At 39.3% G+C, this 110,512-nt stretch overlaps 3 protein-coding genes across 7 annotated transcripts; 1 reads left to right on the plus strand and 2 right to left on the minus strand.

Annotated features, from left to right (window-relative positions):
• Positions 1–1,516: 1,516 nt before the first annotated feature.
• MPHOSPH8 (M-phase phosphoprotein 8) lies at positions 1,517–32,921 on the minus strand. 2 transcript variants are annotated; one of them, XM_075742234.1, is made up of 14 exons: positions 32,600–32,921; positions 26,499–26,654; positions 21,133–21,984; positions 17,080–17,176; positions 15,798–16,046; positions 15,226–15,351; positions 15,053–15,141; positions 13,732–13,872; positions 12,858–12,944; positions 10,717–10,871; positions 5,712–5,866; positions 4,065–4,192; positions 3,284–3,367; positions 1,517–2,371 (listed from the first exon to the last, which is right to left on the minus strand). In XM_075742234.1, exons 1-14 carry the CDS (start codon positions 32,834–32,836, stop codon positions 2,330–2,332), a joined length of 2,598 nt encoding a protein of 865 aa, XP_075598349.1. In that variant the 5' UTR covers positions 32,837–32,921; the 3' UTR covers positions 1,517–2,329. The 2 variants fall into 2 exon arrangements, with proteins under 2 accessions (XP_075598349.1, XP_075598351.1); XM_075742236.1 differs by lacking the exon at positions 15,798–16,046 and having other exon boundaries at positions 32,600–32,910.
• A 1,986-nt stretch (positions 32,922–34,907) lies between these two features.
• On the minus strand, positions 34,908–89,868 carry PARP4 (poly(ADP-ribose) polymerase family member 4). 3 transcript variants are annotated; one of them, XM_075742228.1, is made up of 37 exons: positions 89,661–89,797; positions 88,239–88,352; positions 84,656–84,788; positions 81,319–81,514; positions 79,161–79,281; positions 78,122–78,200; positions 77,460–77,573; positions 75,347–75,493; positions 73,956–74,093; positions 72,466–72,639; positions 70,399–70,559; positions 68,145–68,282; positions 66,753–66,851; positions 66,362–66,545; positions 65,441–65,603; positions 64,775–64,899; positions 62,904–63,035; positions 62,597–62,683; positions 61,954–62,118; positions 61,067–61,113; positions 56,343–56,424; positions 55,787–55,924; positions 53,908–54,103; positions 53,605–53,675; positions 52,029–52,216; positions 49,801–49,900; positions 48,371–48,541; positions 47,887–47,967; positions 45,973–46,053; positions 45,100–45,195; positions 43,339–43,485; positions 41,261–41,935; positions 40,786–40,851; positions 40,033–40,134; positions 37,889–37,991; positions 36,897–37,029; positions 34,908–35,521 (listed from the first exon to the last, which is right to left on the minus strand). In XM_075742228.1, the coding sequence occupies exons 3-37, from the start codon at positions 84,779–84,781 to the stop codon at positions 35,371–35,373; spliced, it is 4,977 nt and encodes a 1,658-aa protein (XP_075598343.1). In that variant the 5' UTR covers positions 84,782–84,788; positions 88,239–88,352; positions 89,661–89,797; the 3' UTR covers positions 34,908–35,370. The 3 variants fall into 3 exon arrangements, with proteins under 3 accessions (XP_075598343.1, XP_075598345.1, XP_075598344.1); XM_075742230.1 differs by lacking the exon at positions 40,786–40,851 and having other exon boundaries at positions 89,729–89,868; XM_075742229.1 differs by lacking the exon at positions 40,786–40,851.
• Positions 89,869–90,061: 193 nt separating this feature from the next.
• On the plus strand, positions 90,062–109,651 carry CPAP (centrosome assembly and centriole elongation protein). 2 transcript variants are annotated; one of them, XM_075742232.1, is made up of 17 exons: positions 90,062–90,172; positions 91,714–92,211; positions 94,269–94,392; positions 95,188–95,484; positions 96,594–96,735; positions 98,304–98,409; positions 98,710–100,333; positions 103,382–103,514; positions 104,342–104,507; positions 105,518–105,757; positions 106,357–106,456; positions 107,455–107,552; positions 108,254–108,352; positions 108,463–108,603; positions 108,702–108,786; positions 108,886–109,006; positions 109,326–109,651. In XM_075742232.1, exons 2-17 carry the CDS (start codon positions 91,837–91,839, stop codon positions 109,516–109,518), a joined length of 4,044 nt encoding a protein of 1,347 aa, XP_075598347.1. In that variant the 5' UTR covers positions 90,062–90,172; positions 91,714–91,836; the 3' UTR covers positions 109,519–109,651. The 2 variants fall into 2 exon arrangements, with proteins under 2 accessions (XP_075598347.1, XP_075598348.1); XM_075742233.1 differs by lacking the exon at positions 90,062–90,172 and having other exon boundaries at positions 91,909–92,025; positions 92,105–92,211.
• Positions 109,652–110,512: the final 861 nt, after the last annotated feature.

The following is a 110,512-nucleotide window of genomic DNA, read 5'->3' on the forward strand; positions in this document are numbered from 1 at the left end:
TCCACAAAGACCTTTTTCTTAGCAATTGGATAAAACCCATGTAATAAAACCAGACAAAAACCAGCTTCAAACATCTTTTCATATGCCTTTTATGCATCTTCAGTAGGGGTTTTGAGTTTATATCACCAACTAAAAGAGAAAGATGGCTGCAAAATCCATCCCTTAATAAAACCGTCATGAACCCAAATTTTATTCCCATGTTCTGTCAAATTCCTCCCTCTCTCCCAAATGTCTCAAGGAAAAAAAAAAAAACAACCCACCAAAAAACCAGAAACTAAAACCCCAAACAAAAGAAACCCCCAAAATCAACAGCCTTTGACAAACTACTTGCTATGTCAACTCCTGGAGCATTACTTGACATTTTTAGGTAAGACTGTACAACAGTTTCTAAATAGCATCTATATCCTATGGACATTTGTTCAAAAGCATTTTGTCCCCAACTTGAACAGCTCAAACATTGACACTGATGCGTATGTGCTGTACAGAGCTCATCGTGCACGCACTACACTGTTACGTGTACAATACAGGAGTAACAGGACAGGGTAGCCACGTACATGAAAACTATTGCTCCACCATGAGGCAATGCTTACGAATATCCCCTTTCCTTATTCATCCTCTGTGGTTGTGCACAGCAACTGAAAGAAATACGGCTATGCAAAGTCCCAGGTGCCAGCAGTGACAGACCTGATCCTCAGGCAGTGCTTTTCATGCATTACAGGTGTGCACACTTTGCAAAATGAGGTATCTAATAACTTATTTCAGAGAGGTGTAGGGAACAAGTCTGTTCAAACCCAGACTTGTTAAAGTCCCCTTAATACTGTTTGCAAAAAGATAGGCAACTACTCTACAGCCAGAAATGAGTATTTGTACATTGTGTTGCTGTTCTAGTTTTATATAGCTTAATGTGACATTCCACAAAATTGAAATAGTGTGCTTTGTTACTTAGTCATTTGGCATCTCTTATAGTTTTAAACTTTCAAGAACCAAAAATCAAAAACTGGTTAATTGAACTTTATATTAAAAAGTCACAATTCTTAAAAGGATACTTAATAGAGCTGCACCATTTTGATGGTGAGCAATCAAATACATTAAGAATTTATCCACAATAGTTTTGCTAATCATCTAGGCACATAGTGGCGTGTAAACTACACGTAGCAACCAGAACAGCAAAGGCACAATCTGGAATTTTTTTTTTTTTTTTAAACTTTTCAAGATGTTGGTTAATTTACAAAGAAAAATATTCTATACTTCATGCACAAGTATTACATTTGTATTTTATAGCACAGGACTGTTACAGAACTGTTGTCATCTGATAAAATGGGTCATTTAAATAAAAATAAAAAAAAAAAACCCAACATAGCAGCTCTTTGTACTGAGGAACTGAATTTCTGAATTAAAGGACAACACATGTTCTCATCTGTCAGGCTGAGAACATCTGAAGACCTCTGTGAATCTTCTTGTCTACAGAAAGCACTGCCTGCACATTTAAGGTAGTTATAAATTTTCCGGTTTGCTATTTTCACCTTGTATTTGTTTTCCCCATGTCGCTTGACTAAGAATTCAAAAGTTAAGATGTCTGTAAAGTATCAGTTGCTTCTCTAATCCAAAAGTAGTTTTAAAACACTGATAGAAGTAGGAACCTGACTGCGACCCTACGAGTGGGGCCTGTTCAGCTTTGTTCATACCTGCAGACTTCACTGTGTTTGTTCATTTGTACAAAGGGAATCACTCGCTCTAAGCGTCACTGCCTTCTCATTGGGAGACAGCAGCAGGAAGAGTTTCAGACCAGAACACAGCCCTCAGCAATTCAAAGTTAAATCTAACACAGTGACTTCGAAGTGTAATTTCTCCACACAGCTCCAAGAATATGACAGTTCTGCAGTTTACATAGAAATGTTACAGTTAGAGTGAGTAAAAAATTTTAGTTTACAAATGGAAAAGATCTGTCTATTAAAAAAGACATTTCATGTAGTTATCTTAAATAGTTCTTATATGCACCATTCCACATTGTGGAAAAGCTGAAATATGAAGTCTGGACTCCACAAGTTAAAGAAAAACAGAATTATATGTATTGGCACAAATACTTACATCTACATCTGTACAAAGTAAAAAAGCTGACAACCCTGTCCCACCAGTGCAGCGTACCAAACTGTTCTCCAACACATGCTTTCCTACGTGACTGCCAATGAGTGACAGTGAGATGGGAACTCGGTCTTAAGAGTGCGGTGCCAAAAAAAAGTTCCAAACTGCTTTCTCAGTCTCTGAACAGAAGAATCAGAAGTATATCTAAAAAAGCGTCAGTCCACTCAACATGCTCGCAGCTGTGAGGTCACTGCAACTGCACTCGGTACGCTCCTATTAGCAGCTTTACCTGTAAAAGCAAACAAAGGCGTCACACAGGGATTGTTCACAGGTAACTACTGTGTTAAACACTTCTAATACAGTAGCATGAGAAAAGGCATACAGCTGCTAGTGACTGAGAAAGAAAAAAAAGAAAAAAAAAAGGAATTTACAATCTGTGTTCAATACAATCAGTTTGTAATAGCTCTACTGAAATAGGAATGGCTTGTAAAAGGACACACTACTGCATTTGGTGGTGTTTGAACAAGTTGGCCCCAAATCTGAACTAGACTACACATACACATGTACTTCCATCTGAATACAGGTTCATCTCCCCCCCCCCCCCTTTTTTTTTTTAAAGTGCACAATAAAACATTTGAAGAGTTTTAAATCTGAAGAGCTAGAAAATTTACTGGTGTGTCTTCCAAGGACAAAATAAATGCTACCAGAACAGGATCTGTTATTCATCTTGCAACATGCAGTGGGACTACTGCCCAAACCACCTGGAAAATACAACAGGCTACACAGACTAGTTAAAAGCAGACTGCACATCCTAGTAAATACTTCCAAGTTCTCCTAGACACACAAACAAAAACATCTGTACGCAAAAAATAGCTGACAATACATGTATCTGTTAGTCATAAAATTCCCAATATAGGTGGGGAAAATGTTTAGCTGTAATGTTATGTAACTTTATCCTGGTGCATGAATTATTCTGACCGCAGCATAAAAACATTGAATTATGACAGAACTAACACCTGTGGCACGCTCCGAAGTTCTGGCAATGTCACAGGATGGAACTGTAACTGATGGGAACTGGGATGAGGAGATGGTGGGAAGTCCTTAGTTTTACATTTGCAACATACAACTAGAAGCATTTAGACTATGGAAGACATTGTACAACAAATTAACATACACATTTAATTACGAAAACATTTTGTACCTTGGCAGTAGGAGCTTCCGCCAATCGTATAAAAAGCTTGTTAAGGCCTGCAGTAGGGTTGAAGGAATAAATAAAGTGACTATCCTAAAAGGAAAAAGAAAATGGACAAAGTTAATTGCAGGATTTGGCTGGAAGTGCTATATGAGTGGACTAATGACATTTTCACTATGCATTTTTTGAAGGAAAGTTGTGTACACTGCAAAGAACCTTTGGTGCAACCATAGAGAAAACAAGAGGACTTGAAAATTGTGCAGAGTGATGATATTAATAGATTTAAACCCCAATACTAATAAAAAAGAAAATAATAATTAAAAATACTAGGTAGGTTGTTAAAATCAGTATTTAAGAACTTACCTCGGTTAAAAATTTGAGAGGCTAGGTGAATTTGAGCAATGAAACAGCTTTAAATCCAGAATTCTCACCTGCCTACTCAAACCCTCAGTTCTGAAGTCACCAAATCACAGAAGGGCTGAGGTTGGAGGGGACCTCTCAAAGCCATCTGGTCCAACACCCTGCCCAAGCAGGGCTGCCCAGAAGCAGGCTGTCCAGTACTACATCCCTGCCCTTAAAGTCATAAATTTTTATGGAGTCTAGTACACACAAGGTTTGTAGCTCTCTCCATATACAAAGAAGAATTGAATTTCATTTTAAAAAAGCCCTATCATGATAAAAATGCTTCATCACAATACACAAAATCCAAATTAAGGCACCAAGATTTCTCAGGCTGCTCCATAAAGACTTTGTAAAATTGCTTTATAGTCAGTTATATGAAAAGATTTACCAAAAATACAGGGAGCTGGAATTTGTCGTTTAAAACCACAGCTTGTACGCTACATGGTCCACAAAGCCGAGCAACGACTTCTTTACCAAAGAAGTTTGAATGGAAAACAAATAGAAGAATTCCAGATCCTGAAAAGGAAGGCAATTCAGTCACACGAATTTGAAATGAGATCCATTACTTAGAACACCTGCATACACTAAACCTCTGAAGACAGTTAGGTAGAAATACATATATAAACATAATATTATATAGTATATATTAAACCCCAATGGAGTATCAAAGCAACATGCAGAAATGCAATCTCCCAAGCCAGTGGATCCCAGCACAGAACACAACTCACTTGGGCACAAAGTTAAGGTCTTTTGGCAGCAGAAATACTTTTATGTGATTATTAGAATGGAAAGCAAAAGGGATACAGCAATCCTTGGTACGGTTCACCTCTGTGGTTTTAGGTTTACCTAAGAGAGTTATGGAATTTACTGGGGTTTGGGTTGTCTATTCTCTTAGTAAGGACAACTGAGCCCAGTCAATTATAGATCTTTACGAACTGCACTGAAATTCAATAAGCAACAATCTTCAATACCCACAAATGCCTCATTTTAATACAAAAACTTATATAAGGTTTCTTAATTCTATCAAGGATACCTATAATCAAGAACTGGAAGACTTACAACTCTTACAACCAGAAAACCAGACAGACACAACCACTTTCAGTCTTAGTTTAAGTAGTGTTTCACAATCACATTAATGTATTATTTTGAGAAAAATCAGTAGGTGTTTCCCTGGTAATACTCAAAAGGTGAATAAAAACTACTAAACTAAGCCAAGCATCAAAGATCAGTATCTGGATTCCTGAAAGAATGAAGAAATATTCCCAAGTATCTCAGGAATTTGATTCCCAGCTTTTTCAAAGGGTCTGTGGGCGAAACAAAATTGATTGATGCTGGCTTCTTTTTTGTACTATTTCTAGACTGTATGTGTATCATGGTAGTGCTGTGACTGTACTCCAAGACTCCAGTGCATTAGGTACTGTCTACAAAACAAGATAATCCTCTATGAGATTTTCTAAGTATGCTCTTAGATTAAAATTTTTCAAAATTATGAATTCTAAGGTAAACCACTCCTTTCCTATAATACCTGTCACTTAGTTAATGTAACCCTCCCAAAGCTAATGTAACCCCTGAACAGAAGCAAGAAGCTGTGTATGTGGCAATTAAAAAAAGAAAAAAAACTTTTAAAAATATGAGGGTGGTGAGGCACTGGAACAGGTTGCCCAGAGAAGCTGTGGATGCCCCCTTCCTGGAAGTGTTCAAGGCCAGGTTGGATGGGGCTTTGGGCAACCTGGTCTAGTGGAGGGTGTCCCTGCCCATGGCAGGGGGGTTGGAACTAGATGATCATTGAGGTCCCTTCCAACCCAAACCATTCTATGATTCTATGAAACCCCACCCACAATGCATTAACATATCGCTGCTCTCCCTATACTCCAGCATCAGAGCATCCTTAATGTAACGTACTGCAGTAAGTCATACAAAAATAATTTTGCATCATAGCAGATACTTAAAGGCAGTTCCTTAGTGTATTGTTATGCAGTTCTTTTTTTTTTTTTTTAAACAAACAAAAAACCCACCACAACAATGAACCCCCTACCTTCTGGCACATTTTGGGGGGGTTTATAATTAAAATCTGTAGAAAAGTCTGGCCCTTCACAGAGACGATGACACGCAATTGGAAAGACTGGCTCCAGCAAAGCAAGACGAGCTTCAAAATAATCCCTGATGGTATCTTCTGCTACTCTTGTGAGCCTAAAAGACCAAACAAGTGAGGCCTGTACTTCACACAGTAAAATGACTTTACCAGACATACACTTAGCAAAAGCTGATGCAAAAAACAATTTCAGATCACCGTTTTGGATTCCCAGTTTTCAGGAGTAAATTCCTTCATCACCAGCATTTATGCACAGATGAACCCCAGGTCCCAATACTTCATTAATAAAACATTTTATCAGTGATCTGTTTGTGAAATTCATCTATCAGGTCCACAAAAACAAAAAGCTGAGTGTCCTGGTTCTGGCAAGGATAGAGTTAATTTCACAAGGAGCCCGGACAGGTGACCCAAGCTCATACCATGTGACGTCATGTCGGGCAGGGGTGGGCTTGGTGTGACTCAGGGACTGGTCGAGCGTCTGGTCAGTCGGTTGGTCATGGGATCGGTAAATCGTTCTCTGTTATCACCCATTGTTACTGTTACCAGCACTGTCGTTGATTGTTTCCCTCTCCCTTGCTGTCCCAGTAAACTGCCCTTATCCCAACCCTCGAGGCTTTGCTGTTGTTTTTCCGTTCTCCCCATCCCGCCGGGGCAGGGGTGAGCGAGCAGCACGTGGCACTTTTAGCTGTCGGCTGGGGCTGAACCATGTCACTGAGACAAGTGCACTGCAGCAGATTAAAAAAATTCCAACTAGCCACATATTTTGAAGGCTCTTTTGCAGAATGATGCCCCCGAAACATCAATATGTACCTCATGGCTAAACAGAAACAGACCACCACTTCCCCAGCGTGGCTGATTTATGAACCTGACTCCAAGTACAATGTAAAAATAAACAAATCACACTAATTTTACTGGCAATACTACTGGAAAAATGCAGTTCCCAGTTAAACTCTACTAATAATGCAGTGAAAAGTAGCAACACTACCATTAAATAGCCAAACTGGGGTTTTTGTTTGTTTTTTTTGGGTTGGGGAAAGAGGGGAGGGTTTAAATTTAAGCAAGCAGCCTAGCCTTCAAAGAGAGACCACACTAGCCACCAGTATTTGGCACCTTTACAAGCAGGTTACTAAGCAATCCTCTTCAGAAAGCTGTTTTGACACAAATGGGTTTTAAATGCTTTCGCAAGGCAAAGGTCCTGACTCTCAGCTTTGTAGCTTTTTCAGCTATTAGTCTGAGCACACCTACCCTCCACGCTAGCTCAGATTACCGTCTGCAGAATCTAAAACTTAAGTGTTTGATCAGAAAGAAACCACAAGAATTGCCATACCAAAGCAAGCCTGGAAACCCATCTATTCTAGTTTCCAGATGCTAGACAAAGCCATGTTAAATATGGGAAATTCAACAGCTTTTTTTGGTATGCTGTCCTAGTTTCCAGCATTTACAGGCGTCCAGAACTACAGACTGAAGCCAAATCGCACCTCTCCTTAGATCTACTTAATCCCTTCTAAAATCCCATGCATTTGTGACCACAGCATTCTGCAACAGTGAGATCCATAATTAAGTTTTTCTGTGCAAAAATATTCCATTTCAAACCTATCACTAAATCATTTAACAGGATGGCCTACAGAACCTGTCTCACGGCTTTGGGTTACTTTCTGTAGTTGTTTCCTGATTTTATTTTAAATTTTGACATTTTAATCTATCCCAAGGTGACGTGTATCACCTCCCTTGGTCTGTCCTCAGAGAAGCTGCTCCGTATGTCTGATCACCTTTACTCTTCCTTTTTGCTTCATCTGTTTTTGAAACAAGGTAACTGGAAAGGCACATGCTATTTAAGGCATTTGGACATCATGCATCTGCATTTTATTTTCAGCTCCACTACTACTACATTATCTTCCTTTTTTGACAGACAAGCAGCACTGAACTGGTATTTTCAGGTAATGAGCCTAGAAGCTTCCTCAATTGGCAAGAGCTCTGTTACTCCCTGTGTAATTCACATTACTATGGTGATACCCCAGGACATCACTTTGCACTTACCAATATTTAATTTCAATAGCCATTTCACTGGCAAAATTATGTATTCAAGATCTTCCAAAACTCATTACTCAGATTAGCCAAAACTGAAGGTGGCAGATTTTCAATAGGAAACAAACCAGAAAAGGCATCAAATAGTGAATGAGTGACAGAGTTTCACCACACTGAGCAGCAGGTACCAGATCACTTTTATCTGCATGCTTGGTGTTGCCTTCAAAGCTTTAACTCCCAAGTCATGATTTTCTTCTGTGGGGAAGGATTAACACACTCCATTTATCCACTCCAACTGCCCCTGCTCACTTTAAAAAGTTTTCTGTGTTTGAAAAATTATTATTAGTTTTTATGCTTTTTTAGCACTTTTTTCCCCCCATGTAGCCTGCTAGAATAAGAAAACATTCCTTACAGCTTCTATCTGCTCAGGACAGAAGTTTGATGCAGCGATCTACAGTATCTCAGACAAGCTTTACAGTGCATTAAAAATACTGCCATCACAATACTTTCCTCCCAGTATGAAAAACACATTAGTTCAGCAAAAATCAGCAGCATAAAGTCTAGTTGGAAGTCAGTGTACTCCCGGGGTCAATACTGGGTCCGGTCCTATTTTGTTTAATGACCTGGATGATGGGACAGAGCATACCCGCAGCAAGTTTGCAGGTGAGATAAAACTGGGAGGAGTGGCTGATACACCAGAGGGTCGTGTTGCCATCCAGAGGGACCTTGACAGGCTGGAGAAATGGGCCAACAGGAACCTCATGAAGTTCAACTAAGAGAAGTGCAAAGTCCTGCACCTGGGGAGGAACAACCCCAGGCACCAGGACATCCTGGGAGTCACCCAGCTGGAAAGCAGCTTGGCAGAAAAGGACCTGGCAGACACCAGGCTGAACACAAGCCAGCAACGTGCCCTTGCTGCAAAGGCGGCCAATGGCATCCTAAGTTGCATTAGGCAAAGCATTGCCAGTAGGTCAAGGGAGGGGATCCTCCTCTTCTACTTATCACTGGTGAGACCACACCTGGAGTACTATGTCCAGTTCCAGATGCCTCACTACAAGAGAGACATGGAGTTACTGGAGAGAGTCCAATGAAGGGCCACAAAGATGACAGAGGGACTGGAGTATCTGACATATGAGGAAAGGCTGAGAGCTGGGACTGTTCAGCCTGGAAAAGAGAAGGCTCAAGGGGGATCTTGTCAGTGTGCATGTATCAATAAACACCTGAAGTGAGGGGACAAAGAGGATGGAGCTAGGCTCTCTTCAGCGATGCACAGTGACTGGACAAGAGGCAATGAGCACAAACTGAAACGTGGGAGGTTCCCTCTGAACACCAAGAAACACATTTTTACTGTGAGGGTGATGGAGCACTGGCACAGGTTGCCCGGAGAGGTTATGAGGTCTCCATCCTTGGAGATACTCAAAAGCCATCTGGACAGGGTCCTGGGCCATCAGCTCTAGGTGGCCCTGCTTGACCAGGGGGGTAGGACAAGATGACCTGCAGAGGTCCCTTCCAACCTCTACCATTCTCTGTTGCTGTGATTCTGTAATTTCATAACTGAGTTCCTTTAGAATGCATAGGCAAATACAACCTTCCTCTAGAAATGTATTTTTTTTGTATTTTTATTTTTATTTTTGTATTTTACTGGTTTACTAAAATGCTTTTTACCTGACATTTCACTTTGAAAATGTTCCATAGAGTTCTCTGGCTTACAGAAGGGCTCCTAACCTCCATTGTGACCACCGCTGCAATGATCATATGCGAGTGTTTGCTTATAGATCTTACTTTTTAGACTTAGTATGCTTAAATTTAGTATTTAATAAGGTTTTAAAGAAAAGATCACTAATAACTATTTAAAATAGAATAAGAATATTGGTAGTACTACCGCACGTATCAGTGACAATTACAAGGCAGTTTCTGTAAAGATAGATTTAGGATGTTAGCTGATGGGAAACACAAGAGATCGGAGACAGAAAACAGCCAGGGCTCTATAAACACTAAAATATAAAAGAGAATGATCTTGGACTACAAACTACTTGGTAGATTGTCTTGTATTATATAGATAAATCATTAGGATGAAATAATCATAAAACAATACAAGGATCTTGCACTGAGACAGTGTTCTTCTTCTACAACTAACTAAGCATTCATGGCAAAATTTCAACTGCTGCAGAAGCTCTTGAAATCCTCCTTGATTCTTCTCCAAGTTTAGAGATTGTTAGTTAGGATTTTCTGCCCTGATACGTTAACTATGAGTATTCCTCCAAAGTGATATTTAAAGAGCTTGTTCCTTCTCTTTATGTTTGTCTCCATTTAGCATCCATATTCATCAGCTCAGTATATTTTTACATGACCATATGACATGAATGCTTCCCATACCACATACACTGCACTGCTCCTTCTTCAGTCATTCTGTTGCGTGATGAAGATTTTTATTTCCATCATTCACTGGCATGAAAGCTTTACCCCTGGCACTCTCAGCTCACAACTGATGTTTAAGTATCCAACACCACCCTAACTATCTGCACTGACTTTTCATGGTGTTTTTGTTTGGTGTTCCTTTATGCTTTTTAGCAAGGTATTTTATTTGTCATGCCCTAATAAGAGTTTACATTCAACTGTCCAGTGCTTATACACTTTTTAGTTTTCCTGATTGCTGTACTTCTAGTTTAAGGAATCTTTCACTTCTAGTAATTACCTTCTCCTCCTTTCCATCTTTTTACTCAGTGTTTAAGCAAGTGTCTGCTAATTCTGTGAGTTCACATAATTTTCATTTCACATAATTTATTAGTTAGCTTTCTACCCAAATCAGATCTGTGTTCTTTCCTGAAATCTCCCCCCCTTTCCCCTTGACTTAAACCAAAATTATGACACACCTAGCATTACAAACTTCACCAGAACAAACTTCAAAGTACAGTTTACTCACGTTTCCAAATGACTCTTGAGCTGCTCATAGACCAGTATGTTATTACATTGTTTAGCAAAATGCAGTGCACTGTTCTGATGCTTTGACAAAATGTTACAGTCTGCTCCACTTTCAATCATAAGCCGCACTATATCAGAATTCCCTCTTTTACAAGCCTGTGCAGAAAGTGAGAAGATGGAAGGATGGACAACAATGACAAATCCCCCGTTAGAACAGAACAGAACAGAACATAACATAACACTGGAGTAAGCAGAACTGTAGAAATTAATTAAAATCCAAAATTGGTTATAATTCAGAAAACAAGTTTAGGTTTTTGCTCTGCAAATGCTAATACAACTCAAAACTCAGGATCATACTCCATAAATATTTTATCTTTACCCAGGCAACACTACACAACTGATCTCACAGAACCACCAACACTCAGGATTACCAAGTACCCTTAACTGGGGGGGGGGGGCGGAAATAAAACAACCCCAGAAGTTCTGTGAAACATCTAATCTGCTGGAGTTCCGTAACTGTAAACTTTCTTACAATTGTTTACCTGAATAAATGCGTTTCTGCAGAAGTATTCAGAATGACTAAAGTAACACTTCCAAGTGCCCGTTTCTAGGAATCTCAGTTCAAATGGTACTTCAGGTGTGCGGTAAAGTAACAGAATTTGCCCCAAAATGTTATTCAGCTATGCTAGACAGTGACTGTTATCAACTGCCTAAGTGTCCAAGGCTGTTTGCTCAATGTTACTCACAGCCAAGAATTTCATGTCAACAAAAGACTTGACAGAAGTACATGAAAGTCTGAAGAAAGCTTTACTTTGAAGAATGCAAACACATGCTCTTGGTCACTTGTTTTCAAATGCTTCACTCGGACAAATTAGGGAAAGGAACAAGAGAGAGAAATTTCTATCTTCATGAGGCATTTCAGAAGTTAACTTCTGAAGTTTGTCTCAGGTCTGAACTTTCATCTGTGCTTTCAATCCATAATCTTCCATAAACAAATAAACCCACTTGCCCTCCCTACAAAAAATCCACACACACACAAAAAAAAAAAAAAATCACACACCACCTCAGAGAAAGGAATTAAGTGCCAAGACTTTTGCTTCCCCCCCTCCTCTCTTTTAAGAAGCATGACCCAATTCCTAAGGATAAGTAAGAGTGACTTGATAAACACATTTGTATGTTTATCCACACGTAGCTAAACTTTTTCCAGTAAGTTACTATTCTTTCTATCTGCAGAGCAAAACAAATATCTGGAATAAGTCACTGTAGGCTACCAATTAGAAGAACGTACAGCTATGCATCAAATACTAACAAAAAAACCTTTAAAAACAATGAAGGTCAAAACTGAGGTTCATGGAGGCAGCCACATTACAAAAAGTTTTTGGACTGAAGTGGCTGAGGAAACCACAAGTGTGTTACCATTTTCTTTACAGAAAATGTGAATTGCTCGCTCTTGCTAAGCCTTGCAGAGGACAGAACAGAAACAATACCACATTGTCTTCGACAGAAAAGCTTTTGTAACTTCTTCTGCAAACACACTGCCTTAAACAGCCTACATATAAATACAGCAAGTTTATCAGGAAGGGGAACTTTGGTGAAATTATCTGATATAAACAAAAGAGCCTCTAAGAGTAGCACAGACTGTTTTAAGGGTCTTAGACTTTTCCCATTATAACAAACTAAAATGAAAAAAAAAATTTAAAAATTTTCTTTGTGATGCTGGGGTGTAAAAGTACAGAATGGGCAGTGGGAAGGAGACTGCAAACATGTTATTTCTGGCCTGTGATGAAATGACAAGAGTCAATCACAGCAACACCCAAGTGAAAGATTCTCCTTTCTGGAATTTTTCTCTTCCTGCTGATTACCTCAGTTTTAAGACCAGATCTGCATTTCTTTGAGCCAAACAATGGAAGAGGATTATGAGCCACATCCACTGTACACTGATAGCACCTGCATTTATTGTTTAGATATAACAGTACATTAAAAAAATGGATTAAAACATTGCCTAGAATAATTAAGAGTAGTATTTGTATTTAAAATATAGTACGTATTCCCTAAATCAACTCTACAAATATGCTTTTAAGTTTTACTAGTTTGCCAAAAGTATTTACTATTAAGACATACCAAGACAAACAGTGAATTTACCTTCATTAAAGCAGTTTCACCACTGCTCTGCTGCATGTTCACATATGCCCCAGCTTCCAGAAGAATAGCTACTGTTGTTAGAAAATTCTGAAAAAAACCAAAACCACAAAACAAGTAAGTAGAAAATATTCTGGTCTTGTTTCAGAATATAAAGTGACGTTTATTGAAAACCCATCAGTAAAATCCAAACCATGAGGCATGACACAATTAACATTGTTCTCTCCCATGGCTAATAAAGAGCAATTTAGACTTAGGCAAGTAGATGGCAACAAGTATTTCTTTTTCTAAATCTTGCAGCAGTTAACACCACAGGAAGAAAACTGTATGTTTGCATTAATCACCAAACTGGAATCAAGCTCCTTTTTGGCCTTGTATCTACTGTACATGGGAAAACACATGAACCAACTTGACCAAAAGCCCACCCATGAAACATCCTCTAACTTGCTAGTCCAGTTGGTGTTAGTTAGGCTTGCCACTGCCTCCATATCCCAACTCTTGAATAGTAAACCCTGCTTAATCAGCAATTTGCTCTCAAAGTCTCCCAAGTTTGGATCCTCTGTAGCCAGTGATCATAACAAGCAATTCTAACACAAGAACTTCAGCTCCCATGACAGACAAATTCAGAGAGATCCTTTGCCTCCAGTTTCCCCTCTAAGTAGCCAGCCCTAGGATATTATCTACTCAGGCTACGGTCTGTGGTCAGAATTTATTTACACTACAGTAACCACAGCTGCTGAAATTATGCTGTTAAGGTCACCCTGCTATATCCTGCTAACTGCTTTTCAGGCATCATCCGAGGGAAAAGAATTGTGTACAACTTTTAAACATACGTAAAAGAGCCAAGAATCACAAACACGACAACAACCAAGCCAACCTTTTCAGCTGCGTGAATCAATGCAGTTGTTCCATTTTTCTGTCTACCATTAACTTTAGCTCCTTTCCTGATTAGGACCCGGAGAAGGTCATCGTGCCCACCAGCAGCAGCATGCATTACTAGGGTCATGCCACTTGAGTCCTGCAACAAGAATCATTGCCATTAAAAAATTTTTAAGAAAATAATAATAAAAAAAAATCAAATACTTTAAGATAAATCAAAGCCACAACACAAAAATTGCAAGTGTGTCAAAAGGTTTCACAAAGATTCCCCCTCCTGGCAGAAGAATTCACACACATACGACTGGCAGATAACAACAAACTATCACCTCCCACTTCCCTGTCCAGAGGCCTCACAGTCTGAGCTCCAAAATCTGCAAAACCCGTAACATTCCGAGGACCAGAACAAGAAGGAGGAAAACCAGAATGAGCCAGGAAGCAAGGCAGCAAGGTATTTGAGGGTGGGGAAGAAGGCAAGACAGTGGAAAAAGAAATCAACAGGCACTGGAAGAAAAACACAATGGCTCAAGTCAGCTGCTACCACATTGCTGCTTTTGGATTTTATCAGAGTGTAAGTATGAAGAGACTTCTCTGAGTGGCCAGTCTCCTCACTCATTCTTGCATTTTCCACCAGACACTACAATTCAAAGAATACATGCTTGCCTCAGTAGTTCATTTGGCATTTTTTCTACTACGCTACAGAAATCTTAGCATAATGTATAGTTCTCAAAATGCTACATAATTGTCTTGTGCAGACAACTACACAAGACCACCAGTGAAATATTGATATCAGAGACTAAAATCCTCAAACATTGAACTATAGTACTATTTAATAGGAAAATAGATCCTTGAAAGAAAAACTAGTAAGAACACAGCTGACTAAGAACGGGCAGAAAACTAACTACTCATTAAGTGGTCCCAGTCTGTCAAACAGAACATTCATTTTTTTATTTTTATTTATGTATAGATGTTTTACACAGTTTAGCCACTTGATCCGATGGGTATCATTATTCCTTATAGCATGTAAAGTTCTAAATTTAATATTCAGTTATACCCAGTGGGCAAATCTGCTGCAAATCCAGCTACTGGGATGCTTCTATCAAACTACTTTTATCAAACTTCATTTTTTTCTTTGGAAGAAATGGATAACAAGTACTGAAGCCTTGAATTCTATACTCCCTCTTCTCACCTTGTATGTTGTTGGTTTTTTTTAATGTGACACAGACATCTGCTACTAGCAAGAGGAAAAAACTTTTCAATCAATCCAAATTTGTACTCTTCCCTCCCACACCCCTCCAATGCTTCTACAGAAGAAAAATTACCTCTTGATCCAGATTATATTCCTCATTTGAAGAAAGTGCCATCTTTACTGTCATATAATCCCCACTTTTAACAGCATCCCTCAGGAGAGCTAGAAAGTAAATTAATGCAGTTATAGATATTTCACTTTGAAACGCCAGCTAAGAAATGTCCCTTCCTCCCAGCAACTACTCACTACTTGATATTGGTTCTGTTGACACATGATTCTCATCATCTCCATCAAGATGCTTCTGAAAGTCTTCTAGTGTCAGCCATTCTAACTGCATGTCCATACCCAAGCTCAAGACTTGTTGCTTGCCATCTATTGCATATTTGATTTTATGGGAGAAAAAAATGTAAAATAAGTAATAAGTAACTTATAAATTTCCACACCATTCATTGCTTGCCATTGCTTCAATGATCAGCAGCTTAATGTATTACTACTTTTCATTCAAATAAACTCTGGAAGTCAGCGTGGAATGGTTCCAAACAATGAAGGCTACATTACAAACGGACATAAAATGCTTTTACTTGAAACAAACCGTTTATCTGTTGTAATAAATTAGGCTGAAGTGATAAGAGATGATGCACACTCCATCACTGTAATAGCAGAAACACACTGGAAACACACTGAAAAGTTATCAGTGAGTTTCAAAAGAAAACATCATTTCAGCCTCCTGGGGAGACAAGAATTGGAGCACTAAAAGATACAAGCAGGAATGGAGAAAATAGTAACTGCCTTCCCCTGCATTTGTTTCTACTGCTCACCAGAGTTCTCCATTTGACACACATCCACTACTTCTCGATCACCTTCTGCAGCAATGTAAGTCCATGTGTCTGTTTCATCTCTTATGTTCCTCCTTTCCTTGTACACCTTGCTGTCTTTTGATTTTAATTCTTCTATGAATTTATATTCTAGCGAAGATTCTTCTCTTTTGCAGTTATTCTCAGAATATTCACTTTTTTCTTCTGAAGCTACATTAAACAAGTCAAATGCACTTTTGATGTCCTTAAAGCCTAGAATATTAAGACAGTTACCAAGAGTGACTACTTGAGCCACTAAAGACTATTGCATAACAAAGTTTAAGTGAGTGACCAGAGTCCATTTAGAAAAGGTCTGATCTCTTTCCATAAGTTAATCATTGCTGAAGCGCAGGAGCAAGCTTAACCACATCAGCCAAAAATCAGGGAGAGCTAATTCACCTCCAGCTACCTTGGCAAGTCTGAGTTCTGACTGCTTTCAACATGGTACCATCTTCTTTTTAAGAAATGTAGTTTAGAATTATGCATAAATTACTACTTGGAAAATACGGTTCAGTATCTGTGATGAACAGACGAAGGACACATGCTGTATAAGGAACAATAATTAATCATTCTGTTTGTTACTTTTTTAAGCATTGTAAGCATCTATGCTACTTTCAGTGAAAGATGCTTCTCTAGCAACAGCTATTTGAAGCATCATAGCTCCTCCTATATCCATTCATGATTATCAAAGATGAAGTTACCTAGTTTTCCTCAGTTCATCCTCATCACAGTAGTGAGGGAATTTATCCCGAATAAAATAATCCAGAATTTTACTGACATCAAGAGTGGTATCATTAATACTCCATTATACTATTAAGAATAGAAATACAACCTAGACATTTTTTCTTCATGTATCAAATCACCCAGTTCTGGTGATATTTTAAGGGTTGTATAATGTAACTCATCATTGTGGCTAATGCAAGAGGCAAGAAGTTTGTCTGATGGCAACCTCTACTAGTTTTTCTAAACATAGAAAGTGTGTATTCATAGTATCATCAGAACACTTCCGGAAATAGCCAATGGTTGGATGAACTCCATGCTTCATACATGAAAGTACATACAGCATCCTCATGAAGCATATATTAACAAAGCCATTAAACAGCAGACTTTTGCTTCCTAAAATAAAAGCAGAAATTCTTGTTTCTGTAATGTGTTACAAAACTACACAATGTCCACTCTTTAAAAAATAAGAGAAGAATGTCCTGAAAGGCCTTTCCCTTCTCTCTTTTAAGCAGTTAGCACTTACTTTTTAGGCCCTTTTGTTCTTTTCTGCTCTTGTCTTCTTTTTCAGACTCTTTTTTTTGAGATTTTTCTTTTGTTTCAGTTTTCTTTATTTCTTTCTCCTGATATTGAGAACAAAGATCAAATTAAAGTGGTAGAGAAAAAATGGAAACTAAACTCCTTTCACCAGTCCAAAGATAAAATATATTTAAAACTACTACTACTGAAATGTGTATATAACAGACTTGTGAACATTCCTAAGAAAAGAATTAAACAGGTGAGTCAGGAGTTAAGTGTGTGAAGGCTTATTCCATAAAAGAAGAGGTGTTATTTCCAAAATAAAACAACTTCAATTCAGATTTTTACTGCATCCCAACCACGAATAGTGCTTTATGGCACGAGGTGCGGATATGCCAAAACCAGCATTCTGAGGAAATTAAAATTCTGAACTTTTCATTTGTTCCAAATACTGAACCTGAGCAAAATGTAATTATTTCAAAGTATTTAACACCTTTGTAGCACCATATTCAAAGCAGTTACGATAGCACTGACTTGAACCTTAACTGAGAAAACTTGACAGAAGGTTCCAAGTTTTCCAATTCACACATAAGGAACATTATGGCAACAGTCATTCGTGGAAAAACAGACACTCGGGAAAATCCACCCAAACCTACCATATCCACGCAGAAGACTGAGCTTAGCAATATCCAGTATCCCAGAAGAAATTTATGGTAAATGTAGATATATCATCAAATTCGCCAAAATAGAATTCAACTGCCTCCACCAAAGGTTGCCTTTCTTGTCCTGTAATCCTCTCTCTCCATTCAGCCAGCAAATTCCAAACTGCTGAGTAGTGTGACAAGGCTCCTTAGCATGGTTTTATATCAGCCCCTGACACTAATGTGGTACATGGAATAGCATCAGCTTTTTGAAAAAACGCCCCACAAGTAGTACCCAGAAGAACTACAGACTGAATTTATCATTAAATCATAGAATCATTGTGGTTGGAAAAGACCTGTAAGATCATCAAGTCCAACCGTTAACCTAGCACTGCCAAGGCCACCACTAAACCATGTCGCTAAGCACCACATCTACACACCTTTTAAATACCTCCAGGGATGGTCACTCAACCACTTCCCTGGGCAGCCTGGTCCAATGACTGACAACCCTTTCAGTGAAGAAATTTTTCCTAATATCTAATCTAAACCACCCCTGAAGCAACTTGAGGCCATTTCCTCTTGTCCTATTGCTTGTGACTTGGGAGAACAGACCAACACCCACCTCGCTACAACCTCCTTTCAGGCAGTTGTAGAGAGCAGTAAGGTCTCCCCTCAGCCTCCTTTTCCCCAGACCAAACAACCCCAGTTTTCTCAGCAACTCCTTGTAAGACTTGTGCTCTAGACACTTCACCACATTCACTGCCTTTCTTTGGACATGCTCCAGCACCTCAATGTCCTTCTTGTAGTGAGGGGCCCAAAACTGAACACAGTACTCGAGGTGTGGCCTCACCAGTGCCAAGTACAGGGAGACGATCACTTCCCTAGTCCTGCCGGCCACACTATTTCTGACACAAGCCAGGATGCTGTTGGCCTTCTTGGCCACACGGGCACACCGCTGGGTCATACTCAGCCAGCTGTTGACCAACACCCCCAGGTCCTTTTCCACCAGGGAGCTTTCCAGCCACTCTTCCCCAAGCCTGTAGCATTGCCTGGGGTTGTTGCGCCCAAATGCAGGACCCAGCACTGAGCCTTGTTGAACCTCATACAGTTGGCCTCAGCCCATCCATCCAGCCTGTCCAGACCCCTCTGCAGAACCTTCCTACCCTCAAGTGGATCAACACTCCCACCCAACTTGGTATTGTCTGCAAACTCACTGAGGGTGCACTCAATCCCCTCGTCCAGATCACTGATAAAGATATTAAACAGAACTGGCCCCAATACTGAGCCCTGGGGAACACCACTTGTGACCGGCCACCAACTGGATTTAACTTAATTCACTTCAACTAAAATAGATGAATTTGGTGTATCATAAGGTGTTAGCAGACCTGACACATTCAATGATTTTTCTCACCCTCTCACTCCACTCCACAAAACCCCAGCTTTTGATCACTGACATGACTAACCAGTAGCACAGACAGCTGTTCATCCCAGCAGATGCCCAGTATTTAGGAGGAGACCCATAACTTACTAAAGGGATTACCAGGTATTTGCTACACTGAGCAGCTGTTAAAATCAGTAATCCTGATTTTTATTCCAGATTTCCAGTATTGATCAGATGCACAATGTACACCGCACATTTATTTTTGGAGGTAAATCAAATGGAAAGAATGATTCTGCATGCAAACTGACTCAAAACAGAAAATACTGGATTATAAACTGACATGACAGTGTTCTGTAATCAGAGCTACAAAAGGAAAGACAGGTAGCAGAAACATACAATGATTTTATTTGAAAAGAATAACCTGCTTGGGCCAACAATTTAGTGAAGCCAAAAAACCTCCAGAACTCTCCACCAAACCCACCCATATATTAAGTACACAGCTGCTCTGGAGAATAACTAACCAGTTACAGAAAACATTGTTTAAGCCTCCTAGACTAAAAAAAAGCAAAGAGCAGAACACCTTCCTTAGTACCTTGGAGCACAACCTTCCATGGAGCATGACCATGAGAAAGGCATATAGACAACTCTTACTGAGAGTGCTGGCTGAAGAGCCATAAGCAAACCAACTTGCATCTGCTCTTGATTTCTTCATGTTTGGGGTGACAGAATTTTTATAATACTAGTAAATAAAACAGAATACCAAAGATTTATGTGATTATCATCACTGATGAATGCTATAGCCCCAAACTATTACTCAAGTATTTTCTCATAAAGGGCCATACAATTTCAGTTAAATAACTTTCTGAAACTGGGGTATGCCTCATAGTACTTGTTTAACCTTGTTTACAAAAGATTTCACCACTAAGCTCCTGCAAAACCACTATTTTGTGTGGCTCTACTCTGAGATTATGCCATGTAATTCTCTATCCCCAAATCAACTTCCTTATGTTTAGTAGCCTACTCCATACATACAACAATCTTAAGCAGAGGAACACAGCTGAACCTACAGAAGAAATGTGCCGCCACAGAGTTAGAAGTGGGATATAATCCAGTAAGCATCAAGGTGTTTTGGCTGCAATCCTGTTACAAATCAGAAAGAGGTTTCTCTGAGCAGCCAAAGGTTTATAAGCTGCAAACTGTATTACAACAGTCTGAAGCAGCTGAAGGAAACATATTCTTTCTCAGAAACATTCCAGAAATATTGGGGTTTTTTTCCCATTATTTTTTTTTCTTCTTTTACCTTTACCATACTGCTTTTCTTAAAACATTACTGGATTAAATAAGGAAAAATAAATATTCCAGTATTTGCTTAGCTCATTTCTTAGAACAGGTACAGCATTTGTAATTAATATGAAACCATGTAATGAAACTAAGCATTTTCTATAAGCACCCCAGGAATTCTAACACAACAAGCTGGCTGCACAATTATCTTGGAGACTTGGACTTGGAAGTGATTTCAGCATTCCAATTCTCAGGTAGATACTAATGCATGTAAGGTATGACAGAGAGGCTGGCTTTTGAGAGAGATCAAGTGTGTGTTTCAGCTCAAAAGTGCACTTCATTGTGCAGTGCTGGATGGACACTTGCTCAAGACTGAATGTCTTACTACACAAGCAGAAAGAAGTCAAACTGAGGCAGCTGTTGAAATGGGGGGAACAAAGCTAAAAATGACAGCATGCTTTGGAGGAACAGTAAATTTCATTCTAACTAAGTACACATAACAAACAGAAGAAATTCATACTTCATATTTAAAGACACTCTTCTCTCCTAAAGTGTTCCCTCCTTTATAGTGTTCAGAATCCAGAAATTTTTCAGTCTCCCCTACACATTGTGCAGTGGGCCTTTCTTTAGCTTCATTAACTTTCCAATTTGTATTTTTCTCTTTGCCATCACAAACAGTAGCCTTTTAAGATATCTGTACCTCAAAGATGTTTGATGTAATCCCCAGCCCCCACCCCAATGCACTAACATTGCTTACCTCGCCAGCCGAATCAATGGACTTGCGCCCTCTTTCTTCAGCACTCAATTTCAAACCCTTCTGCACTGGTGAAGGAGCAGGTGACACTTTCTCCAACTCTCCTGGTACCACTTTTACTTTTTCTTGACCTTTTTGCTTTTTGTGCGTGCTTTTCTTCTCTAAATAGATATCTTGAGTTTCTTTTCTACTTTCCTCTTTATAATCTTCAGCTTTCTGAATTTTTTTCTTCTTTCTTTTAACTTTAACATCAATGCTATCATCTTCATTACTTGCTGATCCATCAAGATACCTATCGGCAATGGAATCCTTGCCAGCAATTTCTTGTTCCAAGCTCTCTTCTCCACTTACTACCTTTTGCTTCTCATCTTTGTTTTCAGAATTTAAGTCTGAATTTTCATTATCAGTTCCTTGAGAAAATGTATCATCTAGAGTACTTGATTCTGAGTCAAACTGAACCTCTCCATGCTTCTCCCTCCGTGATTTTTTATTTTCCTTAGAATCTTCTTTAGATTTTGTTTTTATATCTTTAACTTCTCCCTTCCTTTTCTTGATTTCTTTAGTATCTTCTTTCCTTTGCTTCTTTGGGTCCTTTGAATCCTCCTTGGTATCTGAAGTCCTTTTTTTTGGTTTGGAATCTGAACCCAAAGTCTCTGAGGAATTTTCACATTCTGTTTTGGGTTTTTCTTTGATTTTTGCAGACTTAGACTTTCTCTTCTTCATATCATCTGGACTTCTATCCTCCCCATCCTTTGACTTCTTCTTTTTCTTCTTTGGTGAAACATCATCTTTTGTTTCACTTTGCCAGTCACTGTCAGATTCTGCTTCAAATACATCATCATTTAGAGAGAGTTTCTAAAAGGTAGGAAAAAAAAAAAGGATTTCTTTCCCCATTAAACTGCATCACTTTGGCGTAAAATAGACAAAAATGGTAGTGGTGGTGCTTGGGAAAAGTAAGTTTTTAAACAGTTTAATCTTTTTCTCACTGCAAACATCAATCCTCATCGCCAAATTGTAAAATTTCTAACTACAATTCTAGATCAGTTACCTAAATTACATTACTTGCTCCTAGGATGAGAATCAATACATAAACAAGTCACATCATAAACCAATCAGACATTCAACAACCAGATTCTAGAACAGAACTAAATCTGAACCTTTTTACATCAAAACCAATTAACCTCACTAGATGACCTTTAAGGTCCCTTCCTACCCAAACCATTCTATGATTCTCTGATTTTGTAAAATTTCACAGAATCCTAGAATGGTTTGGGTTGAAAGGGACCTTAAAGATGATCTAGTTCCAACCCCACTGCCCCCCACTGAGGGGACACCCTCCACTAGACCACGTTGCCCAAAGCCCCATCCAACCTGGCCTTGAACACTTCCAGGGAGGGGGCAACCACAGCTTCTCTGGGCAACCTGCTCCAATGCCTCACCACCCTCACAGTAAAGAATTTCTTTCTAATATCTAATCTAAATCGACCCTCTTTCAGTTTAAACCCATTACCCCTTGCCCTATCAGTGCATAGCCTTGTAAACAGTCCCTCTCCAGCTTTCTTGTAGACTCCGTTCAGGTACTGGAAGGCTGCTGTAAGGTTTCCCCGGAGCCTTCTCTTCTCCAGGCTGAACAAGCCCAAGTCTCTCAGCCTGTCCTCACAGGAGAGGTGCTCCAGCCCTCTGATCAGCTTTGTGGCCTCCTCTGGACTCGCTCCAACAGCTCCATGTCTCTCCTGTACTGGGGCACCCAGAGCTGGACACAGTACTCCAGGTGGGGTCTCACGAGAGCCGAGTGGAGGGGCAGGATCACCTCCCTCGACCTGCTGGCCACACCTCTTTTGATGCAGCCCAGGACACAGTTGGCTTTCTGGGCTGCAAGTGCACATAGCTGGCTCATGCTGAGCTTCTCATCAATCAATACCCCCAAGTTGTTCTCCTCAGGGCTGCTCTCAATCCTTTCCCTGCCCAGCCTGTAGCTGTGCTTGGGATTGCGCTGACCCACGTGCAGGAGCTTGCACTTGGCCTTGCTGAACTTCATTAGGTTCGCACGGGCCCACCTCTCAAGCCTGTCAAAGTCCCTCTGGATGGCATCCCTTCCTTCCAGCGTGTCAACCACACCACACAGCTTGGTGTCGTCAGCAAACTTGCTGAGGGTGCACTCGATCCCACTGTCCATGTTAAACAGTGCCGGTCCCAGTACCGACCCCTGAGGAATGCCACTTGTCACTGATCTCCACTTGGACATTGAGCTGTTGACCACAACTCTTTGAGCGCGACCATCCAGCCAACTCCTTATCCACCGAGTGGTCCATCCATCAAATCCATGTCTCTCCAATTTAGAGACAAGGATGCCGTGCGGGACTGTCAAATGCTTTGTACAGCTCCAGGTAGATGATGTCAGTTGCTCTTCCCTTGTCCACCAACACTGTAACCCCATTGTAAGCAGCCATGAAATTTTCTCAGGCATGATTTGCCCTTAGTGAAGCCATGTCGGCTGTCACCAGTCACCTCCTCATTTCCCATGTGCCTGAGCATAGTTTCCAGGAGGGTCTGCTCCATGCTCTTGCCAGGCATGGAGGTGAGACTGACTGGCCTGTAGGTCCCCCAGTCTTCCTTTTTTCCTTTTTAAACATGAGGGTTATGTTTTCCCTTTCCCAGTCAGTGGGAACTCACTGGACTGCCACGACTTCTCAAATATGATGAAGAGTTGCCTAGCAACTTCATCTGCCACTTCCCTCAGGACCTGCAGATGTATCTCATCAGGTCCCATGGACTTGTGCATTTTCAGGTTCCTTATGTGGTTTCGAACCTGATCTTCTCCTACAGCGTGCGGTTCTTCATTCTCCCAGTCGCTGCCTTTGCCTTCTGAGGCTTGGGCAGTGTGGCTAGAGCACTTGCTGGTGAAAACTGAGGCAAAAAAAGTTGTTGAATACCTCAGCTCGGTTAAGTAGGCCTCCTATTTCCTTCCAGAGAGGGCCCACATTTTCCCTAGTCTTCCTTTTACCACTGACGTACCTGTAGAAGTTTTTCTTGTTGCCCTTGGCGTACCTGGCCAGATTTAATTCTGTCAGGGCTTTGGCTTTCCTAACCTGATCCCTGGCTGCTCGGACAGTTTCTGTGTATTCCTCCCAGGCTACCTGACCTTGCTTCTACTCTCTGTAGGCTTTCTTTTTGTGCTTGAGTTTGTCCAGGAGCTCCCTGTTCATCCATGCAGGCCTCCTGGTGTTTCTGCCTGAATTCCTCTTTGTTGGGATACATCACTCCTGAGCTTGGAGGAGGTGATCCTTGAATACTCACCAGCTTTCTTGGGCCCCTTTTGGATTTAGGATGAGAATAGTGTTGATAATACACTAATGTTTTTAGTTGTTGCATAGTCAAGGACTTTTCAGCTTCTCATACTGTCCTGCTAACTAGAAGGCAGGAGGCACCCAAGAAGCTGGGAGGGGACACAGCCAGGACAGCTGACCCAAACTGACCAAAGGGATATTCCATACCACACAATGTCATGTTCCATTTATAACTGGAGAGTGGGCTGAGAAGCGTGGGAGCTGGGGGCCTGGCGTGGCATTGACTTCTGTGTGATGGTGTTTGTCTTCCCAAGTAACTGTTACGTGTGATGTAGCCCTGCTTTCCTGGAGATGGCTGAACACCTGCCTGCCGATGGGAAACGGTGAATGAATTCCTTGTCTTGTTTTGCTTGCACACGTGGGCTGGAAGGCCGGGCAGCTGGGGCTCGTGCATAGCATTGACTCCAGGTGATAAGAAATTGTGCTGTTCATCATTTGTTTTCTATATATTATTATTATTTTCCTTTCTCTCTTTGTCCTATTAAACTGTTTTTATCTCAACCCACAAGTTCCCTCACTTTCACTCTTCTGATTCTCCCCTGTCCCACTGAGGGGGGGAGTGAGCGAGCAGCTGCGTGCTGCTTAGTTGCCAGCCAGGGCTAAACCATGACAGCCCCTCTTCCCTCCAAGGCTTTGTCCCATGGTACCCTACCAAGCAGATCCCTGAAAAGACCAAAGTCTGCTCTCCTCAAGGCCAGGGTAGCAAGCTTGCTGTGCACACTCCTCGCTGCCCTCAGGATCTTGAACCCCACCATTTCATGGTCACTGCAGCCAAGGCTGCCCTTGAGCTCCACATTCCACACCAGCCCCTCCCTGTTGGTGAGAACAAGGTCCAGAATAGCACCTCTCCTTGTCGGCTCCTCTCACTTGGAGAGGGAAGTTATCATCAATGCATTCCAGGAACCTCCTCAGCAACCTGGTCTAGTGGAGGGTGTCCCTGCCCACGGCAGGAGGGTTGAAACTAGGTGATTTTTAAGGTCTCTTCTAATCCAAACCATTCTATGATTCCTTATGCCCTGCTGTGTTGTCCCTCCAACAGGTATCCGGATGGCTGAGGACCAAGGCTTGTGAACATGAGGCTGCTCCTGTTTGCCTATAGAGGGCCTCATCCGCTTAGTCTTCCTGGTTCGGTGAAGTGGTATCTATAATGTCCCCTATCCCTGCCCTCCCTTTAACCCTGACCCATAAGCTCTTGGTTGGCTCCTTATCCATCCAGCTGGTCATCGGCGTAGAGGGCAACACCCCCCCCCTCGTCTCCCCTACTTGTCCTTCCTAAAGAGCCTGTATCCTTCCATCTCAACACTCCAGTGCCATAATGTCTCTGCAATGCCAGGAAGGTCACAGCCCTGCAGGCATGCGTGCGTCTCTAACTCCTCTTGTTTATTCCCCACACGACCTGCATTTGCATAGAGGCATTTAAGTTGGGCCCCCCATGAAGCTGACCTATAGGTTTCCCAGAAGCAGGGTACCAGTTCTCAAAAAAAAAAAACAAAACCCAACCAGATTCTTACTCTTCATTTTCAAACTGACTGCGCAGTTCAAAAAGAAAACACCATATGCTGCCTTCTTGCAATTAGTTTTTCTGTACTCCTCTTACCAAATTTAATGGTTAACATGCAAAAATTCATCAATCTGCTACACAAAGCAGGAAGGTGAATTAAGCAGTGCCCAGCTTCACTGACAAGACAATATGCATGTCGGAAGGCAAAGGGGGTTGTTTATGTTGTCAAAAACAAACTAAAATGACCATACACCATTTATATAGTTCCATTAAAACTGAAATAAAGTTTAAATGGATTTAGAGTCCACAAGCAAATTTGTCAATTAACAAAAAAATCCCTAACCAGACAGCAGCAACAATACTCAGTTTCACATGACACAAAACACTTTTAGATCAAAGAGATTCTTTAAGTCTTCTTAATTCCATATCCCAAACATCTTCCCTTCTCCCTGCCCCCCCCATCAGCAGAGCCTAGATAGCGAATACATTTTCAGTGTAAGATACTGGAAGGCAAAACATACCTGTATGTCTTTTTTAACAGGTTTAGGCTTATTGTCCACAATCTTTTTTCTGAATTCAAGCAGCACTTCTTTGCAGTCTTCCAAATGAATCTCTGGTTCCCAGGTATCATCATCAGAGGTATATCCTTTCCACCGTACTTTGTAGAGAATTTTACCCTGTAAGAAAAAACCCCAACATTTAATACAATACAGCACAGTATTGCATCATTTACTCAATTCTTGGGGATCTCAGTGGATATATCATTTTGGGTATATAGAAATGAATATAATGGGAGTTCTACTCAATATTGACATAGTAATTCCCAGAATTATTTTCATCTGCATCACATACTGAACTAAGTAGTTTGTAAAACATTTCAGTAGTTGGAGTAGTTTTACCTAAAATTTTATCTAAATTACTAAATTTTAGTAATATCTAAAATTTGTTCAGAATCACAACTACAATGTACAAATCATAAATTCCTAGTCATTTTACTGAAATAGATTTTCTGACAGTTATGAAACGAATTTTTCCTAAAGTTTTCATATTTTGTCTCTAAAAAAATTCAAGCTTGAATTGTTTTTCTTTGCTGAAGAAGATGATATAAAACCTTAAGATTTATAATACATTCACATTATTCACCTAGATTTATATTGGAATTTATAATTTATTCGATTTGTAATCAATGCTACTTCTGATAAACTGAAACACCAACAATTAGAAAAAAACACCACCACAAATGAGATCAAGTTAAATCTAGACAAAAATCTGAGCGTGTGCATCTCAGTGGAGTTAAGTACAAAGATTTTAGTAAAAAATTACATACGAAAGCCCTAGACCAATTGTTTCAACAGTATTCAACTTTACTATAGGAGGAAATTGCACCTTTTAGTCTCTATCTATTTTTTTCACTAGATTAGGAAGTTTTTTACTATTAAAAGCCCCCTAGCTTTCCACCAAATTATCTCTTGCCTTTCTCCCAAATCAGTCTGAATCCTTATGTTTCTCAAGATGGATTCCTTTTCTTGCTGATAGGCAAAGCTTATTAGCTTGGACTCAGCATGTAGCTGACATAGCCAGACAAGTGGCAACTCAGGGCCTCCTGCACCAAGCTTAACTGAAAAGCAGAAACATGTCCTATGAAATCAATGTGGTCACCTTTACTGATTAAACCTGCAGTCTCTTTAAACAGATATATGACAAAAAGCTAGTACTAAAACTTAAGAAAATCCATTGTCCATATAAACCCCCCCCACCTAATAATGAATATGAGGCAACACAGCCATTCATGAACTTATTTTCAAAAAAAACCACCCCAAAACCCAACAAAAAAACAGAGAAAGTATTAGCAAATGTACTAAGGAAAGCACCTTTGGAGAGGCAAACAGCATCTCTTTGTGGTGGGTTGACCCTGGCTGAAGGCCAGGTGCCCACCAAAGCCGCTCTATCACTGTCCATCCTTAACTGTACAGGGGAGAAAAAGTATAACAAAAGGCTTGTAGGTTGAGATAAGGACAGGGAGAGCTCATTCACCAATTACCATCACAGACAAAACAGACTAAAAAAAAAAAAAAAATCTAATTTATTATCAAGCAAAACAGAGCAGAGCAATGAGAAATAAAACCAAATCTTAAAACACTTCCCCTCATTCATCCCTTCTTCCTGGGCTTAACTTCACCCCCAATTTCTACCTACTACCCCCGAGCGGCATAGGGGGACAGGGAATGGGAGTTGTGGTCAGTTCATCAATGTTGTCTCTGCTGTTCCTTACTCGTCAGGGGAAGGACTCCTCACACTCTTCCCCAGCTCCAGTGTGGTGTCTCTCTCATGGGAGACAGTCCTCCACAAACTTCTCCAACATGAGTCCTTCCCATGGGCTACAGTTCTTCACAAACTGTTCCAGCGTGGATCCCTTCCACGAGGTGCAGACCTTCAGGAACAGACCGCTCCAGTGTGGGTCCCCCACGGGGTCACAAGTCCTGCCAGCAAACCTGCTCCAGCATGGGCTCCTCTCTCCATGGGTCCACAGGTCCTGCCAGGAGCCTGCTCCAGTGCAGGCTTCCCACAGGGTCGCAGCCTCCTTCAGGTGTCTCCAGCTGCTCTGGCATAGGGTCCTCCATGGGCTGCAGGTGGATATCTGCTCCACCATCAACCTCCATGGGCTGCATGGGGACAGCCTACCTAACCACGGTCTTCTTCACAGGCTGCAGGGGAATCTCTGCTCTGGCGCGTAGAGCACCTCCTCCCCCTCCTTCTGCACTGACCTGGGTGTCTGCAAAGCTTCTCACATCTCACTCCACTCTCTGGCTGCAAAAGCTGCCATTACGTCCCCCCCGCCCTTAACTGTCATCCCAGAGATGCTACTGCCGTTGCTGCTGGGCTTGGCCCTGGCCAGCAGCGGGTCCATCTTGGAGCCGGCTGGCATTGGCTCTGTTGGACATGGCAGAAGCTTCTAGCAGCTTCTCACAGAAGCCACCTCTGCAGCCCCTCCGCTACCAAAACCTTGCTGTGCAAACCCAAGAGACTCTTTCTTTCAAAAATAGACTGATAATGCTCTGAAATATCCCACATTGCTAATCAAGCCTTGACAAGGAAAGCTTCAAAAGAACTGCCATCTGACACTATTATATGTATTTATGTTAATAAATTTATAATTTTGCCTGAGCACCATTAAACTTTGATGAAGTATATATCTATGCCATTAAACTTTAGCAATCAACTCTACTTACAACATTCTGTATTTTGCTTCACAGACATATACATAAATAGCCTATATGGTTAGTGTAATACTTTTCCTCTTACAATTTAGCTTAACCATATACTCTTGATGTAGGAATGAAAGCAGGACCAACTAGATCAGGTTGGTCAGAAATCTGCCCAGTCAAGTGTATCTGTTCTGATTTCCCTGTGTTCCAGCTTGTGTCAACTGCCTCTCTCACCTTTTCACTGTGCATCTCTGAGAAGGATCTAGCTCTGTCCTCTCTATACCCTCCCATTAAGTAGATATAGATACCACTATGGTGATCACCCCTGATTCTTCTCTTCTTATGGAAGAGCAAACCCAACTCTCAGACTCCTGAGCTCCAGCTCCCTAAACTGTTTTCATAACTCTTCACTCCAGTAAGTTTATGTCTCTTCTGTCCTGGGGAGATCAGAACTTGAGACAGTACTCCAGCTGCATCTCAGCAGTGCTGAGAAGAGAGGAAGAAGCATATCCCTTGATCTGCTGGCTACACTCTTGGATACTGTTGGCCGCCTTTGCTGCAAGAACTGCTGATTCATGTTCAACTTACTTTTCTGGGGGGACTCCCAGCTCCTTTCCCGCAAATCTGATTCCTAGCCAGCTGGGAGGTTTAGACTGGATACTAGGAAAAATTTCTTCACCAGAAGGGTTGTCAGTCATTGGACCAGGCTGCCCAGGGAAGTGGCTGAATCACCATCCCTGGAGATATTTAAAAGATGTGCAGATGTGGTGCTTAGGGACATGGTTTAGTGGTGGCCTTGGCAGTGCTAGGTTAACAATTGGACTTGATGATCTTAAAGGTCTTTTCCAACCAAAACGATTCTATGATTCTGTCTGGTGGTACAGGGTTATGCCATTTCAGATGCAGGACTTCAGTTAGCTGCAGAGTTACTGTTACACCCTCGTAACTCAGGTACAAAATGAGTTAGAAGTCTTTTTTTATTATCAATCAAGAAAGCTGGATAGAATAAAGTCTAATGCAAATGTAAGACTATTTGGCTATTGAATGACTGTACATCCAGTACATGGAGACTGATACAAAAATGCAGCTTAAGTGAAGACAGGAGATTGATCATCATACTAAGGATACATACAAAGCCTTACACTCACCTGTCAACATTATTTTACTCAACAGTGTTATTTTTCTCCTCTGTAACACTTACAAATAACAGAACACTTCCAAGCATTTTTATACTGCTGTAGCTTCTATGAGAACTAGTGATGGGTTGGAACGAACTCCTATGGAAAGCGTTATCGCCATGTGATTAAAGAGCAGAGTTAAGGTTACCCATCTCTACTGGGGGACGTCACGATTTGCACTGGAGCCTGGTGTTTTAGTATAATTGTAGTGCAGTATGAAGGCTTTCTAGATACAGGTTTTCCAAACTTTTATTGCTTGTTGTCTTAAGTAGGACATGTTAGTATTTCACTTACCAGCAGGTCTGACTCCCCAGCCCAATCCTAACACAGGAGTGCTGTCTCTCATGCTACCACTACTATCAGCTCCAGCAACATCAGGACTGTGAATGAAAATAGCTTCTCTGTGTGGTGCTCTCCAGCTCCTCAGCTTCTGCAACTGTGACACAGGAACACACTGACTGGTCTGATGCTGTGCTAGATAGTGGCCGACTCAGTGTATCTGCTTGGACATTGTATCAGACTTGGGAATCTGCAACCTGGGAACTACTAGTCTGAGACTACATAAAATGTACTCCACTGAATGTAACGCACAGCTTTTCCCAGCCATTTCAGAAGTTAGGGCTGGGTGCGAGTACCTGTCTTTCTTACCCTGTATTTCTGAAGCACAGGAGGATGGCCCCCATTGAAGAGCCACGGAAAGGTGGCCTGATGCAACTGGAGCCCATGCTACAAAGCTATAACCAACATATGCTGTCTAAGGCACACACATACAGTACGGCTAACTGCACTGACCCAACCTGGAAACCTCAAGTGCATACAGCTCAGAACCTGCTGCAGAATGGGCTGCTTGGAGGAGGGTGACAGAAAGAGAGGGCATAACACACCTTCTTACCAGCACATGCCAATGACATTTTTAAGAGATAGTACTTGATGTACTCTAGTACTCCTTAAAAGCGTGTGGAATGGTATGACTCCTCCTCTAGTATACAGATTTTAGATTCCATTGCTGGGGGAGCAGGGGCAGGGGGGGGAAGGGAGGGAGGGAGAAGAAATAAAGGTGTCCTCTTGTTTTCTAGCCTAACTTTTTTTGACCAACAAACTTATTTTGACCAACACTTCATATAGGCAAAGTGATAAATACTGTATTACCTCGAGAGCGTAACATTCTTAAGCCATCAAGATATTTCAGCCAAAATACAACTTAATCATGATAGCATCACAAATATATAAAAAATTCTTGATCTGAAGGTTCTCCAACCTAAGGGTTTCAAAACCCTGATGCTCTGCACTAAACAGGCAGAATTCTATACTGTCATGTCCCTGACTGAAGCATAAAATAAACCCCACAGATTAAACAATTTTTAGACACAATAATAATAAAAAAAGCTGTGCTAATTATTTTTTCAATTTGAAATTCAGGGTATTTTAGAAGAACTTAAACCAGTCTAGACTGCTTTCAAAGATAAGATATGATATTTCAGTCTAAACAAAGCAAAGATCACTACAGCTAGTTACTTTAATTGGAACAAGCCTCTCAGTTTAAGAGATCTTCACACATTTTATAAGCCAGTAAACACAGTCTCACTAAACACACCTTGAAACCACCTCCAAGTTCTCCATTATATTCAATCCTGCCCATTTGTGCACTCAAACACTTTACAACAAAACACTATTGCAGTTCAGCCATAACAGCAAAGAGTAGTTTGAGAATGCAGACAATAAAAAAAACTTAGTAAAGATACTCCAGATTTAGTCTCTTTAGTCAAAGCTGTAAGATACGAAAAGCTCGCTTGCAAAATTACACACAACGTATTTTAAATTACAATTATAACGGAACTGCTATTTTCGCGTGGTTCTCGCTCAAGTGTGGAAGAATCGTGCAGGGAAATCTGCCTGAGCAGCAGCCTCTGCCTCTGCCGCCTCACAGCCTGCGCGGGAAGAGCAGGAGACGACCCAGCGCACTCCGGCCCACCCCGCTGCCAGCGCATGGTTAACACCCGCTCCCGACTGCCGGGCTGCCGTGCACCTCCTCGGGGAGCAGGGCCGAAACCCGACCTCAGGGCAGCCGCCGGCCCCAGTCTGGGGGCGGCCGGGCTGTCAGCCAGCCCGGCCACTGCACGGCGCGGCAGCCTCCCTGAGGGACCCGCAACCGCCGCGCCGCCCAGGGGTCCCGCCGCACCCCCAGGAGACCGGCTGGGGGCGCCGGGCTGACAGGCGGCGGCGGCGCCGTGCACTCACCCCCTCGGTCTTCACGTCAAGGATCTTCTCCACCTCGAAGACGTCCTCCTCCTCCTCGCTCTCACCACCACCGCCGCCTGCCGTCGCAGCGCTCGCCGCCTTACCAGCCCCAGCCCCGCCACCGTCTTCCTCCACATCCTCCTCATCCTCCGCCGCAGCCGCCGTCTCCTCTTCTTCCTCCGCCCCGTCCAGCCTAGCCGCCGCCGCCTCAGCCCCGCTCCCAGCCGCCGCCGCCATATTGGGCCGACTTTCAAACGACAACGGCAAAAAGCGGCTGCGACATCCACCGCCAGGCGAGGAGGGAGCGAGGCGGCCGCCGCAGCCAATCGCCGCCCCGTCAGCTCATGACGCACAGGGGCGGGGCCCCAGCCTGGAGGCCTTCGTGCCCTCAGCGCGGCGGTGAGCGGCAGCCAATGGTGCGGGTAGCACCGGGAGGCCTCGACGGGGCCCGGAGGGGCTTGGCTTCGTGCCGGGCCGCGCTGTGAGGGCGGCAGCTCCGCTCGCCCTGGGGCGGGCTGCCCTCCAGCCCGATGCTCGCCACAGGGCCGGCAGCGAGGAGCCCGGTGCCGTCACGCTCCGGCCGCCCGCCGGTGTTGACCGTCGCGGGTCGCGGCACTACGGCTGCCGCGACCCCCGGTCTTGACGAGGGGCGAGCGCCGGCTGAGCGCCGGAGCTGCCTGTCTGCCCGCTGGCCCGGGGATCTCTTCCTCGAAATCGTGGCCGAATCCCCGCTCGGCCCCCTGTAACGCTTCGCTGCCTAGCGCAGCGGCCCTTCCCCGGAGAAGGGAGGCGGTTACCGGTGACTGGAGGCACTCGAAGGCACGTTCACGCTGCTGACCTCTGCCAGGAGACACGGTGTCCGGGCGGGCCTGGCTTGTCCAAATAAATCGAGTGTGCTGAATATCCCGGTACAAAGGTATTCTTAGCTTTCAGTTGGATGAGGGTTTGCGGAAATGCACCAGAAGGTTGTACCCGGACACCGCAGGAGACGTCCTGCTGGGGAACCGGGGTTCTCACTAGGAAGAGGAGTCCTTTTACATTTCATAGTATTTTGCATGCTAAAATAAGTGCCTGTAGGCAAGCACAGGGTTTTTTTTTTTTTTTTTATGTAACGTGCAGGAGGAGGAAAGACAATCCTGTAAGAAAAAGCAAGTAAACCGCACCCTATTTGTGTACTGAACTGCCTTTGCTAGAGCGTTAATATATTGTATCTCAGAAACAGTTCCTTAAAGGACACGCATGGCTCAAATGAAACTCAGGCTTTAGTGTGAATGTATACTTTTCATACATACCCAACAGTGAAAACACCAAAGTATTTGAATAATTAACTGCAGTGAAGGAAAAAAATAATTTTTTTTAATTCATATTTTTGCCAGTGCTTACTTTTTAAGGTAACTAGTAATGCAGCAATTGACCATAAAAAGACTTCAGAGCAGGTTTAGAAGCTAGTTTATCATTGTCTAAATTAAAGAGTCTTTGTAGTTCTTAGGAAACCTGTATCCTAGCTCTTCTCAAATAAAGTGTAGTCCAAATCTTTCCTTTATATTATTTACTAAAAAGAGCCAGTATCTTACACATGTGAAAAAAAGGACTCAGAGCACCTTAGAAACAGAAAGACCTCAGGATATCCCTCTTAGAACCTCCTCTACAAGATAAGTGTATCTACTCCATCCTTGGCAGATGTTCGCTTAAATTCTCAGGAAAACATCTATGAAAGACATTCCACAATTTCCTTAGTAACCTCTTACACCAGTCCTCTAGTACTGCTAGGGAGCACTCTCCATTTGTTTGGGCAGCGTAACACTTTACCTGTGGTGACTCTGGAATCTCCTGCTTCCGAATATTTTCAGTGGTTGGACAAATATGCGTAGAGTATGCTCGGTACACACTTCATTCCGCCTTGGTGCAAGCAATTGTACTAAGTCTCTAACTACATTTCCTCAGATGACAAAGTACTAAAGTGTGATTCAGTGAAGCTCCTTAATTTAGAAAAGGTAATGTGTTCATTCAAACATCTGTGAAAAGCCCCTTAAAATAACTTTTAGTCTGATTTTGTTATTAGGCTTCAGTGTTTGGCCCAATATAAAACAAAACTAGTCAGTTAGGGTATTTTGTCAGAATAAAATCAGAATACAGAGTAACAGAAGTAAAAAAAAAAAAAAGAAAAAAAGAGAACTCATTGCTTAACAAAACTGACCTATTTCTATTCACAAATTGACCTATGACAGATAAGAAAAAGCAGTGCAGGAGAAGAATAACTGTTCTGCTGTTCACATTTCAAGACATGCTGTAGGAATTACAAAACCAGTTGAAAACACTGATATGAAGATATTTATTAGTTCTTTGTTTATCACATTCTTGTATCTGTCAGAATATCTCATGCCATATTGAACTCAATTACTACAATACACTTTCTTTACTGTACCATTAAAGAAGTACATAAGATTTTAGGATAAATCAAAACAAAGATATTATAAAAGACCTTTTACAATGTGCAATGAACCAAAGAGATTAATGTAAAGAATTGAAATATTAAGATACAGAGTTACAGGTAAGTAAAATATTACATATATGAAAAATCAAGACTTACTAATTATAAGACCCTTTATTTCCATATCTTTAAGTGTGTGACTATGAGAATTATTATTCAGTGATAATGTAAGATCAAATGTCCTCACTTTAAATGTTTTATGTAAAACTGCGAGGAAAGCTAACTCTATTATCTTAAAGAATGATGTGATTAAATATTTTAAGTAGAAAGAGAATTGATGTTAGGTAAACTTGATACCCAGTATCTTCTTCGTGGCAGAGTCCCAGTCTTTCCCAAGTTCAAGTCGATAGCAAATAGATGGAAATCGCCTCTCAACTCTTCTTACCCACTCTATTGCTTTCTTGATCAACTCAAAAGCCCAGTGAACACCACTGTGTGTAGAAATGAAGTTTTATTATAATAAAATCTTGTAAATCCACCAAGAGAGCAAGAGGAAAGTAATTTCTTCTAACAATTATTATTTGAAAGAGAAAATTTTCTATATTATGGTAATCTATCCTGTATAAAGTATCATCTGATGCAGAAAACATCATTATCTGTGCCGCCCTATCTTTTTAGAATCTTCCACATGGGAAGTATGTAGACTTATCATTACTTGCATTTATTTGCACTATTCCAATCACTATACATTTCATAAAGGTAAACTTGACTCCTCCTTTGTACAATCACATATGTTAGAATTTCTTTCATCAAGCAGTCAATGCAATTTTATTTGTATTCCTGACTAGCCAAAATTATACAACCAATTTTTCCCTCTGTCAAGGAGTTTCAAAAGAGGGAGTAAGATTTCCAGGGTGCTCCGACTGTTTCTTTATCCTGTTCCTACATGCTCTGTAAAGTACGAAGTGTGTAAACCTTCCCATTTTGGCACAAGGAGTCTGTTGGTGGCTGGGGCAATCCAAGTTCACTGGAGGCCTATTCCTTCCTGCTTCTTTGTGTTTCCTGTATACAAAAAAACTTGGCAACTGATAATTGTTCACTTTGCCCCCAAAGAAAGGGAATTTCCAGACACAGGGACCCTATATTCAAAAGATAATAGAGCACCAGGACATAGAGAAGTGAAGGGTGCGGGGTTCAGAATGAGCCGGCACCAGCATTCCTCACAGCTGAAGGAAAGGGTGGAAACTGTGCTGTGAAGAGTCATCTGCTCTAATAATATCAAAACTCTTGTCCAGAATATTTTATGGTATATGCTTCTGAAGAAAACCAAGCCATAAATATATTCCTAAAAAGAGTGCAGGCCAACAGGCACAAGATAAATGAAGGAAAAATCTGATAGAATTTTTTTTTCCTAATTTCAAAAATAAGTGATATCGAACACTGGAAAAGAATGCCCTTAAAGTTGAGGTTGATGAATCTCCATCCTTAAAGATATTTAAAACTCAGCTGGGGAAGATCCTGAAAAACTTATCCAACATCTGAGTTGGCCCGCTTTACAGAAGAGATGACCTCCAGAGGTCATATCCAACCTGAGTTATTCAATGATTCTAATAAGTAGTATAAAATATCTTTTACTACTTTCTATACTTCTCAATTTTTGTATCATATTTTGCAAAGTATTCCTTCCTCCACCCACCCTCTTAAAAGAAACCACATGCCACCAATCTGATGAATACCTTCCATTCCCTTTTCTACAGCCATATCCTGTAGTATAGTGATTGACTCTCCAAAATGAAATTAGTCTTCTGTATGTTGAGAAGGTTTACATTACTACATTAAATGATAAGATTTTATTTAAAAGCACACCTTGAATTAGATGATTCATCCAGTTTCATCAGTGTTTTGAAAACTATCCCTTTCAATTCCTTTGTGCAGCGTATGAACTGTAGCACAAGAAGAGTAGCAATCAACTTCAGTAGCATTTCTTTTCCATTTGGGCCTAAGGAAGAAGAAAAGGGAAGCTGCATTACTATTTAAATGATTTCTTGACAACAGAAAAGGTGCTTTCTGCAAACTACTCCACATTACTTTAAAACATCAATTGTCCTAATGCTATTTAATTGTTTCATTCACATTAGTGATTTGACAAACATGCTCCTGGCTTTCAAATTTAAACTTCGTAATGCTTTGTTGGGATCTCTGCAGTTTGTGTTTCCTTGGGTTCTAATCTACTTTGATTTTAATATAAGCTACAGTGGGAAACTTGTAAGATTTTTGTCTTTTCATGAAGCATTGCACCCTCTAACAATTTAGAAAGAAGGAATTGCCTTTTTTTCCCCGTAAGTTTTCTGGTCTGCTGCCAGCAAAGACCACCAATTGACAGAATCATACAGCAGAATGCGTATAGATGGAGTGCATACTGAATGCTGCTCTGCGTGTGTCTGTGTGCGTGTGTCTGTGTGTGTGAATATATTCATATTATTTGAAATGTGAAAAGCAGAAGTGGTCTCTGCCTCTCTCCTAGGAGAGGCTTTTCTTCTCTTTTTTTCTTTAGTAGCTATTAATATAGCAGACACAATAATTGAGATAAAAGAACCTCTGTTGCTACTCCAACTATCTCACATCCTCCACACATTTCTCCAGGAGATGTGCTTAGCAATCAGGACACAACATTGTGAGAGAAGTTGAGAAAAAAACTGTATTATTAAAATCAGGCACTTTTGAGAACTTTAAGTGAAGAGATCCATGTAAATTCTGAGCATATCTTATTGAGAGTTCTACTATACATATAGAGTAATAACACATACAGATAGGAAATATCTGTATGTACTGCTTTTTAATGACAGAAAAATATTTACCAAGTGACTGAATGCCTTTTCTAATAAGGAAATTGTTAATTAAATCATCAGCATCAAAATTCAAGATTTTTCCCAACTGTGGACTGAGATTCCAAGAACCATCCTATGGAATAAACAAAGATATGGATAAGCCAAAGATTCAGGACACTGAAAACATATTTGGCAAGAAAAAAGAACACATAGAATTACTTTATTTTTTTAAAAAAGCTTATACAAACACAAACCCTGAAATCCACATAATGAATTTAGGTGATTCAAATATTAAACTTCAAAACCCTTTGATATACCATCAAATGTCTGTAATTGACCTGGAATGTTGTAGTTAGCCTACCTTGTAAAAAAACCCTTAAACATTAACAACAAAGTCATTTTGAAATCACTCCCATATAAAGTATGCACAATGACAACACTAGCCTTTTCAAATTTATTTCAAACAAATTCCTTCTGAAAATTATTTTTAAAGGTGCTAAAAAAATAAGCATTCCTTTTACTCAAAAGAAACAATAAAGGATCCCTGTCCTCTGCTGAGAATGCAAAGTCTCTATAAAATTATTTTTACTCTATACGTTATTAAATGCACTATTAACAAAACCAATCCTATTTTATCTGACTTTTCCTGCCAAAAATTAGAAAACTCTCAATTAAAATTATCTGCCAAATGGTTTGCTAACCTCAGGTTAGATGGAAGAGAAGCTTTTAACAGGATGTTCATGTACTTACTCTTCAATATTTAATACTTTTGAAACTTTATTTGCCCTTGCAGCTTTATGTCTTAGAAAACGGTAACTGTAGACACAAATTTATAACCCTTTGTTTAAGGTAATTTAGAAGATAATACATGATTTAAAAGGGATGTTTAGATAGTAATTATCCAAATTATGTAAAAAGTGAAAATCTATAGAATATTAAGTTTAATTAGTGTAAAAAACCATGAGAAATTTTCTTTTTAAAATTCAGCAATTGGATGTTCTGCTGAAAAAGAACTCTTGCGCTGCAGTTCAGGAGTTAATTCCCACAAGAGTCAATCACAAGTCCACTACGTTAATTCCCATGGTATCCATGTGGCATGTGGTAATGGTTCAATGTTTAGAAATAATTTTATAAAAGTGTCCTGTCAGAAATATAGGAAAAATATGTATCTCTTTTTAATGCTGAGGTTGGCTATACTTTACAACTTTCACATACAACCTTCATACATAAAATAAAGTTAATTACACACAGAAAGAAGCAGTGCTTTAAAAAAATAGCAAGAAAGTGTGATGAGGATGCAAATACTAGGTGGACTCTGCTGCACAAAGGAACATGAAGCTGGGGCACCTGGAAGACTTACTGAATCTAGTGTACAGGGCGTACTCCTAGCAAAAGGGAATTCAACATACCCCCAATGGGCCAATCTCTGCCAAAAAATGACAGGAGTCTCCACTGAGGGCATCCCACGGTGGCTTCTTCGCTTGGATCATGTAAAACTCTTGAAAACGTTATTCTGTTTATTGCTTAGAGATACTGACTGTGCAAGCCACTACCTGATTGTTGATCATGACCTCACCCCTTAAGTCGGCAGGGTCACCAAACTGGCAATACTGTTATGCAGGACAGGGACTTCTCCCACCATGAGGGACATAGCAAACGTAACAAAACTAAACATTACCTGCTCTGACTCCTACCTGCAGGATTCTTGGCTAGTACAATTTCCTTCAGTTTCCCTAGCAATTGGTCTGAATGTCCAGGGGAAGTTCCTGCTGCAACATCTCTCAGTCCAATCCTCTAAAACCCAACTAGTTTTTATTTTCTTGCATAATGGGCATTATTTGCATCCACTTCTTCCACTTACCTTCCCCTCTACGTTTTATACTTGTCCCAGGAAGCCCCCAACCTGCAAACTGATGGAGGCTGTAAAAAGGTGCTGGAGGTGTATTACTACCTGTCAGCCCTCATTTTATACTGTTCCTCACATAACCCATTGCTGAGTTGCCCGTGAAAGCAATAAAACATAGCATGACTAATGTCAGCACATACTTGTAAAATCTGTTTATAAACATTTTATAAATGTATTTTACTTTATCTCCGGACAGGATTAAAGTAAAAATATTTTTTCCTTCTACCTATATTTTAAGTAATGCACAAATAGACTATGGGTACTGTACCTGATTTTGGAGTGCAAAAATTTCTTTCCAGTTGACAGAAGACAACAAAATTCTCTGTTGAATCCTTTCTTTTTCTGTTGTCATAAAACATCTTGATTGTTCCTGCAGAGAATAATGTTCACTAAGAATCTTACGACCATTACCCATGCAGCTACTACATCATGATACAAAATAATTGCATTTAAAAGTTTAAAAAACACTCCTCTTTTTAAACAGAAACCTCTTTTTCTGGTTGAAAAAGTTTCATTCTCTCTCATTTAGGAAAGGATTTGCACAAACATCAGCTACAGCTGGACAAAGTTCCTGTTTACAAAATTACATGGAGTGAAATAATTCAGAATTAGTGAGACTTTTTTTCTCTTTAATCAAAACTGTATGTCTTCTTGTATTATGCACATTATCATTATACTGTCATTTGTATGTTCAAAATGAAACATTATTGTTTAAAAGAAAAATTTCTTAGCCTCTACCTTATACTGGGCAAATCCAGAGTAAAATTTGACTCTGGAAACGTTATCACCACTTGTTGGCTCTGATTTTTATACTCTTTCTTAAGCATGATGGATTGCCCATGAAAAGAACAAAAAATAGCATGACTTTGATGTCACCATGCTCTTTATAAAATCAGTTTATAAAGCAAAGAAAGCAAAATAATTTACAAAATGTTTATCTCAGGGCAGGGCTGAAGATAATTTTTCCTTCTACTCATATCTTACTTTTAGGTATTGCATGAATAGAGGATGCGTACCGCACCTGATTTTGGAGCTCAGGAATTTCATTCCTATTTACCGAACTGAATGGACGTCTTTCCTGAATCCTCTGTGTTGACATAAAACACAAAGATTGTTCCTGAACAGAGTAGTGTTCATTAAGAATCTTACTGTACCACCCATATAGCTACTACTTCCTGATACAAAGTAATGCCATTGAAAAGTTGCCTTAAAGTAGTAAGGAACAAGTGACAGAATTCAGAGTATAAGATTTATCACTTTGAAAAAGCATAACTAAAACCCAAACAAACAAAAGGAATGCTTTCTGCATTTCAGGTTCAGATTTCTTGAGTTGGAGAGCAGCCTTATTACCAGCCTTACCATGTTCTTCTTTGGCTGTACATCCATGAACCTTTAAACGCAAATGTTAAAGGCAGCTTTCATTAGCTGAATGCAGCTTGGATTTCAACATGACATGTAGCATCCTATATATAAAAGACTACTGATGGAAGACTTACCACAGCCTTAAACTCCTTACTAAATCCTTCTTCAGGAGCCGTAACATCACACTGACGTGCTACCTTTGTGTAACACCTTAACTGTCGCAATGCAACACGAGATTTCGGAGTAAGTTGTTTTTCAACATGATTCTTTTCGGAATTTGTGCGTGCAGCAGGTGAACTAAGCAATACTAAACCCTGCATTGCAGCAACAGAAGAAGAATCAACACGTTTCCTGCCTCCCACTGGCATTTGAAAAAGACAGGCAGGAGGAGGGATAGAAGGAGGAGCACGTTCAGGAATGTCCACACAAACATCTGATTTTTCAAGTGCAGGTGTCTGAAGTGGTTTTTGTTGAGTCAGATCAATTCCTCCTACTGGCTTAAAAGGTTTAAAACCAAATGATGAGAAAGGTTCAGCAACATTTGGCAGATGAAAGTCATATAGTGAAGGTGACTGTGTTCCAGATGGTCTCTTCATTGGGGTACTACTATGAAAACAGAAGTTTGATTTCAGATTGCAGACATTATGTTTAAGTTCAGAAGCATTCGCAAAGCCCTTTGCCATGCTTTTTGGTGAGATGCTCTTTTGAGTAATAGGAACTTCTTTGGATTGAAATTGGAAGCTTTCAGGTTCAACTTCCTCACTTAGGACATCCGCTGAACAAAAATCAGCTACTGCTGGGGAACATCCCTGTTTAGTAAAATCACAAGGAAACAAAATAATTCCAGAATTAGTAAGATACTTTTCTCTTTCTAATCAAAACGGTATTTCTTCTTATATTGCGTGCAGTATCATTATACTGTCATTCATATGTTCAAAATGAAAGTAATATATCAGTTAAGTTAAAATTTTCTTACCCTGTTCTACCTTACACTGAGCAAATTCAAAGGAAAATGTGACTGTGACAAAATACAACCAGAGAGGTATTTGACACTATTAAACCAAAAATTATTAATATAATGATGATTATGAGCCAAGAAAGTTCCACAGTACAATATTGTTGTAGAAACAAAGATAGATCTACACAAAGTGAAGCATGGATCCTGCTTGTGCTGCAGTTCTGTGTGCTGCAGTTCTGGCACACGTACCAGCTGAGGTCCAGTAGCTGCTGCATACAAGCTAGTAAGCCTGGGCTATACTGCCACCCAACACCAACGTAGATGTTTGATACTGTTCCGTCTAGGCATTCTTGGGCCAAAGGATCAAGAAAATGGCCTTATATGAGTTGATCTAAGTTGTAGAACACACAGTCAGATCCCATTCTAAATATCTCAGTCTTAATACATTACAGACTACAGGCTGAGATGATGCTCCCGAGTTGTAGTAAATGCACATCATGGTCATGCGCAATATAATTTAATAGACAAATAATGATCTTCTTGAGTGCCCACACAATTTGGAGATGTAAAGCTTTAATCTGTCAAGACTTTATGGACTGACAGAATTACACCTGCTGGCTAACTGATGCAGCTGTCTTGTCATTTCCAGTCAAGAGAGCCACCATAACTAGCAAACATCCTATGTCACTAGTTCAAGTTTCTCTCATTGATCCTCGTCATCCCAGAGACTATCCCACGGCATGCTAGCAATACGTCCTCTTCTTCCAGTCATGCTTATCCCCATTCCCAGTAGTCTCTCTGCTTTGTCTGTACTTCTCTGCTAGTGGAGACTTAGTTATGGATCAATACCTTGTTTTTCCTTGAAACTCCCTGCCTCTCCCCCCCCAGTTTCTTAGAGCTAAATTTAAGGCTTCATTTACACTAGCATATTCTTATAAGACAATGCTCTAACAGGCGTTAGTTCTGGAAGGGAGAAGAAGTCTGTCTTCTATTATATTGTCATATTGTCTCTCAAAACTTCTGCTACACACGATATTTTTAAGTGTACGTTATTCTGGGACAAGTTCCTCCAAATCTTCATGTTTATAGCAAAATTCCACACAGTAGTTGTGTGGCATTCATTATTTTCAAAATAAAAAAAACCCCACCAGATTTAATGAACAATTACTATATGGTTACACATACAATACGGCCCCACTTTTGGATAATATACCAAAAATATTAGCAATAAAAACATATATTAAATGTAATTACCAGGGCACCAAAGGCAATTCCTTCTGAAAATAAGCCAGATTCCATTGACTTTTGGTCCCAGTCCATGTAAGGTAAAAAATCTACATCTTCTTGAGCTATAATTTTCAGGATGTTTGGAGCATCAGCAGAACAATTTTCATTAGCATCCTAAATTAAAATGCATCACAGTTACGAACCTGAAAATTCTCTGGCATTATAGAGACAGTGCCTTTTTTTTTTTTTGTGAGTTTGAAATGTGTTGAAAACAGGGAATAAGCAGATAACACAGTACATTAAAAATAGTCAGTATATACAAAAACCAGTAAATGCAACTGCACATTTTTTACTGTACTGAGGGACAATATATCATCAGTAATTAGATTCATATGAAGTATAAAGGTGGACAGTGTATATTTGTATGTATAATTTGTTCAAATCCACATAATGGAAATAAAATCCAAATCTTGTGCACTTTTTGTCAGAATCCTATTCCCACCCTTTAAAGGAAAGCAAACATAAGCATTATAATAGATGTGCTTAAAATACATTGCATTCTGCAAAATCATGTTAAGATGACAAATTACGTAGATAATATAATGCCAAGCTGAATGGGCTAGTTTGGGTATTTCTGCATGATACTACATTGGGTGTGGAGGTGCTTTTGCCTTAAGATGTCTGCAATGCTTTGTTCCACTGGGTCAAAAAAAATCATCCTAGACTAGAAATGAGATTAAAGCTATTATATTTCCAGACATAATTCAAACATAACATTCTAGAAGTCTGTTTCTTGAGAGGCATCATATCAACAAGAGGAAACTGAATCTTTTGAAGAATTGCAAAAACAGCTATATAAAAATCAGAATGACAGATGATAATAATCTGTTGACACCCTTTGTAAACAACTAGCTCATGAAATCACACAGGTGTTCCCTTGCTAATCTGCAACATATTTTTTCTTCTGAATATAGCTTCTGTTATGTACCAGATGGAATATTCAGGTGCATTACAGAAAAATATTTCAATTGACTCACTTGAGTTACCTTATTTTGAAAAGTAGTCCCTGACCTGGGAATTTCTAATAACTTCACAGCATTCCATTTTATAGTTGCCTTTTAATCAGATTTTTTTTGAAATGCATGTCTATCTTTTGATATTTAACTGCAAATGTTGGAGTTGTTACTCAGGAAAGCAGTATTTCCAGAAAAATGTAACTCTTATAATGTACATATGCTACTGGTATTGGGGTTTTTTTTGGGTAATAGTGTAGGCATCAAGATGAAACAATAAAAATAGGAAATTTTTTTTTTTCAAGGTTTGCTTTCCTTGTGACTTCCACCTGACAGAGACTCCCCTAGAATGACTTTTGCCAATACAAAACCCATTAGTTCAGCAATCCATGGCTAGAGTGGCCATTTTGCTATAGTTTGGCATCCTTACTTTTTATGAGAAAGGGTTCTGTGGCTTATGCACCCAGGATTGAAGAGTACTCTTTGACCTATCTGGCTCCCAGAGCACTATCAGGAATTACAAACCCTTGTAGCAAATCACAACAGGAACACACAGATTGACAAAGTTTGTAAAGTAAGGACAAGCAATATAAGAGATAGAAAAGGAAAATAACTTGCTATATTGCAGAATCTCAAAAATAATAGTTTTAGCGCTATTGTAAAAGAATAATTGTTCAGCACAAGGAAGACTAGTTTTGATATGTACAAGGTTACAGAATTTAGAGTCTTTTGACAGAGAAGCTAGTGGGAACAAGATGTTATGTAGAAAACATACCCTTTTCTCAACCGCAACGAAACTTGTAAACTGGCTTATAACGGAGTTCTCCAAGCTGAAGTGAATAATCATGTTTTTCAAGACTTGTTTCTTCATCTAGATGGTTAAGTATTAACAAATGGAAGAGGAAGAAAAAATACAATCAGCTAAAAGAAACAACGTCAAAACTGAACACATACCTGTAAACACACTTATGCACTCTAAATAGGGACACGTAAAAGGAAGAGCTCGTGAGTATACTGGCCTGCCTAACTGTCTGCTCCCTTCTTTCTTCTACTCCCTCATTCAGCTTTGGGAAGGGATATGCATTTCCTCTAGTTACACTTCTTTGGGTTCTATCCTTCTTCTAGTGTAAGCAGCAGCTATGTTTTATAAGAATTAGTCTAAAGTCTCAAATAAGCCAAGGTGGCAATATGGTAAGTTTTTAACTAGCTAAAAGCTATTTTTTTAACAGATCATCAGATCATTAAGTCTATCTGTAAAACACAGGTCGTTATCTTCCATCATATCCTACACAAAAGCAATAGACTTTTGCCAGACTAATATGTATTGATCTTCATGAAACTAAAATGTTCTATGTCACAGGAAAAGAACAATCACCTATGGCCTACAATGACAGGGTACAGATTAGGAAAAATAGGCACACATTATGCAAACAGATGACATTCTTATAACGAAGAAGAAGAAAAGACTGTCCCAAAATTTTTCAAAATATTATCTGGGAGGTTATTACTATATTGTGATTTTAACATTAAAATATTAGGATTGCAACCTTCTAGTTATATTTACAAAGCAAGAAAAACTTCTCTATTCCACTGAAATGTTTCCTATTTAGCATTTTAAAGATATACTTTTTATTTCAGATTATCAAACCTCATGTTCTGTTTCATTCTCATGAAGAATCCCATCTTCATAGTCATTAATGAAAGCTCTTGCTGCAAGTTTGTGCAGCACCTAGAAGGAAAGCAAAACTGATGATAAAAGAGTAGTAACTTTTTTTTTTAAATTCTTCATTTCATTTATGATGAGGTCCAGCTTCAGGCAATTAACTTTCATATTTAGATAGAACCTCATTTTCTAAGGAAGGGTCAAGCTAATTCTCCATTCAAAAAGCAATCACAACCTGCACCTAAGGTACATTTTTATTTCACTTAATTTCAGCAAATTAAAAAATACCCAGGTCTTTACTTGTTGTGCACATTCTCTCTAGAGTCAAGGTGAGGGAAAAAAAAAAAGCGAGCAGGCAAACAAACAGAAAAATTCCACCAGACAATTAGTATCAGCTCAAAACAGCTAACTAAAACAGGCAGGAAGAATGCCCCTTCTGGATGTACACATTTTTCTCCAGTGACTGTAAACAAAGCCTGGACAACTACCTCAGATTTAAACAACAATATCTATATAGGTGAAGTAAATTAATCCTGTCCATAAAAATACAGAACTTGGGGGAAAAATAAACAGAGTCTAGACTGTTCAACTTTAAAAAAAACCCAGGTCTGCCAAAATCAAGTAATTTTTGATCTGAGGGGTTGTATGCAGAAAAGGGAAATACTGAACTGTCCTAACCAGAAATTTACTTTTTGAACTAAACTAGTCTTTCATAGAAAAGAAAAAAAAATTTGGTCTTTTCAATATGTTAAAGCTAACAAAGAGAGGGAGCTTTGTAGGGGCAATGTGGTAAAGTCCAGCTGTATTCCAGTTCCCATTGCCAAAATATTCCCACTGGCTCATTTTTGGAAGAATATCATAGATGCCAAAGAGAGCCACTTCTGAAGAAAACCTCTTAAGGAAATAGTTACTTTTTGAGCTAAGGTGAATTGGCAAAAGAAATAGGTAGGAATTCTCAGAGTTCATCTAAAGCATCAAGAATTAATAATTTACTTCTAATTTTGACCCTGTTTTTTATCATTTTGCCATTTCAGTTTACACCTTTCAAAACTTACTTTTTTTTTTAACTGCACCCGGAATTTGTAGTACAGGTATTTTTATAAAAGCAAAAATTCACTGTGGCAAGCCAGTACATTGCTTCTGCTTGCCAATTTTATTTCCCTGTAGAAAAGCACGTCCCTGGAAACCAACTGTCCTTGTGGAAACCAACCCCACAATAGTAGCTTTCAAAGTAGATTATGCTAAATAGGGAACAAAATCATTCCTATCTGAAAACAAATCAGCTTCCCTTAGTGAGGAAGGGGTGACAGTCATATCAGAATTATTACGAAAGGTTGACACCTGTTAGATTTAATAAATGGTTCTTTTTAGTTTGTTTTCCTTTTCAAAATGGGGGCCGTGCTTTCTTCTGCATAAAGACGCCTTAATGTCATTGTTAGTGAAGCAGAGGAAAGGCTACTAACACTTTACTGTCTCTTTTTCCATACATTTCAAGAGAAGATAGACTAGCAAGGAGATGTTCCACATAACAACAATTTACAACATGAAAGATAAAGCTGCTGCAGCTTCTTCACAGAGGTTGCGTGAAGAACAGCCAATTCAAGGATAAAGCTAGAGCCCAAACAGGCTGCCAAAATTAGCAGCGCTTTGTATTGTGAGAAGCTTAAGTTTTGTGTTAGAAAGCACAGAGAAAGGTGACACTTTCATGTAAAACAGTTTCCCTTTAAAAGTCTGAAAACTGAAGGTCTGTGTTAAAACATCAGAAGCCAAAAAAAAAAAAATGCAAGAGCTGCTGAAAACAGGGTTTTCAATTCCTGCAAAAGAGCACGAAGGAGCACATAGTTGTTTAAAGCAGCTTGTCTCACTACAGCATGTACAAATTATGTTGGCCAAACTCACTGTTCCTGTCGTCTTCTGTAGTTCAGTAGTTGACACCACGGTCTCTAGTTCTTGGTTATTTATTACTGCTCTTAGGGTGGCCTAAAAGAAAAAAAAAACAACCCAAAACTGTTTCCTTCTCTCTCATGCTATGTTACCAGCACACGTGTGCTGTTCTGTCTCCCAAATATAACTCAAATCTGTACGTCTTTGCATGTCTAGGATTAGACATGTCCCCTAAAACAAGGGGACAATCACAAGTAAAGGAATCCTGTATTTATCAAAGCACAATGATATGAACATTAAATTACGTAACTTTTTCCTCTCTACTTTTTAGAGGAAGAACTAGTAATGACCATTAAATAGTAACTTAATTACATTTAGCAATGAAAAAGAAGCTAAGTGCATGCTGCAGAGAGGCTATATAATACAATATAATATTTCCTTTGTGATTGTTTTACAGTTGAATTTCTATCCAGTAGTGCATGTGTATTCCAGTCTTTACCTGAGTACAGTGAGGGATGAATCCATAGACAAGAAGTCTCTCATTGTTAAATAAAGACTGTATTTGAGCAGGAGCCTGCATTGGCTCTAGTGCACCTATATTAAACTGTTGCCATTTAATAGAAACTGAACTGCATCCTGGAGAAAATATTCTAGATACTTGGCTCTGTATCTGTGTAAAGAAGCAAAACAAGTTAGTAGGCTTTCAAAAGAAAAAATAATCTCTCAATAGAAAATTCCCATGTGAATGGAACTAATTTCTTTTTTTTTTTTTAACAACTAAAACAAGTCACCTACTATTACTCATAAAAATTAGTCTAATGTTTAGAGGTAATAAGGAGAATCACTCAGCCATTATTGTACTGGTTTCTGGAATAATGAGCTTTCTTTTAAGTAAAAACTGAAATTTGAGAGTAAAGTTTCTATTCATCAGGGTTGCCAAAGAGGCTGGGGAACATGGCCTGCTACACTTAGCACCATCTCCTATGTGTGAACTCTGAGAAATGCGAACAATTCTGCACATCTCCATGGCCTGCTCTGGATAGTTCTGCATATATCCCTCAAATGACAGCCAAAACAGCAAGAGGAGGAATCTGTGCTTTCATCCATTCCTCCATGCAAACATGTGCCAGATCCTAACCTTGCTGCAGCACCTTCTCTACTGTCCCTGTTCCAGGAGGGACCAGATTCAAGGCATAGGACAGTGCTGTAGACACATAAACATAGAGGGAAACTGCATAGCAGCACACATGGGGTCCTAGATTGCCTGAAACTTCTCGATGCACCAACAGTCAAAAGTTATGGAATACAATTGCCACAGGCCTCATCACCATAGCATGGACAATGTAGATGGGCTGTGACCTACGACAGAAGTAGAGCCATGTTCTTCCAGTCAAGCACAATTATTTATATAGCTTGACATTTTAAAAACTTTTTCCAAGTTGGTATCATTGTACTTACCAAGAAAAGTACAGGAGCCCTCTCAAAAATAATATAAAAAATAAAATAAGTCATGGCTTTCTTGTTTTCTTTTACCCATGCAGTGACCAGTCTGAATGAGAAGGTAGGGCAACTGCAGTGACAAATGCCCTCCCTTATCGAAGAACTGAGGGCTCTCTACAGCTCTCATACCCCTTTCTATAGCATGTGTTCTTGCTGAAAATAAGACACCTTTGTATTACACAAATTAAATACTACTCTCTCTCACTTAGTAACAATTTATATTTAAAATAAAAGAAGGCTTAACAGACAAGTATCTCGCCCTTCCACCTTCTATCAAATGTTTTTTGAACTATCTTATTGTAATAGCAAACCTATGTGATCCCATGAAAAGCAGCAATTCTCATTTTGATATACTGAAGATATGCAGTATCAGATATTGATATATCAGATAGATCACATACTGAATATAGTCAAGATTTATAAATGTACCTTTGCCTCCCAGTTATACTTTGATTTTGGGTCAAAGTATTCAAATGCTCCAGCACCGTATTGGGACAAAGATCTCAGCATGTGACGATTTGCTGTGGAACTAACAAAAAATTTCTTTATGTAATTATTGAATTAAATTGTTCATCTGATTCTATTTATAAGTATTTTGTTTTTAATTAGTACTGCAAGTTTTTTGAATCTGAATTTTTAAAATTCTATCCCTTTTTCAGGGGACAGACCAACTGAAAGCAACTGAGCCACTGAATGTGCTGCTATATTAGAGATTTCCTGACAACATCAGAGGAAATTACATGGTACATGAGTTTTTACATGTCACAGTGCAGGGCTGTGCAGAGAAATTAACTTAGTTTCAAACACCAATAAGACTGCATTAAAATGATGCTGATGTTGAACTAATTAGCCTCAATCTCAGCAGAGCTATTTAGCATGGACACAGCTACCTCACAGCCAAGTCCAGTGTCAGCTAGAGAATGGTACTATCTGAACAACATGGATATAACCAATATGGTAACACTTACTAGCCTGATAGAACAGCAGGCTCTGCTCACCAATAGTCTGACTATTGTGAAGCTGCTTCGTGGGTATATACACAAATGAAAGCTTTATAGAGGATTAAAGGAGAACAATTAAGCAGATGAGAATTCTTTTGGGCGAGAAACAGCCCAGTATGTCTTGAATTTTTGTCAGACACAAAGTAGACTCAACAGGACCATAGAACCGTCTTAGTGCCCTAGTGAATCTGCACCAAAACCCCTCAAGGCAAAATTAAATAGTACAATTGTCTCTATGCTAAGAACACATAATATCTTGGGTTTAAAGTTTACTGGTCTTTTAAAAGTCTTTTTTATATATTTTGCTGCCTTGTGCAACTCTGTAAAGTACAAATCTTGCACTATTTAAAAATAGGGTTTTTTATTTACCGACAGAGAATTATCACAGATAAAACAGATGTAGTATTCTCTGTTAATTCAGCCTTCTAGAAAACATTCTGTCTACGCAAGAGTATGAACCAGAGTGAACTTCTGTTTTACGCCTCTTCACCAGGATTACTTTGCCAATGTAACACGTTAAATGCAGACCCTGCCTACTGAAAGCAGATTGTTGCACACTAGCACATTAATGTTAGTGCCCATGAGGAACCATTGAAGCTATGCCCTCTCAGACTACCAGCACTGAGGTAAGGCATTGCCAGGCATAGTTCCATCATATCAATAACCAATAATCAATGACCCTAAATATGCTGAACAGGAACACAACAGGAATGTATGTATGTTGAAAATAGTGTCAGTGTGCTGCTAATGGACACATACAATCTGCTCTTTATTATGTGGTGATGCAAATTCTATTCTAATCATAACATATGATTACTCTGAAGTGCCCTGGGATGTCTGGTACCTGGCCTGAAGGGTGTGCTTGCTTAGTGCTGGGAGAGGGCCCACAGCCGTCAGATCTAGGGAAAGTTGTCAGAGCTATGGTGAAGGTGTCATAAAACACCAAAAAAGCTCTAGAAGAACATGACCCTCACCACTGGTCTTAATTATGATGTATCCTTGACAAGCCTCCCAGGAAATGGTAAGAACCTCCCTGAACCTTTCCCATTTTTATGTGAAATATGTAACTGTCACCCATTTTTTTTTTCTTTAAAAAGTTGTTTCAGTCATATATATCTTTCCAGTTTGTTGTTACTGAGAACAGTCAAACTAGGTCACAATTAATTTCAGTGAGGTTTTGCCTGTTCCTCTGATGGCTGAGAAGTCTAGTGCTTACTTTGTCTTTAAGTAATTACCTTACAAACAAATGAAAATTAAATAATAAAATGATACAACTATTAACATTGCATTGAAATTGCAGTATTAAAATGAGACTACACCAAAACATGAAATGCAAAATTTTAAAACATTAACTCTTGTATTGTCCAATTAAACTCTTAAATAGTAAAGTAGTTATAATGAGGAAAGATATGAATAGGTAAGACTACCTGGACATGGAATTAACGTTATTGTAGGTATCTGATCTTTGAAATTCCTTACATATTTTCCATTCCATTATTAAAGGTACACAAACATTTGTACATTTAATCTAAACCTACATATACATTTAAGACAGTACATTCAGGCATCTGACAGTTGTAGCTTATTAACCTCTTACTTTGAATAAATTATCAGTGATTTTAAACAAATGCAATTGCTAGCTAACTTTGTACTTACCCAACACCACATGTAAATAACCTTGTATGTTGGACATTGTCTTTCACAATCTGGAAAGTCACACTCTCATTCTGAATGTGTCCATCTGATATTAGAAGAATGTTACGGTGTCCTTGAGAAGGAAATAGCAGGCTTAAGTAATGTAAGGTCTTCCATAAATCAGTGTTTCCCAATGTTGCAGTAGCAGACTGAAAAGTCAAGTATTACAATTTTAGTTTGAATTTATTTTTTCCTAAAATAACATATAATGTATAATTTAATATTTATTTCATTACACATGACTCCTGGTTTCCAAATATAAATTATTACTTCTCAAGTTTTATTTGCTCCTACTCTTCTATAATTACTATTGGAGATAGAGCTTAAGGTCCATCTAGTCCTGTATCTTCTCTGGCTCAGGCAAAAGACACAGGCAAAAGAGGTAAGAAAAAAAAATAAATTCTTCTCCTACATTATTTGCAAAGCTTTTAGTAATCAGTGGTTTGGGGACTTCTTGAACTGGTGTTTTCATCCAGACCATTGCACCTAAAAGCTATTTACAGCTCTACCTTTTAATTTGCCTGACCCACTTTCTGAACTGAATTACAGTTTATCCTCTACATCAAGCACAACAAGAAGTTCTGTTATTTATTATGCATGAAAAGGACTGTGTAAGGATTCACGAGAGGCTAAAAAAAATCAGGACGAATCCGCTCCTTGTACAGTAGGTCTTCCATATATCTGGCCACGTTTGTTTTGTCTCCCTACCTCTTCAATTTGAGATGGAGCGACCAGAAGTGCATACAACATTCAAGAAACCACAGCAATACAGATTTACACAGCTACCTAACTGTGTACCTTTTTGATTGCTACTGAACACTGGGGTACCATTTAAGAATGACTATTCACAGTGGCTCCAGCATCTCTTTTCTGGGTGAAGCCCGATCTTGTACAGGTATAGTTAGTGTTGTTTTCCCCTCTGTGTTACTCTGCACTGATCACCATTTGCATTTTAACATCCCATTTTCAAGACACCCATTATATTAGTATCTTAGACATTATGCTCGCATCAAGGAGCTTTAGTTACAAATTGAGAAGCCTAATTCTAGCACTCACAAGATACGGTACTAACCAAAACCTATTGTCCTAAGTAGTCTACAGCTGATCTTTTGGTGCCAAAAGCATTTTCCTTTTCACTGAAAGTCCTTTGGCCTAAGTGCTGCCTTCACTTACAAATTATAGATTTCCAGAGGGAAGTCAATCATTTCCTCTCTTTCCACTGTGAGTAGGCAATAAGAGGTATGAAACTCCAAAAGATAAATTTAGGGGGAAACACTGAAAAATGTCCTAACACTGATTGATAGCTACTCAGCTTCAAAACAACAACTTAAGCAATCACTTAAAACCAAACTGAAATTAATATTCAGACGTGGCTGTGCTTGTTACTAGGGAAAATAGACTTCAAATAGACTAAATTACAGAAAAATCTTAGAAAATGGCCTAAAGAAAAAGAAAAAAAACATAACAGAGTTTCATAATGATAAGTATCCCATACAAGGAAGCATTCTTTAGAATACAACCAAACTCATTTACTTACTGTAATAAACTCCTTCAGTGATGCCAAATCATTTATGATGTTCATTGAACAAGAAGAAAATTCTGTGAAATCTGTGAATAAATATTAAGAGCACTGAAATATTAAGTATGTAGCAACAATATGGAAACACAAGTTTAAGTTTTATGACTGGAATATCAGAGTAGAAGTATTCCATACTGCTACACGTTCCTGGTTGCAGCTCAGTGTATTATGCTGGTTTGATAATAATGATACACATAAAATTAAGCCATGACAAGAAGGTAAAAGGTTGCTCTCAGGTAAAAAGGAAATACAGGAACTCACTTGTGCCAAATTTGACTACATTCACTCTTTGTCTGACCCAAAATAGTTCCAAAACATGTAAAGCAATCTGCTTTGCTTGGTGTAGAGCTGAACCTGCCATAGAATTCGAGCAATCTAATAAAATAATAATTTCACTGGACAGCTCCTGTTCTTGAAATGCTGTTTCAAACTCTGGTTGGAATACAAGCATGCAAGCCTATAGAGGGAGAAACAAAATAATCAGCGCAGTGGACAAATACTATTTCATTAGAAAAGTACCCAAGCATCTTCATTTTTCTTATTATGAAATGAGCAGATATAGCCATATTTCAAAGTTTTAACAAATATATGTCATTTACTCTTAATGCTCGAAAGGTGCAAATTCCCTGTCCTTTACCTATATCCCAGGTCTCATATGAAAAACTGAAAAAGGAATTTTGTGGTTTCATGTTCCTATCTGATTCACTCTTCTGCAAACAGCACTGGATTCTCTTCTACAAGTTACAAAAAAAAAAAATCACAGATATCACCTTTTATAATCATCACTGCCACCATAAGTTTGTGAGAAGTACTAGAATTAAAAAAAAATGTAAACCAGATATTGTCCTTGCCATGAACAGAGATGCTATAAAACCCAAAGGCTTTCAAAAGTGAAACAATTAAATGCTTGAAGGATTGAAAGTGTTTCCAATAGGGAAGAAAAGATTTGCACTTTGGAAACACAAATAGGAATCTCTTTCTTTCTCCTTTCCTTGGGAGAATACCAGTATTACTGCAGTCAGCGGAAAGTAATCCCCTAAACTAATACATTTAAACTAAGCAACTCTGATTAAAAGGCAGAAAAATAAAAGACATCATTGTAGGAAGGAAAACAATCTTATCTGTCCTTTTACTTATTTTAATCAATTTCCACATTGGATTGACAGATTAAAACACCAAGACTTTACATTTCACCTCTGCAGCATTTCATCTTATTTAAAAAAATAAATAAATAAAAAGGTGCTGAAAATAACTGAAAGTGCCAAGAACTTCACAGGTAATACGAGAGATTGAAAAAGCTTTCAATAACCAGGAATAACATGTTTTATGATACCCTTTTAAGTTTTAAATGCATTTCTCAGGCAAGGAGTACTGTGCATGAAGGTAAAATGGTTGAACTAATTCTTCCATTCCTACCTAACCTTTTATTAATGTTTTTCAGTGGTGATAATGAGCTCATCTGTGACATAACCACAGCTGGATTCTGTTTCTGGGTGATCCAGAGTGCTAGAAGTGGTAGCTATGTCTTTTTCATTTATTAGTGAAAAAGAAAAGAGTAAAATGCCTTTGAGAATAATCACTGCAGTAGTGATAGTTACAACAGAATGCAACATCTTCTAGGAAGGCCAAATGCCTTCAAATAAACCACTGACAGATTCTGTAAATATTTGTAAGTTGTAAACACAGCCCTACAAATTTAATGATTTAAAATTTTACTTATTTTTAATTAGAATAGTGATTGCATGACTCTGAAGCTACTTAGTTCCAGCCATGATTTATTTGTTCACTTCCACTGCTGCAAATGCAACATCTGTATCAAACACTGTAGTTGCATTTCTATGAAACACAAACAGCAGCACAACAGTTAGGAAAAAAGTGTTTTACCAGAAGTGATTGGACACTATGTTGAACCATTTACTCTCTTCCAAGGCAAGTGATAAAACAAAAGCAACAAGATTCTATGTGACTGAAAACAAAACTCATTTCTGAAGAATACTCAGCTTAATAAACCAGATCAAATTAGCACTGTCCAGGTGTGAAATTGTTCTTCATCTTTTACCCATCAAAACTAAACTGTTCCTGTTTATTATGTTTTAGCATATTCAGTATGATCTCATAAACAGTACAAGTTATACAGTACCTCACTCATTTTGTTGGGATGCTTCTCTACCCACATTCGAGGTAGGTAGACCTGAGAAATCCAGATATCTAGAAAAAAGCCGCTAATGTCCAAGGAGCTGTTATCCACAGTCTTAATTACAGCCTTGCAGTCTGTTTTCTAGAAAAGGAGGGAAATAATAGGCATTTAAATATTTATTTAATAACAATATAGTGAATATTTGCTTTGTGAGAACAGGGAATGTCAACAGCGTATTTAATAGGGGTAGTCCCAAAGCTTTTTGTCAAAAAGGCTACAGAAAGTTTACAAGGTACAGTTTCTATTTACATATTACATTCTTTAAAGTATCATTCATTTTTCTGAACGTATTTTTAGATAAGAAGACAACGAAATCAGAAAGGCTTCAAGCACAACAGACATTTTCATCTGAGGGAAACAGAGGACCAAACTATTTGTAGAATGAACAGTGCAGAAAGCCAGACAGATCTGGCACAAGCATTTTCTAGGATAAAAGTTCAATTTTAAATACACAGCAGAACTGCCAGGCAGAGGCATAGTTAGAGTGAAATTAATTTACCTTTATTTTAAGTTTATGTGTCCAACTACGTATGCATTCAATACTAGATGGCATTTCAATAGACATATTCACGGAAAATCCACTAAATAAAGAGAAAAGAAAAAAACAACTGAATGGCACTGCAGGGAAGATGATGTTTAGTGTGCATGCCATGACTTCTCCATGAGAAGGAACTATGTTTCCTGTCCTGTTTACCTCTTTGGATGAAAGCGGAGAATACTGAGCTAGTTAGACAAGTTTGTGTCCCTAGGAATCCCCTGCTCATTCACTACAGGTATTCATAGTTTAACAGGTTAGAAGGGATCAAAAGGTCATGTGACATGATCTCCTCTGAAAGACATTACATAACATCTTCACCAATTATCTCTTCATTTAATCTAATTTTTATTTTCTAAAGCAAAGCTTCATAACAGACAGCCATACTGGATTTCAGAGAAGCCAAGTTCATCATTTTCCATGTCTAACTATTCCAAACCTCACTGCTAAAACTGCATATCTTTTTTTCTTATTCAGCTTTAATTTCCAGTCTTTGCTTCTTAGTTTAGTTCTGTAATGACATTAAAAAGCAATTTGGTAAGTGCAATCATACCAGCTACATAAAAGACACAAAGATACCATATGATGTCATGGAATCACATTGCAGATGGAGGTCAATGTGTGTGGCTTTTGTTGGGTTTGGGGGATTTTATGTTTTGGTTTGCCTTTTTTTTTTTTTTTTTAAGATCCTCCGATTGGCATTTTGACAATTTCAGTCAGTCTTGCCTGACAAAGTAAAATAATCTTCTCTCTTCACTAGTCCTTTGTTTGCATATTTTGTGACTGCATTAGCCATTTTTGCCCCAGTATCACAGTGGTTGTTCATTCCAGGTTGTTGACTCACTGGGTGAGTAATAAACCCTGGGTTATTGGTAGTCGCTGTCTTCCAGGATATAATCTCCCAAGATGTAGATGTGTAGGGCTGCAATCATTTCATCTACATGTAGCCATGCATTTGTCAGTCTTACACCATTTTTGTTACATGGGCCTATTTTAATCCATATTCTTGACTACTGTGAGTCCTAATCTCAATTATTATTAATATACCATGAATCTCTATCCTCCGCATATGAGCAATTATTTTCTATTTACAGCCACATGTCCACTATCCTTAAGATGCCTGTGGATAAAACATGCAATACACAGCACAGCCCCAAAGTATCTGCAGCAAGAAACAGCCTGCTGCCAGAAAAACATATTATGTTATTAATATATTAGTAAGTTTGCAGGTAACTTGGATGTCTTTGTGCTAGTCCTTCTAGAACCTGAAGCTGGAAAGAGTGAGATACAGATATGTGATCTCCATCCTCACACAATAACTATTCTTAAATGTCTCCTAATTCTTATTCATATTTTCTAGTTTCCCTTAACATTAAAAATTAAATTGTATTATCATTTTAAATACCTTTCCTACAACTGGATGTGTAGTGTATGAATTTGTTAATCTATTCCTGATATACGGCAAAAATGGCATCAAATCTTTAGCTGATCAGTACAATATTGCTACTAACCAGTAGTAATTGTACTGAATAAAAGCAAGTTAATAGGAAACACTATTTCAAGTTAAATATAACTTTAGAAAATGATTACAGATGTGGTTTTGTGCCTGCTTTGTAGAAAGAGCAGAGAAGAACCTAGAACATGGTCATGAAGAGCACTTTTCGTGGGCTTTAATACATAAATATGAATAGCATTAAGTTTTGACACATTTACTGCTACTACTACCTGTATTACTTGTTATTCTGGATGAGAATGGCCATATGCAGAAATGTTTCTGGAAATATAATTATTAATACTCAGTTTCAAAGAAATCTTCTTTACCAGCAACATCACAGTTTCAGATAATTGTAATTTTTTATTTAAAATGCAAATACAAAGAAAGGTTAAAATATTAAGTGCAGTGATATTGAAAAAGATGATGATCATAGAATCATAGAATGGTTTGGGTTGGAAGGGACCTTAGAGATCATCTAGTTCCAACCCCCCTGCTGCGGGCAGGGACACCCTCCACTAGACCACATTGCCCAAAGCCTCATCCAACCTGGTCTTAAACACTTCCAGGGATGGGGCATCCACAGCCTCTCTGGGCAACCTGTTCCAGTGCCTCACCACCCTCACAGTCAAGAATTTCTTTCTAACATCTAATCTAAATCGACCCTCCTTCAGCTTAAACCCATTACCCCTTCTCCTGTCACTACACTCCCTCATAAACAGTCCCTCACCATCTTTCCTGTAGGCCCCTTCAGGTACTGGTAAGCCGCAATTAGATCTCCCCAGAGCCTTCTTTTCTCCAGGCTGAACAAGCTCAACTCTCTCAGCCTGTCCTCATAGGAGAGCTGCTCCAGCCCTCTGATCAGCTTCGTGGCCCTCCTCTGGACTCGCTCCAACAGCTCCATGTCTCTCCTGTACTGGGGCCCCCAGAGCTGGATGCAGTACTCCAGGTGGGGTCTCACGAGAGCCGAGTGGAGGGGCAGGATCACCTCCCTCGACCTGCTGGTCACACCTCTTTTGATGCAGCCCAGGACACGGTTGGCTTTCTGGGCTGCAAGCACACATTGCCGGCTCATGTTGAGCTTCTCATCAATCAATACCCCCAACTCCTTCTCCTCAGGGCTCCTCTCAATCCATTCCCTGCCCAGACTATAGCTGTGCTTGGGATTGTGCCGACCCACGTGCAGGAGCTTGTACTTGGCCTTGTTGAATTTCATGCGGGCCCACCTCTCCAGCCTGTCAAGGTCCCTCTGGATAGCATCCTTTCTCTCCAGCGTGTCAACCACACCACACAGCTTGGTGTCGTCAGCAAACTTGCTGAGGGTGCACTCGATCCCACTGTCCATGTTGCCGACAAAGATGTTAAACAGTGCCGGTCCCAGTACCAACCCCTGAGTGACGCCACTTGTCGCTCTTCTCCACTTGGACATTGAGCCGTTGACCACAAGTCTTTGAGTGCGACCATCTAGCCAATTCCTTATCCACCGAGTGGTCCATCCATCGAATCCATGTCTCTCCAATTCAGAGACAAGGATGTCGTGTGGGACAGTGTCAAATGCCTTGTACAAGTCCAGGTAGATGACGTCAGTTGCCCTTCCCTTATCCACCAACACTGTAACCCCATCATAGAAGGCCACCAAGTTTGTCAGGCACGATTTGCCCTTAGTGAAGCCGTGTTGGCTGTCACCAATCACCTCCTTATCTTCCATGTGCCTGACCATAGTCTCCAGGAGGGTCTGCTCCATAATCTTGCTGGGCACAGAGGTGAGACTGACTAGCCTGTAGTTCCCTGGGTCTTCCTTTTTACCCTTCTTAAAAATGGGAGTTATGTTCCCCCTCTTACAGTCAGCGGGAACTTCGCTGAACTGCCAGGACTCTTCAGGGAGTCAAATATGATGGAGAGTGGCCTGGCCACTTCATCCGCCAGTTCCCTCAAGACCCGCGGATGCAACTCATCAGGTCCCATGGACTCGTGCACCTTCAGGTTCCTTAGATATTCTCGTACCTGATCTTTTCCTACAGTGGGCAGTTCTGCATTCTCCCAGTCCCTGCCTTCTGTGACCTGGGCAGTGTGGCTCAAGCATTTGCCAGTGAAGAACGAGGCAAAGAAGTCATTGATTACCTCAGCCTTCTCCATATCCTGGGTAACCAGGTCACCCGTTTCATTCCAGAGGGGACCCACATTTTCCCTCGTCCTCCTTTTCTCACTAACATACCTATAGAAGCTTTTCTTCTTGTCCTTGACATCCCTGGCCAGACTAATTTCTGTCAGGGCTTTGGCTTTCCTAACCTGATCCCTGGCTGCTCAGACAGTTTCTCTGTATTCCTCCCAGGTTACCTGCCCTTGCTTCCACCCTCTGTAGGCTTCCTTTTCTTGTTTGACTTTGCCCAGGAGCTCCTTGTTCATCCACGGGGGCCTCTTGGTGTTTTTGCTTGACTTCCTCTTTGTTGGGATGCATCACTCCTGAGCTTGGAGGAGGTGACCCTTGAATATCAGCCAGCTGTCTTGGGCTCCTGTTCCTTCCAGGGCTCTGTCCCATGGTATTCTACCAAGCAGATCCCTGAAGAGGCCAAAGTCTGCTCTCCTGAAGTCCAGGGTAGTGAGCTTGCTGTGCACCCTCCTCGCTGCCCTGAGGATCCTGAATTCCACCATTTCATGATCACTGCAGCCAAGGCTGCCCTTGAGCTTGACGTCCCCTACCAGGCCCTCCTTATTGGTGAGAATAAGGTTCAGCATGGCACCTCTCCTTGTGGGCTCCTCTATCACTTGGAGGAGAAAGTTGCCATCAACACATTCCAGGAACTTCCTGGATTGCTTGTGCTCAGCTGCGTTGTCCCTCCAGCAGATGTCGGGGTGGCTGAAGTCCCCCATAAGGATCAGGGCTTGTCATGGTCTCATTAAGTTTTGTGACTTGGGAATTTATATATAATCCTTAATAACAGAAGTGTTTCTAAAACAAAAGGAAGTATTTAGTGAAGAAAAGGAGTGTAATAATTAGGAGTTATTCCCTTATGATATATACCTATCTAAGGATAACAACAGATAAGAGTGAAGGGTGAAATTAAATTAGTTTCTTGATAATACAACTTACCATCAAATATTCCACAGAAATAGAAAAATGTTAATTTTAAATATTTTAATCATTTAAGGTATTGATAAAATAAAGCAAATAACAATATTAATGAAAGTGACTTACTTTTTCTGTGGTTTTAATTGTTTAACACACACCTTTTTTATTGTATCCTACAAAGAAAAAAATTTTTTTTAACTGCCAGTTATGAAATATTTGTATGTCATTCCCAACACTTACTGCCCAGGAGCTCCTTTCTCTTATATCACTAAGTTGAGACTGCATGGAACTCTACTTTTAATCATACAGCTTTGTTATCTGAGCATCACAGCAGCTAAAATTCAGATGAACCTGCGCACGTTTCTCTCCCAAGGACACAGAGAACTTCAGAACTCAGTATAACACATCTCTGAAGCAGAAGGCATGATTGTTGAACAGTCAGATATGATACAGTTATATGATCTCACAGGGACTACGACCACAAGGACCATCTCTGGCTCTTTGCCAGCACTTAAATACAGAAATGACCGCCCCTCCCACCTGGAGAATTCAGGAGCCATCAAGGGCATCCAAAGAAATGGATGGGCAACCTTGTCCCTGAAGCAGAGAAGGATAATGACAGAGTGTTCAGCAGATGCTCAGCTACTGTTTCATGATGGAGATAATATGTCTTTGCAAGCCAAAGGAAGAACAGCAGCACAGAAATAGCAGATAACTCAAAATATGAGATCTAACATGTGCCAACTCAAGTCAACTTTCTAAGTCCTGCAGGAGCAATTACATCCTCAGAGACAGTTAGAGGCTTTCTACCAATCTCAGCATTCCTAAGTTTGTGTTCACATTGCTTTATGACAAGAAAGGTTACAAACAATTATCTTCTGACAAAAGAGAAGAAATGAAAATGAAAACAATCATAAACTTACAGAAGCCTCTTGTGTAACTACTGTCCCCTAGGCACAGAACTTTTGCTTCAAAACAAGAAGATGCTATTTTAAGATTGCAGTTTAACAAACCTGTGTGTTTTCATTTAATGCTTTGTCCTGTTGCCATGGTGACACAGAAGCAGGCAGGTGAAAGGTGATACAACCATGCTGAAAACTCAGTTCAGTGATATAGGTGATTTTGATCACAACTGTAGAATTTGGAGGTAAGTTTCCAACACTTATTACAAAAATATCCTAAAAAAATGCCAAAAAAAACCAAAACTAGCTTTAATGACACCATTAAAGCCTATGTTTTCCAAAACAGTAATTGAAGTGGTGTTTAGGCACAGTGAAACCAAATGCTAACACAGAAATTACTATTCGGTTTTGGTGAAATGTAAGGAAAAATGGGACTATGATATGAAATGTCAAACTTTCACTAATTCCTTAATTTCTGGCAAAAACTGATCAATAGGTACTGAATATATCAATCCTTTACAAAAAAAAAAAAAAAAAAAAAAGGAAACCACCTGAAAGAGAAGTATCTGGTTTATGTACGCCATAGCACATATTTGAAGAAGCAATAGTTGTTCTTAAAAATGATCAAATATATGATCCAAATAAGTTCTCATAAAAAAAGAGTTTCTGAACAAAGACATGATTCACCAAAGAATCTGTACTTGGACAACTGCAAAATTTTCAAGTAGGTACTAAACCACAATATTCAACATACCGGTGCATCCTGGTCCATTAGATAAGCTCCATCACCCTGACTGATAGCTTTCCGATATTCCCTATGTGCTTGTTTTTTTTCTTTAACCTATGAAAGATTGTTCCAAAATACGTCATTTCATCTCTATAGACAGACAGCTTAACCAATATTCTCTTAAATGATGCAACTACCTTGAAATCCAGTCAAGTGGTAACAACAAAGGACATGAAACCAAAATTAGTGTTGTGCATCTTCATTACTAATTAAGTGCTTTTGGATTTTAGAGATTGAAGGAGCTAAATCAAAGGCAAGTACAATAACATTTTACCTCTCCAATGACATGTTTTCCATTGATAAAAGCTTCAAATCCACAAACAGCAGCTTTATCATCCAAAGGAAAAACATATTTAGCTTCAATCGGTTTACTGTTTTGATTGGTGTAGGTCTGAAACATTACTACCTGAAATGAACATTTTTCACGTAACTGTAATGTTAAAACGTGATTTAAACATCAATACTTTAAGGGTAACAGCATAACTGCTTTGCACTGCAAAATGTCAACAGGTATACCACTACTGGAACTCCTATTTGTACCTTAGAAATGAAGGTGTAACATTCATCAGTGCTTGACACATCTCCAGAAACATGCAAGGAGCTGTAGAACTTTTAATCTCTAAATCATTAATCAAATCTCTTCCAGAAGAGTAAACCATGACCTTCTAAAGGTTATCTGACATATTGGCAGAGCTGGAGCTGTCAAGCTATCGCCTACAAAAGAAGCCACCACTGCAATAGGTCTATAATAGTTTCAAACCAGTAAGGACTAAACAAGAAGGAAGAGTAAACCTCCACAAAAAAATGGGTCTATTTTTACGAAAGGGATGTTTGGAAAAGCCTATGTTACTTCTATATGTATAGTATCCATCTTCTACTGACAGAATTTCTGTCTCTGAGGTGGCAGATTGCACCTGACTTTCTTCTCACATCTGCTCTTCTGTTTACTTCTCTTGTGTCATAACAAAACTCTAGCAATTCCTCATTCTCCTTTGCTGCCATTCTTATTGTCTCTTGTCATCTGCTCATTTCTGGTTTATGGTCTGTACCTCAGCCTTGTAGACTGTTCTCTGCTTTGATGAACTGGGCCATAGAACAGATGTCACTGGATAGTAATTCATTCCACAGGAAACTAGACAAAAAAACCTCAACAACAAACAAAACAAAAACCAAACAAACAAACCCCAACAATCCCTCATGAGAGGAAGAGTTGTTCAAAGGAATCAGACAGATGAGACAACAGTTGTGTCAGAATGGTTTAAGCACAGACTCATTTGCAGACAATTCTTTCAACAATTTTTCCCTGCTGTTTTTCCCTGCTTTCTTTTTCAAGGCTTTAGCAACAACATATAAAAAACATTGTTTACTTTTATGAAGCTACGTTGGCACTGGAAACCCCTGAATACAAATTCGTGTGCAGAGACAGACATGTGACAGAACTCAGTAAAGCCATGGCTTTAGCTTGGTCAAGACTGCTCCAGACAGGATGCAGCTGAAGGAGGGGAGATTGTGGAATTATGTGCCAGGACTGGGAAAAGACCTGTGACTTGACAGAATGTGTTCTTAGTGTATATGTACTAAAAAACAAGGTGGGGCCTTATTTTAGCCTGTTTGGCTATCTTTTATTAGTTATTTTCAGGCTAGAATAGCAAGTTCTACTGTCTTGATTGATATTTTACTTGTGAGAGCTAATTTAGGTTGTCTAACCAAAGTCAAAACCGAAACACAAGTACATTTCCAGAAAGCTTTACTCATCCTAGGTATTTCTCACTGGTTTATAATTCAGCTGGCAAACAGATCACCAAGAAGGTCTTTTAAAGGGAACAGAATATGTACACTACTGCATAAAGCTTCTCTATACTGGTGACTTGATTACGCATAGGTAGAAAACAGACATAAAAATAAAACCAAGCCTTTCACTGACCAAAGAGCTTTTGTCATTTGTTGGACTATACATCTCTAAGAATAAAAATTGTTTCCACTCATTTTCAGGACTTTCCTTCATTTAGAGATTGAATTGCCTTTTTTTTTTTTTTTTTGCAATTAACTAAACACTAAATCACATTTTGACTAAAACACTATTTAACAAATAGTTAATTTTTCAGGGCTGAGTTATGGAAGAGGACAATAAATAGCATACTCTACCTGTGCTACAAAGTCTATTATCCTCCCTTTGATATGAACACCTTCCAAAGGGACAGGATTTCCCAATCTATCCTGAAGACCAGTTTTCAAAGGATTCGAAAGGTTTGCATTTGGTAACGCATAGCCTAAACAAAGAGTTTACAAAAGATTAAAAAGATATTTCTTGAAATATACATTCAGGAAGGATGACTGAAACTAATCCTGTATCAACAGCCCATGATTTTTTACGCAATTCAGAACACAAAAAGTAACATTCAGTCTCTGTTATGAATAACTGTGTTGTATTGCTGAGCTGTATTGCTGTCTAACAGATCGTAAGTTCATGATAGTTCTGTGAGGTCTTACAAGGTCTTTGTTTAGAACCTTGCAGTTGCATTATTTAAAGACCATCTGATGATTTATGCATAAGTGCTTCCTGTGCTTCTCTTGAAACACACTGTGACAGGAGGAGTTGCAGCTGCTGTTGGTAATTATGCTATAGGAAATCTGTTAAAACAGATGCTACACAGATGCCACATGGTAATCACTAATTTGGTAACATCTGCAAATAAACTACCAATTATTTTTTAGTATGTTATCTTCATACAAGTACTCTAAAAAGGGTTCTGGTAAGTATTTAGGAAACTCTGGAAGCAAGTAAATATACAAACAGAAAACATTTCTTACTTTCATGCTGTAAATGATGTTGCGACTCTTGCTTATTGTTTTCTTGATCCAGTTCCACCCCAATTGCAGGCTGAAATGGTTTTATTTGATCTTCAGCAAGGCAAAACTTAACAACATATCTAATTTTAACCTGACAGGTTTTATACACAACAAATTCATCGTCCTGGTAGAAACAAAGAAAGGTATTTTACAAGAAAAACAAAGCTGTAGATAATATCTAAACCAATGCAAATTGATTAAAAGGTGAACCTGACACATCATTTCTGAAAAATAATAATTTTACAGCTTTTATTTTCACTGTCCTGATCTCTCTGTATCACTACCACTTGAATCTCTTATCTTCTCACTTTGTATTCATTCTCCAGACTCCTTATATTTCCTCTAGACTGTATAGCACAATCATTCCTCAAAATAACTAAGAAAAAATAAAAAAATGGTGGATATCTAGACAGCAACTATTTCTGTTAGTGTACTACTACAAGCTATCATCCCTGCCTTAGAATACCAACCTATTAGGACAGGGATTTTTATCAGCTGGATTCATTTACAAAACAATGAACCTTCCATGGTAGTGATTTTTTATTCCACACAAAGAAGAATATTGCTTCCAAATAACAATTTAAATATTGCAGACCAGATATTTATACAATGATTCAGTTATAATAAAATATAATATTTACACTTTTCTTTTAAGTATTGTTTTCTTGCAAGAATTCTTTACAAATAGCAACTTAGAGGCTTAGAAGTTTTATATGCACTTTACAGGCTGCAAGTCAGACAAGTGATTTTACGCATTACTGTCTAGCGATTTAGTGTCTGAAGAACTGAAATGTAGGTTACGCTCATTCTGTTATCTACCACTGGTGTAATAAATCCAAAACTTGGTGCCTTTTCAAGTGCCCAATACTGCAGCATCAGTACCTCAAAGTCTGAAGAGACATCTGCTGTTTTACGGACTCCATGCACGCTGTCATAACCTGATGGTGCATTATTTAATGAATAATCTCGTTCACACAAATCTACACAGGATCCAAGTGCCACATCACAAACTGCCAGGAGTCGGGTTCCATCCATTTCACTGGGTGAAGAATACTTAATACTGGCGCTATAAGTAAAGAAAGATCATACACATTTTATTAATATTTGTATTACTGTAAACATCGTAGGAGTTTAAGGAGAAGTACTTCTGAATAGATGGACAAGAATAAACTTTATAATTAAATTACCTTAAAAGTATTAAGCATTACATCTACTTAATTTAAAAAGTAAAAATAATAGACAAAGAATAAAGAGATATTGACGTTATTCAGACCTAACAGAATCACTGAAGTAAATGCCACTGCCCAGATTCCCAATGTCAGTTCTTTGCAGGCCATGATCTTCAACAACCACTTTAGGCAATAAGAGTCCTCTAGAGAAAAAAAAAAAAGTCACACAATGAATGAAGTGCAAAATACTTTTGCATATAGCATGTGGGCTGATACACATTGTGCAGTTACGAACCACAGAGGATAAACAGAAAATACACTTTACAAAAACCATCCATAGACACTCAAGGAAAATAAAGTCTATTTATAAAAAAATAAATCACAAAGTTATATTAATCACCAAGACACTGATTACATAAGCAATAAAGACTGTTAGCTCTTCTTCATTTAGCAGAAAACCAATGCATTTTCCAGATTCATTGCCAAACATTCAAAATAATTTTTTGGTTATTAAATGAGTAGTTCTACATTTCTGGCAACTATGCTGTATTTAATTTAAAAAAATGTATGAAATTTTTGTATCTAAGAAAAAGAGAGTATGAGTTTTAAAGGTAGAATGCTGGGGAATGGATACTTGGAAACTTTTCAAATGTTTGATTTGGAAACCTAATAGTGTAGAGATATCATTCTTAGACTGTTTACGAGACATTTGATTTACTACCGATTGATGCCCACAGAAAACATTTTATATATAAAGAATGTAAAAAGACAGAATATTTAAATAAGTTCAACAGTTTTGTAACTTACAATTAAAATCTGCAGTATGAGGAAAACAGATGCTAATATGACTTCTGAGGTATTTGAATTCTGATGGTGTCATATATCACATATATTTTTTCAAACATCCTTAAATTTTCAGTGGCTGATATTCACTGCATACATGCTATGATGAGGATTTAAACATGTCAGGCTACTAGAGGTTATATTATTTTAGCATTATTACCATGCCTGAATGAATCCATGGTATTCAGTCTAGAACTAGATATTCTGTTAATCCAGGAAATTATGATAATCTAAAAATATGCCAAATACAGTAGTTGTGGGGAAAGAATGTATAGAAGTGGAAGGAGGACATTGCATCGTCAATGCAATTCTTTCCTAAAACAGAACAAATTTTCCACACAGCCATTGCTCTCCTACTCTCTCGATTTTGTTATATTTCATCTGGATTTAAATGACACTCCTCACCATCACATCCAAATAGCTGCAACTCAAGTCTAATCTATCTGGACAGTAATTACATTTATCATTACAAAAGACTGATTTTCCATCCAGAGGTCTGCAGAAGTATATGGATGTTCATATAAATGTTAACAGTAAAAAATAGGGTAAACAATGCAAAAGAGCTTAATAAAAAAAAATTAAAAGTCAAAATATATTTAAGAATATAATTAATCCTGATTCAATGTCACAAAAAAGGGAATGTAAATTTTTACCTGGAAAGAATTCCCATGAAGTTGTGCACAGATGATGCATGGAATAAGGACTGAATGTTTCCAAGACTGCTCAGAAATTCTGCTGTTTCACTTATTCTGCCAACCCTATACACTTTTAAAATTCTCACTGGACAGTCACTGCAAGAAATTTGAAATCATCTTGAGATCTCATGATTTAGTGCATTTAAGATCAATACACTGTTGAAAGATAATGTATTCTTCTAAATCTCCAAGTAACAGTCAACCTTTTCTTTTGTTTTTGGTGTTAGCAATTTGGGTGGCAAATATTAAAGAAAAAATAGCATAAGAGAACAATCACCAGAGATATTAAAAACTTAATGACTAAGTTCAAGACCTGTTTAGACAGGGAGAAATCAAAAATGTGTTTACATGCTTAAAGTCATATAATCTCAGTCGACATTTTGGGATCTAAATTCAAAGATGTGATGTAAAAAAAACCCCATATAACTCTATGGAGCTCAGAGTCTGTAATATTTGTGATATGCTATGAAATATCCAGAAGATAATTTTAGGATTCTAGGATTCCTGTCACACAGTGAGGAACCTCTGGATTTAAAAAGCAACTGAGAAGAGGACTTAAGGATCATAATTTTAAATTTAGATACTGAAAGTAGGTAGCACCTGGAAAATAAAAGCATGAAGCCCTGTTTATAAATCAAACCTTTATGCTTTTGAGCATAATCTTCAATGCAATAATCTTCAGTCAAGTTTTGAGTTCCTAAATGCTAAAATAATATTGGTAAATAGGACCCAGCCTCTTCTGTAATTTTGAACACTTTACTCAAACTGTGTGGTTTCTTTTATTGAGGATTAGATATATATTTTGTCCTAATTTATGAAGCTGCAAAATGAACTTTCTTATATGAAGGTTTTTTTGGTTTTGTTTTTTTTTTTTTTTAAGAACCTTACTTGGACCTTGATCCTTTAACATGCTTCTACTTCAGTTGAAGCTTTTTAAAATTGATTTTAGATTAAAAACTAAGATTGCAAATGCAGAGACTGAAAGGGACTAAATATGGTCCAATTCTTGCAATGTCATTATGTTTATCTGTTGTATAAGAGTAGAGTAAAGGTTTTGGGGGAAAATCCTGTGCTTACAATTAGTTAGTTTATGAATTAGTATATAGGTTCTAACACAGATAACTGCTATCCACAAAGAGCAGTCCCCTGCGTTCAGGTAACAGCAAATTCCCCAGAACTTTACTCAATTGTTTCTGTCACAAAGAACTATAAGGTGGAACTGAGCCATATAAACTATTGTTCTATTAATTTTAAATGATTTAAAAATTCAGACAAAATGTCAAGTGAAAGCCAACTACTGAACTCTGCTGAAGAGAAACAGAAGTTTGTGTATTCCAAGCACAGTGCTTCTTCCATAGTTGAGCAATATATCTTTGGGTATAACCACTTAGTAACCCATAGTTGCTAGGTAGGTTTAGACCTTAGCTGCTTAACAGCATGTTTACTCAGTAAAAACAAACTTGGAGTGACTATATATGTGTAACTGAAGCCCACGTCATTCTTCCCTGTATTAATGATCTAACCATTGATTATTCCATTTCTAGAACCACCTTCTCTTTAATTTTTCCATATTTACCTATTTTTTAATTTTATTAATCAAAAGAGACAGGGTGCCCAGTTAGAAGCTAATGTCAAGAACATTAAATAGAATTATAGGCAAATCTGCAGAATAACTTCCCAGAAATACATCTTTTTCACACAACTGAAAGCTAACTAGAGAGGGATGGCAAGTTCTGTATGTAATCAAAACGAGGGTATTTCCTCCCACCCTCATCAAGCTTATTCACACAGAAAAAAACCCATTTGTTTTACTCTGCAGAAACCAAAATTTTACTTCCATGTTTACTTTCCAGTTATTTTATAAAATGCCTGGAAATAAATACTGAGAAGCAGAGTAAACAAGCCTAGACCCCATATATCTTATTTTAGTAACTCCTGTAAATAGACAGGTTTTCACAATTAAAAAAACAAAAAACCCCCCCAAGCAGAAAAATAATGCACCAAAATTGAACTATATGATAATTTTCAGTTGTGGGTTTTTTTTTTATTTACTTCCATTTCACTCTAGTATAAGTTATGGTAAATATGCCAGTTCTGCAATCCCATTAGTGCAATCAACACTGCACACTAACAGAACCTGGTAATTCAGTTCTCTTTAGAGGTATTTTGTGCACTATATCTTGAATGTTACTGGAATTATTGCATAACTCACTTGTAATTGTTTTTTAACACTTGTTGTTTAACATTGAGGAATTCATAACTTGTTGAGTCAACAGCTTCAATCTTGCACCTCAGAGCCCGGTATTTGGCCAATGATGATGGGTTTGGGCACGACATATTTGTTTCACGTATATCAAGCATGTCTCTGATTAGCTAGAAAATAGTCAGAAATTTATGAATACTTGGTACATTTAATTAAGGAAACATGCAAACCAGACTGAATTATATAAAGTTACAGCATAGTAACAATTAAATGGAATACTCAAAAGAACATTTCCACTTGTTAGATACAGTTCGGAACAAGAGCAAATGGCTGTAGAATGCCATGAAAACAGTTCAGAAGAAAAGGATATATAAGAAATAGTGTTAAACTGCTTCTGTACAACTCCAGATCAACCTTTGGATGGAGCCTGCTCTTAACAGCTCCACAAACCAGTATTTATGCTTGGTTACCATTTTGATTTTGCTTATGAGGTAATCCTTACTTATTAGAATCTGTCATTGTCCCTGATGTCACTATTCAGCTAGGGCAGTAGCACAAGGCACCAATGTAATTTTCTCAGAGCAGGAGAAAGATGGACATGTAACTTTGAAAAGACTGTACAGTTCACTAAGCCATGGGAAAGGTTAATGAGACATAGGATTTTTTTTTATATATATCAGAAATATCAAAAGGTTTTAAATATCAAAAGATTTCCAAGTTTAAAGGTACTATTAATATATGTTCTTTTAGAACAGTAAGGAGCCTCCCTACCTCTCCCCCTTTAAATTTTGTAGCTTACAGAAGACTGACTTCTGGATATCAGATACACCAGGAAAAGGTGTATCTAGCAGAATCTATGGAATTTACACTATAATTGCAATACAAGGAGAAAATTTGAGTTTTCTCTGCAGTTACAAGAGTGATATAGCTGTCAGAGCCCTGAAAGCCTCTCACCTCTCCAGAGGGCCTGGCTGCTTGGGCTGAAGGCCAGCCTTGACAGTGCAGCTGTGGGGCCTTGAAAGAGAGCTCTGAGAAGACTCAGCAGATTCCTGCCCCTTCTTTGCTCAAAAGATGCCTTTGCACTTAGGCTCTTGACCTTGGTCTCTTGGCTGAGCTATGCTGCCGATATGCTTGCAGCCCTGTTTGTGACCCAGATCTTGTGGACTCAAGTTCCTGGTTTGACCTTGGACCTGCCAGACAAGCCATAACAAGGAGGCAATCTGGACTGACCCTGGCTACTATCACCAGCAGTCACTGTCACCTGCTCTGCTCTTCCTATTTGGGTACCGTGGGACTAAGCCCCTGCCAGCGGTGTAACTGCCCTGGCCTTGCTCACTTTCACCCCCAGCCCCGTCCACCTGCCCTTACGGAGCAGCCGGCCCTTGCTGCTGGGTGCAGGGGCTGCATCTGTGCACACTCAGCACGCCTTGTCGGCAATTCCCCCGGCAGGCTGAGAATTTCCCAGCGAGTTTCTGCAAAGATGAGACAACTTAGACCAACTGATAGATGTTATCTGTTTAGATGTGCTGACTAACTTCTTGCGCTAACAATCCAGGCAGCCCAGGGAACTCCCCCAGGCAGTTTGTGCTGTACAGACCAAGCTGCATAGATTGGTAATTTTAAATAGTCTCTAGAAACTGTTCCTGCATACGCAGGAAAGGAAAGGCTAGACAGAACAGTCTTTGTGTATAGTTAAAATAGCTTAGATATATTTTGTGTATAGTTTAAGATAAACAATAGAAATTGATTGTTTATTTCCTGGAGTAGTTGCTAGGGTCAGCTGGATGATAACAACAGTTCTGTGATTCTCATTTGATCCAGCTGAAGATGCCACCACAACAATGTTTGCAATGGAAACTCCTCTCACTATCTGGACAGCAACTGGTCTTCCTGTTCAAAACACTGAACTCCCGCCATGAGCGTGACTCTATTCATAAGATTCCAATAAATTAGTTTTTTTAAACGGACAGCTTGTGACTAGCTGTGCAACTATCCTGCCAATTTATCTAGTGAGCATGTTCAAAACTGGTGTAGCACAGTGCAGATCAGGACTTACTAGCAATCTGGAAAAGTTACCTGACACAGGTCCTGTTTTCTAGATAACAGCTTTTTGGAAACTTTATAGTCTACTTCAGTTTTGTGACGTATAACTTGATAGAATTCCATCATCATCTTTTGTAGTGCCACCTCATTAGTTCCCTCATCCAGTGCATTCTTCACTTGGAGTAAAATACCTTCTGCTTTGCTCACCTTTAAAAGAAGAGATTATTAAACTGAAAGGTATTGCAAAATTGCAGAAAGAATGCAAAGCAATAAATACTCAGAATGGATCATTTAATTCCACACTAAAATAAAACTTTAACTCTTGTTAGTGCAATACCCACAAAATATTTTCTTGCAGCTAGGATATGAAAACAGTATGCAAAAGTTGGATATTATTCTGCCCTTATACTGAGCTAGATGTAAAGTACCTCAAGCAGAGGTATTTTGAAAATTATTTATCACATATTTATAAAACTTCACCTACCTGAAATATGTTAGGAATCTTAATATCCAAACAATTGCACCTCATAAAAAGCACTACCACAAACAGCATTTCCTTCATGTATTTGCCGATTTGTGCAATGCACTTCTTACTACTGTCTCTCAGTATGTGTATATAATACTACTAATGTACTACTTACTCACCAGAACCTACATAAATGTGTATTATTTTCCCTTAAAAAATGAAAGGAATATTCTTCTACCATACAACAGTTGAAGAGCATCAAAAGTGAGTTTTATGTAATAAGATTAAGGCAAAGTCATTCCAGAATTGGGGACCTTCTACTGGCAAAACTCTTCCAATTTAATACCAACATAATCTTCAGGTAATTTTGCTTTCAGTCATAACAGAGATGAACAAAACTCTCATCTTAAACAGTCGTTTTGTTGGCTGTTTGTTAAGTTATATGAATTTAAATTACATGAATAAACATTATCCTCTTAAATGTCTAGGGAGCAAAGCAAAAGAATTGAGGTATGGAGGAAAGTGAGACTAAATGAGCCGCAGAGTTAACAAAGGGGTGGACAGGCACGTTACTCTTAATAACAGCTGTAATATCCAAAGGCCTTCAGAGTAGCTGGCTGTTAATTACATGTGCCATCTGATAATGCAGACAGGGACTATAATTAAAACTATCTTTCCATTACAAGAGAATGGCTGACTGAAGTATGGTTGAAACATACTGTGAGGAGACAGTAACCTATTATGCACTGTCTTCTATGACTATCTTCTTATATGACTTGACTTATCTCATGGAAGAGATCCTCCCATAAGAATTGTGTAAATTGCTATAAAATGGAAAAGAGCCATCTGCCCTAGGGAACGCAGCATGTTATTTAGCGTCATGATTCTGAAGCAAAATTTGAGATAAAAATTTCTGAAGTATGGATTTGTTGAAGTGCAGAAGTATCAAAAGTGTAATTACCGATCCCAATCTGAAACATATGCATTTGCTGGGAAACACATTACTTCTGACAGCATTTACATATTCATTCTCACAGAGTAACAAGAATTAACTTACATCATTTAGGCTTATGTTGTTTACCGGTTCAAGTAGTAAACTATCCAGGTGGCCAATAGCTTCCGCCCAGATCAATTCCACAAAATCACTAACTTCCTGACATATAGCACTTGAATGGATGGCTTCTTCTAGAAGTAACTGTAGTAAAATGAACACAATTCAGTGAAAAGACAAAGATGCAAGTCATGACAGTGAAGTTCTCACTCAGATAATTAAACTTGCCTATTCTCATAAACAATACAGTGTACAATGCTCCTTTATGCTTAGTATAATTTCTTCAGTCCCATTGAACTGAAGGGAAGGTTTGCTTTTATAAATTCTTTCAATCAGAGAGCATGACAGGCCACATGGCCATCACCTCTCTTGAAAATTGAGACATAAAGTCTTGGAGAAGACAGAAGTTGATCTGCTTGGTGTCTTTATCAGTACATTGTACTATCAGGTACACGGACATAATAGTCTGCAGATCCCAGCCACTTCCTTTTTTGCACAGTTGGTAAGAGAACAGATGGTTCAAAATGGCTGGTGTTTTGTAACATCTCTAACAGATGACACTAGATTTCTAGTTCAGAAAGCTCTGGTGGAAAAGACATGATTCCTGTGAAAATAAAAAATTGGAGCAACACAGCTATAGGAGAATAGAAAGGCCATGAAAAGTCAGTGCAATTCATACACGGAAAAGAGTTGTGAAAATAGATTTTCTCATGTTTTTCTGAGGAACATTGTTAAAGCATTTCCCTGAGCTTTTTCTCACTGTTCTACAACTCCAGAAGCTGCTATTAAGCTTGATGTCATTAAACTGTTCTCACACAAGTTTGGACATTCTATGTTACTTGTTTATATGGCATCAACCACACAGCTTCTGAGATCACTGGAGGACATATGTGGACCTTTCAACATTGTTGGATATAATCTATGTGACAGTTGTGCCCTATAGTAGAGGCTTACCATGGTAGAAGAGAGAAGTAGATAAAGTACAGTGAGAAAGTAAATGGAAAAAAAAAATTCTGTCACACTACAACCATTTTAAATAGAGGTAAAACATTGTCTGAAGAGTACTTTACGGAGCAGAATCCAACTGCTATTCCCATTGGGGGGGTCCTGTTACTGATTGCAATACGATCTACATCAAGCTTGTGACATCTGGATAGTCCCTCAAAAACCCAAAACTATAATGAATATGACTACATTTGCTTTTAATGTGTTTAAGTACCTGGAACATTCACTCAATATTCTGGAAAAAAAATATTTCAAAACATTTACATATAAAGAGTTTCCCTTAACCTATGGCTGTATCACTGTAATCTAGACAATGTTTACCACATTCAGAAAATTAGAAACTAAAACAAATCTTAAGGACAGAAAAGTGTAAACACGAAAGTTGTACAAGCCTTTTGTAATTTTATAGAAGCTAGAGATTCTGCTTCTGGTGGAAAAGTTTCTCTGAGCAGGAAATCCTGCTTCTTCAAGTCTGCAATAAAAGTCTCATACTTTTCTCTTATTTCTTCAGAAGTATTATATACAAATTGTTTATTATTCTGTAAATAGAAAGAGAAAAGTTAGTCAAAGAAACTATATAGAGACTTAAAGAATCAATTTTATCAGATAGTGCTCTAACAGCTGACAATCCACACTTAAGCTCTGGGTTGTGATTTAACAGCCTCCCAACAAGGCAGTGCTTTAATGAGGGTTCATGGGACACAAAGACCAAGCACACAGCTTCATATACAAACCCCATAGTGACAAGATAGGTTCATCTAAATGAATAACTTGTTCTGTCAATTCAACTACTCAAAATTCACCCCTGATACAGCTCCTTTGACTTGAATCTAATGTTGTTACACAGACTGCAAGCACTATACCAGAGTGCACACATAACTTGTATGCTGAGAAATGCATTTAAGCCGCCCTCAAGTCAAGCTTTGCTGTCTCTCAATAGGATGTCCAGAATATCACTTGCTATAGCATTTCAACATGTCATCATGGTGCGTGGCCCTCTATGATGGGGTTACAGCATCAGTGGAAAGGGAAGGGCAACTGACGTAATCTACCTGGACTTGTGCAAGGCATTTGACACTGTCCCACACGACATCCTTGTCTCTAAATTGGAGAGACATGGATTCAATGGATGGACCACTCGGTGGATAAGGAATTGGCTAGATGGTCACACTCAAAGACTTGTGGTCAATGGCTCAATGTCCAAGTGGAGAACAGCGACAAGTGGCGTCACTCAGGGGTTGGTACTGGGACCGGCACTGTTCAATGTCTTTGCTGGTGACATGGACAGTGGGATTGAGTGCACCCTCAGCAAGTTTGCCAACGACACCAAGCTGTGTGGTGTGGTTGACATGCTGGAAGGAAGGTATGCCATCCAGAGGGACCTTGACAGGCTGGAGAGGTGGGCCCGTGCAAACCGCATGAAGTTCAACAAGGCCAAGTGCAAGGTCCTGCACATGGGTCAGCGCAATCCCAAGCACAACTACAGGCTGGGCAGGGAATGGATTGAAAGCAGCTCTGAGGAGAAGGACTTGGGGGTATTGATTGATGAGAAGCTCAACATGAGCCGGCAGTGTGCGCCTGCAGCCCAGAAAGCCAACCGTGTCCTGGGCTGCATCAAAAGAGGCATGACCAGCAGGTCGAGGGAGGTGATCCTGCCCCTCCACTCGGCTCTCGTGAGACCCCACCTGGAGTACCGTGTCCAGCTCTGGGGGCCCCAGTACAGGAGAGACATGGAGCTGTTGGAGCGAGTCCAGAGGAGGGCCACGAAGCTGATCAGAGGGCTGGAGCACCTCTCCTGTGAGGACAGGCTGAGAGAGTTGGGGTTGTTCAGCCTGAAGAGAAGGTTCCGGGGAGATCTAATTGCGGCTTACCAGTACCTGAAGGGGCCTACAGGAAAGATGGTGAGGGACTGTTTATGAGGGAGTGTAGTGACAGGACAAGGGGTAATGGTTTCAAGCTGACAGAGGGTCGATTTAGATTAGATGTTAGAAAGAAATTCTTTACTGTGAGGGTGGTGAGGCACTGGAACAGGTTGCCCAGAGAGGCTGTGGATGCCCCCTCCCTGGAAGTGTTCAAGGCCAGGTTGGATGGGGCTTTGGGCAACGTGGTCTAGTGGAGGGTGTCCCTGCCCATGACAGGGGGGTTGGAACTAGATGATCATTGAGGTCCCTTCCAACCCAAACCATTCTATGATTCTATGATCATACAGTTTAGATACTGCCAGGAAAATATATGGGAGTATATGAGGTAGGTGCATCCAGGACCACGCTGTGCACTGCCAAGTCCCAAACCAGTTCTTTTGAGCAAGTTGTAAGCAAACACACAGAGCAGAAGAGCCAACTACAAATCAAACTTTTAAGATAAAGCTTAAAAGAATGACCTCCTATTATCTATATTTAAAGATTAGCCTACAAATAAGAATGAAAAGCATCTGAAGCTCTCTGGAAAAGGTACGTTCAATGTGCATAAAGAAACAAACAGGCAATGACAATGAGTGGTTCATACCTTTGTTCCATCTGATGCACTGAAGTGTGCGTACAGTCGAAACGGAAACTCGTAATGCTTTTGGGAACACTGTAATTCAACAACTACAAACTCCTTGCTTTCCTTGGAGTTAATCTAAATGGAGAGATAAATAAAGCACCTCAACCCCCAATTTATTGCTTAAGTATGTTTCATTCACATGATACTGCACCAAGTACTTCCCCTTATTTTTTCACTTCATTTAAAATGACACGCTATAACTGGCTAAGAAGCAGAATTATTCATTATTTGTATCATAGTAACATGTAGAAGCTCCTCTCAGGGCTTCACTGTACAAACTGCTGTACATTTCCATCATTTCTGTGTTTTGAAAGATTTTTAATAAAAACATTTAAAATTTAAATTAGATTTAACACATAACAGCCATGATATATATCTTGTCAGAAGCAAACATATTATTCTATTGCAATACTTTGTTGAGAACACTACAGCGATAACAGAAAAGTTTTATTTGGGTAGAATTAGGCTGCACTAAAGACAAAAAGCATTAAAGTACTTTTCAGTACTCCTCTTTGCATTGCAGTACATGATAACATAGAAGAGATGCTGTTGATGTGTATAAAACTGTAAATCTTTTAGTCACCTACTGATCCTCCTACATTTTCTCACAATAACAGACTTACTTTTTCAAGGACACTGTATTTTGCAACTTCAAAATCCTGGGGGAAAAAAACAGTATCTTGATCATCTTTACTGTAAAATCTGGAATGGAATCAGAGTAATTAAAATCACATATGCCCAGTAAATACTGTACTATAATAGGCTGCAACATCATACTAAAGAAAGAAGTATGTATAGAGATACATCTATTTTTCAGCAGCAAAATAACAACAAAAAAAGTTTTGAGAAACGAAATCCCACACAAACAAGCTGTTGCACTAACAGGCCAGAATGTCTAGAGTGAACCTGAAGATGAAAACTGGATTTCAATCTTCATTCTTTAGAAGAACTATGGAAGCAACACAATAAATCTATTTTCATTGGCTGGTTACATGTTAATTTTCTAATAGCTTGGTCAGCTACCTGTGCTGTCTGAGGCCAATTCCTCCCTTATTCCTGATCTTCACATTCGGATATATACACGTAGTTATATGCTTCAGCATCAGGACTCTTAGACCAAGTCTAACTTCTAGTACATTCCCACAAAGTAACTAAATACCTACCCTATGACTGAACAGCAGTCTCTGAATGTGAAAGCTGCATTTTGTTAATAGATTTAAGAGTGTTGGAGCTGGTTTTGTTGTTTTAACTCAGTAATTAGAAACACTTACAGCAATACTGTTTCCTTATCAACAAAAAGCAGCCTCAGTTATCTTGATTTGCAGCTCACCCAAGAAGTTTCATAAAAGAAATTGATGCTCAGCACTTGTAAACACAATGAATCAGACTGCATTGCACAAACCCATGTGAACCAACAAAAGAAAAAATTTGGATGATAAACAGGGCTCCAATCAGAAAATCATAAAGCTTGAGCCATACTAATGCCTGCTGAGATAGTAGAAGCTTTGCATGTATTAGGGAGCCACATTATGAAGATAATGAGAGCCATCTATAGAAGTCACTGAAACAGATTAGGAAGTGTTGGTTTTTTGTTTTGGTTTTTTTTTTTCAATTTACAGAAGTATCAGTATAGATGTATCAAAATATATCTTTTATTTTTACCTAAGAGTCCCCACTTTCGACTCAGTTCTGCTGTTATTGTCTTCAATAACGGCAAGGTTGGAATAATTTTCATTTTTCTTTGTGGCATTTTTGTTTTCAGAAGATGACAGGTCTTCCACATCTGCAATCAAAACATTTATTTACTTGGTATAATATCTGATTTCTCTAATTTAACTTACAAATAGTTAATAAAAACAATACTATTACTTAATATTCATAAATATTTTACACGTTGAAACAAGTTAACAGCTTCTACGGTCACATTTTATTCAGCCATATAACTGGCAGGATACACAGACAAGTATTGAAGGGCAATTGCCCCAACTGCCTGACGGCTAGAATTAGTACTGCCCTGGGCTATGCCAGTGCCTACTCCCTGCAGGCACTTCGGCATCCAGACTTCTGTGACAGGAAGGGGAAAAAGAATCAGGGCATGGAGCTGAGAGCTACACTGTGCGACTTGACCACAGAGCCTGAGAACTGTTCCTCCATGGCTCACAATGGTTTTGGGCATTTTTTGGTTGGTTGGTTGTGGTATAGTTTAACCTGGCAGGCCACAGCCGTTCGTTCACTCCTCCAGCGCAGTGGGATGGAGGAGAGAATCAGGAAAAAAAAGATAAAACTCATGGGTTGAGATGAAGACAGTTTAATATGACAGAAAAGGAAGAGGATAATGATGATGATAATAATAAATAGAATATACAAAACTAGTGATGCACAGCACAATTGCTCACCACTCTCAGACCACTGATGCCCAGCTAGTTTCCGTGCTGTGGTTCAAACCCCTGGCCAGCTTTCCCCAAATTATATACTGAGCATGACATCATATGGTATGGAATATCCCTTTGGCCAGTTTGGGTCAGCTGTCCTGGCTGTGTCCCCTCCCAGCTTCTTGTGCACCCCCAGTCTACTCGCTGGTGGGGTGGTGTGAGAAGCTGAAAAGTCCTTGACCTAGTGTAAACATTGCCTAGCAACAACCAGTTGTGTTATCAATGTTATTCTCATCCTAAATCCAAAACACAGCACTATACCCGCTACTAGGAAGAAAATTAACTCAATCCCTGCCAAAACCAGGACAGGCTGGTTTGCCGCCTCTTTTTTTTTTTTTTTTTTTTTTCCAGTTCTATAAATATAGTGTATGAATGCAGTTTTACTTTTAGCTTAAAACTATTTAGGATTGCTACTGAATGGATCTACCCAGCTTCGGTCACGCATGCCCATGGCATCGGCTGTGCAAAACCAGATTTGTCTAAAAGACTCAGTGACATAGCAAACATAAATGCATTGGTCCTGATTCTTATTCTTATATATAGTTCTGAAAATTGCACTGATTCATGACATAAAATCAGTTCATAAAATAAAATGTATTATGTAAAAAGTAACGACTTTTAAAAATACTTAAAGGAACGACTGGCACCCAGCAAAATCTAAGAGACGCAAAAGTAAAAAAAAATAAAAAGCATAGTTACTAGGAAAAAAAAAGAGAATTAAAACACTAATAACTTTCAGGATGATAAATTTTTTTGCTGATTGTACACATTAAATAGAATTATCTTTCTCATCTCTTTTTCATGTTCTTTGGCTTGTCTCACAGCATTAAATTGAACACTTATCTTTTTTTCCTTCTACAACGTTATAGTCTTTTGCATCTGAACCATGTTACGTATTGGAATGCTTGAAGTTTGTCTATTTTAATTATGTTGTGCAATTATTTCTAGCCTATGTTAACCTGTTCTCTAGCTATCCTATTTTCTCATAATTTTGACTTCAAAACATAACACTTCCTCACACAAAGGCACTGAAAACCCACTGTATTCTGTTGAAATTAAATAAAACTTCCAGGTTACTGTAATTTTTTTCCCAGTGGGGTGAAATAAAGACAGTCATTGAAGTAGGTTTTGTTATTTTTAATATTTTATCCCCCTTTCCAACTTGAAGTCTTATTTGAAGTTTCATTAAAAGAAAAAAAAAATCAATGGAAAGACTCCACAGAATGGAACTAATATTTCTTTTCTGAAAAATTCTAATTTTTCAATTAACTTTATTGCCAGTCTCCATGGTTGCTGATTTCTTAAAAGCCGATTCTAAATATTGATCTTCAAAAACATTCTTTCCCAAAGTAACTGGTAGATGAATAAACTATGTCAAATATACCTACCCTGGCTGGCTGGCCTTTGCTCAGAAGTGTCGTCTTGTGATGTATTAACCTTATATGCATCAATCTGTAAAAGCTTCCCCTTTTCAATTGATTTCCAAATGAAATCTGCACATATAACAGGGAGCTGATACTTCTGAATATTTTTTAGATCACGACAGCTGAGGACATCAGCAGTATCCACAAGAACATGTGTACTCTGAAAGACAAATTACGATTACAGTTGCTATGCACACATAACTACAATATTAATCCAAATACTGTTTATTTGCAATTCATACTGGTACAATCCTAGAGTCGAAAGGAAACATTTAAAAACAGACAACCTTTTCGGACCGTATTTTAATTGAAACATCTAATTTAGAAACGTGGTACCTCTGCACTTTGTCCACAGACAACAGAGAGAGCAGAATTCTCTCAGGTGACAGTTCAGCTCAACTAAAATACAGATATCTTCAGAGTATGTCCACTTTCCACAGTCACTACAAAGATATGAAGGTGATCAGGTGCCTAACGTTCTGTAAAGCTTCTAGCAGCACATAGGAGGTCCAGTAATGGGACAAGTTCTGTTGTGGCCAACATGGTACAAACCCAAAGCTATCTGGGGTAAAAGCATTAAAAAAAGGAAAAAAAAGAAGCTAGGCAGAATGCTGAATAATCATAATATGCTTTGGTAGCCTTATAAAGAATCACACATTGTTTTACTGGAATCATATATATGCTGAGCATATATGTCTAGTTAGGACAAAATAAAAACATTTAGAGAAGTCAAATCAAATAAAACGGTCATAAGTAAGAGGCAGCGGATTTTGCACCTCTAACAGTCAACATTGAGCATGCAAGAACTGACGGACACAGATAAACGAAAGGTTATTACATTAGAATGACATTAGATCTACTTTACTCAGAAACAAGATGATAAATGCATGTTCTTCTATTTGTCACTTATGGTAAAAGTAGAGCTTTAAAAAACAAGAGCGTTTCCCTGATCTAGCAGCACTGAGCCCATATCTGTTCTGAGGTTCCCATCTGGAGATAGATGAGACACTTTTCAATCATAACATAGCTTCTGAAGCTTGGGTAAGATTTACCCTGAACAGGTTGGCCACTTGTCAGCTGTTCTCAGCATCCTGGAGCTCACAAAATTTAGGTACTGAAATATCTCTCTTCCCACTATATTTAAAAAGATTATTCAAAATACAGATTTCAATTAATACATATTTGTACTGCATTAACTCTTAGTTCATTTGCTGTTTTCAATAATTAAATTCTTTTAGCAAAGCTTTTTTTAAAGCTTGTTGTTTTTAATTAGGCAATTTCCTTAACTTTTTTCCCCAAATCATATCTGGAGATCAGCAGTTCGTGTGTCAACACATCTTGGAAGATCCTGAATTTACAGCACAAAGAAATCTGTCACATCTTTGGAATACTCTAGCTAGACTTTGATATGTTATTCTTCAATTCTTCACTTTCTCTCCTAAACAGATGTGCATTGTCAGAGTCACCAGGAAACTGCTGGGCTCTGCATAAGATGATAACATACCTACAATATTCCTTTTCTTCACACATTCCTTTCCTTTTCCTTCAATGTCAACACCTTCCTTATGCAGAATTTAAACCGCAGACTCTTGTGGACGACTTATACAATTGTCAATGTTTGTAAAATGACAGCCAACTATGGGAGCTATATATAGCAGTAGGATTTAAAGTAACTCACTCAATGTTATATTAGGAAATATTACACAAGAGAGGGAGAAATTAACTCAATCGTACTCTTGTCCAAATTAAAAAAACTGTATATAGAGAATAAAAAAATTGAAATCATAATACAATGCATTACCTTCTCCCTAAGGTCAATTAGAAGTAAGCACTATGACAATATTCATGAGCTTGCTGTAATTGCTAGCTATGGGAAGGAGGAAGTAAATATCACTTTCTAGTGGCAGAAGTAACAAGGTATTACGCCTTCACTATTAAGTTAGATAATGGTAGGTAATTCCCTGTCACTGGCACGTGAATACTTATATTGTTAAGGCATTAGCATGTCCCATGGCACACTTCAAGCTGCTGCCAACTCACATGCTCCCAGTTTCCAGGCATGGTTTGGGAGACAGAATATCACCATGACTGTTCCTGTTAGGCAGTTTGGATGTGAACACTCAGTCCTGAAGACCAAGAGGGTTCAGCAGTGTAAGTGTGGGCCAAGCCATGCCAGCTGGCCACGGTCCCTGCGAGCATTCCTAGGCATGTAATGTACCAGTATAGATACAGCCCACTGATTTCACTGCTGTGCACATCATGCAAACAGGCTCCTTGATTTATCCACACTGCGTGTTCAACATATATTACAAATAACAAGCTGTATTTAAATAAAAAACCCTGCAATATCACAGACTTCTAACTCTACAACCATCTTTTCCTCACTCTGTAATCAAAAGTTTGTGTTAACAGTAACATAACCAAAACCCAATTCAGTGATGCATCTCATTCACAATTTCTCTCACCCTCTCTGACAACGAGAGAAGAAAATCAAGATGGCAAATTTACCCAGGAAAAAAACCTCCCTGGTTCTTTTGTGGAGGGAGAATATTGCTCTTAATTTTTTATGTGACATTTCAGTACTACAGAGCCAGATGCATTAAAAATGTAAACTGAATATTTCTCTTTAAATATTGAACAGAGATATAATCTCTACAGTTCTTATTTCTCTACATGAGGGAAGATTAACACTCTACAACATTTGCATCTCTTGGTATTCTCCTACTTGTTGTGGTTTAACCCCAGCCTGTAACTAAACACCAAGCAGCCACTTGCTCACTGCTCTCCCCACTCAAGGGGATGAAGAGGAGAATGGAAAAAAACCCTCGTGGGTTGAGATAAAGACAGTGTAATAGGATAACAAAGGAAGATGATAATAATAACAACAACAACAAAACAAGTGATGCACAAATGCAATCGCTCACCACATGCAGAAGTAAAAAACCTGACCCACCCAATGCCCAGTCTGCAATCCCACCTCCTGGCTAGCTTCCCCAGTTATATAAGGAGCATGACGCGATATGATAGGGAATGTCCCTGTGGCCAGTCTGGGTCAGCTGTCCTGGCTGTGCTCTCCCAGCTCGTTCTGCACCTGGCAGGACATGGGAAGCCGAACAGTCCTTGACTTAGTGTAGACACAACAACTACCTAGCAACAACTAAAAAAAATTAGGGTGTTATCAACATTATTCTCATACTAAATCCAAAACACAGCACTATACCAGCTACTAAAAAGAAAATTAACTCTAATTCAGCCGAAACCAGGACACTACTGAGATCTCAGAAATAAATCTGGAACTTACCTTCTGATTAAGCACAAAATTAACTACTCCACCGTTTTCTTTTATGGATGCTTTCAGCCTACTCTTCTCCTGAATGGGTAAGTATTTTACTTTAATAAAGAACACACAGTTTGCAAAGATTGCCATTGCCCTCCTGTTAAAAGAGAAAAGATTTTTTTTTTTTTTTTTGGCTGAGAAAACTTTCATTTCCACTATCCACTTAAGTAGTCTCTCACCAAATACATTCTTTGCAACTCTAGGAAGTTCTAAAGCAAATCCCATTTTATTAGCATGGTAATCAAATCCACCCAGAACATCTCTTAATCAGTGTTGCTGTTGTTTTTTTTTTTTTAATTCTGTGGAAAATTTAGCATGACCTAACGTTTTCAGTCAAGTCATAGCTTGAACTCAGAGCCAAACTCTTGTCTTGTTCTCTTGCTGCTAATACCCACTTTTAGTACTGTGGAATTATTTTAATTTAGACTGGAACAAGCTCTTTCAGCTCCCCTTTCACATTGTACCATTACAAAATAACTCTCTTTTTCAAGAATGTAAACTGCTTTTCATGTTTTCACTCACTGATTTATAATCTGTAAAAATATATCTATGTAAAAATATCCCACAGCATTTAAAAAGATCCAGATTAAACCCAACACAGCAACCTCTCTGCCCCCCAACACCACCACCACCACAACTTCAAAAACCAAGAGGCTAGTTTTAATCCAGATCTGTTTTCTCATTGAATTCACCCTCTGGCCTATGGCAAAGATTTACAAAAAGGAGTAGTGCAGCAGTACAAGTGATGGAGAGGTAGGGGAGAGATGCGCTAATGCAATTGCTTAGTAGGGGGACTGCTTGTCTTCTCAGTGTCAACATAAATTGTCTGTAAAAAACTGAATGAAAATCAGCTGTGTGTCATTTGTGACAAACTACGCTAAGATATGAGAGGTTGGGAAAGTTTTATTTAAACAGGAGTAGAATTTATGACAAGATATAAAGGCAGCATCTGGTTTAAGTGATTAAAATGTATCATCAACATGTATTTGTTTTCCTGAATGCCTGTGAGCGTGAAGTTATTTTAAAAACTGATGAGAACAATAATTATAATGTAAATGAGAACACTATACAGAGCACCGAGCTCTTTATATTGCATATGAGCTCCTCGGTACGTCATGGGCTTTCTAGGGTTTCAGAGCCCTTCAGTGGTAAATGAATGTTGAGTGTGAGCTAGAGGGCCTTATGGCTGTGTGGGTTCAAACAGAAGCCAAAACCAACACCCCCACACAGCTTATTTGAAGCCCAGTGCTCAGTTTGGGTTTCTCTGAAAAGCATTCAGAGGGTACACCTCAAAACCACTTTGAGAACTTAATCAACATAAGGCAGTTCTTGACAACCAAATGATTTGGCTTAAAATTGCATCGCTGCTCCATGCCAAACTGCTAATGCAGACAACACTGCTAAAGCTACAGGAAGTAGCATGAAGAGAACATATGCTTGTAAAACAAAATATTCGGGCCATTAATTCTTTTTATCAATGATTCTTTGTATCCCAGTACACCATGTCCATATCTCATCCAGAGGGTTTGTATCAGTGTAACTGGTAAAGACTTTGGTCTTGCTCTGCTTGTATTTCTAGAAAAGCAGCTTGATGATGTTAATTTTCCACAGTGACTTAAGGTCAAATAATTTTATCTGTGAGGTAACTGGACAAAACTGACACTCTAGAATACTTGACCTCTCCAAATTCACCCTGGACTCACAGGATGAGGAAAAACCAGTAAGAAATTGCTTGTTCGAAAGTAAAGATAATGTGAAAGGAAAGCAGTTCTTGTGTTAGCTAAAAACATCTGATATTAAGTGCCCTCTCTCTTGGGGAGAACATTCAGAGCAAAAATGACCTTTCTCAAACTGAATGAGAGCTCCCACAGAGAGCTGCAAATTCTGATTAAGCTTCTAACCTCCCACTTCTATAAATAAACAACATCTACATTAAAGGCTGCAAAAAGGAGAGCAGATACTGTTTGAACTACTTGTGTTCATTTAGCAAGTCATATTTTTCTGCAATATGTATGTGCAAATGAGGAAACATTTATTAGAACAGTTTCTTTACTACTTTTGTAGGACTAAAACCAAAGAATTTACTTACCCAATAGTCAATAGGTGGAGAGAGAATCAAACAAGAGACAATAACAATGCAGAGGAAATGTTTAAATGGCACTGTCAACAGCACTTCACAATCTAATGTAAGATTATTGTTTGATTAATTTATCAAGGACCCAAGTCTACAGATGATGATTGGGAAGGTTTCAGATAAAAAAACTAAACAAAAACACATTAGCCTGAGGTAATTTTAGGGTGAGATTTACAGTATGTTACCTATACCACATTTAAAGAATGAGTTTATTTTCTTTCTCTATGGCCTATTTGAGTTTCAATATATGTGAGTAAAGTTTTTCTTCGGTGCAGCAAAAAAAGAATCAGATGGCCAGCTACTGTGGAATAATTTAAATTATTAGCTAAAAATAAGAAGTAGATAGTCAAGGAGAAAGCAACATAATTCTTTTGAATTTGGGGTTTCATGAAAACCTGGAAAATCAACACTATCAGACACAATTTTATACATGTCTGTATAATTTTATCTCAGAAAGGTAATCTATAGGAAAATACAAATCATGTATTGCACTATACACCTGACAGAACTGGCAACTCTGTAATGGTAATATGTACATGTAGGTCAGGCAGACAGCAGATCAAAGGGCATATCACATCATTGCTCATTTTTGGTTTTTTATGGCATTAGCAGTACTTTTGGCATAAAAGTGCTCTCTGCTCACACAAAAGAACAACTCTCCATATTTTAACTATCTGAAATGATAAAAATCTTCTATGATGCAGCCTTGTTATAACTTGGCTCTGTGAGAAATTGTGCTTTTAAGCAGCTCTACTTTGTAGTACAAAGGCTTATTTTAAGCTGGTTTTATCAACTTTATTTTTAATCACAAACAAGATAGATTAATTTGAGGCATATACAAAGGCAAGCGTGCCACTGCCAAAGGCTTCTTTAATAACCGTAGCATAGATCTCGGCACTGCCTCCCTCTTCACCAGAGCTCTGTGTGCACTAGTTTTCTCAATATGTTCTCTAAAGCAGATTCTGGATACTGCTAAAGTATCACCAGAAGTTGTCTCTTCAGGAAATAATGAACTTCGTTTGCACAGCCAAAACAAAAAGTTTATTAGAAGGCAATGAAATACATACCACCAATTGCAAGCATCAGGCCTGCCTATACATGCATATCTTATCCGGAAAACACCAGAAGCAACTTAAATTAGTAGCTACATGTGCTGCAAAACTCCACAAAAGTATTTTATATTACATTTGCTGCTAAGAACTGAGAAAAAAAATTCTTGCAAGAACTGATCTGTAAATAAACCATAGGTCAGCCAGTAAGCAGAATGGAATGCATACACTTGAGGGATTCATTTCCTCCAAGTCAGTTTGCAAAGACACCCTCCCTTCTCTGTTCCCAGCATGAGAGGTATTGTATGACCCTGATTCCACTTCTCTCTTTAGATTTTGAGGGAGACAAATCGTTTACACTCACCTGCTCAGGCAGCTGCCCTCCTTGAAGGATCTTTCTGCTTCCACAACAGCGTGAGGTACAACTGGAGAGCCTGGGTGTTGTGGGCAGGAAGGGCTACAACACACTCATACCTCTCTGTAAAATACCCAAAGGGACAGCAACCCAGTCAAATCAATGAACCAAGCAAAGTGCAGTCTACTGCCCAATAAGGAGCAGTAACCCTTGGTGCACTTGGAAGGAGGAGGAAATTGTCACTGTAAAAGCACAAGCGAACTTTGGAATACCTGACAGAGAGCAGGAAATTGGGTTAAAACCTGTTCAAAGTCTGTCCCCAGCAGTTTTTCTCTCCCTTGAGTGAAGAAGATTCTATTCTCTTTCATTGTTGAGCTACCACTGAATAGTAGCCTCTCCTCCCCTATTTTCCTAGAGAACAAAGGCATTTTAGCAGTGTTTGGCTTTACTCTTTTTGAATGGCAAAATTTCCAAAATTCAAAATCAGAATAGAAAACTATTGTATTTAGTCTGTGTATTGAGAATTAATTAGCTGCTGATAAATACTTTTATAACTGGAATACTTTGTTGTTGCAGCACCAGACGTGGAAGTTATGCAAAGCGGAACTGCTGACAATTATCACTGGCTTAACTCTTACAATTTTAATTTACGTTGGTGAAGATCCACAAGGCCCCAGTAGCCTCAAAGGATTTCACACAAGCTTGTATTCATGATCAAACCACAAATTCAACACCATTGTTAGCAATGACTTACATTTTTAGTGAAGAGAGGGAGCCAAAAGTATTTTTTTATTGTCCAACAACAGACCACAAATAATTTGTAGCCCTGTAAGGCCTTCAGTGTGCAGGTAAACTGAAAACAAACCTCTACAGTATGTTCCTACTAAAAACGTCAAAAAGACTGAATGTGATGCTGTGCTTTAAAAAAGCACAAGTACAAATCCTTGTATTTTCTAGCACAGTAGCTTATCAGCGTTAAGGCAGAATCCAGTCTGAGGACAATTATGTAGCCAATATATATGTAGACAATGTATTCGTAACTGGCAAAACCAAAGTGTGGGCAAGATGATGGAAAGTTTAGCAGAAAGAGCCCTGTGAACTATAGATAACAACAGAAATTAAAACTAGCAGTAGGCAATTGAAACGGATGCCCTGGGTTTATACAGCCTAAAGCTCCGTTCTGTACCTGCCCACGCAGCCTGCGACGTACCACAAGTTTTTGGAGTGGGGTGCTCTGCCACTTACTGGAGTTTAGAGGAAAACACTAATTTCGCTCAGTAGGACAGAGCATGCCTAAAGCACAAAACGTCAGAAAGCCAGGGGATGCTTTTTGCCCACGTATCTCCCCGTTCTTCCCTTATTGCAGCTATTTAGAGATTAAAAGGCTATAAGCAGCCGCAGTACCAGCGCATTACAAGTCCAAAGCCTCACCCCCGCAGACAACGCCACAGCGCGAAAGGCTTGCGGACAGCTCGCTAGACACGGATCGTCCCACACACCATGCCGGGACAGCCGCTGAAGAGCGCTGCGCGGGTACGGCCTTCCGCCACTTGAAGAGAGGCGCTGCCCGAAGAGAAACTCCGTCTCCCAAAAGGGCCACCAGCGGCAACGCGGGGAGGACCCGGGAGCCGCCTCCACCTGCGGGCCGTCCTCAGGAGCGAGGGGCAGGCCCGGGTGCCTGAAAGGATCACCGCCGCCCCTTCCCGCCCCGACAGCCCCGAGCAGGAACCGCGGCAGCAGCGGCTGCAGGCGCACTACTTCACTGTTGATGTCCGTCAACGGCCTTTTCGCCGCCGAGGCTTTTGGGAGCTGTAGTTCGAGCGCCGAAGCAACGCCTCCTAGCTGGGCGGGGAAGGCAGTGGCTTGGGACTACAGCTCCCAGCATGCTCGGCGCTGGGGCGGTGCCCAGCCTGTGGCGCCGGGAGGCTGTGCGATGGCGGCAGGTTTGTAATAGAAGGCGAGGGGTGGTGGGCAGAGTGGAGTGTTGCTGCGGAAGCAGCTGGTGGAGCGGTGCTGGTGCTGCTTTCTCGGTACCTGTGAGGGGCCGTGGGTCGGAGCTGTTGCGGTGCGGGTGCCTTGGGGCCGGGGGAGCGGCGGGACGCTTCGCTCCTCTGTGAGGGCGTCGTGGTTACGCTGGCTGGGGCGACGTCCGTGTCCGCGGAAGAAGGGAGGCGCCCGGCTGAGGAGCGTAGCTGTGCTCGTTTCCTCACCGGCGACCTTCGGAGGGATCCCTTCGTCCCTCTTCGCCTCCGCGGGGCGGGTCAGCTTCAGCCCTGCCGGCTCTTTCGGTTGGCACGAAGGCGCTGCTGCCCTTAGACTCTAGCGGAAGCTTTAAACTGGCAGGCTGCCACGAAAGGGTTTCCAAAAGGTGACAATAGAAGTAGCGTCTGAACCCTGCGGGCTTAAATTTGCCTATGCAGGAATCTGTACCTTGCCGGGAGACTTCCAGTGGCGCCTCAAAACTGCAGGCAGTTGAAAAACATTTTTCTAAGGGAATTTCACTATTTCTCCTAGTTAAAGTTTCAAACTCTGGTTGAAAGCATAAGCCCTTTTACCGCAGGGAAAATGAAGCGAGAGCTGGCATGAACTGATGATCTCTTGGGAACAAGGAAGCCCTAAGCAGTTATTTCCTGATCAGCAGGCCTGTGGAGCCTGGGCTGCTGTGCTTGTCTGTCCTGTGTCCCCTGGCCCCTTCGTTCCTCTCTGTTCCCTGTGACACACCACATGCTCAGGCGGGGAGTGAGTTGCCCTGGGACTGGTGTGAGGCAGCAGGGCTGAGTGGTCAGGGTCTGCCTTGCCACGTCGGCAGCAGTTCTCTTTTGTCCTCCTAAGTGAGGAAGTCACTTTGGGTCTCCTACCTACCTGAATTCATTCATGTTTTATGACACTTGTAAGAATTTAGTTATCGCTGAAACTTTTGCAGTCTTCAAACTTTTTTTTTTTTCTGGATGGATTTAAAAAAAAGAAGCTGGTTGGGAGGAAGAACTGAAAGGCGGCATGGTTGTAGAGTTTCCATGAGAAACTAAGGAAGATGTGACAATAATAAGTGCTGCACTGAAACACGTGCAGTAAAATGTTTGTATTTAGATGGACGTATTTGAAACTTTGTGTTAATATGAAGGTCCTGTGAGGGAAGTCTCTCTTTCAATTCCTCAAATCACCTCTCTTCTTTTGTTGCAGGCACTTTAAAAAAATTCCGAATCCCTCTCGGTACTCTTGAGGAGAATATTATACACAGCTTTATAATATTCGATATAATACTAGCTGTGCTCAAATAAATAATAAGATTAAAAGTTGGATTATGTTGACTTCCTGTACAGAAAGTGTTTGTTACTAGTTGTCCAAATTGTTTCTATTGCCTAGGGAAAAGTACATTGTGACTGATTTTTATAAATACGCTAAGTTGGTTATAAGAGAGTAACTTTCTTTTACTGAGAGTCTGTTATTGTACATTTCTTATTTTGTTTATCTGCTTAATTTCTAGGTGCTAAAAGTAAGTAACCATCCACACCAAATACCTGGAACTTTGAAAGTGTCCTAGTGCTACATAACGTGATATTGTTATGTTAATGCTACATCAGCAAATAAATTGGATACAATACACAAGATGCCAACTGTTGAAGATCCGAGTAGTGAACAAAACTTCATCACGCATTGGATGTCAGATAGTTCGCGTGCTGGAGTCTTATTAGATCCTAGTTTTACCACTTTGAAAATCAACAAAGAAAATTTGTTATCTGGACCTGAAAACATTACAGCTTTCCCTGCTGAAGTGTGTCTTTCAGACAGCTGTTCTGTAAGTGATGACTCCTTGTGTGAAGAGTCAGGCAGCTCTTGTACACTTCAGCAATATACCACTGAAACGTCTTTTCCAGCAGCAGCATATAATGTAGAAGCCTCTAAAACAGACTTTGTCTGTGGTGAAGCGGATGGTCAGAATAAATCCGATCACAGTGACCCACTCTTACAAAAGCTTGAACAGGTAAAAGTTCCAGAATTCCTTGACATACACCAATTACATTGTTTTTTTGTTCCTGCATATGATTTGTCATACCTGGAAGTAAGCTAACTCTTTGCAACGTATAGAGCACAGCAAGCTTAAAGAGCAAGTCCTAAGTAATGGTTATGTGTGCATAAAAGTTGGTGTCCTCATGATGTGCAATTATTAAGAGTCTAACTTCAGTTGTTTCCAGCTGGCACAGTTTCCAGTTTAAAATGAAATTGCATTCAGTGGCAGTGTACTTGTTCTCAAAAATCTTTTTACCTGGAAAGGTGCACACGGTTTTAGTGTTACGTTGTTTCTTCACTTGAAGCTGTGGAAATGGGGTGCTGGTCGTTACAGTGGTAGTACTTTGCTGCAGATATTCACAGCATGAAGTTGTATGTTCTTGTATCTATAGCAACACCTTCTGTTCTCACAGTAGGTGAGTACACAGTACTCCCATATACCTGGCTCTGTTTAGATGAAGAGAGATGTTACTGTTGAAAGTGATGAAGTGTCCAAGACACTAGGACAAAAGGGCCTGGAATTACAATGCTGTGATATTGTTTTATTCCAGTGCAAGCCTGTCAGTTAATCCACTGTAACTGGCTGTACGTTTGCTTGTAGCTCTTCCCAATTACTAGATATAAATTGCGTTAGCTGAAAGTGTACTTTTCAGAGGTACTTTTAATAGCTCTTGCTGTTAAGAATTAAGAACGAACTCACCTCCTTGTCCACTCTGCTGGCAGCTACCTCAGCACAGATCCCTGTGTCTGTTCATTCAAGTGGGGTGTGTGTGAGTCTCTAGACTAAAATTCCACAACTGGTGCCATGAAAGTTTTGTCCACTATTTTACATGATAGGAAAATATTTATTCACTTTTTCAGTATTGTCAGCAGTATCGAACAGTGGCCAAATGAGAGATATTAGCTGATATTAATGGTATCTTAAAAAGAATTGTTAAGTCTCCTGTCTTAGAAAGTTATTGACAATCTAATATATTATATAAAAATAAATCTGATGCTTGTAGTGGTGAATGTAGTTTTGGGAGTATGAGATTTTTTTCAGTTTTGCTTTCTGAGGATATTATCAGAACAGGTAGAAGTATGATTACTTTAATAAATTAAGTGAAGGGGTTGGAGATAAGACTTAGGTGGTCTTTGGATCTTGATCATTAGCTCACAGCTTCTACTTGCATAGTGCCTTCTGTTTTCACTGGAATTTTAAGGGACTACAAGGAGAATACAAGGGGAATTTTTCTTGCCTGTTGGATGACAGGTGTGGTTCAATTGTTGATCTATGGAAGGATTTAATCAGGCCTCCTGTCTTTCCTTTGGAGGAGCTGGAACTAGCGCATGTGCATGTGCTGGAGATACAGAGATGGGCACAGAGGTCCATCACTCATTGCTGTGGTTTGGTAGTACAGAATGCCTTGCCTTCATATGGCCCTTGAGGCAGGGCCAAGGACTGCTGCTACACAAGAAAATGAAAACTGGATTACTAAATTTAATCAGTATTTTAATTCTTTTTTTTTTTTTTTTTTCCAGGCAGCTTCATGAGTATTAATTCTCTGTTCTTTTCCCCCTCTCTTGATCCTTTGTATCAGTACTGTTCACTGTGAGTGAGATCTTGGAGAAAAAACCCAACACAACCACCCACACGTTTTCTAAAGCTTTAATTATTATGAAGTATTTAACATTTTAATAAAAACACAGCATAGTGGACGTTAATGTTAGAAGAGCAGAATTTGAATGTTTTTCCCATGCAGTAGAAATGAATGTTCTGATTCCTATTGTTTGCAGATTGGTCAACTAAAGACTAGTGGAACTGTTAATTCGGCAAAATGGAAATAGCATTTGCATGTGCATACATAGACAGAACACCCCCCCCCCCCCAAATTGTTTAGCGTAGCATTTCATTCTTAATTTTCTTCATGTTACACTTAGCTAATGGGACATCTTTAAAACAAGAAATACCTGTTGTCTTGATGACAGTAATCCTGTGGTACATTCTAAGTAAACCTAGCCTCTAATACATTTGGGGTTTTGTTTGAAAAGCTGAAGGAATTGCAACAACAGAAACAGGAACAGCTAAAGAAACAACAGATGGAGCAACTTCAAAGGCTAATGGAAGAGCAGCAGAAGCTACTTAGCATGGTATCTGGCCAGACAACAGTTCTTGGTAAGTTGAGAGAGAAAGCATATGATGTACTTTGAGTAAACTGAAGAATTTAATCTCATTTTCCAGTTAAAATCAGAAAGTGTATTCAGTGTTCTTCATGTTAAAATTACTTGATTAGTCAAAGATAAATGCTGCACTGCTTTGATGCCTGAAAGTCAAGTGCTACTGTGGAAGGAATTTTTATAAAATGCCAACTGTAATTGCAACTTGATCAATATGTGCTATGATGTGAGCTCTTTTTTCGAAGAACATATTTTATATTTAAAAGACAGTGTAAAACAAACAGTTGCTTTCCTTTCTGATTAACTGTTCCTCACAATACTTTTGATTTGCTTTAAGCTGTCACTGTATCCAAATGAAGTGGTCCCTCCTTGTTTGTGTTCACGCAACACAAATTTGTTCAACTGGACTGGGAAGCTGATCTGTATTGAAAAACAAACACTTGTAACCTGTATCAGTTTCCCAGTCTCATTTGCTTTGTGCAAAGGGAGGGGGGACAGTGCTAGGCTGGAAAAAGCTTTTAGAGATGAGCAGGGGTATTTTATTGGCAGTATCAGTCCAACCTGACTTAAGTGAATACCTTTCTTTCACTCTCCCTACCTGAGAAAATGAATTTAGGGCTTAGTATTAGAAGAATGAAATCCAGATTGTCTAATAACTTATTGATCAGTACCATTAGGATGGAGGCTGGGTGATCAATCTTGCCCTTCAGTGCCATTTCTTTTCTCCTGTAGAACAGTGGTGGTGTAATACAAATACAATGACACAGCCATTTTTTTTTCTTTTAATTTCAAGGCTCTACTCTAATGGCTGAAAGTCAAAAGCTAAGACCTGGGCATTCAGTGGGCTTAACAACTTTACACCAGTTGCCATCATCTGGCTATCAGAATCACTTTGAAGACGGAGCTTATGCTGCAATTGTTTCTCCACATACACAAGACAGCGATTTTTTACAAAAGTTGAACAATAAAGAATGCACCTCATCTTTGAAGAGCAGTCTTCCAGGAGTGTCTGCCTGTGAGAAACAAGGTCTGGGTGTGCCTCTGAAAATGCAGAATGGTTTGAAAAATGAGGAAGACAAATATATTACTGGTTAGTCATTTATAGAAAGATAACTTGGTGCGTGGCAGGGTTTTTTTCCCCTTGAAGTTACTGAGCGTAATTTTCTTTATACAAGTGTTGGTTTACTTGATTTGTTGGTTGGTTTTACTAACAGCTTACAGACCTCAGAGAGTTCCTGTCCATGTGATTTTTGTTGAAAGCACGATGAGGAAAATGTCCAGTTCTTCTGTCTGTATCACATGCTTGTCTGTTTTAGGAAAAAATTATAATCATTGCTGCTAAACCTTATATATGATAAAGACTGCGAAAATAGCAAATAATGACAGATATTGGATAGCTGAATTGTTTGGGCTGAACTGTACCAACATTTTCATGTGGCAAATGGGAAGTAACAATCTATCCAGGGGTACAGAATGTTTTCAGACCAGCTGTATTGTAAGCATTAGTAACTGAACTGGAATTAGGAATCAAGACTGTTTGACAAAGAGATCCCACCATATGACTAAAAATTATTGTACATCAGAAGCAATGCAGTGAAGTTCGTCATCTTTCCTCCTCTTGTATCATTGGCACCAGCATGACTGCTATGTCGCTATGACTGGAATAGTGGGTTTGGTTTGAATCTAGCAATTTAATAAGGTTGCTGAAAACCTGTAGAGGTTTTGGGGAAAGGTTTGAGATTGCATTTCATCATACTTCATGGCAGCTTTAAAGCTTTTAATCAGAGGGCTTGGTTTAAGAGCATGTGAAAGGATGAATTGATCTTAATTTATACATATATACATAGGAAACAGAAGCTTGATAAGAGACGTCTTCAGTACAGCAAACATCCAAATTTGTTCAGTTATTTTATTTTTAAGCCATAAATTAACAATAGCAAAGATGATGAACAATCAGAATGCGTTATTTAAGCCCTGTGGAAAAAATTTAATACATAATTGGATGTTCCTTTAAAAAGAAAGCTCAAATTCAAATAAAAATTAATTTGGGGAAATCTTAGGACTATTTCATGTAGGAATTCAGACTACATTACCATGAAGCTCCCTTCTGGTTTTAATCTGACCTGAATGCTGCTTAAAATATGAGCTGAAAACTAATTTGTTGTTGGGGAGGAAAAAAAAATTCTATTAATTTCATAGGAAAAAACATGTGTCCAGAACAAAAGATGGAAATATTAATAGAGAGTGAAGATCATCACATTGATCCATTATGTATGGAAAGTGCAGATCTCTCTGAAAATTCCAGTGGAGGAAAACATTTGTGGACTAATACAGAGGAAAGGTAAGTCAGAACGTTATTACACATTTTTTATCAAATTCACAACACAAGTTTGGATTAATTCTGAGTCCTGATTGAAAAAGTCTGATATTCTCAATTTGTATATCTTTTTCAACCAAGGATTCCATTTTACTAGGTACTGTGGAGACCTATAGTAAGAGAGGCTCTGGCTTGAAATTGTTCGTGCTGTGAAAGATGTGATGTTGTGTATTGGCTGAAGAAGTGTGTGCAACCTGGGGTAATGATCGTTTAGTATAGGCTTAGTATATAAGCAGTTATAATTACTGTTCCCCATTTGATTTATTACAACCTCCTATCCACTGTTACGTGGTGATAGTAGTAATGTGGAGTGTAAAGTTGTGATTTTTTTAGTTTATTACCAGGAGTTATATTTGTTTAAACATTTGTATATGGCTAAGAAGTAATAATAGTGCTTGTGGCAGAAGCCTTCTCATGTATGGTAAAAGCTTTGTTTATGGAGTTGATAGAATAAAAGTAGTGGTTGGCTTTTTTTTTTTTTTAAAAAGCTCTGCCTTGTCTGCCAAGTGATCACAGAAGCAAGAAGTACTTGTTCCAGGCTGTGGTGGGTTGACCCCAGCCAGCAACTAAGCACCCACCCAGTCGCTTGCTCGCTCTGGCCCCCAGAGCAGAATGGGAAAGGGTATCAGAGGAGCAAACTTGAGAAAACTTGTGGTTTGAGATAAAAGCAGTTTAATAAGGAAAAGAAAGAGCAGAAAAACCCCAAGTGATGCAAAGGCTGCCACTTTCCACCTCCCACAAGCAGACCAATGCCCGCTTGGTCTCTGAGCAACAGCTACTTTTGGAAGGCCAAGGCCCCAGTTTTTACTGCTGAACATGATGTTTTATGACATGGAACGTCCCTTTGGCCAATTCAGGTCAGCTGTTCTAGCTGTGTCCCTTCTCAGCCTTTTGCCCACCCCCAGCCTACTTGCTGGGGACAGGTGGGAGCACCATGAGAAACCAAAGAAAGCTTTGATGCTGTGCAAGCAGCGTTCAGTAATAGCTAAAACATTGGTGTGTTATCAACACTGTTGTAGTCACAAATCCAAAACACAGCACCATATGGACTGCTATGAAGAAAGCTCACTCCATCCCAGGCAGAGCCGGTACAAGGCTGTGAAGGAGAAGGACTATCAAAAGGGGAGATAAGGAACATGGTCGCAGTGGCATTACTGAGTGGGAAGGTGATACTGTAGAAATTGGCAGTACAACTAAAATACAAGTGAAGTTTGGTGGTCTGGGCAGAAGAAAGGGTCACCGAGAAAAGTAGTGAAAGAAGAAATGGCAAAACCTGCATACAGTATCTTTTAGATATGTGTATTAATGTATATAGCAGGGATTTGATAAATCATTTCTCAAAAGATAAAGAATTAGTGTTAGAAGGCATTTCTCAGATTAACTTTGACACTTAATCACCAAAGTACCTCATAATTTGTCATCTTTTCTGTAGGTACATGTTATGTCTTTGAATAGCACTGATGTTAAACACAGTTATTTTACATAGAAATGTAAGACTTGATTTTTTTTTTTTTTTTTTTAAATTACACTAGACCTATTAAAGCTGCGATTCAGGAGAAGAAACAGACATTTGAAGAATTCCTGGAAGAACAGATACAATTAGAAGAGCAGCGTTTGGAGCAAAACCAGAAGTTACAGGTGGTTACTTTTTAAAAAAAACTTTATTGTTCTTTATATGTTGTGCCAAGATGCAATAGGTGCTTTAAAAATGTACAAGGAAATTTAGCATCAAAAGCTAACACTGAATGCAGTATCCACATTCTTCAAAATAAAACAATAAGCCCCAAATATTTCACTTGTTTAAGATGTCTTTAGAAATCCAGTAGAAATGTACTATATAAATTCCTATTGATATGTGGGATTTATTTGAAGAAATCTTCAAACTATGTAAGGGCCTTTTTAACACTTTGTGCTTTACTTTTCCTTACCCCTTTTCAGGAGACAAGCGGATCAGCCGTTCAAAAACCAGTGATCAAACGACCTTTCTTGAAAAGAGGAGAAGGCTTAACAAGATTCACTAATGCCAAATCTAAAATTACAAAACCTGGAGAAAACACCCCAAAACTTCAGCAAAGAGCTTCGGATGACAGAAATGTTATTAAAGTGGACAGATCACAAATACAAAAGAAAACTATGCCTCCTGGCAAAGAACTGTTTTCTGAGAAGCCTTTTGCACCATGTAAAAAATATAACCACCCTGATAAAGCAAAACATTGTCCTATTCAGAAGACCCTGGTACTCAGGAATCACAATGGAAAAAATATCTTGCCATTAGAAACAAGAATGCAACCAGGAAAAAATCATGATGGACAGATGAGAGATACTTTCCCATCAGAAATTAACAACAAAATAGAAAATAAAGAGAATGTAGTAGAATTTGCCAAGTCTAACACTGGCAAATTTGGAAACAAATTACCTGGCACAGAAAAGCCTCAGTTGTCTCATGAGCTGGCCAGCGCCTTTTCTAATTCTAAATGTCCTATAGGTCACCCTGTGAAAGATCCAGAAATGTCTTTTGAAGTTTCATTTCAGAATAAGCTGGAAAACTGGGAAAAAGAAAAAGAAAAAGAGAATCTAGAATTAGATGAATTTTTGTTTCTAGAACAAGCTGCAGATGAAATATCATTCTCAAGTAATTCCTCATTTGTGCAAAGGATCTTAGATCAAGATCAGCAAACTTTAAAAGGCCGTAGAATGTCTTCTACTCCTATTAAGGCAAAACAGCAGCAAGTAAAGGCGCTCGCTGTTAAACTTATAAATAAGAAAAATAAAAAGACAGACTGTATGACACAGGGAAATATGAATGATAGAGCAGTTATGCATACAGTCTCAAATTCAGGAACAACTTTTAGAATGAAGGGTCCACTGAATAAAATGGACAGTGTAATGTTTTCAGCCTTTTCCACAACAGCAGCTCCTGCTTTAAAAAGTAATCAGTGGATTGTAAATGAAGATAAGGGTGAGGGCAGTGGTGATACAACTACAGATTCTGAGAATGAATTTGAGACCACATTAAAGCATGAAAATGAAGATGCTAAGACATCCTTTATGAGCCATAGAGAAAGTGATACAGAATTTTTTGATTATGGAGGTTCTGTTACAGACATCAGCAAAGAAAGCAAAAATGGAGATGCTGACCTTGGCTTGTCAGACAAAGATTGCAGCGCACAGTCAAAGCAAAAAATTAGAAAAGCTTCAGACCATCAGAGAAGCATGTCTTGTATAAGTAGGAGTAAATGTGAGTTTGATGATGAAAGAACATGGAGTGACCTTGAAGAACATTATGTTAATACTGGTTTACCTGAGGAATACACTAAAATACCTTTACAGATGGACTTTTCCAGTAAGAATGATACAACTGTCCCAGATAAAGCAATAAAGAGAAAAGTTGCCTTAAAAAGGGAAGATGGAATGTCCAAAGAGTCTGCAGTGGACAGTGATTCAAATGGACCTCCTGTATCAAACCTGGTGATGAAACTGTTTCCTTCACTGAAACCAAAACAGAAGGCAGGCTGTCAGTCAGAGCGGGAAATCAAATCAAATGTGGAACAGGAGCCAGGAAGTGAGAGAACAGCAACTGGTAGGAAATGTTGAAGACAATATATATTACTAATGCTTAAGCTACAACCTGACATTACACCAAAGGGTGTAAGTACAGACTTCTGCTGCAGGGAATGGCCCTATTCTCGCCTTTCCTCTCCTCTCCTGGTTCCATGTCTGGTGTCAGATCTAACAATTAGGCAGCTTGCAGAATGAGTACAATCACTGAAAACTTGTTTGGTTTTTTTTGTTTTCCTGGAGGCTAGTTTTCTGTCAGACCAGGTCATTGAACTAACTTGATCTGGAGCTGCTTGATCACTGTTTCCAAATTAAGGATAGGTCAAAGGCATGTCAAAAATGAAGTGGTACCTCCCTTTCTAGTGACAGTGTGCATTTACACCACAGTAAGGTAATGCTGTGCACTGTTAGCTTAGCTGGTTCCCACTATAAAATATAAGGAGGCGGCAGCCCCGCCTGTATTTTCTGGCAGTAGTATAGTAGCTAGAGAATTCGTGTGGAATATAGGAAACATGGATTCACTTTTCTGCTTTGCCCAAGTTGATTTCGACCATATGGTTAGAGTCTGGGGAAGGACCGCCTCTAAAAGCTCCCGTTGAAGCTGTTGCATTTATGTGAGATCATGGAATCCTAGAATGGTTTGGGTTGGAAGGGACCTTAAAGATGATCTAGTTCCAACCCCCCTGCCACGGGCAGGGACACCCTCCACTAGACCAAGTTGACCAAAGCCCCTTGGGGGCCCCTTGAACACTGCCAGGGATGGGGCATCCACAGCTTTTCTGGGCAACCTGTTCCAGTGCCTCGCCACCATCACAGTGAAGAATTTCTTCCTAATATCTGATCTAAATCTATTCTCCTTCAGCTTAAAGCTATTACCCCTTGTCCTATCACTCCATGCCCTTGTAAACAGTCTCTCTCCAGCTTTCTTGTAGGCTCCCTTTAAGTACTGGAAGGCTGCTGTAAGGTCTCCCTGGAGCCTTTTCTTCTTTAGGCTGGACCACCCCCAACTCTCTCAGCCTGTCTTCACAGGAGAGGTGCTCCAGCCCTCTGATCATCTTTGTGGCCTCCTCTGGACTCGCTCTGACAGCTCCATGTCTTTCTTTTACTGGGAACTCCAGAGCTGGACGCAGTACTCACGAGAGTGGAGTAGAGGCGTGGAATCACCTCCCTCGACCTGCTGGCCATGCTGTTTTTCATGCAGCCCAGCATATGGTTGGCTTTCTGAGCTGCAAGTGCACATTGCCAGCTCATGTTGAGCTTCTCATCAATCAATACCCCCAAGTCCTTCTCCTCTGGGCTGCTCTCAATCCATTCCCTGCCCAGCCTGTAGTTGTGCTTGGGATTGCCCTGGCCTTGTTGACCTTCATGTGGTTCACACAGGCCCACTTCTCAAGCCTGTCAGGGTCCCTCTGGATGAAATCCCTTCCCTCCAGCATGTCGACGGTACCACACAGCTTGTTGTCATCAGCAAACTTGCTGAAGGGTGCACTCGATCCCACTGTCCATGTTGCCAACAAAGATGTTAAACAGTGCCACTCCCAATACTGACCCCTGAGGAATGCCACTTGTCACTGATCTCCACTTGGACATTGAGCCATTGACCACAACTCTTTGAGTGTGACAATCCAGCCAATTCCTTATCCACCGAGTGGTCCATCCATCAAATCCATGTCTCTCCCATTTAGAGACAAGGATGTTGTGTGGAACAGTGACAAATACTTTACACGACTCCAGGTAGATGATGTTAGTTGTTCTTCCCTTATCCACCAACGCTGTAACCCTGTTGTAGGAAGCCACCAAATTTTGTCAGGCACGATTCACCCTTAGTGAAGCCGTGTTGGCTGTCATCAATCACCTCCTTATTTTCCACGTGCCTGAGCATAGTTTCCAGGAGGATCTGCTCCACGATCTTGCCAGGCACGGAGGTGAGACTGACCAGCCTGTAGTTCCCTGGGTCTTCCTTTTTTTCTCTTTTTAAAAATGGGGGTTATGTTTCCCCTTTTCTAGTCAGTGGGAACTTCACCGGACTGCCACGACTTGCTGGTGAAGGCTGAGGCACAAAAGTTGTTGAGTACCTCAGCCTTCTCCATACCCTGGGTAACCACACCTCCTATTTCCTTCCAGAGGGAGCCCACATTTTCCCTGGTCTTCCTTTTATCACTGATGTGCCTATAGAAGCTTTTCATGTTGCCCTTGATGTCCCTGGCTGCTTGGACAAGATCATTATACATGCAGTAGTTCAGTGAAAGCATGATGGCATAGCCTAGCATTTAAATCCCTTCTCTGTAAGGTGGTGAAATCTTGGTTTCAAACTTTGCTCCGATGAACGTTCAGGATTTTGTTTAGGTTTTTATGAGAAGTTCATATGAGAGCTGCTACTTCTGCTTATTGTTTTGTGGAGAATTGATTTGTAGGGTTGTCTGAAGATGCCTGCTAAATGTTGTTTGCAGGAAGAGGGGTAGGTTGGTTTTTTTTTTTCCCCTGAATCTCAGAACATATATGGATGAATGAGGCAACTACCTACACTGTGACATCAGCAGGCTCTTCCCTTGTGTACTCAGAAGTGGATTATTAAAACCCCGGGAGTGTTAAGTAGTGACTGAACAGGAACCTGGGATGGCAAAAAATCCCATGACCCCTATTATCGGCCTCTGCAGTAGATTTCACATCAGCGATGGGTGTGAACAGACTTCGTTGTGAATAAAACTTGGAAAAGCTTCAACCATAAACTTCCCTCTTTGATGCTTGGTCCTTACACCTTCATTTAATTTCTCTAGCTCTACGTGAAGCCCTTCACATTCCAATTCCTAATATATATTTAGTTCTACAAAGATGATAGATATACTCAATAGTTGAGATACTTGAGCAAATAGTACAGAGTGCTTTAAAATGCCATTTCTGTGTTGAATAGTAGATTTTTTTTTTGCAATACTACTACGAGCTTTAAAATAGTATCATTTGGTTGTTTTTTTTTAAACTTGTGTGTGGTAATTGTTTATTTCAGTCTTATGGATGCCACTTAGATAACTTGCATCTGGCTGTTCTTTGACAGGAACCACTGTTCCATCCCAGGTACTGAAAGAGAGACTCGCTGAATTGGAAACTGAAATAGAGCGATTCAGAGCTGAAAACACAACTCTAACTAAGCTCCGTGAAGAAAGAGAGCATGCCTTGGCAAATATCAGGTAATTTTTAACTGAAACATTTTGGTGCATTCACGTAGATAATGTTCCAGATTATCATACTGTCCATTTACCAACAGCACGAGTAAATAATTGGTGTGTTTCAGTTACAGTGGAGACACCGTTCAGAAACTGGTTGTTGCTCTATGTGTGTGTTAAATTGTAATTATTACTCACACACAAATTACAATGCTAAGAGCCCCTGCTAGTTTAATATGATATCCTTAAAGGCTATACTTGGGAGAATGTGTATACTTTTGTTCTGAGTAATAACACAGTCCTCAGTTGGTCTTGCAAAACTGATCTTCATGTTGACATGATTGATGCTCTTCTGTTGGATTGGAGAATATTTGCATTTGAACTGGGGGACTTACAAGTGACATATAGAGCAGAATAATGATCTCTGGTGACTTAAACATGGCACACGCATTCCTACCAAAGTCACTTCAGTTTTGTTTGGAAACAGCATCATGTTGTTGGCTAATGTTTAATTTGTGACCTTCTGCTGCTAGCAGATTCTTTTCCCCAGTACTTTTGGGGGATTGGTGGTGTTCTGCTTTCAAGAATGTTGGAAGATTTAAGCCAAAGCTTTATTAAATGCAGGGTAACTTTTGTGACTAGGAGATGTAAAAATAGCAATTGTTGGACTTCAAACACTAGCTGTGTGACAATTCTTACTTCTTAAATAAGTAATACCATTTATAGGTAAGTCTTCCTGAGGGTAACAGATGCTGGACTGGAATCAATGACCACAAAATTAATTTTCTGCCTTAAAATCCAGATTTGAAGTAGTTTTGGGCTAAAACAACAACTTTATTTCATAATTATAGGAAAGAAATTGCAGACTTTCAACAGCAGAAAGCGCAAGAACTGGCTGAAATAGAAGAATATAAAAAAAAAGAAATGAAAAAACTGCAAAAGGAGCGTAAAGTTTTTGAAAAGTATACCACAGAAGCTAGAGCAATTCCAGATAAAAAAGAACGTGATGAAATTCAGGTATAAAAATATGTTATTCTTCTAGTTCACACAAGAACACTTACATTCATTTACAGGCAGTCGAGAGCCAAATTCTAACTTAACTGAAAGGTTGCAAGTGATTTCAAGACGGGAACTGCTAGTAGACATGGTGTAATTGAGGAAGGAAATACAGTCTTCACAATGTTTGATGGTTTTAAGGCAAACCCCCTGATGAGAAAATCCTTTTGTCATGTTTCCATACTAAAAACTGCTCATGACTATGGCAGAATGATCTTCAACTTTGATACAAAATTACTGTAGTTAATATTGAGTTGTAAGTTTTTATTCATGGTAGTGGATCAAAGTGCAAACTAGAACTGTACTTCAGTTTTATTCTGTCTATAACTGTCGTGCAGTAAATGTAGTAATCTTCCTTCCACAATTTTCAAGGTTACATTTTGTTATTACTTGTAGGTCTTTAGGTATCAGAGATGTAAGAAACAAGATCTGTTTGTTCCTTCATTGCCAGGCTGTATGGTACAGGAGGTGTACAGACAAGTTGTGTTAAACACCACACATGGATTTGACTCTTCCTTCCTTACGCATTTTCCTTGCATAACTTCAACAGATTGAAGTAACACTTGCTAAGCCAACTAAGCAGATTCACGTGTGGTTTATGTGATTGTGTCGTCCTTATTTTCCTGCACCAAGATTTCTGAAGGGTCCTCTCAGGGAGCCTTAAAGATTTCATGTTTTTGTCTCAAATGTATTTGTACTGGCCAATCTATGAAGTGTAAAGGATGCCAAGAGGGCAATAAAGATGCTTCCTGTGAGTGAAACTGAGCTTATAAAGTTGATAAAGTAAATAATATCTCTTTCAGGGAAGAAAACTTCTCCTACCTTTCACTCTCTGCCCCATTAAGCTGAACTTTTTTTTTCCACTCTTGTGATTTTTTTCTTTTCTTCTTGTATTTCTATTAGAACATTAACATCTTTTAATTTATTAAAAAATGAAAGCTCTTTAATTTATAAGGATGCATTTTTCTAAGGCTTTAAAACAGCAGATTGCAGAGTTACAGGAAGATTTAAAACGAAAAGAGGCAAAATGGTCAACCACTCATCGACGCCTGAAAGATCAATTAGAAGCTTTAGTAAATGAGAATATGGAGCTAAGAGAGGAAGTCAAAATTATGGAGAGGTTTCGTCTAGAAGCCTGGAAGAAAGTAGAAGCTGCTGGAGGCAAGAGGAAAATAGAAAATTCTGGGATGCCTCTAAAAAGAGCAGAATCTGTAAGTTATTAATCCTGGTGTTTTAAATTAATCTGTGTGAATACTCTGAGTTTTGGATCATGAACTTGGAATCCAATAGCTACAACCTAGATCTTTACTTCTAATTTACCAATCTTGAAACTCCTGTAGTGGTGACAGCCACAGAATTTTGTGAATGTCAGATTCTCCCCAAATGTGAATGTTTACAACATGCAGCATCCATTCTGTTGAGGAACTCATCTTAGAAATTCAAAATGGAGGAATTGTAAGAGAAGAATCACAGATGGGATCTAACCTGTGAACCTCTGCACCTTAAGGATCAGCCAGGCAAACCAGGCAGTTCTCCACTGTCTAAAGCAGTTATATTTAGTTTTGAAACTCTATTTTTCTGGATTGCTTGCACCACATGAACATTCCACAGTTGTTGGCAGTGAGGCAGCAGAGAGATGAAGAATTCCAAAGTACAGCTTGGGCTACATCACACAAGCCCTTCTGCTGACTAAATAGTTTGTGAAGAAAGCTTCCAGTAAATTTCATGTTACGTGGTGTATAAATTTTGTTGCTGCTGTATGGTTAGGAATAAATGTCACGTCAACCACAAATAACTTCCTTTTTTTTAGTGTCTACAAAATAGAGACCCAAAAAGTCAAACTGCATCTCCGCTTCTTCCAGTGCAGAAGTGCAGCAAGATCAGTGGCAAAAGTTATTCACAGGCAAAAGGTATAAATGTTTGTCTAATCAGAGAATTCTGTTAACTCTTTAAAAGAAAATTAATGTGGATTTTTGCTTTTATTGAAAAGAGTGCATCACCACCTCAAAAGTAGGTAGAGAATAGTGGTAATGGACTTGAGTATATGGATAAATACTTCCCTGGGTGAGGTTCTGGAGGAAGCCGTGATGAGACCATTCTGGTCTTCTGGTCAAGTCTGGTGGTCCAAGGCATACCGGAAGCTGTGTTCTGTAATCCAAAATGGCATTCATCAATCCAAAAATAGCATTCATCGTTGATGTTCTCCAAGCTGCAGATTTATTAGATGACTGTGTTGATAGCATCAGAATTGCTGTGTCTCTTCAGAACGTTCTGTTATCAGGATCTGTAATCGTATGGGCAATACTGTAGCAGGTGTTCCTTGTTCACAGTTAGGAGCAAATGCTGTTGGCAGCTCTGCCCCTTCCTAATGAATAATCACACACAGAAAGTAACTGGAGGGTACTTTTTGACACCTCTGACAGCTCAAACACCCATTGTGTTATCTGTTAGAGGAGTATGTTCAGAACTGAAGCCCTTGCTGCTTTTATTGTGGTAATCTTTCTGGTGTGCTAGGAGAGACGTGGGAAAAGTCTGCCAAGCAGTTCCTGTTAAAAGGTTATATTAGTCTTTATTCCTTGCAAGGCACAACTAATAATGTTGTCTAGGTCCTGGGCAAGCGGGGGGAGAGGTGGAAATCCTTTGTAAATCTACAGAGATGAAATAGGAGAGAAAGTGCAAGTATTATGCCTGTTGCAGTGATTCTTCAGTTGTAGCTTCTTGCTGACACATGAAGCAATGCCATACCTGAGGGAGCTGGCTTATGCTGATTCTTTTCGTAAATGTACTGCTTTTAGTTGCTACTGCACTTAAGAAACGTAGGTGTCCTGTACAACTTGACCTCATGTATGACACTTAAACTATATGTCAGTTTCACTGTCCATATTAACTATTGCATGTATCTGTGTAGGAAAGCTTGCTAGAACACCTGCAGCAGCACCTCCTAGTGACAGAAGCAACTCTGAGACAATGATGGCACTAGAAGATTCTTCTAGGACTTTTATGGTAGTAAGTTCTATATCTTGACTTGATTTTTAAGGGGGGGAGGGAAAACCCAAAATAAAACAATAGTTACTTGTACTTAAATAAGGATGATTGGTGAAGCTGTTGACTCAACTGCGATGTTCTTTTATTGTCATACCAGAAAATGGGTAAGTAGTAGTCAATGCAGAATGTTTTACCTGTGTCCAGTAGTTGCATCATTCTTTGGCTGAGGAAAATAAAATAATCATCTCCTGCTCCCTTGAATTTTGAAAAATGTTTTACCTTTTGAGGGAGGGGAAAAAGGTGGATGTTTTTATGTTCCATGTAGGGCAACCATGCAAGAATCTTGTAAACAGTTGAATTAATTCTTGCATTAATTGCTGTAGGTAGCATTCAGGCTTTATGAAACTTCATCAATTGCTTCATACCTTGATACGGATGACTTAAGGCAGTTGAGCACCATGTTACAACACACCACTGAATTCTGCTTGAGTCCAGACTACAGCTGATCAGACAACCAATTGTTGCCAAGCCTCAGTCTGTCTTACCACTTGAATTATACTAGGAGTTGCATAAAACCCAGATTGTGTTTATGCCTTCCTATACTGTCTTCCTCGCCTGATGCTCCTTGTTTCCTAAAATACCTGTTAGCCTAGGAAAAGAAACCCATCTATAAAGACAAAGATTGATTTGAGATGATGCCTTGATTATTGTTGCCATTTCAGGACACCTCTCCTACCGAAGCTCACGTGTCACTGCCGTCTGGACCTGTATATACAGACAGTGAAGAGATACAGAGAGAAACTGCATATCCTGATGGAAAGGTAAAACAAGAGCTCGGCACTCAAAATTCCACAAGACAGCTGATGTGAAAGAGGAATGAGTATGTGAGCGCAATGGCTCAATACTGACCTCTCTGTAATGTATTCATTAGGTTGAAAAGGTTTTGAAAAATGGTTGTCACCTCATATTTTTCCCCAATGGGACATGGAAAAAAGTGGGTTCTGATGGGAAGACCGTAACTATAACCTTCTTCAATGGGGATGTGAAGCAGGTTATGCCTGATCAAACAGTGGTATGTATCCTACATCTGCACTTTTTTATAAATACTTATGTGTACACACATAAAATTTCTCACTAGTTTTATTCAATCATCTGAACTGTTTTCTGCAGATTTATTATTATGCTGATGCTAAGACTACACATACTACATACTCCGATGGCTTAGAAATCTTGCAATTTTCAAATGGACAAATAGGTAAAGAAATCATCCAGCCCAACCAACCCTCAAAATTGCTGCCCATATTTATACACCTGCATTTACATAATAAGGATATTGTCTCAAAATACATTTCAGAGAAGCATTATCCTGATGGCAAGAAAGAAATTACCTTCCCTGATCAAACTATTAAAAATTTATTTACGGATGGGCAAGAAGAAAGTATCTTTCCGGACGGTACTATCGTTCGTACTCAGCGGTAAGCTGTACCTTTTCTGGTTCCCTGGCCTGTTGATGGGAAAGGAGCACTTAGGGCTCACAACCCAACATCTATTTCTAGAAGTTTGTATTTGCATATATTGTACTGTGACCATGTATTTATTTACTGTTTGACATTTCGATATTTAACAAAACAGGCTTTTCACAAATACTGTATTGTTTTAAAGTTCTTCCTTCATTCAGGCTTGCATGTTTAATGTTTGTTCTGAGATTAAGCTTAAGCCTATGTATAGTCCCTACAATGGTGTAGTTTGTTTTTTTTTTTTTTTTAAATTCCTATATCCATTTATTTAATGCAGAGATGGCAGCAAAACTATAGAGTTCAATAATGGCCAGAGAGAACTACACACAGCACAGTTCAAGAGACGGGAGTATCCGGATGGTACTGTCAAGACTGTGTACGTGAATGGACAGCAGGAAACAAAGTATGTCTCAGGGAGAGTAAGAGTCAAGGACAAGGATGGTAACATTATCATGGACACTAAGTTGTAGGTAACATCAAAACTGTTGGAAGTGTTGGCACATCAGCAAAAAATAATGTACATTACTGTAAACAAGAGAAACCCCTTTAAGCTTGTTGTATATATGTTGTTTATAATTTTCCTGAAATAAATTTATTTGTCAGTGGGTGTTAATACATCAGAGCTTCTTCTATTTTTTTCCCCATTTCTACTTTTAAGCAGCAGTTTATTGACTGAGTATTCTGTCTCGTGTTGTTTAAAGGGTGGGGTTTTTTAAATCCTCAGCTGTCAGTGAACATTCAAACACACAGCTATAAATTACCTTATTTTAGACATCTAAGAAAAAAGATTCTTCAATCCAAGGTACAAAGTTGTGCTGTAGGAACCCTGCTGTGGTCAAATACAGCAGGCGGCCAGATTTAAGAGTCTGGCTATTACTTTACTTATTGCTTAAGAGTAAACAAATGGCAGTATTCCTTTTCAGTTACCCTTAGGCTATTCTTCTTCCCTATCTTATTTCTTCTTCATCTCACAGTTCGGAGGCAACACCATTAGCAGGCCCCAGTCTGTTCTGTAAACTGCTCTTCTATAGTCCTAAGCCTAGGACAGGTGAGGATGTGGGGCCGGTTAATGCTCTAAGCTACTTAGAAATGTTGGAGGAAATACCAGAAATCAACAAAGGTCAGCTCATCCAATTCTTCCACCTAAGAGGCATTTTTAAGCTGACTTTAACAGTTTTTTAAAATTCTGCAGTATCTACAAGCAAAGTGGTACAGCTAGAGTGTCTGTTCTAACTCTCCGCTCTACAGGATGCTGAGAAGTGCGTTTCATTCTCTTGCACAGTAGAAGTTACTCGTTTTCTTCCCCTTGCCACCCTCTCCCCCCGCTTTCTCCTCAGTGAAAGCAAGCTCTGTAGTTACTGTGCCTATGCCCTTGTTTACTCAAGGGGTAAATCAACTTCCCGTGGTGGGAACTGTGCTCGCTCACAACTGGAAGTTGCTTGGGGGGGTGGATAGCAGGTCCTG

Source organism: Balearica regulorum, chromosome 1 (genome assembly GCF_011004875.1).
Source record: "Balearica regulorum gibbericeps isolate bBalReg1 chromosome 1, bBalReg1.pri, whole genome shotgun sequence".
Taxonomy (NCBI): Eukaryota; Metazoa; Chordata; class Aves; order Gruiformes; family Gruidae; genus Balearica; species Balearica regulorum.

What these genes read in the sequence shown, in the direction of transcription:
- CPAP (XM_075742232.1), top strand. Translation starts at nt 91,837, where the DNA reads ATGCCAACTGTTGAAGATCCGAGTAGTGAACAAAACTTCATCACGCAT. An exon ending in CATGCCTTGGCAAATATCAG is followed by an intron (nt 103,515 to 104,341) that starts GTAATTTTTAAC and finishes TCATAATTATAG; the next exon opens with GAAAGAAATTGCAGACTTTC. An exon ending in CTTCTAGGACTTTTATGGTA is followed by an intron (nt 107,553 to 108,253) that starts GTAAGTTCTATA and finishes TTGCCATTTCAG; the next exon opens with GACACCTCTCCTACCGAAGC.
- PARP4 (XM_075742228.1), bottom strand. Translation starts at nt 84,781, where the DNA reads ATGGCAATCTTTGCAAACTGTGTGTTCTTTATTAAAGTAAAATACTTA. An exon ending in GTAAGGAGTTTAAGGCTGTG is followed by an intron (nt 40,852 to 41,260) that starts GTAAGTCTTCCA and finishes ATGTCAACACAG; the next exon opens with AGGATTCAGGAAAGACGTCC. An exon ending in TTTTTGCACTCCAAAATCAG is followed by an intron (nt 37,992 to 40,032) that starts GTACAGTACCCA and finishes TTTATTCCATAG; the next exon opens with GATGGTTCTTGGAATCTCAG.
- MPHOSPH8 (XM_075742234.1), bottom strand. Translation starts at nt 32,836, where the DNA reads ATGGCGGCGGCGGCTGGGAGCGGGGCTGAGGCGGCGGCGGCTAGGCTG. An exon ending in CCATTGATTCGGCTGGCGAG is followed by an intron (nt 17,177 to 21,132) that starts GTAAGCAATGTT and finishes TCTCAATATCAG; the next exon opens with GAGAAAGAAATAAAGAAAAC. An exon ending in TCCAGCTCCCTGTATTTTTG is followed by an intron (nt 3,368 to 4,064) that starts GTAAATCTTTTC and finishes TTTTCCTTTTAG; the next exon opens with GATAGTCACTTTATTTATTC.